Here is a 144,179-nt window from a genome sequence, read left to right as displayed (position 1 = left end):
CTATTCGGGGATATTACATTTGTGTGGTTTTTGTGGGTTATGACTATGTTTGGGGTGTTTTAGGTATTTTTCATGTAGTTACTTAGAGAGAGTTACGTCGTTTTTACTTAATAATCTCAAAGACACAGGGACGCATGGGAGGAGTTTGTGTTTTTTTGAACGGAGACCCCATGCTGGGGGTCTGTGCATAAAAGGCTAGGTTTGTGCTCAATAAAACCAGTTGTACTCCCAGAACTGTGTGTCATCCAGTTACTGGGGAGGAGGAGACCTATTCACATTTCAGCAAAAAAAACAAAAACTGTTTGCGCCAAATACAGTGAGGGTAGTAATTGGTAATAAGTTGCAAAATTAATATCACATCTAATACAAATACAGTAGGACCTCGGTTTACAAACGCCTCGGTTAACATAATTTTCAGTTTACAAATGAAAATCCATTGAAAATAATTCCTCGGTTTACAAAAAAAATTCGCAATACAAAGCAAGTTTCCCCAGGATGCATTGCACCTGGGAGGTTTATAGCACCGCCCCCTGCATGCTGGAGCCTGTGGGTAGCACGTGGCGTTGAGTGTGGAGGTGTTGGAGCGGCTTTTGCATCGAGTTTTGGAGCCTTTCTCAAGCTGTGGAAAGGTAGTTAGCTGAGCTTTGTCGTTTGCATGTCTTTTTTTTGTGTGTGTTCTGCATTGTTGGTTGGTTTCCATGCCAGCTCATTTTGACTTTTTTCTGACCTCCAGAACAGATTAATTCATTTTCAATGCATTCCTATGGGAAACCACGTTTCAGTTTACAAATGTTTCGCAATAAGAAATATCCCGGAGAACGCATTAAATTCGTAAACCGAGGTCCCACTGTACCAAGAGCCCCAAAGTTTATTGAGGTTATTTGGCTAGTAATGCAATGTTTTCACCAACTCAAATCATAATATGAAATAAAAAAATAGGAAAAACAAGATAGTAAAATATTGTATGCGTCAAAGGAGACACATCTTTTGGCGCATACAATATTATACTATCTTGTTTTTACTATGGATACAGCAGAGGAAAGTCCTGGCCAGGACTAGTGCTACACTACACAGTGTACCATTCAGTGAGAGCTAGTTGAGGTAGATTTCAAAATTTAACTTGACATAAGGATCTTGACATAAGGCTCTTGATCCTTGTCTGTTTGCCCAGCATATATTGTCATCTCCACCGACCACTGTCCAAACTGTCCAGTTATTTTGCCCTGCAAGGCTGAGTCTTGTAATACATGTAACTTCACCTGTAACTTCCGCAGATATATTTGAGTAGAAGTTGATATGACATTATTTGTACTACTCCGGGTGGAAGAGGTGAGAGGAATGTCAAGTGCCCAGTGCCAACTGACTTTTTTCTTTATTTTTGTAAAGAATCCCTTTATTTTTCAAATTCAATTATACCTGATGCCGTTAACCCTTTTCTACAATGTCTTCACAGGAAGTGACTGTTCATGGGTAACTGATCTTATCCCATCCACCATGAGAAAAACAAAGCTTTCCCACATACTCAGTCTGTAGTATCAGTGACCATCCTTCAGTTTGTAAAAAAAAACAAGTGCCCTATAATCAGTTTCTACCAACTATATCTGCGATATAGCAGCACCACAAACTCAGGCAAGCAGGACAAAACCACTGCAATGAAAGACATTAAATATGTTGAGCAGCCGAAGCAGTAATTTAATTTTAAACAGGAGACTTTACAAAACATTAATGGAAAAACGTGTGTGGGAAAGGGGGTTGAGGGGGCAATGGATGACACACTCACCTGTTCCACCCTTTTACTTTTCAAATTAAATAACTCCTGCTGCAGTTAGGGAACATACTTTTCCACACTGAAGGAGGCCACTGTTAATAAAAATTAGATGTGTTGGATATGTAAAGCTTTATTCTTCTCAAGGTGGAAAGAATGTGTGATTTGTCAATTGCCCACTGACTTTTTCCTTTAATTTATTTTTGGGGGAAAATCCACAGGCAGGTCCAGATTTCAAATTAGGCAGAGTTGGCACCTGCCTACCGGTGTCTGTGCACTAGGAATGACTGTCTACATCACTAAATAATGTGTCTTTTTGAGCAGTGCTTTCCCAGCTACTCCTGTTTCTGTGTGTGAGGCTGGACACGAAGAGGAAGGAATCATTTCCCATCTGCCACTTGTAAATTCTCACACAAGAAATGCATTGCAGATTATTTATTTATTTATAAAATATTTGACCAGGATGGATACATTGAGATTTATCTTGTTTTTAAGAATGTCCTGGGTCCACAAAACATTGTATTGTTACAATACGATACAATATTACGAAAATTCAATATACCATCAATATATTTATATATACATATACACATATATAAATTTAATACATAACAGGTAATAAATATATTCAACCATGACATGCATTTTGTGCTGAGGTATATTGCCATAGATATTTTTAAAAGATTTTAGATTGAATGAAGATTTGACTGCGTCCCTGAGGTTATTCCATAATTGCCTAGCCACTTTATTTTTGTATTGCGGTATGCTAAATATCGTGCTAGTACTGGATCGGAGGTTATAGGAGGTGGGAACAGTTGGTGAGAGCATTCTACTGAAGCACTATCTGTTTCCTTACTGTAGGCACTAAATGTTTCGTTACTGTAGGGCTTTAAAGTTTTGAAGAGATTGTTTCAATTTAAAGGTCAGAGGATAGATTGGGGTCTAGCAACATACCTATATATTTAAAAGAGCAGACTGCTGTCAGTGTGCTATTTGAATTTGTTCTGATACACAGTTGTTGATTTTGTAGTTTATGTAATGTAGGTACAGTTCCAAAGATCATTATAACAGTTTTGCCAGTGTTTAGGAAGAGTTTGTTATCCGCAATCCTCTTTTCTACCTCTGTGAATTGGTTTTAGAGCACAGCCTCAAGCTGCGGTAGATTGGGTTTACTAGCATAGATTACAGTGTCATCTGCATACATGTGTACAGTTGAGGATTTGCAGACGTTAGGCAGATAATTTATAAATAATGTGAATAGCAGGGGGGCGTGTATGGAGCCTTGGGGAACACCACATGTGACTGGAAGAGGGAGGGAAGCGCTATAAGAAATAGTCACATATTGCAATCGGTCTGAAACATACAATCGAAACCAGGTTAGCGAACAATCAGCAATGCCTTAGTTTTTACGTTGTTGCAAAAGAATGCCATGGCCTACTGTGTCAAAGGCCTTGGCAAAATCAAGGAAAATAGCTCCAGTTAAAGCGACACTGTCATGCCGAACTTACCTTTCTTTGATCGATTCCTCTTCTCTCCCTCTGTCAGGATCTTTTCTTCATTTCTTCGATTAAAGAAAGGTAAGTTTAGCATGACAGTGCCGCTTTAAGTCTCCTTGTTCCATGTCAATTTAGATGTCATTGCATACTTTTAAGAGGGCAGTCGAAGTTGAGTGATTTGGACGAAAGCCTGATTGATCAGGGGTCAGATAATTTTGATAATATTCACATAATTGCGTGTGGATGCATTTTTCCAAGATTTTTGACATTACTGGGAACAATAATATAGGGCAATAGTTAGATACCAGAGTATTGCCACCACTTTTATGGATAGGTACAAGTTTTGAAGTCTTCGAAAGTTTGGGTATGTATCCTGACACCAGGGATTCATTGATAAGGGTAGTGACAGGTTTAGTAATTGCTGGTGCACTGAGCTTCAGCAACATTGCTGGGATTTGATCTGGTACACACTGGTTTTTCATTTTCAAATTATTAAGATGTTTATTAACGACAGTAACAGGCACAGGTCTAAAGTTGAATTTCCCTATATGAGAATTTAGAAGATTTAGCAGGACTTGATCTTTATTTGTAGTCTGAAAATGGATGTCATTTGTTGCAAATCCAACAAAATAAGTGGAGGGTTGGGAGTGGATAGCAGGGGTTTGTATGCTATTTATGATTTTGCAAAGGTTTATTTGGTTTGGTAGGTTGTTGTTCAAATTGTCACTGAAATATTGGGCATTTGCCATTTTTGTTTGTTTTGTGCATGCATTTCGCCATTGTCTGTAGGTACAGTGATCGTTCATGGAGCCAGTACGCTTTAACTTTGATCACAGTGAATCTCTAAACTGGTACATTTGAATGAGGTCATTTGTAACCCAGAGCAGGTGTGTCCCTTTTATTCGCACTTTACTTCATATTCATGAAGAGAGAAAAAAAGAGAAAAAAAGAACAATAGTGCAATATATAAAAGACACATTTATGTATATATAACAATATCAGGACAAGAAAAATGGTGAAGTGAATTCAGGTAAAATAGGTGTGAAGGCACTTACAAACAGTAGAGCTATGTTTGCAGCATTAAATAATAACTTCACCTCTTCTAAAAGCAAGGATAGTTTCTTTCAAAATGTGGCCCTTCTTCTCTCCTCCATGAGCAGGTACACCAGTGAAGGCAGGAACACACCAGGTATAAGTAGAAAATATTTTTTTATTCAGATAAAAAATTAAAAAGGAGTATTAAACAGCAGTATATTCGAGCAGATGAGACTATATACTGTAGGTAAGACCACCAGGGAACTGCATCCAATAATGCGTTTCACACATGTTCAGTACTTGTTTCTTTAGGATGTCTTCTCCTCCTCCTGTCTTCCAATTTGAGTCTGTTCACATTTTTTTTTCTTATATTTCATACATGTACCTGCCTTGTATAGTTTTGCTAGTGTTTCTGTATTTCAGGCCATGGTACTTTAGTCATCATAAATATCTGGTGCAATCCTAATTAAACTCCCTATGACCCCCCCACCCAAATTCCTGTTCCTCCCTACCCCCCACCCCCGACCCATATTGGTTCAATTGTATATTCTAATCTGTCGTTTTACTTTATCTCTTTTCTTTGGAGAGAGAGAGAGAGTCTTTTATGTTCAATGTATTTTACTTATTTTATTGTACTGTTTTTTCTGCCCGTTTGAGGGTTGAAATCTTTATCTTCTTTTCTTTTCCTCCCTCCTCTTTTCTGGCCCTCTGCTCATTTAGTTTGGACCTTAACTATACCTGATTTTACATAGTTACATAGCTGAAAAGAGACTTGCGTCCATCAAGTTCAGCCTTCCTCACATATGCTTTTGCTGTTGATCCAAAAGAAGGCAAAAAACCCAGTCTGAAGCGCTTCCAATTTTGCAACAAACTAGGAAAAAATTCCTTCTTGACCCCAAAATAGCAGTCAGATGTCTCCTTGGATCAAGCAGCTATTACCCAACTAATTAGAAATGATATCCTTGTATGTTATGTTTTTGCAAGTATTTATCCAATTGCAGTGTAAACATCTGTATAGACTCTGACAAAACCACCTCTTCAGGCAAAGAATTCCATATCCTTATTGCTCTTACTGTAAAAAAACCTTTTATTTGCCTTAGATAAAATCTCCTTTCTTCAAGCCTAAATGTGTGACCTCGTGTCCTATGTATAGCCCTGTTTATGAATAGATTTCCAGATAATGGTTTGTACTGGCCCCGAATATATTTGTGTAATGTTATCATATCCCCTCTCAGGCGCCGTTTTTCCAAACTGAAGAGATTTTTTTTTTTTTTTTATTACATAAATCAGAGGGGAGGTAAAGTAATCATGATAGTATTTGTTAGGTTATCATTTCCATTTTACATATCCATGTATCCTAGTCTTCTATTTGGGTGAATCTGTTTCCTAAGTTCACCAGGATGCCCTTTTCCTTGCTTGCCATATGACTTGAGATATTAATTCTTGAGTGCATGGTATTGTCACTGTTTTCCAGTTTCATGTTAACATTAGTTTAGCTGCTGTAGTTATATGTAGAATTACCATCAATGTTTTTGTTCACGTCTGGGACCCAGAATAGTGACGCTAAATTCCCTACCCTGGTTTTGCCTTTTTCCATTTTATACCATGTTTCTTGGGTTGAAGCAATATTTTGTGTAAGCATTATATGGAAGAGTCTACTAGCTTGATAACATTGTAAAATTTCCGTGCACCCCAAACCTCCATCCTGCCTTGATCTACTCAAAACTTTCATTTTAACTCTTGCTTTCTTGCCGCCCCATACAAATTTAAAATATGATAAGTGTAGTAGGGATAACCAGTTTTCTGGGAAGTTAAGTAGGATCATTCTCCATAGGTACAGCCATTTTGGTAAAATATATGCTTTTAGGATATTGATCCTTCCTGACCAGGAGAATCCCATACCTTTCCAGACCTTTAGATTTTTGTTAGTTTGGATTATTAAAGGTAGAAAATTGGCTTCTACTAAGTCTTTTATTTCTGAGGTTAGTGTTATACCTAGATATTTTAGCTTATCTTTGTTTTCTGAGAGCCCAAGGTTTTGTAAAAGAAATTTGATTAACCTTGTATTCAGATTTTTTACTATAAATATTGATTTATCTTTATTCATTTTATATCCTGACACCATAGAATATTAGTTTATCTCCTTTAGAAGCTCTGGAACTGAGGTTTTAGGTTCTTCTAAAGTTAATAAGATGTCATCTGTGTAGATATTTAATTTGCTTTGTCCTAAGGAGTTTGTAAATCCTTTAATTATTTTGTTTTGTCTTATTAGGATTGCAAGAGGTTCTAACACCATTATATACAGTAGAGGGGGAAGAGGACACCCTTGTCTAGTCCCATTTTTAACACTGAAGTTTTGTGATGTGAAGCCTGAGCCTGTTACTTTAGCTGATGGAGAGCAGTAGAGAGTGGACATCACTTGTAGTATTGGTCCGTTCACAAATTAAGACAACCCCATTGATAAAATGGGTGTTTTAGAAAATTAATCTTTAAAACCCTAATATAACTGCCACTGGCTATCTCACGGAACACCAGTTAAAAAAAAGCTAAATAATAGCAACTAAGTGTATGTTTGTGACTCTCAATAATTCTATCAAACAAGATTGCTTATTTTTTTTTATTTTTAAAAAAATACAATATCACCCCACTTAAGACAAAGGCATTGTTTCTATGTTATAGAGACATACTTTAATATATACCAGATAAATAATTCAGTTTTATGACACAATGGAGGGAGGAATGGGACCAGGCACCGATAGGGAATCAATGAATTGAGTAATTGAATGCGTTAAAGGGCCTTACCTCTTGCTATTTGCATATCGAGGCACATAAAAAACTAGTCTATAGATTGTATATGAAACCAAGCTGACTCAATAAGATCTTTCCCTACTTATCTCCCTGTTGCCGGCGTTGTGGAAAGAAATAAGGAAATTTGATGCACATTTGGTGGGAGTGCAGTCTTCTTAAACCTTTGTGGAGAGAAGTCTCAATTATATTGAGACTATTAAACATAAAAGACATTCCAGCTAATCCTCATACATGTCTTTTTATGTTATTTCCAACTGGAAAGACACAAGCTTCAAAGCAGATGGCAGCTACAGTAAATTTAGCAGCCAGAAACCTTATAGCAGGGAGCTGGAAACAACCACCTGTCCAAAATGCAATCAACTGATTGATAAGACAATATTATTTATATGAATATGCAGTTGTAACATCTGGGAGAAGTCAAATAAAATTCTTAGAGATATGGAAACCATGGCTAGACCTATTGCATAAAGACATTGGAATTTTAGAGACTAGTTAAAGAATTTAGCAGACATAGGTTCACAGGGAATACTAATAAGATCATGGCTGCATAAAGCATTATGAGGGAGTACTAGAATTAATGGTAATAGTATTATAGATATTGCTATGATTATTAGGGTTGTATTTTTATCTGCAATATGCACCAATCTTTGCATCTCTCTTTTGTGTGTGTGTTTTTGATGATTTTATGTGTTTTTTTTTATTTTGTGGGTTTTATGTGCTTTCCCTTTTTGTCCCTTTTCTTCTTTTTGTGCCCTATATAAATAATAAAGTATAAATGTAAAAACTAAAAAAAAAACTAGAAAACTGACCAGTTTAGATGAAATTTAGATTAAAATTTGCTTTTGATTTTTAAATTACAAAGATTTTCTTTTGTTGTGGCAATCCTATTTCCATTTTATCTCCCTTATCACTATGGGATATTGTTTGAGCTGTACTTTTGTAGACGGAGATTGTACCACCCAGTCTTACATTAAAGAGCTTAAGGTAGTTCTAACTATTGTGAGTATATTTTTACTACATGTTTGCTGCATTTCCCTGTGGCCTTGATTAGTATGAATCTGCATCAGATCACAATCTCACTTTCGAATATTTTATTAGAGTAAATAACAATACATCAAAATAATACAAGAAAATAACAGAGGGAAAAAAATAAGATAAATTTATGCATATTTCAATTAAGATTAAGATTAGAGATCAAGAATAGAGATGACAATTAGAGGTTAGAGATGAAGATTAGAGATTAGAGATCAAGATTAGAGATCAAGACCTGGGTCTTTCTGATTTAACTGAATATGGTACATTATAAACCAAATCCATCTTACTTCCAAATGCCCTATGTGTAACTGTTTATCTATGTCTTTTTCCAAGTTTATTCTAAATATTATTCTCAGCCAGCCATCCTCTTCTCTTACGCTTTCCTCTAACATAGAACCCCAGATTTTCCAGAACTTGGACAAAGAATTAGTAGCCGAATATTCCATATATTTCATTTAACATATATTATAAAGCATTTTTAATAAACTTTGCATTGAAAGAACTTCAATGCTCTTCCAGTTTTTAGCAATAAAAGTCTTAATAGTCATAAAGAAGAAGGATATCAATCTTTTACTTTGCAAGGAATTGTTATTGGATAATTATTTAATAATGCTACCCCTTAAGAGAAGGGAATGCAAACCTGGAGATTAGATTCAATAAGATCACACACCTTTTTTACTCACCCAAGAAATTCTTGGGCAATCCCAATATGTGACAGTGAGCCAATCTCTCCACATTCTCACCAATAACGATTAGAGACACTTGGGTACATATGCTGTAACCAGGCCAGAGTTAAGTACCATCTAGTAAGCAGTGTGCATGATAGTTTGATATGTTTTTTTTTCAATCCTGAGATTTTTGCGGTGAATCTTAACAGGGACATACAATCTTCGTTAGAAATTGAATGGCCGAACTCCTTTTCCCATCCTGATTTAAAAGAAAGTTACTCTGAGTATATTGAGGATATTAGGGATTGCTAACATACTGAAAGGGATTTACGCCATTTAGATGCATCTGTCGCTGATCCTCTAGATAGCATTAAAGATACCAGACAATGCAGAATCCTAAGATATTTGTAAAAATCACAGTGTCGAATATTATATTGTAACTGTATAAAAGAAAATGGCAAAATGGTGTCTCCTCTTAGCATACGATCAATAGTTTCCACACCAGCCATCACCCAGCCTGAGACATCGAAGTTGAGAATAATTGTTTCTAAAGTCTCTAACGGAGCATATAGTGAGATTGGTTGAAGTTGAGGTATTATTTCTTCGCAAATTTATCCATGTTTTGAGACTATAACTAGTAGTCGTCAGTAAAGCCGGAAATTTGGGTAGCTCAAATGTTGACCATAAAAACCAGGATACCCTTTCCCTTTTCAGATAAGAATCTTCTATATCAACCCACACCGATTCCTGTTTTAAACAATACATAAAGGTTTGTGATATAGAGGAAACGGTACAATAATAGATTAGATTTGGAATCCCCATACCTCCTTTTTGTCTAGATCTATATAATGTAGTTAAAGTAACTCTCAGTTTTTTATGAGCATGTATGAATTAATTATATATGACTGAATATCTTTTAAGAAAGAGGTGGGGCAGGGAAGGGGGATGGTTTTAAATAGATACAGGAACCTTGGAAGTACCATCATTTTAAATGAGGCGTTGCGACCAAATCAGGATTGTTTAATTTTCCCCACCTTTCCATGTCCCCACTAACCTGCTCCCATACATGGTTCAAATTTAAAGTTGTTAACAAGGCCAGGTCTGTATACAATCTTATACCCAGGTAGTGAATATATGTCAACTTCCAATCGAACTTACATGTCATTTTGAGTTGACATAATTGTGATTCTGATATATTTATAGGTAGAGCCTGTGATTTTTTCAAGTTCACTTTATGATAGGAGACCTTTCCATAAGAAATAAGTACTTCCTTAATATAGAGTAAAGACTGAGTAGGATTAGTTAAGGCTATGAGAATGTCGTCCGCAAAAAGAACTACCTTTTACGAGATGAGATTAGGCATTGAAATTCCATTAATAGCTATATCTGTTCTAATCCTATATGCCAAAGGTTCTAAAGTCAGAATATACAACAGGGGAGACAGAGGGCACCCCTGTCTAGTGCCATTACTGATTGTAAATGATTGTGACACTGAACAAGAGAGAAGTACGACTGCCGTAGGGTTAGAATATAAATCCATAACAGCTTTTATGAATCTATATGGCAGACCCAATTTCTCCAGAACTTGGAACAGAAAGACCCAATGAAAACGATCAAATGCCTTCTCTGCATCAAGTGAAAGGCATTCGGCCCTAGAGTTCCCAGCCACCAAAATCATATTTAGGATTTTATGAGTGGCATCTGAAGCTTGACGCCTCCCTATAAATCCCTTCTGATCATTTTTTATCAATATTGGAAGTAAAGGAGATAATTGAGTTGCCAGAATTTTAGCATACATTTTATAGTCAAGATTTAAAAGACATATAGGTCGTAAGTTAGAACATTAAATTGGAGGCTTCCCAGGCTTTGGTAGAGCTACAATATGGGCGGTCAACATTTCTTTTAGCATCGTACCATTAGACATACAAGAATTGAAACGAGATAGGAGATGTGGCTGTATCATATTAAAATGCTATTCATAATAAAGAGAAGTTAATCCATCAGGCCCCGGTGACCTACCTTGTGGCATTGCTTTGATTTCCTTGAACATTTATTCTGAATTTATCGGATCCTGTAATGCCTGGGCCTGGAGTTCAGTAAGAAAGGGTAACTGCATTAAGTTAGATATCTCGGCTTGTGATAGCTGGTATGTTTCGGGGCAATTTTTTAGATTGTAGAGAGAAGCATAAAAATTAAACCATATATTTGCCATTTTTTGAGGATCGAATACCCTTTGGCCCTTATCATTAATTATATATGGGATTGAGGTTGTAACCTGGATTTTCCCCAACCTGCATGCTAGCAGACGGCCTGCTTTATTTCCGCTACAGTAAAACTTTAAGTCGTCTCATGCAATATTCTGTCTTTTCAAGCTGCAAAGTATTAATAATTAACCCTACTGTTTTTCATTGAACCAGCAGTGTGTCAGATGGAGAGCCTTATGAGCGTTGTCAATTTCTATAAATTGTATTTTAAGATCTATCATCCTTAAAAAAAAATGAAAAGATCACAATCTGTTATAAAAAAATCTAACTATTTACCTACATAAATTCATGTATACTTTAATAGTAACTTCTGTAAATAATCATTTGAAAAGTTTTTCTAACAGATTGTAATCATTTCTGATGCTGATCCAAACAAATAAAACTATTCTACTTTAATATTGGGCTAGTTGACCAAATTTCAAGATGTCTTTACCATCTGTTTATTTTGTTAATATATACATTTTTGTCTTCATCACAGTGATGAATAATGTTTGCATCAATACATTCATATTTTTTTGCTTTTCCCTCACAGATGAAGATTCCTAGAGTACACTGTGTATTGCATACCATTCAAGTGTATTCAACATGGACATTATTACAATAAAGAGGGCAAATACAAGTATTGATTGACTTCCTTGCTTTATCATTGTCTAATTTCCTTAACTGCATATCTAATTAAAAAATATTTTCTATAATATTTAATTCAAAATGCATTCATGCATGATCAGTGAAGGATTACCTGAAGCTGCATGGAACTTCCACAGATCCCATTTTGTACTTTAGTACACATGTGCAATGAAATACAGGGATATACAGTGCTGAGGAAGATCAGCTTTTGTTTAAGTTATACCCTCCAGGTGCCATGATGCTGTAGACATTTGCCTGGTGTAGCTGGGATATTTCAAATACAAAAAACACTTTTTCAAGTGTTTATGCCAAACAAAGGCCACTTTCAAGTGGTGTCAACACTTAAAAACACCCCTTGTTTGGTGGAACGTGTTGTGTTCCTTTTAATATTGTTTTAGCATTAAAGTATATTTGACTTTCACCCATTTTTGTTTGTCAGACCATTTATTACACCTTTTAGTTTTATATTATTTATAGCCATTTATTGTTCCTGGCACATCCATACTCCTGAGGATTCTACTCTACTCTACACCTAATCCCTGGCAAGGATTATCTTCTAGAGAACGTATTCTACATTATATTCTTGGTGTGTATCATGCCACTCAAGGACTATCATTTGAGCAATATTACTATTCTTCCAAATGAAAATGAAAAAGAACTCTCTGAGGTCTTGGACCTATTATATGAAGTATCTGGTGCAATCTGCTTTTTCTTGTGTTTTGTAAGAGGGATATTTGCAAAAAAAATTTTTGCAGGAAAAATACCTTACAAGGTATGCATTATTTCTATAAAAAAAAAATGCTATCCCCTCTAGAAATATACTTTTTGAGTTGTATAAAAAATTTGACCCTGCAGATGTCATTATTGTTTTATAAGTAAAAAGGTACCGTATATACTCGAGTATAAGCCGACCCGAATATAAGCCGAGGCCCCTAATTTTACCCCAAAAAACTGAGAAAACTTATTGACTCGAGTATAAGACTAGGGTGGGAAATGCAGCAGCTGCTGGTAAATTTCTAAATAAAATTAGATCCTAAAAAAATTATATTAATTGAATATTTATTTACAGTGTGTATATAATGAATGCAGTGTATGTGTATGAGAATGCAGTGTGTGTGTATGAGAATGCAGTGTGTGTGTATGAGAATGCAGTGTGTGTATATGAGTGCAGTGTGTATATGAGTGCAGTGTGTATATGAGTGCAGTGTGTGTATGAGAATGCAGTGTGTGTGTATGAGAATGCAGTGTGTGTATATGAGTGCAGTGTGTGTATATGAGTGCAGTGTGTGTATATGAGTGCAGTGTGTATATGAGTGCAGTGTGTGTATGAGAATGATGTGTGTATGAGTGCAGTGTGTGTGTATGAGAATGCTGTGTGTATGAGTGCAGTGTGTGTGTATGAATGCTGTGTGTATGAGTGCAGTGTGTGTGTATGAGTGCAGTGTGTGTGTATGAATGCTGTGTGTGTATTAATGCTGTGTGTGTGTATGAGAATGCTGTGTGTATGAGTGCAGTGTGTGTGTGTATGAGAATGCTGTGTGTATGAGTGCAGTGTGTGTGTATGAATGCAGTGTGTGTGTATGAGTGCAGTGTGTGTGTATGAGTGCAGTGTGTGTATGAATGCTGTGTGTGTGTATGAATGCTGTGTGTATGAGTGCAGTGTGTGTGTATGAGAATGCTGTGTGTATGAGTGCAGTGTGTGTGTGTATGAATGCAGTGTGTGTGTATGAGTGCAGTGTGTGTGTATAAATGCAGTGTGTGTGTATGAATGCAGTGTGTGTATATGAATGCAGTGTGTGTATGTGTGTGTGTAATGCAGAGTGTGATGCAGAGCCTTGGTGGGGGGTGGGCATTTTTATTTTTTAATTATTATTTTAATTTTTGTTTGTTTCATTACATTTTTTTATTATTATTTTTTTTTTATTTTATTATTATTTTTTATTTTATTATTTTTATTTTATTTTTTATTTTTATTTTTTTATTATTATCAATATATATACATTTTTTGTCCCCCCTCCCTGCTTGCTAGCTGGCCAGGGAGGGGGGCTCTCCTTCCATGGTGGTCCAGTGGATGGGCACTGTGTAGGAGGGGGCTGTGGGGGCTGCAGAGAGATGTTACTTACCTTTCCTGCAGCTCCTGTCAGCTCTCTCCTCCTCCGCCGGTCCGTTCAGCTCTTCTGTCAGCTCACAGTGTAAATCTCGCGAGAGCCGCGGCTCTCGCGAGATTTACACTGGGAGCTGACCGAGGTGCTGAACGGACCGGCGGAGGAGGAGAGAGCTGACAGGAGCTGCAGGAAAGGTAAGTAACATCTCTCTGCAGCCCCCACAGCCCCCATTGTCTGTATTATGGCAATGCAAATTGCCATAATACAGACACTGACTCGAGTATAAGCCGAGTTGGGGTTTTTCAGCACAAAAAATGTGCTGAAAAACTCGGCTTATACTCGAGTATATACGGTATGTTTAATTTACATAATAAAAATGACTAACATCTCAGGTTAGCAATGCACAATATAATGCCAAGTACATTATTTAATAATTTAAATGGTAAACATATAGTTGACTAATTAAAATTACATATTATTCAAATAAAAATATTGTTTTTCTGTATGCACTCTAGATAACTTGTATTTGTACATGTTGATTGCAACCATACAAAATAACTGTCTTTTATCATTTTAAAATCACTTGCATTTTTGCCCTTTAGAAATATAGTATCTCTATTCCATGTTCCAAGTATTTAGTAGTTCTGGAAAGTCAGTGAAGAGGTGTTTTGTTTTTTTCAGGCAATACTCACGGATACACAGAGGCGGCTCTCTAATTAGGCGGTTTAGGCGGCCGCCTAAGGCCTCGCGCTGGCAGGGGCCTCGCGGCCGCCTAAACCGCCTGTTGGCAGAGTGTGTCAGGTCCTCGGTCACTGACCGAGGACCTGACACCAGGAAGGGGCCCGGCGGCTTGCCCGGTATGCCGCCGGGTGCGAGGCCCCTCCTGGCTGCCCGGCCACCATCGCAGACACTGGTCTGCAGCTCCGCAGTGTGCAGAGCTGCAGACCATGTGACTCGCGAGAATTGGCCAATCAGAGCGTTGCCGCGGGTTACCACGGCAACGCTCTGAAATCTCGCGAGATTACACGGTCTGCAGCTCTGAGGAGCTGCAGACCGTGAGCAGTGGCCACCGGACCAACAGGGAGCCCACTGGACCACCAGGGAAAGGTAGGCTCTCCCTCCCCACAACCCCCCACCACCCTCAGGCTTACCCCCAGCTTCACCACCCCACCCACCACCCTCAGCCTCACCCACCATCACCCCCACCACCCTCAGCCTCACCCCCCACCACCACCATCACCCCCAGCCTCACCCCCACCACCCTCAGCCTCACCCCCATCACCATCACCCCCACCACCCTTAGCTTCACCCCCCACCACCATCACCCCCCACCACCCTCAGCTTCACCCCCCACCACAATCACCCCCACCACCCTCAGCCTCACCCCCACCACCATCACCCCTCCCCACCCTCAGCCTCACCCCCACCACTATCACCCCCACCACCACCATCACCCCCCACCACCCTCAGCTTCACCCCCCACCACCATCACCCCCACCACCCTCAGCCTCACCCCCCCACCATCACCCCCACCACCCTCAGCTTCACCCCCACCACCATCACCCCCCACCACCATCACCCCCACCACCCTCAGCCTCACCCCCACCACCTTCACCCCACCACCCTCAGCCTCACCCCCACCACCATCACCCCCCACCACCCTCAGCCTCACTCCCCACCACCACCATCACCCCCACCACCCTCAGCTTCACCCCCCCACCACCATCACCCCCCACCACCCTCAGCCTCACCCCCACCACCCTCAGCCTCACCCCCACCACCCTAAGCCTCACCCCCACCACCATCACCCCCCACCACCCTCAGCCTCACTCCCCACCACCACCATCACCCCCACCACCCTCAGCTTCACCCCCCACCAGCCTCACCCCCACCATCACCCCCCACCACCCTCAGCCTCACCCCCCACCACCATCACCACCCTCAGCCTCACCCCCACCACCATCACCCCCACCACCCTCAGCCTCACCCCCACCACCCTCAGCCTCACTCCCCACCACCACCATCACCCCCACCACCCTCAGCTACACCCACCACCACAGTCACCATCACCCCCCACCACCCTCAGCTTCACCCCCCACCACCATCACCCCCACCACCCTCAGCCTCACCCCCCCACCATCACCCCCCACCACCCTCAGCTTCACCCCCACCACCATCACCCCCCACCACCATCACCCCCACCACCCTCAGCCTCACCCCCACCACCCTCAGCCTCACCCCCACCACCATCACCCCCCACCACCCTCAGCCTCACTCCCCACCACCACCATCACCCCCACCACCCTCAGCTTCACCCCCCACCACCATCACCCTCAGCCTCACCCACCACCATCACCCCCCACCACCCTCAGCCTCACCCCCACCACCCTCAGCCTCACCCCCACCACCATCACCCCCCACCACCCTCAGCCTCACTCCCCACCACCACCATCACCCCCACCACCCTCAGCTTCACCCCCCACCAGCCTCACCCCCACCATCACCCCCCACCAGCCTCACCCCCACCACCCTCAGCCTCACCCCCCACCACCATCACCCCCACCACCCTCAGCCTCACCCCCACCACCATCACCCCCACCACCCTCAGCCTCACTCCCCACCACCACCATCACCCCCACCACCCTCAGCTACACCCACCACCACAGTCACCATCACCCCCCACCACCCTCAGCTTCACCCCCACCACCAACACCCCTCCCCACCCTCAGCCTCACCCCTTCACCCTCAGCCTCACCACCCTCAGCCTCACCATCCCCCATAACCCCCCACCACCCTCAGCCTCACCTCCCACCACCCTCAGCATCACCCCTCACCCCCCTCAGCATCACTCTCCACCACCCTCAGCATCACCACCCTCAGCATCGCCCCTCACCACCCTCAGCATTACCCCCCACCACCCTCAGCATCACCACCCTCAGCATAACCCTCCGTCACCACCCCCCACTCACCATCACCCCCTCCTTCTCACATCACCCCGCTCTCACTCTCACATTACCCCCCCACTCTCACATTACCCCCCCACTCTCACATTAGCCCCCCCACTCTCACATTAGCCCCCCACTCTCACATTACCCCCCACTCTCACTCTCACATTACCCCCTCTCACTCTCACATTACCCCCTCTCACTCTTACATTACCCCCTCTCACTCTCACACTACCCCCTCTCACTCTCACATTACTATCACCCCCCGCTCCCTCTCACATTACCATCACCCCCCACTCCCTCTCACATTACCATCACCCCCCGCTCCCTCTCAGATTACCATCACCCCCCGCTCCCTCTCAGATTACCATCACCCCCCGCTCCCTCTCAGATTACCATCACCCCCCGCTCCCTCTCAGATTACCATCACCCCCGCTCCCTCTCAGATTACCATCACCCCCCGCTCCCTCTCAGATTACCATCACCCCCCGCTCCCTCTCAGATTACCATCACTCCCTCTCACATTACCATCACCCCCCGCTCCCTCTCACATTACCATCACCCCCCGCTCCCTCTCACATTACCATCACCACCCGCTCCCTCTCACCATCAACCCCCTGCTCCCTCTCACCATCAACCCCCTGCTCCCTTTCACCATCAACCACCTGCTCCCTTTCACCATCAACCCCCTGCTCCCTTTCACCATCAACCCCCTGCTCCCTTTCACCATCAACCCCCGCTCCCTCTCACCATCACACCCCCTGCTCCCTCTCACCATCACACCCCCCGCTCCCTCTCACCATCACACCCCCCGCTCCCTCTCACCATCAGCTACCCCATACACATAGGGTCTCAGACAAAAACGCAAACATGCTCACAGAGACATACATTCGCACACACAAGGATACTCTCAGGCACATACACAGGTAGACAGTGCATCAATGTGTATATGTGACACTTTTTTGTTAGTGGGGCCTCATGTTTGCGTTTCGCCTAAGGCCTCATAAAGTCTAGAGCCGCCTCTGCGGATACATACCTAATACCTAATATTTACTTGCGTTATGTACTGTTTTTGCAGATGTTTACCAAAAAGTGAGTTGGGTTTTTTTGTGGTCAGTACTCAGGTTGACAAAAAAAAACTACGTATTTGAAAATAAAAATTGTGTTCAGAATTCAGAAAAATGCTCCATGATATTTACTAATTTATTCAAAGGTAAATTTTACTTTCAGCAAGTTCTCTAGACAGTGGCCCAACTTCAACATTGTAATGTGCAGATGGTCAGATTCATAAACATGTCAGAAATGGAAGATATTTTTACAAATCAAAGTGATATTTCAGCTTAACCAAAAGCCTTTCCAAACTCATACAGGCTACGTATACATACAGGCTACGTAACTACTCCTACGAAAGGCTTTTGGTTAAGCTGAAATATCACTTTGATTTGTAAAAATATCTTCCATTTCTGACATGTTTATGAATCTGGCCATCTGCACATTACAATGTTGAAGTTGGGCCACTGTCTAGAGAACTTGCTGAAAGTAAAATTTACCTTTGAATAAATTAGTAAATATCATGGAGCATTTTTCTGAATTCTGAACACAATTTTTATTTTCAAATACGTAGTTACGTAGCCTGTATGAGTTGAAATGTTGCTTTTATTTTGTGGCGATAATTTCCCTTGTTGGTTATGTGCATTCCATATTTTACACTATCAGGGTTTTCAGGATAACTTTAAAGACTCAATTTTCAGGGCATAATGACAGAAGTCCAACATGGTAAAACAATGTTTAGGGTCAATGAGACCTCAGCAAATAATAGAAATACAACTCTTTGACACACTTTTAAAAGCAACTGTGGAGTTCCACCATAAACAGTGAGGTATTGCAAGGTAGGAGAATATAGAAACAAAAAGAAATTCCCCTTAGTCTTGGATCAACAAAGTTAAACCCAAGGTTAGGGGAATGGGTCAGAATAGGTGGTATCAGCTCCACCGAATGTGGGCATGAACCCTTGGTTTAAGAATAATGAAGAAAACACATAAGATGCTGAGGTGGTGCCCTTTGGAGAGAGCAACTACCCAGCTGGCTGATAAGGTTGTTGGTACAGTATAATTTTGTGCCTGGATGAATCTTAAGGTCTGGAATCCCGTAGGCAGACGGGAGGGGATAGGGAGAGCGGAGTAAGGCAAAAATTCCTTCAGAGCAATGCTTAAATGCTAAATGAAAAAAGTGCCAAAAAGTATCCTCGTATCAATGAAAAAAATATATAAAGCTTTATTAGTCTATTGTAAGATAGAAAGAATACAGAAGCACTTATCTCTCAGCAATCTGCTGAGAGATAAGTGCTTCTGTATTCTTTCTATCTTACAATAGACTAATAAAGCTTTATATATTTTTTTCATTGATACGAGGATACTTTTTGGCACTTTTTTCATTTAGCATTTAAGCATTGCTCTGAAGGAATTTTTGCCTTACTCCGCTCTCCCTATCCCCTCCCGTCTGCCTACGGGATTCCAGACCTTAAGATTCATCCAGGCACAAAATTATACTGTACCAACAACCTTATCAGCCAGCTGGGTAGTTGCTCTCTCCAAAGGGCACCACCTCAGCATCTTATGTGTTTTCTTCATTATTGCAAGGTAGGAGACCTGGTAAGTGACGTGGTAGAAAAAGATTTAAGTAAATTAAGGGGTGCCCCAAGTCCAAATAACCAGAAGTATTTCTAGTATATTGGTTCTAGTAGCTCTAGGTGAGGGGGTTATCCAATTTCCCTGAAAAGAATAAACCAAGCCCTGTAATGCAAACATTTCTATTGAAGAACGGGGTGCCCTGGTTTTAGTCTCCTGGTCTAACAATGTTACCTTCCACTCCCAGGCTGGGCTACCTAAACCACCAGTAACTAACTCACTTCAACTCCAAGAGTCAAACTTTCTAGGAAATGAGCTTTGATTAATTTATGTGTCAGTTACTTTTTAAGCTAAGCATTCAGAGTTCGCTAGTGGTTCTTCAACCTAGAATATCTAGCCATGCTGCTTGAAAAACTCTTTATTCTTGAGTTGAAGGAATGAGAAGAAGGAAGAGGGTTCTTCAAACAAGACCTCAAGTATAAATTATTATTTTTTAGATTATGTTAGGTTATGTTTTTATAATAATTAGTATTTACAAATTAGTAAAGGGGGGGATTTAGTTGGAGTCTACATTATTCTAGATAACTTCTTATAGGATTATTGTCAAACAAGCTTGCACCCAAAAAAATGTTTAGTCATCTAGTTATTATGGAATGGCACTACAGTTTCTATTTTCTATCTTATGTAGCAGTTTAACTTTGGTCAGAAGCAATTGTGTGTTTGTGTTTTTATGGCATAATACAAAATTATGCTTGTGAATACCATTTTGACATAAATTTGCTACAATGACTAAAAAAATGCATTGGGCTACAGTAAATTTATATCTGTATAGTTTTTTTGGCTAATGTTTAGTATTATTTCTGACCCATTTTAAACATATGTACAAGTACTAAAATGTGTTTTTGTTTTACTGTACAGTAAACTATTTGCTTATTTTTCTGCCTATGTTCCCCTAACCTATATAACAATATTTTTTCTAAAATAATTATATTATATAAAAATCTTGTAAATGGGTCTGCCACATGGATGATTCTGTCCTTTATTTGTTGTCTAAAATAAAAATTCATCTTTTTCAGGTGAATTTCATTGATAAGTTTATAAGAAAACTAACATTTACGTTGTTTGCACAGATTTCTTTACTCATTTTGTGATCAATACAAAATACAAATACGTCAAACTTTGTCTAAAGTGATGGTTAAAGATATAATAGTTTTAAACACTACATGTTTGAAATTCAGCAATATAGAATAATCTCAAATACTTGGCTAAAAATATTTATAACAAACATAAATGCATTCAGTTACTGTTGTTTAAAATATGGTCAATTAAAAAATATAAACTTAACACTAGAATTTTAACTGGTTGATTGAAAAGATAGGTGAGAAGACACTTATATACAGGCACAAACTGAGAGATACCTAAACATTAGATGTCAAGCGTAGTTGTTTTTGGTGTTCTTACACAAATGTGCTAACCAATAATAGAAACACATCATTTCTTTACAGGGATGTTCACATTGACCACATTTCCTCCCTGATAAATGTTATATGTTGACTATGATTTTGTTCCAAATTTAAAGTGGCTTTGTCTACCTAGAAAAAATTTAAACATTTATTAAAGATAAAATCTTTCTGAAATGTCCATAACAACTGTGTTGGAAATTCACTGGAAATCCAATGCAGTGAAAGGTATCACAAAACAAAGTAGGGACAAATTTATCTTGTGGTAAATACTCAAGTTGACTAAACTTGACAAAAGACAGAGCTACCGTTGTCAGGTTCTGTCACTTCCCACAACCAATGCTTGTGGCTATGAGAATAAGGCACTACCTCACTCATCATGAAATTATATTTATCCTCCATAGACATCAGTGTTGCAGTTGCTCGCATGTGCCAGGGTAAAGCACTGATGACTCCTGATAAATTAAGCACCAGGATTTGAAAATTGAAGATGGCAGGGCCCATGAGAGGCAGCATCAGATAAGTATAACTCTTCTCCTCTGCACCCCTAAGCCACTGACTCTCAAGTACTGAAGTCAATATTGGGAGTCTTTACAAGACATGCAAAGACTCCAGATGGTGACAAAGCAGCATTAAGATCTAAATTTTTGCATTCTTAATAAATTGCTCAAGAGAGAATCATAGAGAAACACTCGCATGCACAGTGCTGTCACGGCCAGCTATAGAGAATCATTGAGTACAATGATTCTCTATGGAGAAATTTCAAGCACATCAAGGAGGAGCAATGGATTGGCATCAAGGAGTTGAGGGGGTTGTGGCAGACCTAAGGGAGATTTGGCGCTGGAGAAAAGGTGAGCTATTTTTGAAAATTATTATTTATTTATTTTTAGACAGCTAGCGAGGACCTAAATAACAAGGTACATCAGGGCTGAAGCGTTAGGAAATGTAAATGTATTCCTAATGCTACAGTGTTCCTTCAGCTTTTCAAATTATTTAACATTTTGGACAAACTTTTAAAATGATTTAATATTTTGAATAATATTTTAATTTATTATTTTGTAAAATTTTGATATTTTTGATATATTGATATTTTTATATATGATATAGATTTAGATATGATTCAATATGACATATATATATATAAATATATATATACATATATATATATATATATATATATATATATATACTTATATTTTAATACTTTTAAAAATCATATTAATAGCTAATTCAAAAAAGTTAATCATTTGACAAACCTATCCAATAATAACAAATCAAAGCCTAAGTTGGCATTACTTATTTTATTTTTATTCTTAATATTAAGTGTTTAAAGAGAGTTTTTCAGTGCCACAAAGTCTGAAGTGGACACCATCAAATGATATATAAATGTAGAAAGTAATCCAGGCACTCCAAGGAATTCCAAATAAATAGGCAATTTTATTAGAACCAGGAACTACACAGCAACGTTTCAACCCCTTAGGGTCTTTGTCAAGCGGTTGAAACGTTGCTGTGTAGTTTCTGGTTCTAATAAAATTGCCCTTAGGGTCTTTGTCAAGGGGTTGAAACGTTGCTGTGTAGTTCCTGGTTCTAATAAAATTGCCTATTTATTTGGAATTTGTTGGAGTGCCTGGATTACTTTCTACATTTATATTTCATATTTGGTCTATCTGGTACTGGGACTTTTCCATTGGAGCACCCTGGATTCCAAGACAGATGGGTTGAGTGCACTTCCATCTTCTATTATATATTTACCATCAAATGATAGCCATTTTTTGGATAATTAAGCTTGCTAATTGGTACATTGGTATTTATTGTAGGTATTGGGAATGTAAAGTATGGAACAATTACCTAAATTATAAACTTGTTTTTATGAAACAAATGTTAAAAAAAATTAAAACATTTACATACATGTAACGAAGTATATTGGTAATATAATAAAGTGGAAATTTGCAAAAAATTATGGAAGACTAACCAATTAAAATCAGTATCTAAATATGTCTTTTTTGTTTTTTTATTTATTTTTTCTTATTGCAAAAACCTACTGGAAAAATATAAATCTTTGAGCAATACTTAAAAACTCACTTGGCACTAAAACAGTTCAAATGTCACTAGTATATGGTATAATATACATGTACTTAATACATTTTATTTCATTGATAATACCAGTAATATAACATGATGAGGCACTGTGTAGGGATAACATTCAGTCTAAAACTTGTTTAACAAATCAAAAGCATCTTATTCATAAAATAAAGTGTACCAAAATAATAACTATACATATATTTATTGGAATGAGCCATTGACCTTGCATCTGCTGTGGAAAAAAGTTCTTGTGAAGCTAAGTCAGTCTATAGTGATATCCTTCATTCTTATCTTATCTTTTTTATGAATGCTGTAGTGGTGCAGAGCTCATTATATTTAAATAATTTGTGGCACATAAACTGCTAAACACATATGCAAAAAAATCTGAAAAATGGGAAAAAGAATAACCTAACTGTATAACTGTATTGATCTATATTCTTTTGAAATGTACAATGAACCTTTAAAAGCATTGATGCCATTTTAATTGAACACTTACATGGTACTCTAGCGTTTTAATGTATAATTGTAAGTAATTATTGTGACCAGAAGGATTTTAAAAATCCACACTATAATTTATACCTTAAAAATGATACTTTATATTGTGATCTGCCAATATTAAAGAGGCACTAAAGACATCAAAACAACTTTTTAATGAAGGAGTTTTGGTGTATGGATCATGCCTCTGCAATCCCATTGATCAATTATCTGCCATTTAGGAGTTAAATCACTTTTGTTTATGTTTATGCAGCCCTAACCGCACCACCCACGCATGTGACTCACACAAGCTGTGTGAAAAAAAATGTTTAATTTACAATCACTTGCTTTAGAAGTTTTTATCTCCTGTTCTAGACATTGAACTTCAATCACACACAGTAGGCTCCCTCAGGATCTAGAGGGCTTTTAACAGAGCAGGAGAGCAGGGGAAATTCTAAATTAAACTGAATGCACAATAAATTAAGTTTAAACATTAGATCTCTTTTTACAGGAAGTTTTTAGGAAGGCTGAGTAAGTCACACGCAGGGAGGTGTGACTATGGCTGCATAAACAGAGTGATTTAACTCCTAAATGGCAGAGAATCGAGCAGTAAGACTATACGTGGGGCATGATCTATACACCAAAACCATTAAATTAACCTCTTAAGGACTGCATGACAGCCTTGAAGGGTACAGAAATAGAAATTATGAAATTGTGGAAGAATTAATGCATGACAAATGTGACAAAAAGTCCTTGGTCAGAAGCAGGTTGCATCGAAAATGATCCTTGGTCCTTAACGGGTTAAGCTTAATGGGTTAATTTGTTTGGTGCCTATAGTGTCCCTTTAAATTACTTCCTATTATAAACATGACTATATTCTTTCTTAATATTCTCTTTGAAAAAAACAAAACAATATACTATGATGTTACACGATGCCCTATGTAGTTTCCAAGTGAATCTATGTTATTTGTGGTTTTTAGAATTATAATGCAAAGACTAAAAGACAGAGAGAAATAAAATGAAAATAACTTTAGCTATACATTTGTAAGGGATTTGGCTAGTTTTGTTCTATGTGCTATAAATTACATCAATAACTGTAAGATTTTACAGTTTACAAGATTTGTCAAAACCTAGGAAAGAAAATATATTTTCATCATAAAAGAAACAATAACATTTCAGATAATTGTTTAAAGATTAAATAACAATAAGTTCACAGAATGTCACATAATATTACAACACAACATATATTGCTTTAATAGAAAATAAAATAAATTTGGCATATTTTTCAATGATTTTTAGGGCTGTGATTTAGAAACAACTAGTTGAACCTAGGAAATGATACACCTAGTTATTGAAATAAATTAGATTATACTTCTCAACTATAAGGAAGTTACATCAATTTTAAGAGTCAACACAATGATATTGATAATTATTCTACAACTGTAGATCTATATTTCCGGTTTAATGGAAGATTCCATTCCAGTCAATAAACATTGTATATATTTATTTCTTCCAGGAAAGCTGATTATTATCAGCTGAAAGATGTTCTTCTATGAATGTCTTGGGGAAACACAAGCTAGTGAAGCACTGGCAAAATATAAAGACAGGATAGCAACTTTTTTATTTGTTTTTCACATATTGGAAGTTGATTTTAAAAAGCATTTTTTATTACTATTTACAGTTCAAAACCAATGTCATAAAGATAATTTTATTTATTTTTTGTGCCTGTTCAGAACAGAAAATCTAATCAACTGTCTCATATGATGCCTGAATTGTAGTTTTTAACAAACTGTTGGTACTGTATTAAAACATTACACAGTAGGGAGTAGATGTAATTAACACATTTGGTCTAGGCCTAAAAAAGGACGAACATTAAAATGAAAGATCCAAACTGAAAAATAAAAAATAAAAAACATCCAGTTCATGGTTGATGCCAGCAAATGAATATAAAGAGGACACTTAAAAGTATTGTATTAATTTGCTAGTATCATTCTTGTACTGAGTGGGCGTTCTATTGGTTTGGAGCATGCCTACAGTAAGATCAGGCATGCTATTTTTATTTAGTAGCTGAAATTTTGAAATTGTCCTAACTTCACATTGGCTCATAAAATACTAATATCGGATTCTGTTCTATTTGTACAACTCAGGAACCAGATTATGTTATGAAAGTCGATTATCCATGGGCACCTAAAATATGTGCCTTATGCCATTCATATTTCACCAATTCAACACAAATCTTCGAACCAGTGATGTACTCACAAACACCAACCAATATTTATAACCATGGTATCAACATGACTTATAGTACCCAACATTCACCTATAGCATGCTTTACTACTCACATGAAACCCACATTTAATAGGACACCCATAGTTATCGCTTCACCTTCAGTACACATAAGGCAACCACATAGCACCCATATCAAACACGACACTCACAGACAGCTGCAAAATGCAGACCACACGCAAAAATGAAGGTTTGCTTTCACATGCAAAACATAGAATCCTCTTTGATCCATAGCGCAGACTGCATAAAAAAAAGGATGGGTTTTCTGCATGAAGCATTGGTTCCGTCATTGTTTAGATATTAATAGCTGGGACATTTTGATGGGATGAGTTTTTTTAAAAATCAATTAGCTATCAGTGACAGTGAGTATGAGCAAATCTGTGTACGCTGACAGAAAACAAATCTTCCAATTACATGAAATACATGAAATCTCACCAGTCACAGAGAACAATCCAATTGAAGGTGCTACTCAGTGATGTTTTATACAAAGATTTTTTTCCATTCACCTTCAGATCCTACCATGTGAAAGCTGGGGACAAATATCGCATTAAAAGGCCAGCGTGTTTGAGGCTAAAGTTAAGTAAAATATATTTTATTTTACTTGTTAAGGAAGGTCAAGTAATCTAAATAGGTATGAAAACACTCTTAAAGTCAGGAACAGATGGTTCTATCCCTACTGAGTGTTCCTATAAACGCCAGCAGGAATTGGCTTCTATTTTGAAAAAAAAAATCAATCTATTATGATTTGGTTGCTATATTGCTAATGCTTGTTCTGTACAAAGAGGGACCGAGAGGGAATTGCATTTTGGAACTTGCTCTAAAGTAGGGCAATCCCCAGCAGTCTACATTGCACTATGCACTGTGCAATGTGTGTAAGTATATTGAAAGATATAGAGAACAGTATCACTCTTACTTGTACTGCAGAATAGAATCATTGCACTTGGGCAGAAGGTAGATGGAGACCACATCTGTCATTTGTGCCTCCAGCTGCTTGTGCCCAAGTACATAAAGGGAGCTCTGGCTTACTGTCCATTTCACAGTTCAGGTTCATGCAGTGTTGTACAGTAGAATATTAGCTATGAACAACTGGCAAACTTTGGGTTCAAAAAATGATTTTTTTTAATGGTCTTAAAGGGCTGGTCCCTTGATTTATTTTAACGCTTTATTGAAAAAATGTCACAGAAAAGATATATGAATTTTATCAAAATAAATGCATGTTCAAGGATATGTTTTTGCAGTTCCTGAGTCATTCTTTTTTGGTTTCCATTTTTACTAATGTTGCTCCTATGCAATAGCATACATATTAAATTTAGAAAATAATCAAAAAGACACTGATCAGGATACTCTATTAATGGTAATAGCATACGTATTCATTTTAGAAATGAATCAATAAGACACTGATAAAGGATACTCCATTAATGACTGGAATGGAAATTATCCCTTTGTTTAAAAATATTTAGGCCTGATGTTTGTCTGTCTTTAAATTGTCCCAAACATTTTTTATTGAACATTAAACTTTGTCATGGGATCAATTTAAAACCAACACAAACTATTGCAAACTGCATTAAAATGTAATCCCTTTGTTTACAAATATCTAGGCCTGATGTTTGTCTGTCTTTAAAGTATCCCAAACATTTTTTAATGAACAATAAACTTTGTCATGAGATAAATTTAAAATCAACACAACTATTGCAAACTGCATTAAATTTTATAGAATTAGTTATGATATTAGCCAGCCTTTGTGGCAAGTAAAAGGTCTTCATTTTTGCATGTAATCTACAGAGAGAACTAATATGCAAGTTCTCTCGGCGTGTCCTCCAAAGACTTGAGGAAAATGGTGAAGCACACCAGCTTCATTTGACTGTGTAAAATTGCATGTATCATACTTATGTTATATAATCTAATAGGTGTCATTGTTTTAAAACAAAAACAAAAGTTTAACAAATGTTAAGTGCCAAAGCAAGATGGATTAGTGATAGCAGTACCATTCAAAATAAATATATTACCAGTTATTTAATTTCTTTCACTTATTTTAGGGTCATGGATAGTAATTTTAGAAGAGAACAAATTGCTACCTAACTGTTAATACTCCTCATTATTCCATGTGCAGCTAATTCTTTAAATGTTTTTACCTATCAACTTTATAGCAACTGTGAAAGTCTTATTATTAGTAGATATTTAAACAACTTGTAATTGTTTCACAGTTCTTTTAATATGTGGCTCTTAAGCTGTGGAGAAGTGGAGAGTAAAACAAATACAATACTTGCTTATTAATAATATATTTTTGACTCAACCTGGAAATGATAGAAGTATAAACCAGCCAAAATACAGCTACACATTCACCTCTAATACACATCATTGTTATTATGAAACTAATGACTTAAAAAAATATATTATGTATACAGTTTAGTAAATTGCGTAATGACTAATGTTCTAATATGCAATAAAAAAAATAAACTGACAAAACAAATTACAAAGTACACATTGAAATATGTAAAAAATAAATAAAAAAATAACCACAATTTTAATATTTGGATGATATTTGAAAATGATATTTTCTAACATGGAAGAAAATTTAAATGTAAAATGATTGTCCTTATGAGTCACTTGATTTTTTTTTGTTTTTTTAATAAAACATATTTTCCTCTTCATATATTTATATATATATGTATATATATTACAATTTAAATCATGAAAAAAATATTATCATAGACACAGATAATATTGAAGTGTTTAATAATGTGAAATGGTCCTAAATTTTGCTGTGTAAAAAATGAATTGGAAAACACTATGTTTCATGATTTGTCTATTAAAAAACATTTCTAGGCAGGATTAGAAGATATATATATATTTCAAGTTTCCACAAAACTATGCTAGAGAAAGATACGTGTTAAGTTATATGATTTGGGGCTAATCTTTCAAAATAGTAATCTTCAGATACATATTTTACAATTTCAAACTGTACAGAGTATCCAGCGTTGTGTTTTAACAACATATACAGATCAATTCATTTTTTATAAAACTTATTTGTAATAGTAAAATTAAAAGCCACAGAGTTAAAATAAGGAAGATCAAAATATGCCTCAATAGGTCATAGTGCTCAATCTGGAAAGCTGCATCTTTGGTATTGAAAGGTCCGTACAAATTGATGTAGCTTACAGCTTTTTTTTGTTTTTTTAAAGGGTGAACAGTAATTGGTCCAATTTTATTATTACGAAACATTATTCAAGAATTATGTCAAACGATAAATTATTTAGGACCTGACTTGTTGGTTGGTGTTTATAGTGTGGTCTGTATGAATCAATTTATAAATCAACTAACTGTACCACTTTTTCAGAAAATTATATAATATAATATATACTTTATATTTATTTAGAAGCTTTGAAATAGTACAGTAAACACTTTGCAACACGGTGTATAAACTACAGAATGTCTTTGATATTTTGTGGGTCAGTAGATAAACAACATTTTGATGACCCACTGGTGAAAATAACATGATCACAATCTGTCTTGTAAAGTTTAGATAATTTGGGAAACACTTGATCACACAAAATAATATAAAACAGTCAAGTTTAAAACAGTGATATTGCATTTATAATGCACGTTCTATTTGTACGATTGGCTTCTTGTGGTGAATAGAAACATCTAAAGGGCTCAGTGACATTTTGGAGAAAGAAAGATATATAGTGCTGTAAACAGGCACACACTGATAATGGAGGCAAGTTCGGTTGCCTCTCCAGTTTCTACAGTTCTTCTTCACATTTCAACTCATTTCTCAGGCCTGCTGAGAGCAGTAAGGTCCTAATATTGGCCATGTCTTCAGCAGCAGACTAATAATCCTTCAATAATACGGAGATTGATAGCCAAGATAATGAAGTTGAAAAGTTGATGCTTTTGTTGGTCAACTTGTGCAAATCATGCTGCTTCAGGTAAGTCCTGTAGATTTGACTAGCATATCCTTTTCCGCGCTGTGGAAAATAAAGAAGGTAAATATATTTGTTATTAAAAATAATTTTATATTTATCAGCAGGCCACGTAAAATTGCATACCACATCATTGTTGGCAATAACTAAAAGTAAACTTATTAATATTTCGCATTGCATACGTACTGTACTAAAGCTCTTTCACTCTGGGTCTTTTTATCATATATATTAACTTTTCTCAACACAAGGTAGGTGCAATGTAAAGATTTGGTTACCGTTCACCCATTCAACACCCAAATAAACTATTTTATTTTCATATGTATTACCAGACTGTGGGGCAGGGGTAGGCAACCTTCAACACTCCAGATGTTGTATACTAAATCTCCCTTGGTGCTTTGCCAGCAATATGGTTGTGAGAGCATTTTGGGTGGTGTAGTCCACAACATATGGTGTGCCAAAAATGTTGCCTACCCCAGCTGTTAACCTACAAATTTATCTCCCAAGAGCCAATAGTCTCTGTTGCAATAACTGTTACAAGTGTTTCTACAGTCGATATCTGACAAGTGAAGAACTTCAAGAAACCATGCTATGCCCATAAAGCATTTCTTATAGATTAAGTACAGCGATGCTATAGAACAGTGGTTCCCAACCCAGTCCTCAAGTACCCCCTAACAGTCCAGGATTTAGGTATTACCATGTTGTGTCTAAGGGATTACCCTGTTGTGTCTTTTAGAAAAAAAAAAAAAACACTTTAGACACAACAGGGTAATCCCTAAATCCTGGACTGTTAGGGGGTACTTGAGGACTGGGTTGGGAACCCCTGCTATATAACATCAAATGATTGTTATTTCATGTTCATTTTGTATTATTGAATTATTTTGCACATCTTAAATATATTATATATGAAATACAGTAAAAAAAAAAAAAAAGAAGGTATCAAATCCATTCTGTCTTGTCCACTTAATCTGCTTTTCTGGAATGTAGTTAAGTTCCATTTGTATATTGAATTGACATTTGCTTATTTTAGCTTTCCAAATGAAAGTCTCTGTAGGAATGATTTACACAAACTGACAAAAAAAAAAACACAAGTACCTTGATAGTGTTCCAGTATTGAGAGTTTTTTTTCCTAAAACAAAATCCATTTATCTTATTCTGGAAAGTGTGCCCTGTTCTTGTACTATTCTCATCATATCTCAATTTATGTGAGTGCTGTTCTGTCTTTTTTCTTTCATACTTCCTTTGCAATGATCCTTTATTTCCTTTCTCTGTCATGTGCCACAATAATAACACTGCCCTCTTTAAGTATTTTTGAATAGTTAAAACTAAAAAATATAACAGAAGTAGAAAATTGTTTGATGGACCACAAAGCATAAACATTTCAATGTGTACTAAATAACTCAACTTGTGTTGTGTTCTATATGAAGACTGTGTGTGGCAGTATAAATGTAAACACATTTCACTCTACTGACAAGTGACCTTTAAACCTATTATGCATAATACATTTAAAAGACTTTGTAAAATTATTTAATGTAAATTTTACTTTAATCCTGAAATTTCCTCTATCATGTCCAAATGATCTTCTAAGATTGTTTGCACAGAAATACAAAAGTCTGTTTATTGACAATTAAAATCCGAGTGGATATTCTACAAGGCACTAAGTTGCTCATATTCAACAGAGATCTGTCTCACAATACATAATGCACATTAGCTGTTTGCTAATTGGTATCTGTAGCTTAATTGGATGCACATGCAATGTATGTTTATTATCTCTGGTAATACTCAGAATGAATTAGTGTCGACCAGTCATTTAAACTCAGTGTATTTTATTTTTGTTTTGTTTGCCTGCAAACAGAAACCAATGTTAATTTATTCTGTAATGTAAATCTTAAAAAAGCTACTGAATCTCTATGTGCTCAATACACAATTAAGACATTTAAAACTCTGCTCCACTGACAAAAATCCACATTTAGCTGCATAATCATTAACTTGGAGAATATAATATACAATTAAAATACATGATTAACTAAAGGAGAAGCTAGAAGCTTAGGTATCATGCATTCATTTAATTTATCGTTGCTGCAATGATCAACTGCACTAAATAAATTAAATTACAAAAACAGTTTTGTGGTTAGGTCATTCTCAGCAGTATCAGCCAAGCATTATCTGGTCTATCTATTGATTTGCTAAAGAGGAAAGTAGACTTGCCAACACATCTATTGAGGTACTCGAGTAAGAAAATTGAAAACATGGTAACATGTAGAGACTGACTCTACGAATATAATAAAAAAAGACATAGAATTGTATTCTAGCTGGTACAAGTGTCTTAACATTTTATTTAAATCATCTGTATACCTGTTATCTGACAGCACTAAAGTTTGAATATGTTGCACAGAGGAGCCCTTTTCAAGCATTTATTATCAAAAAGAGATCACCGATCAACAGGAATTGCAAGAATATTGACTAACAACACACCTCAAATCCACCAATATGGAGAATTGTGTGAATAGTTATTATAATTGACAAACAACCAGTTTCAACAATGTAGTCTCAGGTCCGTCTTTCCGCATGGGCATGCTGGGCACTTGCCCAGGGCCCCCACAAGCATAGGGACCCCACAGCATTGCCCATGTACCGGGTCAACGGGGGGGAGTCGGTCTTGCTTACTTGTTTTGAGCCCTCTCGGGCCAGTGGGCAGATTAAAGTTCTCCTGCACCAGTCAAAATGCCCTTCGTTAGAGAGAGGGAGGGTGGGAGGGAGGACCTGGCAGGCAGGTCCTCCCGCGAGCATGCTGGTCAGAGCATTGCCTCACGTTGCCGTGGCAATGCTCCGACACAGCTTTCTGCTCGCAGGAAGAATGAAGATAGCCAGCAGCCAGAGGAGCTGCTGGCTCTAGATCTATACTACGCACCACCCGACCACCAGGGTTGCCAGGGTTCCCCCCCCACCAAAGGTAAGAAGAAGGATGGGGGCACTGGGGAGGGACATGAAGCTTTTTTTTATGTATATAAAAATAACAAACAAAAAATACCTTTTCCTTATACACCCCCCACACACAGAGCACCTGTCACACACACAGCACCCCTCTCACACACACACACACAGAGCATCCCTCACACACACATCACCCCTTACACACACACAGCACCCCTCACACACACGCAGAGCACCCCTCACACACACACACCCCTCACACGCATAGCACCCCTCAAACACACAGCACCTCTCTAATGCCAGACATCCCAAGTCTCCCAGGTGGTCCGGGAGACTCACGCTTTTGTAGTGTGACTCCCTGACACCCTCAAGTGTCAAACACTATCCCAATCATACACAATCTGACATACAATATATATCAAGTTGAGTGTGATTTCCAGGCTATTATTTATGCTAAATGGCCTCAATAAATTAAGGGCACTTAGCATATATTAAGATTACCCATCCAATTAATATTATTTCTGAGCAGGGGCTCGGTCGCTCTCTTTAAGAGCCTGACCGGGCCCCTGCAGTATCTGCCGGCTGGGTGGAAGTGATAGAGAACCTGTCACTTCCTCCCAGCTAAAAATACAGCTGTGCAGGAGGGACGAGGAGGTGGAGGAGCCTGGAGCACATATGCAGCATGGAGGCAAAGGAGGGGCTGGAGCTCCCATCAGCCTCAGCCAGGACACAAGGTAAGCTAAGGGTGGCTGCAGATCAAATTAATATACCTTGTGCGTATCTGTGTATGTGCTAGTGTGTGTGTCAGTGTAATCTGAGTGAGTGTGTGTGTGTGTGTGTGTATGTGCAAGTGTGTGTATTTGTATGTCAGTGTGTATCTGATTTTCAGTGTGTATCTGTGTGTGTATATGTGCAGGTGTGCGTATCTGTGTGTCAGTGTGTATCTGAGTGAGTGTGTATCTGTCAGTGAGTGAATCTGTATGTATGTAAGTATGTGTATGTGCCAGTGAATATAGTGTATATACCAGTCTGTGTATCTGTGTGTATTTGAGTGTGTTTGTGTATCTGTATGTCAGCGCGTATCTGAGTGTGTGTGACTGTGTGTGTATATGACAGTGTCCATATCTGTGTGTCAGTGTCCGTATCTGTGTGTCAAGGTGCGTGCATGAGTCTGTGTGTTAATAGTGTGTGTAATAGTTGTAATATGTAACTAGTTGTGTTCTGTCACATGTTTGGTGGCTGTCTAAGTGTGCATTTTGAGGCGCGTATGTGTAGGCGCATGTGTGTGCATGTGTTGGGGTGCGTGCATTGGGGTGCAGTTGCTGGTACAGCCACCTCCCTAAAATGATATTTTGCATGTTGGGATGTCTGCTCACACACACACAGCACCCCTCTCATCCACAGCACCCCTCTCACATACACTGCACCCTTCACACACACAGCACCCCTTTGGCACATAGCACCCCTCTCACACACATAGCACTCCTCTCACACACAGCACCCCTCACACACAGACACACATACACAGCACCCATCACACAAACACACGGCACCCCTCACACACAGCACTCCTCACACACAGCATCTCACTCACACACCACCCTTCACACACACAGGACATCCCACACACACAGAACTCCTCACACACACACTGCACCCCTCACTGCTTTCTGTCTGTGTGTATTCAGCAGTTTGTGTGTGTATGTTAAGGACTATGGTTATATATTCAGCAGTCTGTGTACATGTATTCAGCAGTCTGCATGCATGTATTCAGCACTGTTGTGTGTATGTATTCAGCAGTGTGCATGTATTCAGCAGTATGTATGTGTGTGTTAGTGTATTAAGCAGTCTGTTTATGCGTTTAACAGTCTGTGTGTACTCAGCAGTCTGTGTGTGTGTACTCAGCAGCCTGTGTGTATGTATTCAGCAGCCTGTGTGTATTCTGCAGTCTGTCTGTGTATATTCAGCAGTCTGTGTGTGTGTGTTGTGTGAGTTGTGTGAGTGTGTGTGTATTTGGCAGCCTGTGTGTGTATAAAGCAGCATGTGTGTATTCAGTAGTCTGTGTGTATGTATTCAGCAGCCTGTGTGTATTCAGCAGTCCATGTGTGTATTCAGCAGTCCATGTGTGTGTATTTAGCAGTCTGTGTGTGTGCATTCAGGAGCCTGTGTATTTATTCAGCAGCCTGTGTGTATTCAGCAGTCCATGTGTATGTATTCAGCAGCCTGCATGTGCATACAACAGCCTGTGTGTATTCTGCATTTAATCAGCAGTTTGTGTGTGTGTGTTCAGCAGTCCATCTGTGTGTATTCAGCAGTCTGTGTGTTTGTATTGCATGAATATTGCATTTGTTGGAGGTATCAATAAAAATATGCTTAATTTTATCAATAATTTTTATTTTTATTCCTGTGACTGGTTGTGTAGGCAGTGCCCTAGTGCACTGCTTTGCAAAGGGACCCATAATGTTTTTAAGATGGCACTGTGTAGTCTGCCAAATATGTGAAATAGGAATGTACTAGTGATGTTCTATTACATTAATTGAAAATTGGGTGACTCATGTCTTCCACTCTTTCAATATATTGCTTATTTCTATATCTCTATTTACATTCCCAAACATCCATTATTTATCTTTATGTAAAAAATACCAGTGTACAATCTCAATACATCAAAAATTGCAAACATTGCAACAACAAAAAGGTATTCTATCTCTGATATTGAGAACATTAACAAAAAAACCATATGATAATGTAAGAAATGCATTATAAAATTCAAGTATGAATTCTATTCTATAATATTGGTACACCCACTGCAAGAACCTCAATTAATTTGTCCTTGTAGGGTAAATGTAATATAAATGTAATGTGTATTGCATTTTTCAATACCCCATACTAAATGCTAGGAGCCTTGGCCAGTGAGTCATCTAGTCATGATAGCAGAGCTTGAGTTTCAGTGTGTATCTGTGTGTGTATATGTGCAGGTGTGTGTATCTGTGTGTGTGTATCTGAGTGAGTGTGTATGTTTCAGTGTGTGTATCTATATGTATGTTAGCATGTGCCAGTGAGTGTGTCTTAGTCTGTGTGTATATACCAGTCTGTGTATCTGTGTGTATTTGAGTGTGTGTGTGTGTGTGTATCTGTATGTCAGCATGTATCTGAGTGTGTGCGACTGTGTGTGGGTATGTGACAGTGTCCATAACTGTGTGTCAGTGTCCATATCTGTGTGTCAAGGTGTGTGCATGAGTCCGTGTGTTAATAGTGTGTGTAAATAGTTGTAATATGTAACTAGTTGTGTTCTGTCATAATAAAATATCATGTCATTGTTTAAACATGTTTGGTGGCTGTGTGTATGTGTGCAATATAGGGCGCGTATGTGTAGGCGCACGTGCGTGCATGTGTTGGGGTGGGTGCGTGGGGGGCAGTTGCTGGTACAGCCATCTCCCTGAAATTAGATTTTGCATGTTGGAATGTGTGCTTACACACACAACATGCCTCTCACACACAGCACCCCTCTCACATACACAGCACCCCTCTCACACACACAGCACCCCTTTCACACACAGCACACCCCTCTCACACACAGCACACCCCTCTCACACACAGCGCACCCCTCTCACACACAGCGCACTCCTCTCACACACAGCGCACCCCTCTCACACACAGCGCACCCCTCTCACACACACAGCACCCCTTTACACACACAGCACCCCTTTACACACACACACACACACAGCACCCCTCTCACAAACACAGCACCTCTCTCACACACACAGCACCCCTCTCACATACACAGCACCCATCACACAAACACACATGTGTGTTGCATTTTTCAGTACCCCATACTAAATGCTAGGAGCCTTGGCCAGTGAGTCATCTAGTTATGATAGCAGAGCTACATGAACTGTTAAAAATTGTGTAATATGGTAGTATGAAGTGCTATTCCAGCTCCTCCAGTGTATATGCATGAGCCTGGACATGAAGAGGAAGAAATCACTTCCCATTTGTCCATTAACAACTTTTTACACAGGAAAAGTATTCCCCTGGACACCCGGGGAAGGGGGAGCATGACCCCTGCCCATGCATAGTAGGCTGGAATTAAGAAGGATACATAGTTGCAAACTTTTAAGGAAATGTTGGGGGGCAGGAGAAGTTGGTGGATCCTGACTGACTTCCCCACTCTCCCTACCTGGTATGGTATTGGTGTGGTGTTTTTTCCCCAGTGTTGTGCTTTGTCACAGCTTGGGCGATTCCTGGACAGTGCAGCCGCAGAAAAGAGTAAGATGTGGAGTCAGTTTGGAGAGACTGCAGTCTGGACGAGGCTGATGGCAAGTGCTGGCTGTTAGAGCTAATGGCAATTAGGTGGGAGGAGAACTGTCTATTGGCCTAACCACCCAACAGCTGACAGGTTGTTTATAAAATTGTTACATAGTTCAAATAAAGCTATTGCCTTTTTCCCTTATCAACAAATGTGTTTCCAGTCTTTTATTGGTGGGCAACGGTTTTGGGAATGGAATGGGAATGCCTTGTAGGAGGAGCAAGGACAGCACTAAGTGATTCACCCTGCATAACTGTTCCTTCAATTTTACCACCAATCATAAGAGGCTGAGTACTTAGGAATAACCTGTCTAACTCCACATGCCTGTAACCTAAATGCTGCAGGTTGCTCTAAATCTAACTTTAACTTAAATCTAAAACCTAAAAAAACTATTTACGTAATCCCAAATGTAAGCACTCAATGACTAAGCCCTTAACTTAAATCTTGGTTCAACTGTTAAAACTATTGAACCTCAATGGTAATTGTAACCCCTTTCTAAGCCTAAACCCAAATAATCATTGGATCCACAACTATAACCCCTTTCAAGATTTAAAATCATCTTAGCACTCTCTGTAAACTAACTCTGACATTAATTCTCACTAACCTTTACCCCCTTTACCCTAACCTCTTCGAACATTAACTTCAATTAACCCTTCCCTATCAAGCTGTTATCATTAGAAAAACATGGCTCAGCATTTATTTCAAACACAGGATGCATTTCATGCATATGTTTGCTAGTACTACTTAAAATGAAAATTAATGTAACTTTTTAATTTTTCATTAATCCTTTACAGAAATATTGAGGGGTAACACGTTTTCAAAATCACATTATGTACCCAATATTGCACCATTTTAAACATTAAGTGGAATGCAAAAAGTAAGAGCTAGTAGTACAATGTTCTAAGGTAAAACAGGAGTGATAACCCCTAACAACAAATATCAAAAAGAAGAACAGATTCTTCCAGAACTATAATATTTCATACAACTTGAACAATTTAATTTGAACAATTTCTAGCTGCCTTTTTAGAATCCTTATAGCTATTGTGATTTTAAGGTTTAAATTTGATGTTTTATATTTCAAATGATTAAAGTTATGTTTTAGCACTGTATGTAAAACAGGTTCTTATTTCTAAGAATCCCACCACAATATAACAGCAAGGTCTCAATGAGTGCACAGTACATAGAATAAGTACAGTTATTCCATGTCTCTTTGACGCTACCGCATCCTGAAAAGAATTTCTGTAGTTTATTTAATATGCTCAAAGCCTTCTATTCTCTCTGACTGTTTCCTTAAATGCAGTCCTGCAGTTCCCCTATAACATCTGCAGAATATGAGAGGACCGGGCAGGCACCATTATCTACACATATTAAGAGGGGCACAATGGAGCAGTGACAGAGAAAAAAGTAGAATGTAAACCATTACTAGATAACAATATGTAGGTCTTTTTGGGCTTTATTTTGTTTTGCAATATAAAATAAAAGCTAATGTATACATATATTGAGGAAGAAGGGGTTAATTCCAAGTAAGTTTTCCTAGCCAATATTGAACATTAAACCTATAAAAAAGTGTGTGTGTGTGTGTGTGTGTGTGTGTGTGTGTGTGTGTGTGTGTGTGTGTGTGTGTGTGTGTGTGTGTGTGTGTGTGTGTGTGTGTGTGTGTGTGTGTGTGTGTGTGTTTTGAAAGGCCAAGAATGTAGATGTAAGTAAAGAGTTAAAAAGAAAAGGAATTTGATTTTCAGTAATATATTTACCATACTTAGCAATGAAGCCGATTTTTATTATTTCAAAAATGACAAATCTCTATTACTTACATTTTGTTTTGAGCATTTATTTTCCTTCTAAATAGCTTTATACATGTGTCAGGAAATCCATATCGCCTTAAAATGTGTGAAATAGATGAAGACTCCATGCTGCCTAAGCCATCAAATTCCTGTTGTGACAGAACCAGGGAACTTTCATCGTAATAATCCGTTTAAAAATCCTGACTTTAATGTACAACAATGTCCACGGCTACTGCATAGTAACTGCATGGTTACAAATTCCCTTAGATAACCAGGCATCAAAGATAGCATAAAATCTCTGCGCCCTTCTAACCACAACACACAAATTTAATCCTGGCATGGTAAATTATTAAGGATTTATTTACTAGGAAATTAAATGTGTGCTCTATTTCTACCATGGTAATACAACGCTTTAGATTTTTTATGCATATGATTTAAAAATGCAAGACCATGCTGCTTTGGATATAATATCATAAGGTGAGTATAAAGGTCTATTATTTCTATAATTATAGTTTTACCACCTTTTACCACATTCAAAAAATAATAAAGATGATTATTGATGTCTATTCCGCATTACATATTTTAAAGGAGAACAATTTTAATGCTGTTCGTATTTCCTTTCAGATGCAAAAACCTATACCTGTATTTATATGCAGCTAAAATGCCATAATATCCTACCCTTAAAAATTGTACATTTAATAGTGTTTTGTGCATCTGTACAATCGTAATACTATTGGACTGCACTCAATAAACCTCATCAGACCTGAACTAACGGCCAAATGCTCAAGTTTAGTCATCCCACTCAATAGATAATAATCAGTAGCTCAGGTAGCAATTAAGGTTTATTTCATTTGGAAATATTTATGGGACATTTAAATTAGCAAGTATATTCTGAATACAGCAAACTTAATTCTATTTTTCAAAGTTATGGACTTTTTTTAAACATAAATCTAATACTAAAATGAAGGAAACACCATGCTGAAATAGTTCATTAAAAACCCTACATGGATATTTAGTTTACAAAGTTAAAGTTACCGTTTATGGTTCTAATGCATCCATGCAGAATTCATTCTTGACAAAGAGTTCTCATTAACTGAGAACAAATAATGGAACAACTGAGGAACAATAGGAACTTTTGTTAGATCTCTGTCATAAGTGTTATTTTCCTGCAATTGTAAATCACTCGTGAATCTTACAGCTTTAATATATTTTTTATAATTATTCACTTAATCACGAAAGCACACTTTGGTTTATATTTGTAAAATAACATAGCATATTCAGATTTTTCTTATATATTTATGTTAAATCTATATGTAGAACATAATTCTATACAAAATGTATTATTTTTACTAATAATTTTGGCTTTTCTCAGGAGAAGCACAATATTATCAATAATTGCAATATGAGCTTTACAATTCTGTTTCTCTATGAAAACTGCAAAGATGTGTGTGCTAGATTTTTGAACAGTTTCCACAGTCACAATGGGTATGACTGAAATAGTACATTAATTAGAAAGGGTATCTTCTAATCCCATGTCCTAAATTTCCATTAGATATAGTCAAGCAAAAAAAATATGAACATACATACTCTATTGTTTAGGCCAATCAAAAAAAGACTGAGCACAAATTGAACATAAAATTATTCATATGCAATTTGGTATTATCTCAAAATAGAAACACAAATAAGAAAGCCATGTCTGTTGTTTTAATTACTTATGAAGTGTGCAAGAAATAAATCAGATATATTTATGCAAAACTACTCAGACTTTCAAAAGAATAATATATACACGACATTGTAAGTATTGTCAGTTGTTGAATATTGTATACTGTATCATTCTTAACTATCAAATTTGTAGGACACTATTCCTTATTTTGTATGCTATTCTGGAAAAAGCATCTTTCCTGACCTACTTAGAACTAATCATTATGCTATCATCATGTGAATCTTCTTCTAGGATTGCTGGAACATGAAATTAGTTAAAGTTACTGTAGAAAATGTTACTATACAGATGACAAAATATCTCAGAGAGAAGTAGGTTCTTGGCTGAAATGCGATGTGAATTCCTCTTTCAGTTTATATTTGTTTCTATTTGTCAGAAATTTTTCTTCATAGTTTATAAGCTAGGATAGCTTTAAAAATGTCTAGTGAATCCCACACATCATTAGCTTCAACAATTCCTGAGATAAATACCTTTGCAATTGTTTAACAGGGTCCCACTGACTTTATATGTAACATCACAGCACACTCTTCTCCTGCCCACACACTATCATCTCTTTTACAATCGTGACATGGAGCCGTTGTAGGAGTATTTCTATTCTGTTTATAAGAGAACGTATCAACTAATACATTTTTTCAGTGCTACTATCAAAAGATTTAAAGGGACACTGTAGGCACCCAGACCACTTCTGCTCATTGGAGTGGTCTGGGTGCCAACTCCCACTACTCCTAACCCTGTAAGTGTAATTATTGCAGTTTTTTATGAACTGCAATAATTACCTTGCAGGGTTAACTCCACCTCTAGTGGCTATCTACTAGACAGCCACTAGAGGTCTCTTCCTGGTCCATAGCACAGGAAACCTGTGCTAGAGCATCGCTGGACGTCCGCACGCTGTGTGAGGACCTCCAGCGTCGCTCAAATCCCCATAGGAAAGCATTGAAATTTGTTTTCAATGCTTTCCTATGGGGAGACCTAATGCGCATGCGCGGAATTGCCGCGCATGCGCATTAGGTCTCCTCGGCTGGTGGGCGGGATCAGTATCGCCCGCCGGCCGACGGAGCCAGTAGGAGGAGCGGCACGGAGGAGGAGACAGCGGCGAGGGACATCGCCGCTGCCTCAGGTAAGTGACTGAAGGGGTTTTCACCCCTTCAGTAACTGGGGATTGGTGGGTGGGAGGGAGAGGGACCCTCCAGTGCCAGGAAAACGGATCGTTTTCCTGGCACTGGAGTTTCCCTTTAAATGCCCATGGATAACTAACTTCTATGGCATTTATGTTTTAATTTAACCCCTTAAAGACCAATCTTCTGGAATAAAAGGGAATCATGACATGTCACACATGTCGTGTGTCCTTAAGGTGTTAAACAAAGCAAAAAAAATAACATTTGAAATCACGTTACAAAATTGCTTTACAATCAATTTGTTTACAAGTCTGTTAGTCCACCCATTGTACAGCGCTACGGAAATTGCTGGCGCTCTATAAATAATAAAATAATAATAATAATCAAAACTGGTTCTGATTTAAAATAATAAAAATTAATATTGGAAACATTTCACCAACATGATCATTTAAAAATCATTAGTGTGCAGTGCGAGACGCAATAGCCTTCCTAGTTGTTAGCAAATATTGCCTTGATACTGTTTATATATATATATATATATATATATATATATATATATATATATATATATATATATATATATAAAGTACTTTAGTGGAGATTTGTCAAAGAGTTCTGTTCTACAAAGTGGTACAATAATGTTAAAGAGAAGTCACTAATGGAGTATTCCTGTTCGTCCCACTGGTTTCCAGGTGATCTCCCCACTATTTGTATGTTAGACCACTTTTTGGAAGAGAACACTTCGATAAATCTTCCCCCAAAATATTGAGCCATTTTGCAAACTGAAAGTTTCTCATGTGAATTTAACATGATTTCAAATACCATTTGAACAGTAATATAAGCTGGTATATTTTGGGGAGTTTTAAAGGTGAAAAACTTTTATTGTCATGTTTAATTTCACCACTTTATCTGTTAAGTTGTTTTCCTGGCATTTAAGGACATATGTAAAATGATAACTTAACATAAGAATAATGACTAACTGGTAATTAGTTTTTCTATCAATACTTACTGTCTTATTGCCTAGCAAAAGCAGTTTAGATGTGTCTAAACAGTCAAATAATAAAGTAGTGTTTAGGTAGCTTATATATTTGCAGGCTAACTTTCTGTGACTTGGAAACACCAGATTTGGCAATTTTTGTTAGTAAGCAAACTGAAAATAAAATAAAAATCCAACAGATTACTCAGCAGCATATAATTTAAAAAGCTTAGGCAGACTAATCCAATGTTATTTTTTGGAGAGTGAATTTAAGCTTAAAAAAAACTGTACGTTAATTTGGCTGCTAAAGTCTACTCACTTCATATGATTAATTTAAGCAAATTGCATTTGGCTCACGCAGTAATGTGATGGTGTATAAGGCAATTCAAATAAACTAATGTATTTACATAATAATAAATGTAAAAAATAGTAGAGCATGAAATCTATACTTCAGTTATTTGTGCATTTTAGTTTTGTAAAAGGTTTACGGTTTTAACAGTATAAAAGTGGGTTCTTCTGAGAACCCCGATTTAAATACACAGCATGCACATGTCCAAGATTCAAAACAAAGAATTTGGTATAATCCTTTCAGTAACTTTGTTATATAGTTCCATAGTTACATAGGCTGAAAAGAGACATGTGCCCATCAACTTCAGCCTTTCTCACATCTTGTTTTGCTGTTGATCCAAAAGAAGGCTAAACAAAAAAAACAGTTTGAAAAAATAATAATTCTTGACCCCAGAATAGAAGTCAGATTTATCCTTGGCTCAAGGAGCTATTACCCCACAAATTAAAAATCACATAGGTATTCATCTAGTTGCTGTTTAAACATCTGTATAGACTCTGATAAGACCACTTCTTCAGGATGAGAATTTGACATCCTTATTATTCTTACTGTTAAAAAAAACCAAAAAAACCTTTCCTTTGCTTTAGATTAAATCTCCTTTCTTCCATTGTAAATGCCTGACCTCGCGTCTTATATATAGTCCTGTTCATGAATAGATTTACCGACACTGGTTTGTATTGGCATATATTTGTAACCTCTATTTTTTTTGCATGCAGTTGTATGCTAATGGATGTATATTAATTTACAATGCCATAATAAAATGACATGTACTGTATGAGTACACATTGTAGTAGGATTTTACCATAAACTGTATTGTTTGGATGAGGCACAGTAATTCATCCTATTTATCCCACATACCTTTAGCAATCTTTGGCACCTCAATTAAATTCATGAAAATAAAAGTTTTTCTTTTCTTCAAATTAATGAGCATAAGTCATTTCGTAACATTCCTGTTAACTTCTTATGAAATTGTGTGTACGTATATGAATAGGATGGCGCAAAATACAATTCATTTCTCAAGTGCAGCAACCAACAAAAAATCTTGGTAATAATACAAAAAAGTGATGGTGTGCAATAATAAGCAAACCACTATCTGTGGATATCTTAATAAAGAAGTGGATAAAAAACCTTCTAAAATATTATATGCAATTTACAGTAAGCACACGTGTCACAAACCTAGATGAGAGAGAACTCCTAGTGCAATACAGTATAAAATATGTATAATAAAATAATACGGCTCTTTAAGTATCAAACTGCTCCTAGCTATAGCACTCAGGGAGGATCAGCCCGTAGCATGCGTGGGAACCGTAGGATACACTTGCGACCAGGATGTCAGGTAAGTATATTTTTTATTTAAACAATGTGAAAGAAATATGTGCAGATATATAGAATCCACTATCAGCTCACCAACCTTTTGGAACGAATAAAGTCCAATTCCAGTGTGCTAAACAGTCTCTCACGTCCCAGAGTGTGAGTGAGATACTTAAAGAGCCATATTATTTTACTATACATTTTTTATACTGTATTGCACTAGGAGTTCTCTCTTTAGTGTCTCCTTCTCAGATATCAGAATTAATACTTTGCAAGTATATGCATGTCACTTTGTTGATCACATATCTCACAATTGCACTTATTGATGGTTGTATTACACCTAGATTGCACCTAGATTTGTGACACATGCGCTTACTGTAAATTGCATATAATATTTTAGAAGGTTTTTTATTCACTTCTTTATTAAGATATCCACAGAGAGTGGCTTGCTTATTATTGCGCACCATCACTTTTTTTTATGAAATTGAAATATGAAGTAAGGATAGAAATTTAGAAATATTTCTGTTTCATAAAATTCTACGGTGACATTTTTATTTGCTTCTGAACAAATGCTTTAATAATGTTTACTGTTAAAACCAGTAGGCCAAGCACTTTAAAAGAACATGTTAAAAAAAAAAAAAAAAAACAGAAGTCAGATGGAAATATCAATTTGTTTGGCATTTCAAACTTGTGTTTTGGAAATAGTCAACTTTTAATAAGTAAGCATGAGTACAAGTATGGAAAACCATATAGAAAAAAAGAAAAAAGAAAAAAAAAGCCAAAACTGATTTTATAAAAGTGTTAGATATGGCTATTCATATGTAGGAATGCTAAGACCTTAGTGGGTTTCCTTAAACAACATAGCCACTTCATTGACTTGAAGTTGTCATGGTGCCTGGAATATGTATGTGCAGAATTTCACTATTAAACAATGCGCATATGGGGTTTAACCCCTCTGTTGCCAGAGATGTAACTCCACCTCCAGCATTGCCATTGGGGTGTGATCAGCCGGCCCGTAAATTAAAGATCAGGGCTGCCTAATGTCACTTTTGCTCAACTTAGTGGATCCTCTACTCCACTTTCTCTTTCTCAGATTATTATATTTTGGGTCAAGCCCCATGTAACCCCTTCTTCGGGTATTGGTGGTGTATTTTTCCACTACCTATTCCCTTTCTTGTTCTGTTATATATTTTTTTTTATCTATTTATTTTTTATTAATTTTTTAATTTAATTTTTTTACGTATTGATATATTTATTTATTTATTATTATATATAAATATATATATATATAATGAAAATTATATATATTTAATTATGTATATATTACTATTAAAATACACGTAGACAGTGTATGTATATTTATGTGTATTTGTGTATATGTGTATATATATATATACTTAGATCATATATATGTATGATCTAAGTATATAGACATCATAACTACTATAACAAGCTGCAGTGGGTATGATGATTAGAGTAACCCTTTTTAAGTTCCATGTATCTTTTTAATTACATTTTATATGAATTTTCATGAATTCTTCAACATTTTTAAAAATAATGCATTTCAAAACTTGGTCATATGAAGTTAAAACATTTTTTTACAAACATTGACATTTATTTCTAATAAAATAAAAGTTGAAGTCAGTGATGTATTTTATTGAGTTAGAAGTCATGTTATGCATCCTTCTATTTTCTTGTTATTTTAATAAATTGCCCTATCAGTCTCTCATAAACATTAATGACATGGATTAGATAATATTTCCAGTTAAATGTTATAGTAACTTAAATCTAGATTTGTTAATTCAAAACTAAAAAAAAAAGTACTTTTTAAAATAATTTACACATATGCTAAATCAATAACAAATAAAATCTCTTATTTAAGAACACAATCCCTAGTGTGTTAGTTTGAAAATGAATATGCAGGTTGCGTGAAATAAAGAGTTTGATGATTCTAAAACAAGAAATAGGACTTTGCTCAATTATGAGATCCCAAAGCAGAATTGCAACAGGATACTACCACGTTTCGGCTCAAAGGGAGCCTTTGTCATGCTCTTTTTGAGCCGAAACATTGTTGCGTATTGTCTAATAAATTCTGCATTTGGGCCTCATACTGGTACCCAGTACTATTTCTTGTTTTATTGATCTTGGGAGGGTGGTCACCTCTGGGAGTGAGGCACAGCTTAGGTTCTCTCTACATTGAAGAGTTTGATGACTGCAGCAAGATCAACGCACCAGCTTGTATATTGCAGGATTATAATTACCGTATTTATCGGCGTATAACACGCACAGGCGTATAACACGCACCTCATTTTTAGAAAGAAATTCCAGGAAATTTCCCCCCTCATCCCATAGTATTCCCCCCCCTCATCCCATAGTATTCCCCCCTCATCCCATAGTGTCCCCCCCTTTCCATAGTATTATCCCCCCTCCCATAGTATTCCCCCCTCCTCCCATAGTATTCCCCCCCTCCTCCCATAGTATTCTCCCCACCTCCCCTCCCATAGTATTCTCCCCCCTCCCCTCCCATAGTATTCTCCCCCCTCCCCTCCCATAGTATTCTCCCCCCTCCCCTCCCATAGTATTCTCCCCCCTCCCCTCCCATAGTATTCTCCCCCCTCCCCTCCCATAGTATTCTCCCCCTCCCCTCCCATAGTATTCTCCCCCCCTCCCCTCCCATAGTATTCTCCCCCCTCCCCTCCCATAGTATTCTCCCCTCTCCCCTCCCATAGTATTCTCCCCCCCTCCCCTCCCATAGTATTCTCCCCCCCCTCCCCTCCCATAGTATTTCCCCCCCCCCCTCCCCTCCCATAGTGTACTTTCCTCCCCCTCCCCTCCCATAGTGTACTTCCCCCCCTCCCCTCCCATAGTGTACTTCCCCCCCTCCCCTCCCATAGTGTACTTCCCCCCCTCCCCTCCCATAGTGTACTTTCCTCCCCCTCCCCTCCCATAGTGTACTTTCCTCCCCCTCCCCTCCCATAGTGTACTTTCCTCCCCCTCCCCTCCCATAGTGTACTTTCCTCCCCCTCCCCTCCCATAGTGTACTTTCCTCCCCCTCCCCTCTCCTCCCATAGTGTACTTTCCTCCCCTCCCATAATTACTTACCTGTCCTGAAGCGTGGGCCGGCTTCACAGCGCGCACCGCGGTACAGGAACTTTAATTTAAGGTTCCGGTTTCCGGCGGGACTGAAAGGAAGTGTGCACACTATTGTGCACACTTCCTTTCAGTCCCGCCGGAAACCGGAACCTTAAATTAAAGTTCCTGTACCGCGGTGCAGGAACTTTAATTTAAGGTTCCGGTTTCCGGCGGGACTGAAAGGAAGTGTGCACACTATTGTGCACACTTCCTTTCAGTCCCGCCGGAAACCGGAACCTTAAATTAAAGTTCCTGTACCGCGGTGCGCGCTGTGAAGCCGGCCCACGCTTCAGGACAGGTAAGTAATTATGGGATATCGGCGTATAACACGCACCCACGATTTTTCCCCTATTTTCAGGGGAAAAAAGTGCGTGTTATACGCCGATAAATACGGTACTTAATTTAGAATATGTATTACCAATCCATGCTTACCCTAAACATTAACATGGTTATTTACTACAGGGAGAAATACCAGCAATTCAAAATTCAATTCAGATTTAAGGTATGTTTGACATTGCACCTATACTACTGCTATGTATAACATTGTGGTGGTGCAGGGGGGGTTTCAGAAAAATAATTTTCCTCTATGGAGATATTTCAAAACTACACGGCAAACTTTTTAGCCAATGAGACACAATTGTGTCAATCATCCTCCATCCTCTGATTATAATGATTATAACTATCTAACTAATACTACCCTTACATTTTGTGATACTTTACCCCACACCCTCTAGCATGTAAGTTCATTGAGCAGGGCCCATACCCCCTCTGCTCCTGGGCATCCAACTTGTCTGGTTACAATTACATGTTTGTTTGTCCACCCATTGTAAAGCGCTACGGAATTCGCTCGTGCTATATAAAAATAATAATAATAATAATAATAATAATAATAATAATAACAGTATATGTTACAACCATGTTGTGTTAGTATTTACAGCTCCAGCTACTTTAAAGACCTCTTGGTTCCCTGCTCTCCATTCCTCCTTCTAAATTCATTATAATAAAAGCCACTCTTTGGGGACATGTTTAAAAAGTCTCAAGAATGGGCTTCTAAACTTTGATTTCTTTAAAGACTTTGACAAATACAAAATATTGTTATTAAATAATACATTATTATTACTATTATTATTCACACATAAAAAAAACACAGGACACACTAATGTAATTGGAAAACATAAGTAAAAAGAGTTGTTTTTTTTTACCTCTGCCATTCAAACTAAATAGTTCTCCCGGCAACTCAACACTTGAAATGCTCTTTCATGTGATTATTATATATTCTGCAAGTTTTCATTCATGCTGGGATAAATGTATTAAAATGTTTTTTCTATTACTAGTAAATAATTACAACTAAAGAGGACATTTTCTATGGATGTCTAACTAGATCAACATTTCATACAAAGTGCAAATTGCTGTGCATGTCCTAATCCTAATTTTCTTTGGCAAGAAGTACGATGATAATAAATAAGATGATGAAAAATAAGCTTATGTAAAATGGCAGGTCTGCATTATATATTTACAGGACAGGGACAAAATCCAATGTTTAATTTTTAAGTCTGATTTTCTTTGTATTTGCTTGACTTGCTATTATCTAAAAAGCATCTACTCATTTCCCTATGAAGTACAGTGATTTGGAAGAATAATCTGAAATGACACCTGTTTTTTTGGAAGTTTCTCAGGGATGTTTTTAAGCTTGTTCTATAGCACAGAGAGAAATCACAGCCAGAAAGAATTAGTAAGAAGAACATTGACAATCCAATCACTATAAAACATATTTTATAAAAACTCAAAGTACCCACAGATTAGCATATATTTAAAAACCAAAATGTAACTATACTCATCTGTAAAGACACAACAATTAGTAAGAAAGGTCTTGTGAATAAATCACTTAGGTATGTAAAAACATCTGTAAATTCTCCGTCATGTTCTTTGAGTTATATTGAAGTTTGCTGGGATATATTATGCCACCGTACCTACTTTAATTTTAGGGCGGGAGGATGTTGGGGTGTGGACATGGGTGTGAGTTGGGGTGTGGCCAGGGGTGGGCTGAGGCACTTTAGTTGACTTACTAATAATAATATATGCAACTATAATGTAATTTAGAACAAGAGCAATAGATATTCTGTACACAGTATGATTTCTAAACACATTTAGTCATATATAATTTGCACAGAATCAGTAGGATCAATGAATGTGCCATAAATTTATTTGTACTTTCCCCTCAGACCCAAAGCTACCAGAACTCCCTTGGTTCTTTCTTTCTACGTCTCTGACAGGCCTAACCTCCTCGTTGAATTAAAGTACAAACTTTCTATCTCAGCAAATGTATAAGCAAACAAAATATATGCCAAAGGTGATAAAGAATGTTTTCATTACAAACAAAATGGATTCTCTAACCCAGTATAACATGAGAGACTAGAATTAACAATGGCTAAAGAAAGCATACCACAAAGTGCTACAAAACAGAACACATCTGCCCAAACAGGTTTAAGTTAATAGAAATGGGCTATAATAACACAAATTAATGCTGTGTACAGCTGTATGTGAAGATAAATTGTCAGGTATACAAACAATATTTAGTTATAAATGTTACTGTAGACATGTAACATGAACAATTAACGATAACATAGGAACATATGTTAGGTGAGGAGCATATCATTCGAGTATATTGTGGGGCAGATGCAAACTTCCAAAAGGAAATAATTACTTTTTAGGTCATTTATAATGAATTGAAGGTAAGGACAGTTTGATAGAGTAAAGTGGAGCATTATAGAAGAAAGGCCTAGCAGAGTTTTATCAGTGAACATTGGAAGTGAATGTATAAAGAGTGGGCAGGGACAAGACATTAATAAAGTATGTGGAAGATATGTAGTTCTGCAGATATTTGCACAAACGAAGAGGGATTTTAAAGTGAATTGTATTTTACCCTTTAATGACTGACAAATGGGAAAATTTCTGAGAAGAGGAGTGGGTAGGCAATATATGAATGTGTGTGAGACAGTGACTCATTAGGGACTTTAAAGGACCACTATAGTCACCCAGACCACTTCAGCTCAATGAAGTGGTCTGGGTGCCAGGTACCTCTAGTTTAAACCCTGCAGCTGAAAACATAGCAATTTCAGAGAAACTGCTATATTTACACTGCAGGGTTAATTCAGCCTCTAGTGGCTGTCTTCCTGACAGCCACTAGAGGCTGCTTCCGCGATTTACATGGAGTAAATCACACTTATTTGACGCTGGATGTCCTCACGGAGTCTAGTGTCAAAATAGATCCCCATAGGAAAGCATTGAGCCTCTGGCCGCGCATGAACATTCGACTCCACTCGGAAGCTGACGTCAATGGAGGAGGAGAGGTCATCAGGGCGGAGGGAGCCCGGTGCTGGATTAAGGTAAGCAAAGGTGTGGTTAATTAACCCTTTATTCGCCACGGTATGGGACCCTAGTCACCGAAATGGGTGATAATATTAATGAAGAAGTCTTCAGTAATATAATGTTGCAAACTGCTAACATTATATTACCCTGCAAGGTTATTGAAGATCAGTAAAGACAATGTTAACATTGTAATTGTATTTTCTTTCTAGTTGTTCTCATAACCTCTTTAAAAAAAAATAAAAAATCACATATCACTTTAGATTAGGAATAGTTGTATTAAAATATCAATTGTATTACGATCTAGAACAGAAACAGAGAAAATACATTTTATATTAATTGCTAGTAGAGTAAAAGGTAGTTTATAAAATAAAGTCAAATGGGCTAACCATTGTGCACTTGTGCATGGCGAAAACATTTGTTTTGGTGGAAACGCTTTCTCTGAAAATAAAAAAAAACATTGTGGGACGTCGGCATTTCGGCTTTATGGTGGTTAAGCACATCCAAATTTCACTAATGAAAAAAAGGTTTGGGCAAAAGAATCCAACAAACCAAAAGGGCTGAATCAATTAATGTACAGCAAAATATATACATTATATAAATATTTTAACAATTTTCTGAGATTTGATTCAATAATAAAGGGAAAAAAATAAACATTTTTATGCATTTTTTTGCTCCTACTTTTTGCTTTCTATTGTTTACTTCACACTTGTTCTGTGAATAAAACTGACATTTAGTGGATATCCCCCTAGCAATCAATCATCTTTTTTCCCACCTCCCATCCCTTTTTTTTGGCACCTTTTCATATCACCAGTCAAAACAAACATGCTCATCCATTGCACATTTCACTTGGTTTGTGATTCTGTCACATTTTGACTCAGCCTATCCCCCCAAACTTGGACAAATCTCACTTTGTAACAAAACAAATCTTCAAGTCCACTAACCATTAAATACCACACTTGCCTATATATATACATATATATAATTATTTGGTGTGATCAACACCCTCTTTGAAAATCTCAATAGGTTAGATGAGTACCATTGCCTAATTTATGTATGGGATAGTATTGGAGCTTTCAGTTTTCCCTACTGTGGCAATTCAAGCAACTATCTTATTCGGATCATCAAATTATGCTAAAGTGCCTTTTCAGACTTAATATGATAACTATACAGCTATTTGAAGATTTAGAGATTATTGAATTAATTTAAAAATATTTTATCATTTATTCAACATAATGTAAGATCTACAATTGTAGCTTTACAAAGTGTAAATATTAAACATTATGTATAAGCAAAAGCATAAAAATTTGTTAATTCACTAGAAGCATTAATATAGATTTGATGTAATCTTAAAGGACAATTGTCATTTTTTTTCTGGATTATTGTGGTTAAATAATACGTATATAAATAAAGAAATGTCAATATCTTCCTAAACTAAGAAATGTGTTTGCTCCATGGCACAAACAATAGTTTCTACAGATGGAAGAAGATTTAAATCACCCAATCAAAAACTAGCAACCATTTTTTGTTTTTGGTGGGGGTTTTTAAGGTTTTTATTTTTAACAACATTGCCTTCAGTATACTTGTTAAACCAGGCAGTGCAGTTGAACTTCTATAAAAAAAAAAAAAAAGGCTAGTTATATATGATTTGCTTCACTCTCAAAGATGCAATAGCTCAACTGCTAATTGATGGAGTTGCTTTTCGAAACCTGTATTTTGACAAGCCTTGTCACAGGTACTTTATTCAGAGTTTAATGGATTGTAGACAATTCAAGCTGAAACATCCTTTTCTGTAAGCATGTATATGCCACAGGGCTAACTTTAGGCCCTTTAAACCTACTGGTTATATGGGCAAGGACAGAAACATCCACTATGGTTTGCTAATGAGGAATGAGCAAATAATAGAATAGAATAAACAACTATCAAATTGCAAAAAATCCATGTTGTCGGTGAACAGGAAAAAAAACAAATATTGCGACTCTTTGTCAGTCAAAATAAGTTTTGTCATTATATGCGTTACTCAATATGTCCAGTGCCTACATAAATAAATTAATATCAACATTTTTTTTTTAATAAAGAGAAAAGAACAAGCAAAATCCTGTCATATAATCATTGATTTTGTAACAGTTTTTGTTTCAATAAATAATCTCCATATTAATTGGTAGTAGGTTGTGCTATGTGTGTTTTTTAAAGGACCACTCTAGGCACCCAGACCACTTCAGCTTAATGAAGTGGTCTGGGTGCCAGGTCCAGCTAGGGTTAACTAATTGTTTTATAAACATAGCAGTTTCAGAGAAACTGCTATGTTTATCAATAAGTTAAGCCTTCCCCCTAATTCTCTAGTGGCTGTCTCACTGACAGCCGCTAGAGGCGCTTGCGTGATTCTCACTGTGAAAATCACAGTGAGAGCACGCAAGCGTCCATAGGAAAGCATTATGAATGCTTTCCTATGTGACCGGCTGAATGCGCGCGCAGCTCTTGCCGCGCGTGCGCATTCAGCCGACGGGGAGGAACGGAGGCGGAGAGGAGGAGGAGAGCTCCCCGCCCAGCGCTGGAAAAAGGTACGTTTTTACCCCTTTCCCCTTTCCAGAGCCGGGCGGGAGGGGGTCCCTGAGGGTGGGGGCACCCTCAGGGCACTCTAGTGCCAGGAAAACGAGTATGCTTTCCTGGCACTAGAGTGGTCCTTTAAGTAGACATGACATTAAAACGTATACTTTTACCAGATATTTAGCAATTCAGAATATAATTAAACCTTTTGGACAACATTAGTATTTTTTTTATAATAGCTATATATATATATATATATTAATTAATATAATTAATATATATTAATGTTGCTTTATTTCATTGATATCTAGACTCCTGTTCCTTATAAGGCATTTTTAATGCAAAAATCGTATCGCCCCAATGTCCATGCATACATGTGAATTTAAAATATCAACTTCCTTGGAGAAAGGAGAAGGTTGCAGATGATATCAAGATCCTACACAACCAGAGAAGAATTGGCCCACATAAACAATGTTGGAGTTGAGGCAAAATGAATTATAGCAAAAAAAAAAAAAACATGAAATGGTAAATTGTTTTACCAAGAAAGTTTTTAATTACCGATATTTAGCCCAACTTCAAAATTTATAAGCAAAAAAAAAACTAAAAACCCCACAAATTTCATGTTTGACATATTGATTAAAAGCAAATTCCATAAAAGGACAACCATTTCTACATGTAATGTACCCAGACCTCATTAAAATATGTAAATATTCCCAACTGTGCCATTGTTTCATCTGTAGATATTATCCATGAGCCAGTCACCCATAAACCATCACACTTCAAGATAAAATGTATGGATGCTAATGGCTAACTAACATCTTTTCTTTATTGTTATTACTGGCATTTATCAAGCTTGTTTAATATGAGATCACACAACCTTGCTACTGTCGCTGTGAAAAGGATCATTAATCACACTACAGGGGCTGCCTACAGAATTCTTAATTTTTTTTTAAGAAGCTATTCTTACTCTGAATTACTTTATATTTGAGAATAAATTATATCACATAAATAGACCTTGATAAGCACCTCAATTAAGTCAGCACAGAAAATGCCATTTATTTTCACAAAATTAACAATATTCTAATAAATTTTAACCCAGACATGGTGCTGTAAAATTAAGGTGTATAAATATTACATTCTTTATATAGAAATGAAGTGTCACAGGCCCTGTTTAACCTTGCACTGGAGAGAGTTTCAGGAGGAAACATTTTCCAAATAAGTGGAATAATCTCATAAGAGCAGGCATTAGGATGCTAGAGTAGGATCTGCCAAGAATGGGGTACATTGGCGTTGTGGCAGGCTTATGCAATGTATGAGCCTATAGTGTAGCTAAATACCCATTATTTAGCTTATTCTGTGAGCCTTGAAATTGCTGTTTAGTGAATAAGCGAGTGCGCTGGATCTTGTATTTTATATGAGTTGGCCCGAACAGCACTCTTATAAGTATGCAAGTTTAAGTGAGTGCAGTGCTCTTGGTTTTTATAGAAATTAAGTGAAAATTTAAGTTTTGAACGTTACACCATCTATAGACCAATACAATTGTGGCATCATTATATTATAGTATAGTACTATATTATTATTTTATACTATAGGTCCCCTTATTATATCACTATAACCATGGTCTTGTTTGATCCCATAAGCACATAAGGATGGATGGATAACCTACATTGAGCCATATTGGCAGTTACAAATGATAATGGATCTTGTTGCATCCTAGAAACTGAGAGAGAGAGAGAGAAAGAGAGAGAGAATATATGTATATATATATATATATATATATATATATATATATATATATATATATATATATATATAACATATATATAAGCAAATCTAATAAATAGGTGTGCAATCAAACTCTTACAACACTGTGTGAATGTGAATAAAATATATACATATAAGTGACAAAATGTTTACATCCAAAAAGGAAACAATCTTATTTCTTGGGAGTGTCACAAATAACACTGTTATATAGTGAATAATATAAAATATACATGCACAAATATTAAAATGATGTTCTTAATAATCTAGAACATATAAAAACAAAGAGAAAAATCTAGTGCAGCCTTGTAGTACAAAATAGGAATATATTAAAACCCTGTTGAAAATAAATTCACAAAAATTGAGTGGTTGAAGTACTACTCCAAACTATATAGCCCAGGGAGGATCAAAACACTTGTGTGCGTTGGATCCAATAGAGGATATCATGCAGACTCACCACCAGCTGAACGATGTATAAATGCTTTATTCCATGTATGTGTAGGATGCTGTCCGAGTGCACTCTCTATTCACTGCACCAGCCAGCAAATCTCTGACTGCACCAAGCTGTGTCCAAAAAGGTAATGGAGTATATCACAAATTCCAGTCTCTGATGCTCACCTTCAAGACTTATCTAGGGCTGCCCCGTTCCTATGAAACTCCCTTCATGGCTCCTCCAGAATAACTTTTTTGGTGTGTATTTCACAGTCTGAGATTTGCTGGCTGGTGCAGTGAAGAGAGAGTGCACTCGGACGGCATATATTAAATATACATTATGTTTTTAGTTCCCTTTTCTCTTCACAATATTTTTAACAGGTATTATTATTTTGTGGTTAAAACATTTTGAACACAATTTAATGCATGGTTTCATACACACATTTCTGGAATATTCAATACTTAATTCTGTTTTCTATTCAAACATAAAACAGTTTACAAATTCAACAAGCCTTAATGTAGAAAGTGATAATTTCGTGAGGGACATGGACAGTGTATTAGAGTAAATTTAACTTATATGTATGGCTAAGGGAGGGAGAGGTTTAAGGAGAAACAATATGCATTAATGTCGATGACGTATTGCTCAATGGAAGAAAATGTTATTGGAACCTACATTTCTCATCAACAGATGCTTTCTAGACAGATATCTTGGAATGGATCAAAGAAAATTGGCTTGAAAGTAGGACTAGATAAGGGGAACGTTTTTTTGTGTGGGATGTTATCTGCTTGCATTAAGACTATCAAAGATCAGCCAACTGGTCTGAACCTGGAAGCTCAAAGTTATGAAAAGCCAATTGAAGTGCAAAATCTTAACATGCTGCTTGATTGTAAGCTGTCACTAAAACATCATGTATCTGTTGTGATAAGCTATACTTTATCTTATCTGAAGCACTTGGCAAATACAAAAATCCTTTATTTTATCTAATATTTGCACCTTTGCGCTTGACTTATGAGTCCTATGATCTGAAATATTGCAATGTATTAAACCTGCCATGAAACAAATATGGAGTTGCTCTTTCGAACACACATGCTTTTATATTGTTTATTAAAGGGTTACTCCAAGCAGCATGACAACTTCAGTAATATGAAATGGTTATGGTGCATGGAGGCAGCACATGGAGCATTGCACTGTAAAATTGTAACGAAAATATACCCCAACACGCAGGATTCAACTCAACAGAAGATAACACAGAGGGGAGATACGTCTACCGGACCTTAGAATGGCCGAACTCGACGTATATGAGAGGAGTACAGAGTCAGGAGCGATCCGAGGTCAAGGGCACAAAGACAGCGTAAACTAGGACTAGCCGGGGTCTGGTACACAGTAAACAGCAAGCCAGCAAACAGAACAGATAAGGATAAAGAGATAACGTAGTCAGAAACAAAGCCAAGGTCAAGTACGAAGGAACACAACTGAACACAACAAGCGCTAAAGGGAACTGTAACAGAAACCACGATAGGGCAAGGAACTAAGGGGAAAAGGTGAGTATATATATCTTAACATCTATTTTGATTGGCCCCTGTCACATCCACGCCCCCAAAAGGGAAGTGTATGGGGAGTGTGGCATGACAGGGACCAATAGGAGGCCTTTGCCAATTTAGGCTCCCACTGTCCCTTTAAGAGTGCGCCCGAGACCTGCGGCGCGCTCTTAGAGTCAGGCGGGACACGTGACCGCTTCTCGCAGTCACTGCCCGCCTTCCTGTTGCAGCCGTTGGATGAGCCGCGCGGCTGCTGCAGCAGCTGGACCGCGCGCGACTTGAACAGAGGACCCCGGACGGCCCCTGGAAAGGGTAAGTATCGCTACAGAACCCACCCTGAGGACATGCCCTCCGGGCGGGGAGGACCAGGCCTGGCAGGAAAACGAGATTGGAAAGAACGCACAAGGCGAGGAGCGTGAACAGCGTCAGCGGAAATCCAACTGTGCTCCTCAGGCCCATAGTCCTTCCAATGCACCAGGTACTGAAGTCGACCTCTAAGGAAACGAGAGTCAAGAACGGCAGAAACTTCAAACTCCTCATGACCCTCCACAGTGACAGGAGGGGGAGGAGGAGTATGCCGGGTATAGCGGTTGCGTACGTAAGGCTTCAACAACGAAGTGTGAAAGACATTAGGAATACGCAGATTCTTAGGAAGACCCAAGGCATACGAAACCGTATTAACCTTATACAAAATACGATAAGGACCAATAAAGCGGGGAGCCAATTTCATAGTAGGCACCCGGAGGCGAATATTTTGCGTGGAAAGCAAAACCCTGTTCCCCACGACATAAGAAGGAGCCACCCTGCGATGCTTGTCAGCCTGCACCTTCTGGCGAGCAGCGGAATCCACCAAAGAATGCTGAACCTGCTCCCAAGTATTACGCAAACCAGCCAAATGCTCATCCAGAACTGACATGCCCTGTGAGGAGAAAGCAGCCTGAAGAACAACGGGATGCTGGCTATAGTCAACGTAAAAAGGACTTTTGCCGGAAGAATCATGAGCAGCGTTATTCCGAGCAAACTCAGCCCAGGGAAGAAGGTCAGCCCAATTGTTCTGATGGTGGGATACGAAACAACGAAGGTACTGCTACAGAGATTGATTGGCACGTTCAGCAGCTCCATTAGACTGGGGGTGGTAAGCGGAAGAAAATGAGAGAGTAATACCCATTTCCGAACATTGATTTGTGGACCCAGGACATACTTGAAAACGAGAGAAATCTCAATGTATCTTTCCTGGTAAAATATTTTACAAATAAATAACTTTTAATAAAATGTTATGGGTTAACATTCACAATCAGTTGATTGCTAAAGAGAAGTAAATTATCTTTACAAACATCAAGTACTTAGAAATGTATAATGACAAAATTGTAGTTGACATTGTTAGTTATGCAGTTGAATAACAAATAATGTCAGGAATGTTCACTAAAGTGAGAAGTGTGCATCCAATGTGAATTTAAAATGTAAAGCCAAAGTAGCCAAACTAGAAACATTCTCCAAATAAGCTATGCTTCCAATTTGGCTACTTTGGCCTTACATTTTAAATTTGCATTGAATTCACTTTGAATTCCCTGTAATTCTTACTTTAGTGACTATAACGTTGTGTGTTACCAAATAATGTTTTCTAAACATGCTGTTTGACTGTGAGTTGATATTAAAGCATTACTATTTTCTCTTTACTTCATTACTGTCTATTACCTTACAAGGAAGCTTGACAGAGATCATTTTAGTTCTATCGCTATGTGTGTTCTGTGTTAGTTTATCTTGGAGGAAGAGAAAGGGAGAGTTTTCAGACAGTTTATTTAGGGAAACGTCTGGAACGTGTTGGCTGAATTATCTCTCAAGGAGGTATTTTCAAAGCTCTATAAACATTTAGAGCAGTCATTAAATCCACACAAGGTCTGGTCTAATAGAAATAAAAGTTGTGCTTTTCTCGGGTAGTAATTGGAAGAACAGATATATTACATGTATTTTCTTACTAAAAATTATAAATGTTTAGTTTTAATTGGTACAGGTTCAAAAATTAGGGGAATTTGGGAAAAAGATAAACAAGATACAAAAATATAGATAATATGTGTACTGTATCAAAAACATGTGAAATCAAATTAGAAGAGGAGGGCTTGTGTAGGCAGCAGACAAGAGATCTGCAGTGGTCGTAAGCTGTTTTTAGATATACCCCTAATGAAAAAAAATACATTATTAAATACATATATGTTTCTGTTGGGGTATATCTACCAAACTAGGATTTTAATTTTGTTTGGGCACTGGAGAGTCCCTTTAACTTACATGTAAACAATTCTAAGTACTATATGCTGCATGTTTATATTATCAACAATTAAGAAAAATCTGTTGATTTTGATGTTTACAGGAAACACGCATTATTTTTAAAGGAACTCTTCAGACCTAAAGCACTTCAACTTGCTGAGGTGCTTTACGTGGGAAGAGTGTGTCCTCTGTTTTCCTTTTTACAAAAAGTGCAGACTTCAATAGAAATTGAGAATTTTAAAAATTAATCTTGTTACACCCCTTGATGATCAACTAGAAAACCAGCCCTGTTGCCTTCAGGTTGTTTTGCTCAGTAGAGCTTATCTTAAGAGGCAGGCAATTGTCAAGAGTACCTACCTTGCAAAGACTTCTCATTGAGCTGTATTGGTAAGTCTGTAATTGGACAGCCACAGGAAATCTGGACATGGTTAGAAGGGGAGGGCTTGCAAAAGCTTCAGACAAGAGATCTACAGCTTATGCAAGCTGTTTTTAAATATATCCCACAAATAAATATTGCACAAGTAAATATTAGGTATATCTACAATTTTTTTATTCCTATAATGTTTTCCTATAAAAATGTTGATATTAATTCTTATTAGGCTTTATTATATAAAGGTAAAGGTGTGTGTGTGTGTGTGTGTGTGTGTGTGTGTGTGTGTGTGGACGTGTGTGTGTGTGGACGTGTGTGTGTCCAGCTGTTGTTAGATAATTTTTACCTGTCCTACTGTTCCATCCTGATCCAGTATTTTGCATGTGAGCATTATGCAAAAATAATCTTAATAAAGCAGGAGACCTCCATGACTGTCCCACTGTTGTATTGAGCTCCAAGTGTAAGATGTCTGTGACAGAACCAGCATTAGGAGTGTGTGACCTGTGTGATGACACACCACTGTACAATCCTCTGTGTTCCTGTCACATGAGAGAGTGCAGCAAGGAGAGATACAGTATGACAGCTGATAGACTCCCTATGGGTATGATGGACACAGACCAGTGTTACTAAAACTAAACAATGAAAGAAATGGAAAGGGGCACACAAGAAGGTCATAGGCAGAAAGCCAAAAGTGTGGGCATAGTTCAAACACCTACCGTAAGTAAATAAAAGACTGAGATTTGCTGGTAAGTTTAATTTACCCCTGCAGTAGTAAACACTTACATAAGGAAGTGTGTTTTATTTTTTGCACAATATATTCAACACATCAAAAAATAGATTTAATAAACCATTTTATATTTTCCCTTGTGTTTCCTATCTGGCTTTTTCCTGATTATTCTTTAGATGTGTGCACCAGGCACTGATACATTGTATGGTAACATTCAAGTTCAGAGGCGGCTCTCTAATTAGGTTATTTAGGCAGCCGCCTAAGGGATTGCGCTGGCTGGACGCCTAAATCGCCTTAGGGCAGACTCACATGTCCGAGAGCCTACACAGGAGGGAGCCTGGCGGCTCGCCCTGTGTGCCCCCGGGAATGAGGTTCCTCCATACAGTCTGCCTAAGGAGAGCCAGCCTCCAGTCTGCAGCTCGCCAGGAGTGAGCTGCAGACTGAGGTGTCTTGCGATCTCCAGCAAATCAGAGCATTGCCATGAACACACGGCAACACTCTGATTTGTTGAAGATCGCAAGACTTACCATGTTGTCTGCAGCTCACGCCCGGCGGGGTTGCAGACCAGAAAGAGAGCCCTCGGACCACCATGGAGAGAGCCAACCCACAAGACCATCAGGGAGAGAGACACAGGACCACAGGGGAGAAAAAATAAAGGTATTAATGACCCTCCCCACACTGTCTCCCCCCACTCTATCAAAGCCTTGTTACCGTGTCACAGCCCCCCCAACCCTGTGACAGCCTCCCCACCTTGTTGCAGCAGCCCACCCTGTGACAGTCCGCCCTTTTGCAGATCCCTCTTACCCTGTCACAGCCCCCACAATCCTGTCAAAGCCCCCTAACCATGTGGCTGCCCCCCTACCCTGTCACATTCCCCCCTTAACCTGTTATAGCCACCCTTACCCTGCTACCACCCCCACTCCAATCCCAGTCACAGCCCCCCTCACCATGTCACAGCCCCCTCATCCTGTCAAATCCGCTTCCACCGTGTCACCCCCACTATGTCTCAGCCCCCATCACCTTGTCACAGACCCCCTAACCCTGTCACAGCTCCCCTACCCTCTCCCAGCCCACCTAACCATGCAACAGCCCCCTCAACCCTGTCACAGCCCCCACCACCTTGTCACAGACCCTCCACTTTGTCATAGCCCCACCACCTTGTCATAGCTCCCATACCCTGTCACATCCTCCCTACTCAGCTATTGTCAAACATAAAATTGCGTTATTAGAAAATCTTTTCCCTGAAAAGCAGACTCTGAAAAGCAGCTTTCAAGCTTTCAAGCTCTATTTGCATTCTATTGTTGCATTCAGCTTTTTTAACACAATAAAGTACCTTTTATATATATACTTACCTGTGGAGTATCCATATATACAGCTTCTACCACTTATCCGGTTTCTTCATATATCCGTGGGTGGGGATTATTCCACCTCTCATTTTTTATACCAGATCAGGACATTGCTCTATGTTACGTAAGTAGGATTATTTCCTTCATTTATATCATTTCTGTGTATGTACCATACCACTGGAATTTTTCCTGTGTTTTTTCCACATGATGTCTCCATAACTTTAGAATCAAGCTTGGAACACCTTCTACATATATCCATAGATGGGGATTATTCCGTCCAGGCCTTCCAAACAGAGCTGGTACAGTTCTAAAGAGTGTGAGTGTGCACTTGACTTATACATATCCCCCTTACCCTACCAATTGTACTGTACCATAATTTGTTTTTGCTTTGTATTCATAGATTTATATATTTAATACTGCCTTTGTACCGTATGTATACTCTGTTTTACTTTTTGCGCTGATCACCTCCCCTATTATATCTCTAAATATGTTTAAGATATTTCTCTATATTGTCTTTTATTTTAGGTGTTTTTTAAATTAAAATTAAGAACATTAGTGTAAACAAAATTAATAAATGGATGATATATAATAATTTTATATATATATATATATATATATATATATATATATATATATATATTTCTTTTTTTTCCCTTTTCCAAAAAAAAAAAAAAGGACAACTAATGATCAACTTCACATTTCAACGGTAACTTTCTCTTCAAAGGTTAACCCCTAACATAAGAAGATACAGTACGTCCTTGTTAAATAATTAATAAATGTAGTGAACTGAAATTGTAATTGCAATAGAATTGTAACATTTAGTCTAAAATTAAAGCCTGAAAATATCCTAATCTCTACTGTTTTGCAGTTCTATTTTCAAGTCACCATAATCAGTGTTTTTCTCTTTTCTGTTTGTTTTACTGGTGTAAATGTAATTTTAAAAATGTTTGGTTCGTTTTAACCCCTTAAGGACCAAACTTCTGGAATAAAATGGAATCATGACATGTCAGACATGTCATGTGTCCTTAAGGGGTTAAGCATTTTTACCCTCAATCGTTCAAATATCAATAATTATTATTTCTTTAAAAACTACTCAGTAAAAAGTGTATACAAAAATCAACTTAAAAGACTACACACTGGAAAAAAAATATGTTTTTTGAAAAAATATCAATTATCTTAATTTATTTCAAGGTGGTTGTCAACTTAGTCAACAGCCCTTTACACTATCTAGCAATACACAATGTTGACACACACATACCCATTTCGGCATAAGAAATATAATAATACCAACACAGCTGTTAATGAATCTAAAATGTTATGACTAGATTCTTAGAATCTTATTATCTACTTGGCTGACTTTCAAATATTTAGCAAGTCAACCCTACTAATCAGTATGAACTACTACCATGCCATATTTTCAAACAATATATTTTTATAATAACTGTATTTAACTGATAAGACCTAATTTATGGTTTACAGGGCACTTTAAGCACCATAATGACTAGAACATTTTGTAATGGTTGTGTTGTAAAAGAGAATTTTAGTGCCATCTAACAAAATTGTATCAAACCATCATTCTGTTTATCAAAATCCATGTCTCTCTTGGCCTCAGTTCTTTCATAGTTAGCTACTAGGGAAGCTAGTCAAGCCAGTATACATGGATTGCTTTATGCACTTAGAGAGTACAATTTTTGACAAACCACTCAAAAATATCTCAACACAATCTGGAGAGTCAACACCCAAAGCCTCAACTATAAGCTATAGTGGTGATCGTGCTTAGAATTTCTTTTTACGTGAAAGCCTAAAATTGAGACATAAACTTAGATATTATCCTATAATTTTTTTTTTAAATCTCTGCATATTCATGAGCTCTGCACCTGTACAAGCAAGCTTGGGATGAGGTAGTAAATGGTGATGAAGATCCTGCCCAACTGTGCATTCAGCCTAATCTTGATCGTAGAATACAGTTTTGACAAATGTAAGAATTGCCTTTTTATGTAGAGTTAGAGAGAGTTAGAACTGTATGTTCAAAGTGCTAAAATTATTCTTAGATCATTGTTTGATCAATCTATTGTTGTCACATAGTGCAGGGTTCTAATCACCATTGATGGCGTAGACCATCATACATTAAAAGTACCAGAAGGGTTAAATCTCTGTGGGCACAGATAGTGGCTCCCGACAGACAAATGAGCTATGTTCAGAGCTCAAAGGATCATGAGTAGGAATACAAGTTGGATTATAGATTGCATTATGGGTAGGATTATGGGTTGAATTATGAGATAGATTATGGGTTGTATTATTGGTAGGGTTATGTGTTGGACTAGTGGTTCAATCAAGGGTTGAATTAGGGGCAAAATTAAGGGTAGGATTAGGGGAAAGGTATACATGTGGAGTATCACTGAACTTGAGAACAGTAGTAGAATACAAATATGGGGTAGTGGGACAGGCATAGTCTATTAAAACAAAATAAAACACGTGAAAAAAACACAAGATAATTAAATATTTTGAGGTTCATGATAAAATAGTGAAATTAAAAGTGTTAAATAACCTGGGATATGTACTTTCTACACATATATACTTTTGTGTAGTGGTTTTGGATTCTGTAACTACCATAAAATTTGTAATCCTAGCATGGTGAATTTTGGAAAGTTTTAGCTTTCAAATAATATTTTATTTGCTATATATGTTTTAGAACTTATAAAAATTAATTGAAATCCTAGATATGTTGAGCATTTTAACAATCAGGACTAATTAGTCAATCTATTTAAGCTAGGTTTTTAGCCGCACTTGTGTAGAAATAATTAAATATTAAACAGAGAAAAATGTTTTGTTTTTAGAATATTTTATTCATGTTTAATATTATTTTCTGTATACATATAATCCTCTACATATATCACATGGGTTTGGGAGCAATTGGATCTTGGGCATCAACCCAAAATGTGTCCAGAGTTGACACGTCAGAACAAGACTGGAGCAAAAAGCTAAATGACAGCATTATAAAACTCTCTATTAACTGTGTTTTTGTGTGTGTGAGTATATGTGAGTGTATAAAGTCATGTATCCACATATATTTCTGTTATTGTCATTTCTATGTTAAAAAATTAGCCTCATATTGAATACATTATATTTGTCCATTTATAACAATAAATCAAATCTTAAAAAAAAATGCTTTACGTAATATTTAAACAGAAGTACATTTACATTTAAGATATGCTAATACAAATGGAGTTTTCTGTTTTTCATCAAACCAGTGAGTATGCAGAGTACATTGAATCATTTGGAGAGGTATAAAAAAATATATATATATTTTTTTTTTTTTTAATTGTTGCATTCTATAATTATATGTTTTCTGGAAAACCAATTCAACTTTACTATGCAATCATGTAATTTTCATATTTATTTAATTACTAATCATCTCTAAATAATGTGTCTACTTGTGCTCCCTCTTCCGGAGATTTTGGTGCCAAACCATTTGCAACATACTGAAATTGTAATGAGCGTCTAGGGAGTATTAATTAGCTGAAATTTACGAAGTACCATTTCGTCAATTTTATTGGCTCCCATTTTCAGTACTAGTGAGGCCTTCAATAAAGTCATTAGAAAATGGGTTCTTACTATAATTATGACTAGTGCTAACTGAATAATGTGTTGTTTTTATGTAGAGTCTAATACCAGCAAATGGATATCCCTCAAGTAATAAAATCTGCAAGAAAAGATTGAAGGATCCTCATACACCTTCTTATGTTTAACACAATAGAGAAGGGGAAGGGAAGATGAAGTACAATCTACATTGCAGGATTCAACAAAATATATGGAGACAACACATTTCAGTAATAAAATTACTAGATGAAGGGTAGCCTACTGTAAATTAAAATGAGATTATTTAAAAATTAAACTTTGCATTTTATCAGATCACATGGTTAACGATATGTTCATGAAATATGTACATGTCATGTTAATACCCACATACTTTGGTTTGAAGAAGTGAAGCTTTCACTTGAATGTATTAACATCATAAATTTCCCTATAGTCAGCATGAGCTCCAATGTCAAAAGCTTCGAAGTAGCAAGTATGGAAATGAACTAACCATTCTATAATTTGTACTTCTTTCACCTAAATAAATTCAAGTGTGTACTTTATGATTTAATCATTGCCAAACACAGTAGTACTCAATACTTACTGACCTTTAATTTACCATAGCAGGATTGATTTATATTAGCTTTTAAATGCTATCTATGGCATAAATGGGTTAAGTTGCATTGCATCAAAAGGAAAAGCACCATTAAATAGGTAACACAAACAAAAAAGACTGAAAATATAGCCAAATCAGCATTTTTTTCTAATTTACTTACTGGCGACTCCCAGTTTGGGTTAAGCAAAAACAAAATATGATGAAGTGAGGTTAACAACTAAACATCCAGTATGAACTTAACTTAAATTTCTGGTACTGAAAATACCCTGTGTAACACTGATGACCTAGAAAATGCAACTTTTGTGCTTTGTAGTTAATGGGTTGTTGTTTTTTTTTGACAAGTTATTATAAGCCTGTTATGAGTTTGGATAGGTTTAATTCCTGCTGTTACAGCCTTTATAAGAGCCAATAAATACTGCTTTGATTAATATTGATTTTTTCAAGATTCATCAATTCAACCCCATTTATTGAGGACATAAACCCTGAAAAAGCATTGAAAATAACAAAATACTGTTGAAAAATGCATTTTATGCATTTATCACTATGGTGCTAGCACCACTAGCAGTCAGAGGGCAAATAATTACAAGTCAACATGACCCCCACATTAATACAACAGAGGTTTTACATCTCTTGCATGTGTCTTCAGTTGTGGCCCATGGTTGCCTGCTGTAATAAAAGACTAGTGGCTGGGCAGCTATTATTGAACATTTGCCAGTAACAGCCCCAAATCCATTTCGGTTTCAATTTACAGAATAGGGGAGGACAGATTACGGTCTTGTACACTCACATTTATTTAAATTATAAAGAAAGGCAACATAGTGTCCCCGCTGTACCCTTAACAGTGGGACCTATAATGTTAAAATAGCAGGGGGATCTAGGGTCCCATCCTACTCATGGTCCTCAGGTGGTAGCTATAATTAAAAGAACAGGAAGTGCTTATTGTCCTCCTATTTCTCACCCATAGGAAGCAGGTGGGGGTTTTAATTACAACAATAAATGAGGGAATGTTTTGCCTCCCTCGCCCCTTCCCCCCAAGCCCACAACCATGGGAAGCATGTGGGGGCTCTAATTATAATAATACATTGGAAAGACCTAATATCCCTCAATTACCACCCTTGGATGGAGGTTGAGGGCTACAATGAAGTATAGAAGGGAAGTGGACATGTCATTTTTCTCCATCCAAAGCAATTATGTTCACCCATCTCCCATGCAAGTTTTGGGATAAGTAAAACTAGCCTTCCATACCAGTAAAACTAGCACTCCCATACCAGTTTTATTTTGAGTGAGAATGAACTATATAATGTTCCTCCTCTCAGTGAACATACTTAAAAATCTTTAAAAATATGTCAAATACTGTCTCTAACCAAATCAAATTATTATGTAGATTAACAACTATATCAGTATGTACATGGCAGCAGAAAAACAAAATGGCAGTCAATTCACATGGTTTGTCCAAAGTCAAATATTACAAAGTACATTTGTATTTAAAAGATGAGCCAATATGTCTAAAGCATTAGGACTGTACTAATAATCCTTAAATAATCCACAATTGCAATTAGAGATAAACACAACTGCCGTTACTATTTAGTTTGTTATGGCAGATGACCCATTTGCTTTGACTGTCTATTCTTTGTATACACAGTACAAAGAGATCATTTGTACAATTTGCAAAGTCATAAGAGTCATTTAACTTGTGACTAACTATAAAAATGTCTGGCATTAACATGCAACAGCAGCAAAAGACTTAGCTATCATCTATCATGTGAGAAAGAAATTAACTTAACTTTATCCATACAAAAATGTCATTGTGCATTTTAAAGGGTGTGATCATAGAGAGCTGACCTGTATCAGGATTTTCCAAGTTCTAATTTTTAGCAAATTCAAATGAAATCAAAACCCCCTTTACCCTCCCTACCCCATCCTACCCTAATCTTTCTTCCCCTTTCACGAATATTCATATAAATCATTTTTCTTTATGCCCCCCCAACAACAAAAAAGGTTCATTGTCGTATATAAACACATAATATTATATTGTTACAATTATATTACCATCACTGTTTAGATTCTTGTATACGCTATTTATGTTAACTGATATGTTTTGAGATATTCTTTGTCTTAACGATGTTGTATTGCATATATTGCTATAAAATATAAACATTTCCAATAAAAAAAATTGAAAACAAAAAATATGTCTTATGACCTTACATATATTTTCTTTCATGTTTTAGATATATTTAATTATTGCATGGGTTTTGAAGTCTTTTTCATGGTTTATGCTACCCTGCTTTATTATTTAACCATGAGAAATTGTGATTATGTGCTAATATTTTTTTTAATGTTTGGGTGACAAAGTACAGTTCAAAACACATTTGTGTGTCATTGCAAAGGCCCATGCATAAAATGAAAACACTAGCAAATATATGTATATTTGTTTATCAAATCAGGTTTGCGTTTGGAAACAAGAAGTACCACTCCGTTATTTGCATCATTTCTTGTCATGTAGACAAGTTTATTGTGGTGAACTATAGAATGTAAGCTCGATCGAGCAGGGTCCTCTTCAACCTATTGTTCCTGTAAGTTTATTTGTAATTGTCCTATTTATAGTTAAATCCCTTCTCATAATATTGTAAAGCGCTACGGAATCTGTTGGCGCTATATAAATTGCAATAATAATAATAATAATAATAATAACTTAGATCTCTTTCTATATTGATTTTTTTGTTGATTTTTGAAGTATACATTCTGTTTACTTTAACCTATCTACATGACAACTGTAAGTTGAACACCAGTTTTATCTATGAGTTATGTTAAAATAAAATGGCAAATATGAAATATTATATAATTTTTTCCTTCAAGGTCAATTCCTTTGTTTAACACCTTCACTAGCAATCAGCTTTTGTTTCAAAAATATAAGCATAGCATTTCTTTGAAACATACAAGCACATAGGTAGAACATAAATAAAACAAGTATAGATTGCCTATCAGAGACAAAAAAAAGTGAAAATTACAGATATTTACACAGCTTTAATTTTTAATGTTTTTGTCTGTGTGTTAAACAAATTATTAAGGATGAAACAACTCTGTGTGTTATCGCTTAACTTGCAGTGTTTCATATTAGGCCTCAAATATTTACGTAGAAGTTGAAAAATAAGTGTTACAAAATACATTATTAAAAATGGTCAAATAACCTGATAAGCCAAAATAATACTATTTTTACTATATACAGATTTACACGCTGCGATAGCAGTTTACAAATTAACCACGTTATGTACTGATTGACATTGATCTTTCCTTCCTACCTATTCTTGACCGCTAAAATAAACGAATGAAGTTTCCAATTCAAACCTGCGTACTCTATGCAATTGAAAGAACCCTTAAATAGATGTAAAGGGACACAGTGAACTGGCTGGAGGTATATTATTTTACTATCTAAAATTCTGTTAGTTAAACACATTAAAAGACATGCTTTAAGAGACACACAGATAAAATTTATATAGATTTGTAACTGAAATTCATATTCACGTTAGTACTCAACTTTTTATTCCCCTGTTTTAAAAGTTTGTATAAAACTTGATTAAGGGAAGAATTAAATACAAGTCGACATCATTTTATTTATTTTGAAAATTATTTTTAAATGTAATCTACATATATACAAACTGAAAGGAAATTATATTATTTAACCACATTTTTGTGATAAGATGAGAAACAGAACCTATAAATAAAGACAGTTATTTATTGATTGATTGATTTTTTTATTATGACTTTATTAGCATCTGACTTGTAATATTGATTTCATAAAAAAAAAAATACTGGTTTACCTTGCTCCTCTCTAGATAAAATTACTACATATGCAATGCAATGGTAATTTACTATTATTATCTTGCATTGTTTTTGTATATATTAAGGGAATAATCACTCAAATCCACTGTAGTTGTTATAGCGTTGTCATTCCCTGGGCATATGCCCCATTTATGTGTCTAATAATTTTAAATGGCTTACCGGAAGCTGAGGATCACCCAGGCGCCTGTGGCCCATCCCCTTTTTGTCAATATTGTTCTCCTACATTAACAATATCAATTCCTTACATACTGAGATGGCATTCATTGGCTGAGCACATCAGCAAATAAATGCCATGAAAATTTGAAAATATTTATGTTGCCAATGCACATACTGATATTATCAATGCACCACTTGCAATGTATTTGTAGATGAATATATCAATCAATCTTCTGAGAATAGCAAGCATGCATATTCTGCATCTATCTATCTATCTATCTATCTATCCTTAACCAAACATCAAAAACCATGTCACTTGTTTGGATACCGAGGCAGGTGTTAAATTATACTCATAAGTAATGACAAGTGAATGGATTATATGTCAAAGTAGTCAAACACCCTACGGTTCTTAAACGTGTATTTGTCAATATACAGGTTGTCTACCAATACTCTAAACATATGCTGTAATAATTTTGTTTATATTATGTGTTGTGATGATTCATGATTAACATACATTAGTTGTGAAAAGTACTTACTCAGATAGGGGGGCTTATAAGGCGCTCTGGTGCCAGAGAGCAGGCCATCCAGCTCTTTCCTTTCTTGCGTACTACCTCCTCCACTTCCATTGCCAACCCCTGTCAGCCCTTGTAATGCTTTCTCCTTGCCAAATGTAGAAAAGGATCTTTCCCCTCCTGACTGCACTTCAGGTGCTTCAAACACCTCAGTGTCCGGAACTGAGTCCATGCCAGGCACATGAAGGTTGCTGCGGTAGTCCGCTGCCTGCCGGCCATCAGCAGAGGGCACAAAAGATGGCATCCAGCAGCGATCTGAGTGACCCAGAGCCTTGCACTCTTCTGTGCAATTAGAGAATAGATCAGCACCTGCAAGGAGTAGAGGATGCAGTGAGGCTGGGGTGTGAGTAATAATGCAATGAAAAAGACACAAGAAAATAAAATGAGCTTACTGTGCTATTAATTTTTAGGGAATGCACTATTCATAGTAGCAGCGACCAATTAAATTTATATAAAAGGCATTTTTAGTGGTGTTATTTTTAAATAAACAATGGACAGCTACAATGTGAGTCTTATTGTACTGACACTCGGTGGTAATCAGTGCTTAGCAACATACTTGGGCATGGCTGATGACTTCTAGGTCCATATTAGTGTAGAGCAGGATCAATGATGTTCTAGAACTGGGATAGACTACCTTGTGTACTACATCCCCCATAATTCTTACACCCATAATGCTGGCAAAGTATCTTTGGAGGTGTAGACGAAAACATCTGGAGTGTCGAAGGTTGCCTACATCTGTTCTAGAACACTTGTGTACCCCAAGACACCTCAAAGTGTGCCATGATCACGTTTGATTCAGGGCAGCAATACACTGAATGCAGACCTTATAGTGTGCTTTTCCAAAAATGTCATCATTCTAATTATTCATATCACACAATGATGTAAAATTAACATGTCAAATTTGGCAAAAAGTATGTAAAGTAATGTATTCCTTGGGAAGTCATACAGACTGATGAATCATGTTTATCAGTGATAATGAACATGAACTCTAGTAAGGAAATATATTGCATTAAAAATTAGCTTTACATTATTGTCGGAATAGTTGTGCATGTTATAAGCATCTCAATGTATTCAGGAGAATGTCTGATATGATCAGTTTAGTAATCATTGTGTTATTATTTAGAGCATGCCATTGAGTGTTTTCTCACATTTTAGTTCATCTTATCTCAAATCTGTGGTGTTTACATGAAAATGTATTAACCTCTTTAGAACAGCTATGTCACGGTTGGAAATTCAACTTCAGATATTGTATTCTACAGCACACTTGGTGGGATCTAATGTAGCCTTTTCTGGGTGAACTTCTGATATGCAGTAATAAATCTGATAAATGCAGTGACTATCTAACCTAATGACAGTAGTCACACTGATTGTGGAAGACAACCAATCAAGTTAATCTTCAATGTTTCACTGATCACATTGTTGTCACGTCTACAAAAATGTGGGATGTACAGTAAATTTTTAAAGTATTCAGACCCCTTCATATTTTTACATTTTGTTTTGAACTTTTATGCTACAATTGTTCAAGTTTATTTTTTGCATATCAATCTAAATTGAATATCACATAATGACAAAGCAAAACATATATATATTTGAAAACTTTGCAATTTTATTAAAAAGCTGAAAAAAAATACCTTGACGTATATATTCAGGCACTTTGTTATGACACTTGAAATTCAGCTCAGATGCATCACAATATTCTAAATCATGTTTGAGATGCTTCTTCACTTTAATTGAAATCCACCACTCAACATCTATGCAATACCTTCCCGAAAGCGTAACACAGCAAAATACAGAGATATCCTTAAAGGGACACTATAGTCACCAGAACAACCACAGCTTAATGTAGTTGTTCTGGTGAGTATAATAGCTCCCTTCAGGCATTTTCATGTAAACACTGTCTATTCAGAGAAAAGGCAATGTTTACATTGCCCCAAGGGACACCTCCAAGTGGTCACTCCTCATATGGCAACTGGAGGTGCTTCCTGGCTCAGGGTTGCACAGTTGGCAGCCCTGCCCTTCAGCGTCCCCACTCTCTGCATGGAGACGCTGAATTTTCCTCATAGAGATGTATTGATTCAATGCATCTCTATGAGGAGGTACTGATTGACCAAAACGGGGATGGCCCCATCCCTTGCCAATTTTAGCCAATCCAATGCTTCCCCCAGGGGAAAGCATTGTATTGGCTAAAAATGGACAATTCTGATGATGTCACTGAGGGGGCAGAGCTAGCGCCGTCGGACCCGTGGAGAGCTGAAAATAAGTTGAGTTTTAACCCATTCTGAGGGGGCCACGGGGGAAGGGAGGACCCTGACCCTATAGTGATCCTTTAATGAAATCCTGGTCAGGAGCACTCTAGACCTCAGCCTGAGTGGAACTGCAGAGATAAATTAGAGAAACCCATAGCACAAAACTACAATTCTTCATCAGTTATATACAAATTAAATGGGGATTTTTATTTTCTATCTGCTGTGCTAATCAGCTATCAATGTGATACACATGTTATTCTGTATATGTCTGATGTGTCTGTATGTTCAGTGTTTCACTTTGAGTTTAACACTTTTGCTGCAGAGGTGTAACTCTATCTGCGGCTGCATTAATGATATTCTGCATTGCATGGAGTCACCAGCCTGGTACAAGAGTATATAGGCAGTGAGCATCATAAAACGTTAAAAATAAATCATTGTGAAAAATGAATCTAGTTATTCTTTTTAACCCCTTAAGGACCAAACCTCTGGAATAAAAGGGAATAATAACATGTCACACATGTCATGTGTCCTTAACCCCTTAAGGACCAAACTTCTGGAAAAAAGGGAATCATGACATGTTACACATGTCATGTGTCCTTAAGGGGTTAAGGGGTTACGTGGAAAAATATGAATCTAGTTTGTCTATAATCATATAACAGCAAAGAGGGAGCTAGACTACCTATTTTTTTCCCATGCACCATGTGCAGGTGGTAATGGTTTAAAAATAAAACTTGTGGCGATTCCTGGTACTATCACATCAGATAAAGCATTCCAGATCATTGGAAAAATGCATAGAGGAGATTTGCAGAGGAAAATTAGTATTTATTATTATTATTATTTTATTATTTATATAGCACCAGCAAATTCCATAGCTTTGTACAATGTAAATATGCTAGTGTTGTTATTATAGTTGTTAAAGGGTCATAGACCTCTAAACCACTACAGCTTGCTGAAGTGCTTTATGTGTGAAGAGCTTGTCCTATTTTTTTCAAGTTCTGATTTCAATAGAACTTTGTAATTTTTATTAATATAACGTGTTACACCCCCTGGCCATCAATCAAACATTTTTGAGTTAATTCCCTAAAAAGTAAACTGAAAATTAGAAGATTACAAGAGTTAGATAAAAAATAGCTGATTTAAAACTAATTATGTAATTTGTTTTTCACTGTATTATAAACCTGCTGGGCTACTCCCTAGATACAATATTCCTTTAATAATGATTTATTTTGGATTGCTTGTTAATTCCTTTGTAGATAATCTGAGCACTATTAGGTTTAGATACATTCAAAGAGGAACTGCCACTGCACATAATGTTAAATATACAGAGTTATTCAGTAAAGTGAGGATTGTCTGGAATTGAAAGTGAATTTGAAGTAAATGTTAAAGGAACACTATAGTCGCCTAAATTACTTTAGCTAAATAAAGCAGTTTTAGTGTATAGATCATTCCCCTGCAATTTCACTGCTCAATTCACTGTCATTTAGGAGTTAAATCACTTTGTTTCTGTTTATGCAGCCCTAGCCACACCTCCCCTGGCTATGATTGACAGAGCCTGCATGAAAAAAAAAAAAAAAACTGGTTTCACTTTCAAACAGATGTAATTTACCTTAAATAATTGTATCTCAATCTCTAAATTGAACTTTAATCACATACAGGAGGCTCTTGCAGGGTCTAGCAAGCTATTAACATAGCAGGGGATAAGAAAATCTTAATAAAACAGAACTTAATAAAGAAAGCCTAAATAGGGCTCTCTATACAGGAATTGTTTATGGAAGGCTGTGCAAGTCACATGCAGGGAGGTGTGACTAGGGTTCATAAACAAAGGGATTTAACTCCTAAATGGCAGAGGATTGAGCAGTGAGGCTGCAGGGGCATGTTCTATACACCAAAACTGCTTCATTAAGCTAAAGTTGTTCAGGTGACTATAGTGTCCCTTTAAATTTAAGGTCAAACTAGTTGAAGTGGAAAAGTGGAAAAAATCTTCAAACCTGTAATGCTATTAGGTCAGTAATTTTGACCTTAAATTTTACATTTACTTTAAATTCACTTTGAACTTATGACCATTCTCACTTTTAGAGAATAACCCTGATAATGCTACCTATATTTAACAACCATATAATAGGGAGATGTGCAAAATAAAATTAAATGTCACAATCATTACTTTCTCAAACTGTCTCCATATTGTCTCCCTGTCAATCATTGCTTTAAACTCTGTCCTTGGTAACATAGAGAAATCATACATAGAGGAGGAGATTTGCAACAATGTTTCTGTTTCCCATCTTCATTACTAATGTTTGTCCTGGTTTTGCCTTTTCTGGACTCAATCATTATGTAATTTGCTGAACCTTTGATATAAATTTAAAATAAACCAGCTAATTTCATGAAAAAAGGTTAACACAAGTTATAGGTGATTTTCAATGTTTTAGTCAATGTATTAAATCCCAGTGACATTTCTCCTTTAAAAATTGTGCATAATATATGAGCACAGTTAAATTATTAAATATGATTATTGTGTAAAATTGATTACTTCTCTGTTCAATCAAAGATGTTCATTAGACGGCCTGTTATTTTTTTTTTTCATAATGTGTTTAGGAAACAGCTTAACTATAATCAGTGCAATCACTGGTACCACTAAAAATATCAGTTGAAAAGAAATACGTAATTGGCAAATATATGTCTTGTGCTTTTGTAAAATTCTTCTGTCACTGGTTCTACAAAAGGGTAAGGTAAAATACTGGTAGTGATATAATTGACAAATTCCTAGCTCACTCCCTGCTCAAACTTGTCCTTACTAGCTCCAGGAAGAATTCCTATTTGTCCTTTAACATAATTAAGATTTCAAAGGACACAAAACATTTTATTTATGGATTACCCTTAATCTGGACATTTCCAAATGATTTTTAATCGGAGAAATACCATATAGTTTTTAAAATTAAATAAGACTGCATTATATGTATGCGAGTAGAAAAGAGTTAAATCTGAATCACAGTGTATTTATCATTCACTAAATTGTGTATTATATAAAATGCAAAATATAGGCAATAGTAGCTTGATTTGAAATTATAAATGAAAAGAGAATAGATAAGTATTCTTCATTTGTACTCTGTTTTGTCAGTAGCCCCAAACATTTGCCATTTGAAAGGACTTCAATCACATTTTTGGTGAGAGAGGCACATGGTAGATGATTGATTTAGACAAAGACACACACTGTGGGGTTGTTTATAAGATCAGATTGTGCCTTAATGCTTCTGTACACAAAACCATATGTATGGTAATGTGCTTCCATACTAACTGTGTACATAGAGATTTACATAAATATTATACAAAACTTGCTACAATGGCAAAGCACCAAATGTAATAAACACAGGAGGAGACATATCCTTAGAGAGTCTTCTTTAAAATAGGCATTTTGTTAAAATCATAAACTATGATCAAGAAGCCTGTGTTTATTTAACAGAAATGGTCCTTTGGAGAATAGTGAATAATTGGCAGGGGGTTGTTTTTAGTCTAAACCTAGAAAAATAAGAAAACTAAAGTTGTTGTTTTTTTTCCATTTTAACAATTTTAGTCTTAAATCTGCAATTCCCTACAATTTCCAGTTTAGTAACTAATGATCAAAAAGTCTTACTGACTTCAGAAAGGAATTTGAATTATCCCAGCATTTCCAAACATTAAATGTCATTAAAGTCAACTGCTACCTCAAACATATTCATTCATCAAGCATTAAAAGGAAATATGTTATTTTTTAGTTTAAGTATATGTAAAAAACAAAAGAAAGAGGAAAAAAATCTCCAGTGACAGTGTTTGAAAGCTGGTCTCTGTGGTTTTCCCTGCTTCACTCCCTGCAGGGAAGCAAGGAAGACCATAGAGATTAGAGACTGTCTTTTCAAACACTGTAGTCCAAAAGTGCATGTATATGGCTATAGTATTCTGCCATATACAAGAGGAAGGGATATGTTTTTTTAAGTAATTTTAACATATACTTCATTTAAAAATAAATACTGGATGAAAGAATGATCATATAAAAAAATATTTTGAGGTGATAATTGTCCTTTAGCCAATTAAACACCCATTCTTGATAAACCATAAACCTCAGTATACTATTACAGTGCAATGGGAGTTTCCTCTAGATTGCCACCATATCATTAATGTTCCTATTGTCCATGTTTAAAGGAACCTATGAGTCTTATAATGAGTGACTGCACTTTGGTTAACATTTTTTATATAACTTAAACATCAGAGGACATTTTGTTTTATCCTTGTATCTCTTTTCTATGCTGATTTTCTGAACCAACCAAATATTTTATATGTGCTTAACATTCATCCAGAGCACAGTATTATAATTAGATTCATAATGTTAACTGTTCTGAATGCCATAAATGCACTTTGTAAAAATAAAAAGCAGAATCATCAACAAGTGGTAAAGGGCAGCAAATGGAAGGGCTTTTATTACAGATTAATCTCACTTTGTAATGACTTTTATTTTAAATTAAGCAATGTACCACATAGTAACTCTGCCTTGAATTCTAACCTTCCATTGATAATAAGTATGCAGAAGGATGGAAATAAATTACTGATCAGTGAGCTGTTGAAGAATGTAGACGTGAACTGCAGCTGGGATTAAAGAGTCGGAAGGGGAAGGGGGAGGCTGCAAGAAACATAAAGAGTTTTATACAGAAACCGACAAGTTCAATCTTTCATACTCCGCCGTGCAAATAAAAATAATGAGAAGAGAAGGTATTAAATAATTGGAGGGGGGGGGGAGGGGGGGAGGGTTGTCAAAACCTTTTTATCCTGCCTGATGTTTGACTATGCTGTATTATTTAGAGTGCAGTGTAAATTCAAAATTGTTTCAACAAAAATAGGATAATTGATTATAAGGAGCAGGTGAGCGTTATATAATAATAATAATAATAATAATAATAATAATAATATAGCAGCATCTATCTATCTATCTCTCTTTCTCTCTCTTTCTCTCGTTCTATCTATCTCTCTCTTTATCTCCCTTTCTATCTAGCTATCTGATCTATCTATATATCATCTTTTTGTCTATCTCTCACACTCCCTCTAATCTATCTATATATCCATCCATCTATCCAAATATTAACTACACGTCCCTTATGATTGCCAGCTGCCACATTTTTCTTTTTCATTTGACTCTAGTAGCAATAGGTCTTTAAAATAAATGACAGATTTTAAATCAACTGCTTCTGAATAGCACTGGATAGAAGTGTCGACATCTATTCATGGAACATTGTTCCCTCTCACTGGGAGAAGGGCAAAGGGGATGATTATGCATGTAAGACGATGGTGGGAAAATAGGTTCCTTTGAGGGCAGAGAGTGGGGAGTCTTTACCATATATCGGGTCATTATCGTCCAGGCTGTGAGAGCAGTCAGTTATTTATATCCACTGGTTCACACCAGTAACATGGAATGAAACGGTTTGCTTTGCTGATGGTTCTGCTTGATATGCGCTGGAAAACCTCAGCAGTGTCTTTGAGGTACCCGATCAGCATGGGTACATGTGGTGGGTTCTACTTCGTGATCAAATTAAGATAATTGTGCCTGGGTACAATGACACCCATGCAGCCATCTAGCCTCCAATTTGTGTTCCTTCCCATACAAATCACCCATAGTGTTTCAATAAACCACACCAACCACATCCACAAACTGTATATATTATTTTTTTTGTTAATATTGTTAGAATGCAGAGTAATGATTCTTTTAACTAACAGCTGAAATGACATTTCACCAAACTCATTAGGCAGCAGATCAACAATTAACAATTTGTTATGAGGTCACTGGCCTGTGTTTGGTTTAAATTGCATTCCAAATTCATGAGGACTCCACGGTTGCATCCTAAATTAAATAATCATGCGGAGATTGCAAAGTGATTTAACAAATGGATTTCATAAATCATTTTTCCAAACTGCCTTTATCTAAATGTATTTACACGTTTTTTTTTTTTTTTTTTGCTATGAAGATAAACAAACTAATTTAATGGCGATTTAGAAAACCTGTTTGCTTATCTCATTGATAAATGCATTCCAGGCTTCCATTTGTTGTTCCCATTAAAATCAAAAGAGTGCTAACCTGTCATCTGGTAATGGATGAGTTAAATAATGGAACCCATATTTTGCTTCTGTGCAATTACAGGTATGTCTGGACGATATAAAACACTTATGTGGCTTGATCAGTGGCTAATGACTTCATAAAACGTGTTTTTTTTTTTTTTATCCTGAATTCCCCAGTCAATCATTTCATTATATTTATGCATTATTTTATTTCAGAAACAGCACTGTCTGTAGTTTAAACCCTAAACGACAGCTACAGGACTTTTCCAATATCTCAAAATCCAACATCCATGAAGACTGTAAGACTTGGAGCATATCTGATGTAAAATCACCTAGCACGGTGCTCAATAACCCTCTACAATGTTGAACACATTAATTCACAGCTCTAACCCACTGGCCAGAGAAATTGAGAGACTACAGGTAGAGTTAAGTTATAAATTAATGTCCACTTTCTAAATCGACCGTAGAATAGCAAAGAAGAGCAAATTATGCGAGATCCATGATAAAGCACAGGATATTTACACATCACAGGTGTAGTTATAAATGCCAAACAAAAATTACTGTTTTTATTTTTTTTTTTTAAACCTAATAAATTAGGTCTAAACCTAAAAAATTAGGTAAAAACATGAAAAAGGTATTTATTTGGAGACTGTTGTAATTTATTTAATGTGGAGTTATCAATCGGTTTAGTTATCGATCTACCAGAATCCTTTATAATATAATCCCAAAATATTGACTTTCTAATGGTCTCTTACTGAAATAACCTATGAATTGTGTAGAATTGGAAATAGAATTGAATGGGGAAAGCATATCTTAAACCCATCAAATTGTGGTAAACAGAAACCCGAATTTGCTATATTTAGGGCTAGATGATTGAAATGGAAATTTGCCAAACTTAGAGTATAACAATTTTTTTTTTTTTTTACTGCAAATCATTGCTGAGCCCTAGAAATCCTGGGGCAACGTTCCAGAATTAGAGCAATTTGCAGGAACATTCCAATGGTTTTACATCGTCATTGCTCCACTTTTAGAGATTTGCGAACTGAATCCCTTACAGAATATAAACAAGCAGCATGTGTTCAATGATATTGCTCATATGATGTTCTATACATCCCAAATGTACATCTGTCATCTAGTACTAATAAACAGCAATTATTGTTCTCAGCTGACACATAACGTTTTTGAAGATCATAAGACTGAAGTTCAAAAGCTGACGATACAGGGCTTCTAGTCAATGATTTTACACGCAGAATGCAAGTCTGTCTAATGACAGACACAAGGTTACAAAATGCTTATTTACACAAACCAGCAAATGGCTATCTGTTGATAGAATCTTTGATTTTTTTTCCATTTGAACACGTGTTCTTGTTTTGACAAAATGTCCATTTGCCTGTAAAGGTTACAACAACATGTGGCCTCCGAGTGATGTGTGGAATGAACACATTCCCAAATGTAATCTGTTATGATTCAATTATCTACAATAAGCAGGTAAAGCCATTGGAAAAACAAAAGTAGGAACGCCCCAATCTGGTACACATAAGGTTTATGTAACTCATTTCCTTCATAGGATCTGCTTTTTATATGAGAAAAAAAAAATCAAAACAGACTGAAAAAAGTATTTATTGGCAACACCTTATTCCACCCAGGGGGACTTTTAATATTCAATACGATTCAGACAGATCCCTTGTTTACATGAGAGATCTGAAAATGCTCTTGGGAGGTGGGGGTGGGGTGTCATTATAAAATTATTGCGTTTTGTCCGTTTTTTCATTTTTGTCTGGTGTTCATAGGTAGCATGACTAAATTATGATATAAAATATTACATAGTCTTACAAATACATAAATATATCTTTTTTACATTTAATATTTTTACATTTAATATAAAGCAGTCAACTAAACATTTCAACAGACTATCCAACTAAATCAGTTAATCTGTTTAAATCCTAATATTACACTCCAAATTGAAGTTATTCTGTACTCTTCCTGCAATTGCAGCTGGACTTAATATTATCAGACATCTCCCCCATTAAAGCAATCATACTATTTGTGCATTGTCTTACAAAATAGCAGCTGTTAATTAAGTATTCCATGCTCCCTAATTACAAACTATTATGCCCATAAACTAACCTTATTTAAAATCTCGCTGGGGTAGCAGCTTTGAAAACCCTGAAATGTGGCTAATGTCTGCTGCTAACCCCTTCAAACGCTTACATTATTAAAGCGCTTTATAATAAAATAGGTCGAGACAGATCCCTTTAAGTCAAGACAACAATAAATCAGAGCCCCACGTATAGGGTGAGATAAAGGATTCTCTGTGCTGAATGTAAACTTCTGGCCATTCTTAGCTAGTGTGCTGGTTCCCAGACACTAAATAGACGCTCTGTTCACTTTAGCATGAAGTCCCACAAGAAGCAGCAACCTCCAGGGATCTTGGCTCTTCTAAACTCTCATTAGGGCTGCATATTAATGACTTGTAAAAATAGAAAGGGGGCCTTGACTATAGCTTTCCCTATTCAGAGGATTTCCCATCATTGGATCATACAATGCAAGCAAACTGCAGACAAGCCAAAGGCCAAGAGAGAGCCTTTCCTATCTACAGCAACGTCTGCTCCTGCAAATCCTAGCGTGGTGTCTGAGTGATCATGCTAATATCATTGCACTCTGTGTAATGGATTGGCGAGCAAGAGGGACAGCTGGTGAGCTCAGATCAGTCGTCACTGACCTCAAGTTAAAAAAAAAATGTATTCAAAACCATGGGAGCGAGACTTGAGAGTGAGGAACACAGACACTTGTGCATAGCCATCCACTAACAATGGACTCAGGGGTCACCTGTGCCCCAGATAGCTTCAGACTGGCTGTCATTTCTCAGGATGCAACACGAGCCCTTATCACTTGTTACTGCCAGTGTAGATCAATGATTTGCTATTTATGGATGTTTGTGTATTATACTACGCTGTAGAATATGTTGGTGCTTTACAAAATGGACTTAGACAATTGATCAATTCAACAATTATTTGTTTTGGTGGACACACATTCACATTATTATGTCTGTCTTGCTGGTCTCTGTGTCACATTCTATCTATCTATCTATCTCACTTATATCACATATTTTTGTTTGACTTTTTTTTATTTGACTTTTTTTTATTTGACTTTTTTTAATGACATGAACGTTTATTGGCATGTTTTGCCATTGCTATACAGACAAGTTGTTTCACATTTAATAATCCAAAGCCATGACAAGGGGTATATTTGAACATTATTGGGTTAAACTTTCATTTACATTTTTTCTTCATCAGACTTACCAGAGGATTGACCTCGATTAGTGGCGTCATGATCACTGTCTCCTTGCTCGCTGTCTCCATGCCCACTATCCTTAGAGCTTACTATGTCTGCTTCCTGGAATGCAGAACTGAAAACACAAACAGCAGAGCAATGTGAAGAAGGACCATAGCAAATGTTCTTCTGCCATCCTATGGACAGAGAGGGACCTGCACTACATAGCTGCACATATACAGTATGACATGAATAAAAGTCATTTCTATCTCACTACATCAATGCAATATAAAACATGCAAGGGAGGGTGCTTTACATACTGTATCAAGGCTTAATACCTGGTCTTAAGAAGCATCTACCATTTATAGTAATTTGCATGAGACTTAGTCTGCATTGCTAGATGGCCCATATACATAATTTATAAGCATTTAATCCACAACATTAGCACAAACAGCAAAGTTTTACAGTGATTAATATTTTATTCACTTAGCTGTTGACGATTGGCTTTAACCTGCACGCTCCCAGCATGTAGAACAGTGTCAGCTGAGGTATGCAACATTAAAAATCCATATTTGTACACAGCAGAATATCACATTCTTCAAATCTACAACAGTGTACACGGAAAATGAATGAAGATATGGATACGCCCAAGTATGGTCCATACCTGTTTACCCGTCGTGGTCTGTCAACTAGATAACTGAGTTCTGTGCGTTGATGTTTATTCTAGAAAATAAATGAGACACGGTTGAACTCTAAATGTCAACTTCAAGCAAAACCAAACAGCTCGAAGCTACAAAGCTGTTTGATGAAAATGGAATACATTGATGTCATGTACACTAGCAGAATTTCAAGAGTAAAACGTATAACGTACACATAGAGAAATATGTATTGCCTGATACATTCTTAAACCATCGAAAATAAATAAACAAATGAAAATAACACCCATCAGTCAGGTATGATGACATAATATGAACCTGTGATGGTTGACGGACACATAACATCCAAGCTCAGAAAATGGGTGGGGTTTACAGCAGATCAGACATACTGTACAAGTCTCTATGTTACAATATCAGTTATTCCAGCAGATGACAGGTTACAGTATCAAAAAAAAAAAAAAAAGTATTCACACATCGTTAATTGTAGCTAAAAAGATCTGCACTTAATCACCCTGTAGCAGAACATTTAACCACTAGGAAACAGTGGAAGGATGACTTTGTATTTAACTACAGTACTAATAAACACATTAAATGACTACGTTTTATCTACAAAGGATGCAATTTAGATGCAGTAGCTATTAGTTAAACAGCTATGGCTTATGCTACAAATACAACCTATCACAGTCATTTCAACTAAACACAGCCAAATGAATTGTGAATGTTCATTGTCAAGAAATATTTAGGACTCCCATAAATATTTCCCAGAATATTCAATAAACCAAGCAGTATAGTGATCTTTAAGTAATTATCAAATAAAAACGATGATTGGATGACTAGATATATGCGAATTAGTCAGTGCCAGCATAGCTTAATTTATATTCAAGTGACGTGAGCTCCAGGCTGCAACAGTTTTCTATGGGAATTGTAATAGCCACAGTTTCTAAAACATGACCTATGTTAATCATATATAGTTCGGTCATTTTTTAGTGCATACATTTTTGTTTATATATTGTATTGGAGCTATGCTTCAACTAATGTTTTTTATGACATAGGTCCCCATGGAATTTATATATTATAGGGCTAATTATGAATCAATGTATTGGTTTCATCTGAAATTCACCAGGGGTTAAAGGGCCTCAGTTTTTATGGGTTTTAAAAAAAATAAATCATAATACTAAAACATAAGTAGAAAAAATAACAATAAAAACATACACGACAACAGCACAAGGAGATGCACGGGATTTTAGATGGGTAAATAACCATGGAAAGGGGATTTGCAGATAACAAGGGATTAGAAACATCTGGTTACAAGAAAAAAAAAAAGTTAACATATTACAAAAAGCTTAGCTGGGAATGAATGAGTGCAGCAGCTATGTACGTGACACCAATAAATAAGTGGCAGTGGCCAGACGTGGTGTGACTTACCTCACTGGATAGAATGCTGCCATTAGAGATGATATCTGGCTGCTGGTCAGCATACCCTGTAACTATAGCCCCGCACGGATTGTGCTCGGTGTCCGTGCTCCTGGATGGGCTGCAAGGCTTGAGGAACATCAGATCTGTTTTGGCAGACTCTGGGGTCAGGCAGACCTGATAGCAGTAATTCTGGTTATGATGGTGAGAGCCGAAGCTCCCTGACTCCTCCACTGGCACTTGGGTAGCGTTGGGCACATTGGAACTTTGCACTAGCATGATGTCTGATTTACTGAGCTTCTTCTTCCGTGCCCGGGCTTGCCTGCTACAGCAGGAGCAACAGCACATACAGCAGTCACTGGCCAGGCAGCTGTAGATGTTCAGCTTCTTCTCCTTCTGACACCTGATGGCCAGCACTATCATGGCCAGCAGAAAGATAAAAGACAACGAGCCCAGGGCTATGATAAGGATAAGGGTGAGGTCCAAGGCTGTGTCATTGGAGCGGCTGGGCCGCTGGTCTCCCCCCCGCCTCTCCACTGAGCTGTCTACTATCTGGACCTGGATAAGGGCGGTGGAGGAGAGAGGTGGCTGTCCATGGTCCCTAACCTCCACCACTAACTCAAACGGTTTGTGGGGGTCCCTCTTAGTAGTTACCTTTCGGGCTGTCCTTAGCTCCCCACTCCTCCAGTCCATACGGAATAAACTCATGTCATTGCCTCGCAAAATACTGTAGGTTAACCTAGCATTTTCACCTTCATCTGAGTCCGTGGCGACCACCTTGGTAAACAGGTAGCCTGGTTCTGCAGACCTGGGCAGGAGCTCCTTGGCAGTCCCATTGCTACATTGGGGAGAAACTATAGAGGGTGCGTTGTCATTCTGGTCCAATATGATGATGTTAACGGTGGCATTGCTGGACAGAGGAGGAGAGCCACCATCCCTGGCCTCCACCACAAAGCTGAAGACCTTGAGCAGCTCATAGTCAAAGCTACGCAGGGCATAGAGGTATCCATTCTCCGAGTTGATGGACACATAGGTATCAAGCGGCATTCCCTGGATGTCACATTTCAGAATGTGGTAGGAGATCTCAGCGTTCTTGTCCTCGTCCTTGTCTGTGGCAGTCACTGCCGAGATATAAGCCCCAGGTACATTGTTCTCATTCACACGCACATTATACATTGCCTCGGTGAAACGGGGTGCGTTATCGTTCACATCGGCTACCTGCACCTGGATAGATTTGGTGGAGCTAAGGGGCGGGGTGCCTCTGTCCCTGGCGAGCACTTTCACCGTGTAGGAAGCCACCAGTTCCCGGTCCAGAGTTCCATCAGTTACGATAGTGTAGTAATTCTTGTAGGAGAGTTTGAGACGGAATGGAACGTCACCGAGTATCTCGCAGTGGATCTGACCGTTCTCCTCCGAATCCCTGTCTGTCACGCTGAAAAGAGCCACTACTGTGCCCGGGGGGGCGCCCTCACTCACTGCATCCTTCACCGTACTGAAGGTGATCTCCGGCGGGTTGTCGTTCAGGTCCAGCACCTTCACCAAGACTTTGCAGTGAGCGGGCACGGCATTTGGCCCCATGTCTTTGGCTTGGACATACACCTGGTACATGCTGCTCTCCTCGTAGTCCAGCTCTCCGGTGATCTCCATGCGACCCGTCCTAGGATCTATGCCGAAGATCTCCCGGACTCGCGGAGAGTTGTGACTGCTGAACGAATACACCACCTCCCCGTTTTGACCTTCATCTCGGTCGGTGGCATTGAGCTGGATGACCAGGGTGCCCGCTGGCGAGTTCTCCGGCAGGGACACGGTGTAGACCGATTGATCAAAGACAGGCACATTATCGTTGGAGTCCAACACTTTGATGGAGAGGAGAGCAGTGCCGGTCGTCTTAGGGACACCCCCATCTACAGCAGTCAGCACATACCTGTGGGTTGCTTGCTGCTCCCTGTCCAGCGGCTTCTCCAGCACCAGCTCGGCTACTTTGTTGCCATCTCCCTGGGTCTGTACGTCCAAGGTGAAATAGTTGTTGGTTGTTATCTCATAGGTTTGCAGGGAGTTATTGCCCACGTCAGGGTCGTAGGCGCTCTCTAGCGGGAAGCGGGTACCCGGGGTTGCGCTCTCAGAGATCTCCACATGGATCTCAGGCTCTGGGAAGGCAGGAGTGTTGTCATTAATGTCCAAGACTTCGATTTCCACTCGGAAGAACTCTAAAGGGTTCTCCAAGAAGACTTCCAGGTGGAGCAGGCAGGATGGGTTCTGCTTGCAGATAAGCTCTCTGTCGATCTTTTCGTTGACATACAGCACCCCATTCTCCAGGTTCAGCTCCAGGTAAGGGCTCCTGGAGTTGGGTGCAGTTTGAAACCTGCGACTGGAGAGTTTTGTAATGTCCATGCCCAAATCCTCAGCGATATTTCCCACAAAAGTGCCATGGTCCCTCTCCTCTTGCACCTTGTAGCTTAGCTGGGAAAGCAGCCCATCCACAATGCACGCCAGTAAAAATAACACAATCATCTCCAAAAAAAAAAATGTTGATGAAAATAGAAAAACGAAATAAATAACTGAAAAAAAGTAAAAAAAATAAAAATAGATTAAAAAAAATAATCAAACCAAAGTGCACTTGTTTTATTCCTTCCACATAGTGCTCTCCATCACTGACTCACACTACAGCAGATGAAGTCAGGCATCCCCTCATCAGGATTCTTTGCAGTCACCATGAGATTCAATACAATCCCCTTTTTATTCCGCTTGTCCTTTACAAACGATAAATCCCAAGTAAATAGTCCTGTATTATTGTTTTAAGATTGTCAATTCCCCTTCCAAATCACTCAGGGGTCCACATCCTCTGCACATGGTATCTCTGATACAGACGCACAGTTTTAAATTATTGATAAACATCTAGACTAACATTAAGATGCACCCTGTCTTGCAAAGGAAAGATAAAAAAAGGTGTTTTAAAAAAAAACAAAATATGAAAAGCTCCTTTTTCCTTTTGACTTATTTTATCTTTCACTTTATTCCCTGTTGCCTCCAACCTTCACAGAACTCCATAATGATTGTCCTCTGTATTATGACTTTTATTTTTGCACATTGATGTTCTATGTGTTTGGCTTTTCCCTGCTTCAGCGCTTGTGATCTCTGCTGGCAGTGTCTGAGCTCTCAGCTCCCAGCTGATCTGTTTTTGCGCAGCGCCCTCCTTCTGCCAACCAATAGGAAGGTCAGCATTACCATTGAGGCGGGATTTCCCCGGCACGTCACTCATTAGCAAAGCAGCGTCACCTGGAGGTGGGCTAGTGATAGAACGTTCGCCTTCCCTGTCTGTAATCCACTGGCCGTGGCTTTGCCTCCAGGGGTTGACATCAGCAGCCTCTGAAGGAATAATAATAATAATAAAAAGAGTGTCTGTGGGACTGGAGCTCAGATGTTAAATAATAGGAGGGAAGTCCCTCCCTCTGGAAGCACAGATCCTCGCCGCCTTTCGTTCTCACAGGGAAAGTTCCTAGCAGCAGATACTAAATGGGATGGGGGGTGGGGGATAGACCTTTAGAAAAGACTCAATGGAATTAAAGTACCTGAATGGGGTCAGAAGGAGTCTTGTGATGGAGTGTCATAGGAAAAGCAAGGGATGCCGACCTGAGAAGCACCTGGGTACTACCAGGAGGTGGCATGTTGTGACAGGAGTAGGTGGACTTGTAGACTTAGATCCCTTCCTGGAATTTTACACCAGCTTCAGATTTAACTATTGGAGAGCTACATGGGTCATCAACAGATGTCTGTCTTTCCATTCTCTCTCTCTCTCTCTCTCTCTCTCTCTCTCTCTCTCTCTCTCTCTCTCTCTCTCTCTCTCTCTCTCTCTCTCTCTCTCTCTCATTAAATCAGGAGTTTTGTAAGCAGACGCTACGGCCGCTGCCTTCCTCACACCTATCTATCATCGTATCGCTTGTCCTTCTGCACTCCCGCTAGTGATGAGCTGCCGGGCGGTGACTCATGAGTGCTGCTTGCCAGTATATCAGTAAAATCACGGAAAGCAAATGGATGTGTTTGAAGTCAAACCATCCAGTGGGCGTTGTTTTCCATCACAAAGTCTGTCCTCTGTTGAATAGTAATGCGATCAAGTGTTAATATTGCAATGCGTATGCTAAAGATTCTGGAAAATAATAATAAAAAAAAAAGAAGAAAAAGCTATGCCAGGATTTAAAACACCAGTAGCTTCGTGGGAAAGAATTCATTGAGTTAACCCTTACAATTCCGCCTTGCAAGCTTGAGCTTCACATTTCCATGTACCTCAGTGAGGTGGCAGTAAGACCCTTTCAGTGCCATTTTACTAATTTGGCTCTGCTTTTGGATGACACAAAACACAAATGATCACATTTTTCTATTGATTATTTTTTTATTTTTTTTTGTTAGGTTAGTTTTTTTTTTAAATTAGCTTTTTGCAGGGCTTTTATGATATTTTAATGCAATACTACTACCATAAATATAACTACATCACACCAAAAGAGCTAGCTATAGTTACACTAAAGATGCATTAAAGAGAGCTCCCTTATTTATAACATTTACCAAGATCATGTAGATTGCAGAGTGCTGTTATCGTAGCTGGATAACCCTCACATAAATCACATTATAGCATAAGAAATATGGGAGAGCATCATTCTAGCTTGCCAAGCTCACACCTTCCTCCCACCCATGTTCCACACTCCAGCTAGCAGTGAAGGGAACTTAGAAATGGAAGCAGAATGACTAACCCCCTACCTTAGACACAGCACAGAGCAGGATGCTGGGTCATGTCTGTCTTCATTCACACACCCTGATCTGCAAACACTATGGATCAAAACGAGGACACCACGGCTTTAGCAGCGCTATAAGTTAACCGCTTGATGGATGGACGTTCCATTTCTAACCCACTATTCGAAAGAAGGAAGAGCCCTGTGACAGATGTTTATTTTGGACAAATTCTTAGGCGTTCAGGAAGCTGCAATCAAATCTCAGTCGTTGGAGCACAGCAGATAATGGATATGATTAGCGCAGGTATTGCCATAGGATAGTGTAATAAAAAAAATAAAAAATAAAAAAAAGACTTTTATCTTCATATTCATTTTGGATACTTCTGATAATAGAATGCAGACATTGTGACATTTAAGTAAACAAGATAGGACAAGTTAATTGAAATTCAGAAAATAACGGCAACATATCTCTTTAACAACAGGACATGGTATAAAATATATGTAACTTTTCTCTCCAGTGAATATTTTATATTGGTTACGAATTCACGCAATAGATTCAATTGATTGTAGATTATCTTTGTATCTGCTGCTGCTACACAGACGTAGAAGAAATTGTTGTAGATGTGCTGCAAACGTGTGTTAAAGGCTCCCTCTAGCGCATAAATGTATGCATTACAACAGCTTCCATGTATTTAAACCATACCTTTCTTCTACGTATTCTCTTCTAGAATATATTTTAAAGCATTTGCAAGTAAAATTAAGATAACGTAAAATTTATATTATTTAGATTAATTACACGAAAACCACAAATGATGTCAACAAAATGATGTGATATACTAATAAAAAAATATGTGATATACTAATGAATTGGTCTGAAAAGATGCATGGACATGGTCAGTTATAAATATGTATATATATTAATAAAAATATTTAAGTATATAAAATCATATTTCATTATATGTCATTATCCATACCCATTCAAAACGTGCATAAAATACATAAAAACTGAGTCATGTTACAAACTTGAGTATATTTTGTTTGTGGAAATTGCTGTTGATTGTGCACGACTTTAATTAACTAAAATAATCGATTAACCACTTGATACATTGTTTTAACGCAGCTTCTCGCAGAGAATGTATTGCAAGCTGTGTGTAGACCCCACACGCCAATAAGAGGAGTGCTGGGCTGTAATCAAAGCTAAATTACTGGGCGCTGTCAGTTACAAGGCAAGGATGCTCTTAGAAAAGAAACCTCGTACCAAAACCTGCCTTAAATATGACCTTTATCATGTGAATGACTGTCTAAAGGTCTATTTACTTAAAAAAAAAAAAAAACAACTAATTCCAGTAGATTGAATTGCAAATTTAATCTAAAATCTCCAAGATCAGTCTGATAACGTGTCCAAACCTGAAGTTTATTTGTTTAGATTTTGCAATTTAATTTTTAATTCACTTTGCAGTTTAGTGGATAAACCCCTTAAGTTTAAAATTCACAGATCGCCAGCTTGTCAATTGACCTACATTCACCCCACATTTTAAGGGATTGCCTGTGCTGCGTGCAAGGTAGCACACTGAAGATATACAGTTACAAGTGTCAGAGTTAAAAATAAAATCAGGTCATCTTTGTTCCAATGACTTTCATTGGCTAGACATTTAGTAAATCCCGTTTGTGCTTTTTTATGGTCATCTAATTTCCCTTTGGTTTAAACGTATATTTATATGAAATCATAATAAAAGTCCCACAATAAACTACAAATGTGTTTACATCCACCTCCATGCACACTTGTGTATGGTGTGTAATAAACATAAATATACAGAGAGAAATGTTTACAGATACAGAAATGTGAGCTGATCAGCATGTATACTTTACTGTAGTATGATCTTCTACAACATACATTTGCAAAACTCTCATCCTCTGTCTTTCTCTTTGCCTAAAATAACCTGCACTTATTTATATTCCATCATCATTTGTATTTGTTGAAATTACAAAGACCGGCAATGTTCTGTGAATTCATTACCACAAATAAGATAATGCAATTGCTGTTCTTAATGCCTTGTGATAAGAAAACTGTTTGTTAACCTATCTACGCATGGGTAACTGACTACTTGCAATGGTTTAAAATGACTTGAAAGCAATCTTAGCCCAAATCCTCTTATTATTACACTGTGTGCAGAGCTTTAATATATGAGGTTTCTATTTTTTTTTTTTTAAATGCTCGAGGAAAATGGAGGCTTGTATTTTTTTTTTTTTTGCAACACTTTTCATGCTGCAAACGATCAGCTCTTTTAACGATCTTGACATGAAGTGTAGCAGTCATGCTGTGTTCACATATCAGACAAGCAGGGGGCAGCGACAACAAACAAAGAGATTTCAATTAGAAAACCATCTTCAGGGGCATACCTCTACTACACTTTAATCCTTAAAAAAAAAAAAAGTACCATCTCTGCAGGAGGTTTTAAGAACAACAGCCATTTTGATATACATTGGAAGGAATCCTTAAGACATGTTTGTTTACATATATGCAAGTTTGTATGTATGTAAATATTATACTTTGCTATGTGTATGTGTTCTAGTATCCTCTTCATTTAGTGTATTCTGTATCAGATCTTAACCCTCTGTGTGTCACATGTGTATACTTGGCACAAACCAATTTGGCTCAGAAAGTGGCATGCTGGTCTATATTCAATACAATGGTTTTGTTTTAAACTATGTGCAAGCATACTAGAGGTTGCTTGTTTTTGCCTACTACTTATAGTATTCGTATAGCACCAGAATCTATGCATAGGTGAGCTGGTAACATAGTGTGATGTTTACATTAAATAAATGAGTTATGTACTGATATAGTTAAGTAATTACACTTTATACTTAAAAACCACAAGAGGGAGCAATTGAAAAAGAAGAGCAGAGCACTTGAAGTAATTTTCACCACTTTATTTTTTTAACCCATTCTGTGCTGTTGTGTGTGCTTTAAGCTCATAACAGCAAAAGTGAGAGCCAAAACACCTTCAGGGATTGATCAGGAGGTGTCTGAGTTCTGACATAGGCAATATGACATATCTGACACACAAGGACTGTCTGAAGTATTAAAAGGGTTATTCACTAAAATGCGATCTCAAACTCAATTTCTAATTTCGGACCAATGTAGCAGAACTGGAAGCATAGCTGACTTTAGAATGTTTTAATTTTGGCCATTTTTACATTGAATTTGAAATTCATTATAGGGGTAACTCTAAACATCATATCTAATACAGTCACTGCTGTAATGCTTATGATGCCAGGAGTAATGGTTTACCGCCTTTCCTGAGTGCCGCTAGACTCTAATGCTCCTTGGTGCTCTGGTGACATGATTCCGGTTTCTGCAGAGCCGTGAAAGATGGAAACTGCTGCCATAGCCATTCATTGGCTGGGAGTGGTCATGACTGACATTGACAATGACTGATATTCTGCGCAATGAAATTGCAGAGAATTGGCACCTAGTTGACACTACCAGAGGTCAAATCGCTGAAGTGTGCTTGGAGTAATCCTTTGAATTCTTACATTGGTGATTAACCCTGTAAATGTAAATTTTAGTACGTCAGTTCAGATTGACACAAAAGTTTAAAATTATATTGAAATTTTAACATACTTTTACAAATCAAGGTGGATGCTTTGGTGGTCCAGTAAATTCCTTGGTGGTCCAGTAGACTTAGGGTGCAGTCGCAGGTCTGTTGTTGAGCCCATGGAGCAAACCATAATATTTGCTGCTTCTGGTCTGGTGCTATGTGAGGAAGTTAAACTCTGTTATAGTTCAAATTACTCTCCTAGAGAGCATTTGATTGGTGCAGTGCAGCCTTTTGCCGTGAATGTGCACTAGCCTCCAAATTCCCCTCATGGATTTGCTGAGTACATCAAGATTGGTGATCTCAGCCAAGGAGGTGGAGCGGTAGCATGGAGATTAGTGTATGTTAAGTAAATCCTAACTTTTAAACCACTGCAAGGGGGAGTGGACACCTACATAGGTAAGTAATAAATATAGTGTTTAGAAATGAATGTTTATATTCCTAATGCTATAGTGTTCCTTTAATGATCTGTCTACAGGAATATGACTGACCCACATATTGTCTGTTTTCATGGTGTGAATTATATTATGCAATGCATAACAAGGAATTGTCTTTCCATGAGTAATAGAAGGAACCTGAGTGGGATTATTTCCTTTTCCAACTTCATTACCATATGTGGGCAAGATTTAAGTGGGGAATGCGCAGGGACAGGGAGGAAATGTAGCGGAAGCTATAACTTAATTATCTCTTAGGTACAGAAAAATCTACAATATTTTAAAACATCCCAAAAATCCATGTTAATAACTTCAGAAGCGCTTGAAAGTCATATCACCGAATAGCTTGGATCTGAGTGTACACTTTGCAAAAATATCACTCAAATCCCTTCTGTGGTTCAAATGACATTTTGACCGGTCGGCCACGAGGTTATGTCCCAAAACAGTTCCAGAGAAAACAAGGCAATGACCAAAACAGTTCCAGAGAAAACAAGGCAATGACCGGTCATCTTTTGGGGGTTCTCGCACAAACAATGATGATTCTATCCCCTGGCTGTTAGGGTACGAATGCTCCCTCTGTATAGTAGTTTATTCCTTCCAAATGCCATTCTCCTGACTGTTCGGGAAGTTATACGGGCAGTGGCATCAGTTTCCCGGGTGTTGGCAGGATCGCGGATCCGAAAACAGTTCCACGCTGTTGACGACCATGTACCGCTGCCTGCGTTCGGGAGACAAAATGTCTGACAATTGTTTGAACACACGTGTTCGGTTACACAAATGGCTGCCAATTGTTTGAACACATGCGTTCGGTTACATGAACGGTGGCCACACAAGGGAACAATTGAACTAATAATTAGTAGTTGACAGCCAGGGGTAGTCGGTGATTAAAAGGTGCAAACAAGGGGATCACACAGACTTGATTCAGTAAACGAAAGGGGCCGTACAGACAGCCAAACAAAAGGGATAAAAGTGTAGCTAGAGCATCCATTCCGCTACAGGAAAAGGGAGAGATCCATGTGGTAAGCTGACTGTTGGACTGATATAAAGACATTAGTATTTATCTAGACTAGAGGCTCAACATTCAGTTTTAGGTTATGGAGACTATTACACTTGTAAAAATAATAATTGTTTTATAATTATTATTTGTTAAGAGTTCATATATCTTTATAGACAGACCTGTCATATTCATGAAAATCATAGTAAATTTAACATGCACTTCATTGGTCTGAAAAGCTGCATGGAAATGATCAGTTATAAAGGTCATGCTAAAGGGACAAGCTAAGTACCAAAAAAAAAATAGTATATTGAAGTAGTGTTGGTTTATAGATCATGCTCCTCCAGTCTAACTCATCCATTTAAATTAGTTTTTTCTAATTTCCTTGTTTACTTTCTGAGATTCACTTACCTATTTACTACGGTAGATGTGTCTATGAATTACAATTGCAGAGCATACAGAACAATTTGCAATAGGAAAATACAAGTAAATGTGGAATGTCAGGAAAGGGGTCAATTTGGGTAGAGTGTACAATGAAGATGTTAAGCCATGAAGGATAAAACTGGAGCACCAAGGAGCTTTGTAAGCTACTAATATGAAAAGTGAGTCCACGGGTGATTCTGCAAAATGTCTAAAAACATGGTTTGCCTGGGACTAGGGGCTGACCAGCACCTTTTGGCCCAAGAGTCCAAGAATCAAAAAACAAAAAAAACAACTCTTTCAATAGAAAAATAAAAATAAAATAAAATAGAAAGTACCTCGCAGCCGCAGCATAAATAAATAAATACATAAAATGAAAATCTATCTCACACTGGCCATAAATAAATAAATAAATGAAATGAGAATCAATCTCACACCGGCAAAACAAGAGAAAATAACTCACAGCAGTAAACCTTGTTTTCTCCCTCATATTAATATAGATCTCATTATTCCCTCAGTAAATAAACATCTCAGCACAGATTCCAGAAATCTTCCCAGTTTCCATATATTCAACAGCACAAAGAAATAAGTGAGCGAGCAGGAAATCCCATCAACCTAAATGAGCACATGAAACACCACTTGGATGAGATCTCTTTCCAAAAGCTAAGCAGCGGGGGCTTGATATATGGTGCAGAGATATGAGGCCATAATCCCGTGCTATATTTGGATGAATAAGAGCTCTCTGGGGGATTCTATATTTCTTTATTTACTCATGTCCCACAGTATGGTATGTAGGAACGAAGAAGTGAGGAAATTCCTGTTAACATTCACACTGTTGCCCATGATGTCAGAGAATAAGGTCATTCTCATTAATACTACTGACATTAAGTGTGCGGGTTGCAATTACTTCCATTTTGAAAACCGTCTGCACTGCAGTTTGCATGGGTTCCAGTTGTTAGTCTGCTGCTTCTTCTTTCCCCTTGAGCTTTTTGAGAATTGCACAGAGCTGAATGCCACTGGAATATGACATTGTACTCCTCCAGCAGGCTTTTGTACTTGGCAAATTGTCCTTGGATTCTACTACTCCTTTCACAGCCTTCCCTCTGCCATCTACTGTGCAATGTCCAGTTTAATTTTCTTTATTAAAAAAAGGTTTCACTGTTCTACCCCTTTCTGTTTGTTTCCATGGTAATGGCTCTCTGAGTGCCACATGGCTGGCAGTGAATGTGTTAATGTATTATTTTACTCTATGCTTCCTGTCCCAATGGTTATAACCTACTAAGTGCCTCTGGCTAGCGGTGAATGAGTTAATAAAGAACGTGATTCCAATTTCTAGATTCTCATACTTCTCTCAGCTAGCATTAAAAGGGGGGTTATGGTAGAATCCTTTCCCATGTTTCTTGTTCCCCTGGTGAATCATCTCTCAGTGCCCCTTAAGTCATTCAGAGTTTATTAATGTAGAATCCTATCCCATTACGTACCTATCCTCACTAATACACAAGTATGTCCTGCCCAGACTCCTACGTTCTGCCAAATACCTGTTTGTTTACTCTGTTCATACTCACACCTCTGACATCCACTTTCAAGAGTTTTCTAGGGCTGCATCGTTACTATGGAACTACCTCCCCTGCTCTGTTTTCGTTTTGACCCAGTCAGTGTTCCTTCAAATGATCTTTAAAAACTCACCTCTCTAGGAAAGTATATCAATTAAACTTGTCTGTAAACTAGTCTATTAACCTACATTTTCCTCTACATGAAATACATCCTACCCTTAGATTTTGTGCCACTTTACCAACCTCCTCTAGAATATAAGCTTGTTTGAGCTTTGCCCTCAACACCTTCTGTTTCTGTGTGTCCAATTCGTCTTGTTGCAAACACTTTTCTATAAGTACACCAATTGTACAGCTCTGCAGAATTTGTTGGCACTTTATAAATAATAATAATTAATATGAGTCCTTCTTCTGTGGTACGACATCTCTCAGTGTCCATCAATGACCGTGCATTGGTAAAAGTGTTATTCTATTCCATTACTCCTCTTCCTAAGGTCATACATCTCTCACTCCTACCTGGCAGCTAATGGGATCATATAGAATTTTACCTATCCAGATAGTAATATCCCTCTCAGCTTCCCCAGCTGGCAATTAACAGGTTGATATAGAATGCACCTTTTCCCTGTGCCTCCAAGGCCCTGCCCCCCCACTCATTCATAGTCTCGTCCGAACAACTCAACCCCACCCCACCGCACCAAATCACACATACGGTTTTGCTTTTACTGTGCAGTACCATGTGTGTGATTTGGTGGGGGCCGTGCAGCCAATTTATGTCATAAGAAACTTACCTGTAACCCTTTGAACAAAGGCACTTTCACTCATTTTTGTTGTTGTTGTTGTCCAGCCGTAGGAATACTTCAATTTTACACCACATTGCAAAAATTGTTAATTTTAAACAAAGATATTAAGAGAGAATGTGCCACGGTACTCTATGAAAATGTGGGGGTAACCCCAGAATAAACACTAATGCACAGAATAAATAAGGGGAAAAAGGAAAAAAAACTTGAACGACAGTAACCCATATAGTAAAAGGTAACTTTTATTAAAGTCTAGTAAAAAAGCTGGTCCCTTTTATGTACAGGACAAGATAGTCTGTGATAGTCGCTATCAAAAAAATAAACATAAATATATGTATATATAAAATGCTACAGCATTGTCCCTTATTTCTAGCCATCAACACACAACATCTCGATGCGTGTTTCCCCTGAAAGAGCCAGTTGGTGGTGAAACGCATGTCGGGATGTTCACTGTGTTGGTAATTAGAGATAAGGGACGATGCTGTAGCATGTTATGATAGATTTTGCCACCATACACTTCTTTGATTTGATTTTACTTAACTTTATTTAGTTATTTGTTTTTTTAGCTTTTGGCTATTGGAGTTTAGGATCAGCTCATTTTCCTCTCAACTCGTTTATGATTTAGTCAGCCTTAAGTTAGGGGAGATGGGTGGTTAGCTTTTAAGGTGTGCCCTTGAAGGTACAGTAGTTATATCTTTCAGCTTTCTACTCTTAGTTTTGTTTAGATGTGCCTACTGCATGTGAGTTATTATTGTATATGCTATATGATGTTTAGCTTACACCCCCCTACACCTTGGGAGACATTGTTTCACTTTCATTAGCATGAAAGAAAGTCACAGTAGTCTATGGGTTCTTCATTTGTTTTCTTTTGGTTTATTTATATTTGGAGCGTTGCAGCCTCTTGATTCATCTAATAGTGGATGGACAGTTGTATTATATGGGTTACTCTTTCAATTTTCACATTTTTCCCATTATCCCCATTTCTTTTGCAGATTCCAAAAAATCCACAAGATTCTGAATAAACCACCTAGTAGGTTAATTATTTAATTTGTAGATTCTTTCATCTCTCCATTATTATGCTTGGTTGATTATCATCTTCAGGGACATGTTTTTCTCATTGGCCTCCCATATTAGGGATACAGGTCACATTCTATAGTTGTTGGCAACATCCAGTGGAAGGAATCTTAGGCTCCTATTGATGCATTTTCCTTGTATACAAATATAGCACACAAACTGGATATCGAAGCAATACAATGTTATCATTTTCAAGATCCCTCTTGCCCCATAACATAACCACTTCTTTGGTGGCATTTGTTCAAATCACATGCTTTTTTGCTTTTTTGCTTTTAATAACACATTTGATTTGCAGCACAATAGAACAGTGTTAGGAGCTAGTCATGCTCTCATCTATGTCACTCTATTTATGGGGTATTGGAAGGAAATATATATTTGGACAAATAACCTATGGAGGGACAAGGTGGCTTTCTATCACGGTTTCTTTGACAAGACATTCTTATCATTTAGGACAGTGATGCCATAATATTTGTTTAGATTAAATTAATGATAGCAATATGGTCATGTCTTTAACATATCACATAAATAAGAATCCAAATGTTTAGATTTTTTTAAGTGCTTAATAATAAACAAATCAAGGCATTAAAAAAGGATTTTAGATATTTTTTATACATTAGTATACCTGAATGAAAATATATTGTATATAATGTATAGTGTATATATATTTGTGTGGGATATTTATAAGTGCATTACAATGGTATTAGACCATTTTTTATTCATTTCAGGTTTTGCAAAGGAACCTTTATTTGTTTATATACATGAGCAAGTTTAAAAAAAAAAAAATTATTCAATTTTTATGATATACCAGTTTTAAAGATTTATTTTTTTCATTTTTTTTATAATTTTGTAAAGAATATAATTGCTATCTGGATCCTTTTATTATTGAGATGCTAGATAAATATGTTTGAGTTTCTATCCCTATAACTATTGATTTTGACCGGTAATCCTTATGAAGACAGATTATTTTTTAATTGCAACCATTGTAAGGTTTTATAAATCTGGGCTTTTCATTGAGGGGTCGTGATTGTATGGTCTTGATAAAGGCTTGTTGTTGGAGGCAGCACATTGACCAGTTTGGTTGATAATATTTAGGATTTTAGATCTGCTGAATATTGAAGTTATACGCCAGAGATATTTGAAGGTGGGGGCCCTAAATGACAATAAGGGAGGGACCTATTGTCCTCCCCAGCCCCCCCATCAGCAGCAGGTGAGGGGCCTAAACAACATTGGGGGAGGAGAATTTACTAATACTAAGTAATCTTTACTTAGTATTAGTAAACTGGCTGAAAGACCAATCTTGGTGAGTATTGTGGAAAAATGTCTTTGACCCACAGGAAGTGGGTCAGAGCAGGTTTCAAGCGTAGGAAAAATACATAAGACAAAGTAGTCCCTAGCACCCCTAGCCCGGATATATACCCTCTTAGGGAATCCAGAATGAAGGGACTACCGGACAACCATGACAGTCTCCCTGTAGCAAAAAACAACCATTGGCGTCATGACATCGCGATGACACCACGATCACATGGCTCAGATCGGCAGATTACACCACTGCCTGCAGCAGGACTGCCTAGGCTCTCAGGAAGATTCCCCAACTTATAATTTATAAAATATAATTATGCACAAATAAAACATACATATACACATATAATATTAAACATATTCATTCTAAGTATATTTTGATATTAATATATACTTATATTAATATGAAAATATACAAGTCTTTTTATGATTTTTATAGGTTACATTTTGTTCTTAATACGTCTTAATATGTCTTAAATAAAGTCTATATAGATTAACAGACATCTTGTACAATTACATTTTTTAGCACCCCCATATTATAGTAGTTTATTGCGTGTGATGTAGATGGCTAAGTGGCAGATTAGGAAAAGTTGGACTACACACATTTATATATAATAATTCCTATAAGATTCTTTAAGACTGTATTTAGACCATGAACTTCCAAAATACTGCCTTAGTGATATTTGTAAAGTTGGTTGTTTCAAGTATCAGGATTTATTTTAAATGTGTGTTCACATGGTGGCGATTACAAATTCTCTTTAACTTTGTCAAAATAGTTTTTTTTTGTGTGTGAAAGAACTGGTAAAACCAGTGCTTCCTACGTAGTAGTAATCAGCTAATCGATTGAAAGCAAACTGTGAAGATCTTCTGTGTCTGCTCACACTGTGCAAGACAAATAGAAAGCTATTGACAAACAGGAAGAAACATATTTCTCATATGAAGTCTTTTTATTGAAGTAATCTACTGCGGTTGTTTCATTTTTTTATAATTTAACTATACACATATATATTGGTTTCTGTCATCACCACTAGATACATTATATATAGCAATATGTTTTACAAAATGTAAATGTCGAATTATTTTTTTTTTTTTGCAGATTCCTTTATAAAGCAACATATGTTATAAATCAGGAAAATAGCAATAAACTGTTAACAAATAAAAATGCAGATATGCTAATTGTTGTATTTCTAATAAACGACTGTAAATTTAGGCCATTTTAGGAAAGACAATTCTGACAAACTGTTTATGATGCTTTAATTCTTAACAAATGTCATGTCCCTTGAATACGCAATGTACACTCAAGCAAGTACAGCAGTTAGTCATATCACTATGCAGAAAAGGACTGGCCATCAGGCACACCGGGCAAACCGAGGTCAGCAGGGGAGGTCACAGGATCGGCTGGCACTATTCGAGCCCTGGCCCTGCTGCATTCCATGCACTGGCTCACATTTTATTGCGGCCGCCGGCAGGGGAGAGAGGGAGGGAGACAGGAGAGGAACCCAGAGGAGCTCTAATTTGCAGCTCCGCCAGGTTCCTCTCGCGAGATTCAGCGCTCCGAGATTCAGCGCATTCAGCGCTCCGGGTCTCGTGAGAGTGAACTCTAGTCCCACAGGCTAGAGTTCGCTCACCACTAGGACCACCAGGGATGGCAGCAGCATGATCCCCCCTCCAAGGCTAAAGGTAAGAAGGGATATAATCATTCACACACACACTGCATGTTGACACTCACAGCACCCTCACTCTCATGCACTGCACCCCTGACACTCACAGCACCCTCACACACTGCACCCACTGACACTCACAGCACCCTCACACACACACACACACACACACACTGCACCCTGACACACCCCTGAAACACACACACACACACACACACGCACATACACTGCACCCCTGACACTCACAGCACCCTCACTCACACACACACACTGCACCCCTGACAATCACAGCACCCTCACACACTGCACAACTGACACTCACAGCACTCTCTCACACACACACTGCACCCTTGACACTCACAGCACCCTCACTCACACACAGACACATACACACATACACACACACACACACAAAAAATACAAACACACTGCACCCCCTGACACTCACATCACCCTCACACACACTGCACCCCCTGACACTCACAGCACCCTCACTCTAACACACACACACATATACACACACACACCACACACACCACCCCCACTCACACACACACACACACACACTGCACCCCTGACACTCATAGCACCCTCACTCACACACATACACTGCACCCCTGACACTCACAACACACACACACACTGCACCTGCTGACACTCACATCACCCTAACACACACTGCACCCCTGACACTCACAGCACCCTCACTCTCACACAAACACACACACCACCCTCACTCACACACACACTGCACCCCTGACACACACACACTGTTTAAAGTGGACCCCCCTGATAGTTTTTCATTATCAAAATGTTGATACTTTTAATTTAATCATTTTGTCACCATCCTATTCAAATCTGCTGGTTATAATACTTTTTCACAAACGTTATATTTTCATCCCTAATTCTACAGGCCATGTTTGTCCTACTGCTATAAAAACCCCATATTGGTATTATCCTCTGTTCTATGATAATACCCAACATGTATACTTTAACCAATGATTTGAAAGTCTTGTATAATCTTGTAGAGTCAAATAACTGAAATGCCTTCATTTTGACATACTTACTTCTTCAGGATACTTTTCATCAAGTGACAGTTATCTACCTTCATCATACTTAGGATTAAACATTGATGCTATGTCTAAAACTAAACTTACATGACGAAAAAAGCAACGCTTGCAAGCAAGCTTGAAAAAGACCCTGCTGGATCAAAACGTTGCTTTTTTCTGCTCCAATAAACCTGCTTAACTTGGTTTCACCTTGAGTGCCTGGACCATCATTTGTTACTCAGAACTGTTGTGGACAAGGTTTAATATTAATCTGTTAATTAATATATAATATTTAAGCAACAAGTTACAACATTAATATTCTTAATATATATTGGTATTATGGTCGAATATGTGGAATGAAAATACACAAATTGTTGTAATATCATGTCACTTTACTACAAAACATTATAGCAAGTACTAGATTATAAGAGACTATAATAAATTTTAGCAAGCTACATCATGGAATAAGGGACCGACTGCCTCTCTCTCCTTTTTATTCCCAGTGGCATGCACTTTGAGAAGCAACTTCCCTAGAGCAGGCATGGCTGACACATGCGGCCGGCGGCTTTCCCCTTCTGCAGATCGCGGTCGGGGGACTTACCTGGCCCCCCAGGCAGTCCCCCTGGGGTCAGTGACCGCGATCTGCTAGGTCTGAGATCGCAGTGACAGGCTGTCACTGCGATCTCAGAGCGCTCTGATCGCAGTGACAGCCTGTCACTGCGATCAGTGTTACATGTGTCAGCCTATTGGCTGACACATGTAACTGGCACAGTGATCCCCCTGCAGATTGGAAGGGGGGAGTGCTTGTACCACCCAGGCACTCCCCCCTGTGGTCAATTACCCAATCTGCAGGAGGTGATCACAGTGACAGACAGTCACTGTGATCACTGATCCTGTGTGTCAGCCAGTGATGTGACATCACTGGCTGACACTGTCTCTGCCCCCTGTCCTGTAAAAAAAATAAAATATTAGTTAAAAAAAGAAATAAAAAAAATGACAGTTACAAATAAAATATACTTAGATCATATATATTATATATATATGATCTAAGTATATATATATATATATACACACATACACACACATTTACACATACACGACGTGTATTTAAATAATAATATATATATATATATATATATATATATATATATATATATTATCAAATTACACGTAGACTGATACTGATTAAATATATATATAATTATTGTTATATATATATTTATAAATAATATAAAAAAAATAAATATGTAAATACGTAATAAAATAAAATAAAATAAATAATTAAAAATAAAATATTAAAAAATATATAGATGTGTTTTATTTCGTTCTAACTGTATTGTGATATTAATATATATATATTTATATCAAAATACACGTAGAACGAAATAATATATATATCTATATACATAAATATATACGTATATATCACTATATATATACCTATATATAAATAAAAATATTAAAAAAAATATATATATATATATACGTATATATACACATATGTATATATATACATATATTAATTCTACACATATATTTATGTAATAATTTTACATAATTAGGTATCCTAATTAATTACAATTAGCGGGACCTGCCTGACCACCCATGCCGAAAGTATAGGGAATTTAATTTGCTAGCACTATATTTAACCCTATAACTTTCCAAGACACCATAAAACCTGTACATGGGGGGTACTGTTTTACTCGGGAGACTTCGCTGAACACAAATATTAGTGTTTCAAAACAGTAAAATGTATTACAACCATGATATCGCCAGTAAAAGTGACGTTTTTTGCATTTTTCACGCACAAACAGCACTTACAGGGACGATATTATTGCTGCAATACTTTTTACTGTTTTGAAACACAAATATTTGTGTTCAGCGAAGTCTCCTGAGTACAACAGTACCCCTCATGTACAGGTTTTATGGTGTTTTCAAAAATTACAGCGTCAAATATAATGCTTGTGTTTAATTTTTTTCACATTAAAATTCGCCAGATTGCTTACGTTGCCTTTATGACCCTATGGTAGCCCAAGAATGAAAATTACCCCTATGATGGCATACCATTTGCAATAGTAGACAACCAAAGGTATTGCAAATGGGGTATGTCCAGTCTTTTTTAGTAGCCACTTAGTCACAAACACTGGCCAAAATTGGCGTTTTTTGCATTTTTCACACACAAACAAATACGAACGCTAACTTTGGCCAGTGTTTGTGACCAAATGGCTACTAAAAAAGACTGGACATCGCTTATTTGCAATACCTTGGGTCGTCTACTATTGCAAATGGTATGCCATTATGGGTGTAAATTTATTTCCTGGGCTACTATACAGTCTCAAAGGCAACGTAACCAATCTGGCGAATTTCAAATTCAAATGTAACACGCTATATTTGACCCTGTAACTTCCCAAAACACCATAAAACCTGTACATAGGGGGTACTGTTTTACACGTGAGACTTTGCTGAATACAAATATGTGTATTTTATTGCAGTAAAAGCAAACAGTATTATGACATTAACAGTTAAAATGTCATGTAGAACGAAAAAAATCAAAAAAAATCTTATTTTCTCCCATTTTTTTCATATTAAATTATGTTTCATAGCTAAATATTTGATATTAAATGAAAGCCCTGTTTCCCCTGAATAAAATGATATATAATAAGGGGGGGTGCATTTAATATGAAAGAGGTGAATTACGGTTGGACAGACATATAGCGCAAATGCCAGGTTTTGTTTACGTTTTGTTTCGTTCACAACTTGTACATTTGGCTGCGGTGTTAAGGGGTTAACATTACTATGCTTTATTTATAATGTAAGTCATTAATGAAAATCACATGGCATAAGGAAATAAAGGAAATTAATCCTACATACTGCCCCTAGTGGTCCCTGAAAACTATTAACATTATTATGCTTTATTTATAATGTAAGTCATTAATGAAAATCACATGGCATATGGAAATAAAGGAAATTAATCCTACATACTGCCCTTAGGGGTACCTTAAATGTATTACCATTATTATGCTTTATTTATTATATAAATCATTAATTAACATGCACACAGTTGATTGATTATTTAGGGGCCATTTATTCTGGTAACATTTTGAAAATGTAATCTTCACCTAATACTAACCTTGTGTCAGGGCACCTTGTGTGTTGGCACAGTCTGTGCCACAAGCTGACACCATCCAGCAGGGGATTGGGGACATTCCCAGTAGCTCTCCTCTTGTTTCTAGCAGTTCTCGCGCTCAGGGACAGTTTCATTGCCATGTTGTGGTTCTGCATAGTCCCAATAGCGTGTTTTCTTTGTATTGTTCTCTTGGATTTTGAATTTTGGCTTATATTGGCTGTTCTCCTTTCTGTATTCCTTTGACCTTGGCTCTTGTATTCTTGTTGTTCCTGATTTCTGGCATCCCTGACCTTGGCTCGTTTATTATTACTCTCTGTCCTTGTGCTGTCAGTCCAGCTATTCTAAGGTCCAGTATGCATTACTATTCCGGACACCTTGTCAATATAGTAAATAATTACATGTTCACTTTTTTATTTATACACTTTAAAGCAGGGGTTCTCAACCTTGTCCTCAAGGACCCCTTATCAGTCCAGGGTTTAGGGATCACCTGGGTGTGTCTAAGGTGTTTAGAAAAAGAAAAAAAATCACCTTAGACACACCCAGGTAATCCCCAAATCCTGGACTGGTAGGGGGTCCTGATGACTGGGTTTAGAACCCCTGCTTTAAAGGGACACTATAGTCACCTGATCAACTTTAGCTTAATGAAGCAGTTTTGGTGTATAGAACATGCCCCTGCAGCCTCACTGCTCAATCCTCTGCCATTTAGGAGTTAAATCCCTTTGTTTATGAACCCTAGTCACACCTCCCTGCATGTGACTTGCACAGCCTTCCATAAACACTTCCTGTAAAGAGAGCCCTATTTAGGCTTTCTTTATTGAAAGTTCTGTTTAATTAAGATTTTCTTATCACCTGCTATGTTAATAGCTTGCTAGACCCTACAAGAGCCTCCTGTATGTAATTACATTTCAATTTAGAGATTGAGATACAATTATTTAAGGTAAATTACATCTGTTTGAAAGTGAAACCAGTTTTTTTCATGCAGGCTCTGTCAATCATAGCCAGGGGAGGTGTGGCTAGGACTGCATAAACAGAAACAAAGTGATTTAACGCCTAAATGACAGTGAATTGAGCAGTGAAATTGCAGGGGAATGATCTATACACTAAAACTGCTTTATTTAGCTAAATTAATTTAGGTGACTATAGTGTTCCTTTAAAAATAGTTGTACCCATGTTTGATAAATACTGTAGAGTGGTTTAAATATTGCTTATGTGGTGAGCAAAAAAATATCCTATAATAGAATCCTGGCAGAAAATGATTATTTCCTATAAATGTGTAAAGGTTTGTGTTCCTGGAGTATTGAATAATAAAAAAATCCTATACAGAGTCAGCATTTCCATTATTACACGGATACATGTGGTTATAAAATATCTGGGGATATACCTTTTGAGCACCCCTGATCTAGACAATTAAAGGATCACAATAGGGTCAGGAACACAAACATGTATTCCTAAACCTATATTGTTTAAACCACCATCTAGCCCTCCTGGGCCCCTCATGCCTCCATAAATATAGCAAAATCTTACTGTATTCAAGGCTGAAGCTGTAACTCTGCATGCTGTTTGACTCAGAAAAACAAGCAGTCTGCAGACATCATCAGAAGTGGTAGCCTGATCCAATCACAGTGCTTTCCCATAGGATTGGCTGAGACTGACAAGGAGGCAGATCAGGGGCAGAGCCAGCATGATTCAAACACAGTGCTGGCCAATCAACATCTCCTCATAGAGATTAATTGAATCAATGAATCTCTATGAGGAAAGTTCAGTGTCTGCATGCAGAGGGTGGAGACACTGAATGTTTGGATGCATTTTAGGCAGCCATGACCCAGGAAGGATCTCTAATAGCCATCTAAGGAGTGGCCAGTAAAGTTATCACTAGGCTACAATGCTTTTTCTCTGAAAAGACAGTGTTTAAAGCAAAAATCCTGAAGGTAATGATTCACCAGAACAAATTCAATAAGCTGTAGTTGTTCTGGTGACTACAGTGTCCCTTTAATTTTTCAAAGCCTGACAATCGAATGCTTTGCAGCGGAATATATCTACATGTAGACAAATTAAAGTAAAAATGAAGTGTGCAAATATTTAAAACTTTTCAAAAATGCATCTCTTATTTTTTAAAGTGGAAAGATAACAGGCAAGATACATAAATTTTATGAGTGTATTTGAAATCATTCCAATGTGCCATTATATAGAAGAAACTGTAATGTAGAAATTACAAATGCTTTAAGAGTAATGTATATGAAAAAAAACAGTCTTCTTTATGATAATTTGTCCAGTACATCAGGTTTCCTTCTTCTTTTCCCATGTGCATAAATGAGAACAGTTGCTTTTTAAAGCCTCTTTCCCTGCAAAGTGCCATTTATTAATGTAAGTAAATGACTTTAATAATTCCAACCCACCTCTTAGTTTAGGGGATTAACACATATTTTTCTTCTCAATGCATTTCAGAATCTCTTGTCCTGATATGTTTATCCCAACAAACCACTTCTTGTGCTCTCTGCGTGAGGTAAATAGTACTTATGTGTCTCATTTTTCTTGATTACTAACTACAGCTGATTGAAGGTCAACAGTCTTTTTAGGAATAAAATGTATTTAGCTATTTATTCATGAAATGTTGAGTGAGTAATTTTCTTTCCATATTCAAGTTTGTTTATAGAAATGTTCTGGCATTAAAACTGGGGTACGTCTATGTAACTCACAGTTGGATATTTGTTGGTTAATTATATTATAAAGACTTAATGTTCAGTATATTTTTTATATTTTTTTCTTTTCTGCAAATATGCAGCAATTCAGATTTAATATACTTAGGTTATGTAGTAATATCTGCTTGATATACTCTGTTAAAATATTTTTTTTAATACCGACACTATTTCATAGGTGTAACAAGAGACGACACAATGCGTGCACTTGCAGGGACTTGAGTTGCATTAGCCTAGATGGACTCCACCCCACAACCCTATCTAACCCTCTGTAAAGAAAAGGAATTATACAGTTAATGCTTCATTCTCTCTCACTACACTTTATTACAGACACTGGGCTCAGTCATATCATATATCACTGATCCCTTCTTGAAGAATGTAAGCTGCAAGAGCAAGGCCCTCTATCCTTTTGTAACATTGTGTGACTATATGTATGTTATGGAAAACTTATGCAATGTGTGTCAAACATTATCTTGTCTGCAATCCTGTTATATTGTAGACTTTGTTGGTGCTAAAAAAGAGAAATTGTAATACAAATAATAAAATAACAATAAGTAATATGTTGAGAGGGATCACCATGAAGGTCTGTATTGCTTGGTGTATGACAACAGAGCTCTTCCAGTAGACACACTAACTGCAGCAAATACCTCTCTACTTATCATCAATGGAGGAGATAAGGGTGAAGGGTCTTATTGGTTTGTATCCATGTTTCCTTCATAATAATGGAAATCGATTTGGAAATATTACGTTGCTAGAACATAACTATGTATATCAGTCTGACAGTGCACAACAAGCTGCTGTGTTTATTGTGAATATTACAATCAACATTTATTTAAAGATGAAAAGCAAAACAGAACAGTGAGCACCAATTTGATGATACTGTAATTGCTAAGAGATAACAACATAAGGCCAGTGCAATTATAAGACAAGTGAGGGACATTACCGGGGAGCTTGTTCATAGAGGCACTGCAGCTCCTTGGGTAGGCAAGTATGTCTAAAGACTTTCCTTTGAATTTCATAGTTCTACTTACTTTTGTAAAAGTGTGCATGGACTGCATCTCCGGTGAATATGGATTACTGTTAACACTCCCTGATAGTGTGGAACTTCTCAATAAATCTGAATGATGGGTTATGTGCCATAGGTGTACATGATTGAAAGAGAGATGGAGGAGATTTGTACCTGCCAAATGTGCCGATAACATACTTTGCGCACTGTACCCCCAGGCTTTAGGGATAAACTATAGAGAAAGACATGCTGAAACTTTGCTTTTCTTAATAAAGAAAGATGCTGAGCCCCACTTTTTTTAATACATAGCTTCCGTATTTGACAGAGTTTTTCACTAAAGTCCGGATGGCATCATACTATATGGAGCAAAACCAAAATCTGAATGTTGTTCTCACTATTTAATAATGTCTGGTTTGGCAATTCAGACTACAATCCACTAAGTTATTTAACATTTAATAAAGGTTAGTTTTTAAATCCAGGCCTGGATGCTAGCCAGTCACCATATTAATGTTAAACATATAAGTGTAACGCTCAATTGTTGATAAGATGGAAACAACTGCAGATTTCTGAATTTGATAACGTTTATTACTTTAAAATAAAAAAGATAATCAATTTTGAACTGTCTCTTTAATTCCTGGCAGGTTATAACCAGCAGCGGTGTTTGAAGTTGTTTTAGGATAAGGTAACTTTAACACAACCAGCGAGAAGTTCCAAATTAGGATGCAGATAATTAATAAGTGGAGCAGAATGCAAACCACTTAGATTAGAGATGGTTTTATATTAAACTTGAGCCAATCTGGTTTACTTAACTTATGAAGGAGAGATAATCCAAATTGGTGATGGAGGTTCCACAGAGGATCGAGGTTGCAACAGGCAAGAGAATGTCCAGAAACAGTCCGAGGTCGTAGGAGAGGAGAAGGAGGGTAAATGATTAAACAGTCCGGGTCCGATACACAGTAGAAGTAAATATCCAGTTTGAAGTTCGCGGGAGCTTTCGAGTTGATCAAGCACTGTGGTGTTGGCGCGGACTCTCTATGAACCCTGGGAACGACCACGTCATAGGAGGGGGAGTGGCCGCGCTCCGAGAACCCGGAAGTCCACGGTTAGCGAATGCCGGAAGGTCTGACAATAAGTACATTAATTTAAAAAGTCAACAAGGGTCAAGGTTTTAAACTTGCTATATAAGTGGGGCAAATCTAATAAACTTTAAAAACGCCATTTCTATCCAGTCACTAGCTAATCCTCATCCCATGTGGATGGGTCCTGTAAAAAATTGAGCCAGGTGCCACAGAGTCTTTTACATTGCAAGTCTTGAGAGAAGTGAGACTTGCATGTTAGATCCCTCTGACTGTTTGGCTTACAATCGGGGTACTCTAATTAGAATTCAAAACATGTGAAAACAGTTATAAAGGCTTTTCCTGCTTTGAAGCTTCATATGATGCTAAACTTTCGCAGTATGAAGATAGACTTATTTTTTTGCATTGCAGTTTTGAAATTGTCTGGCAGATATTTTGAGATCAGGTTCTTTTTATTAGTTTCATTGTGGAATTATTTATTCTTATTTGGCGATTTCCATGGCTGAAGATAAGAAGATTTAGAAGAAAGAAGGCTTGAGATGCTGTAATTTATTTTTACACAAATATTATTTTTAATGGCCCTCACTCACTGTTATTAGGATGAGGGGGTAGGTAGAGCTAATTTATTTTAAGGGAATTGGGGACCCTTAGCCACACAGGGGGTAGAGAGGTTGTACTATGCCACTAATTGGGGAGAGGTGGCATGGTACAACCTCTCTACCCCCTGTGTGGCTAAGGGTCCCCAATAACATTTCCCATCAGCTAAAACATGGTTGGGGATAATATGTCCCCTTGGTATAAATTTAGACTCCATATACTGACTAATAGTCATCATTAATTAAAACCCACCACCCAATGGCCACAAGTGGTGGCACAGGAGTGACTGTAATCTGTCCACCACACCCCATTCTAACTTACCTTACACTCGCCCCCACAATCGATTTTGTCTTTTTGTGTTTGGTGGATAACCATTCCCCTACATATCCAACATCCTCCTTCAGCTTAAAAAAATTACCACAAGCAACTTTGCATCGCTCAGATATTGCTCTGCATGTGATACAAACTTTCCAGAGAGCTCTCTATTGACTACTGTTGCCAACCTTGCTATTCTTACCACTGCTGCAGACCTCTCCAACCCAAATTTGGATCGAACTCTGACTAAGCCTGTGGATTCTCATTTAACTGTGATTTGAAGATGTGCAAACTAAATTTTGTATTAATCAATATCTATCATCATCTATCTTCACTCTACAAAGTCTTAAAGAAACAGTAACCATATTATTTAATGTTCTGAGAATCGCTAAATCTAGCAAGTCAAATACAATTCATACAACTTAATAAAGTGTTATCTGCTTTTACCAATAAAGTGTTTTCTGCTTTTACCGTGTGGTTGGTGATGACTCCATGTAACCCATAACAGGATCCAACGTTCTCAAGGGTCTGATCCTCCCTATGCTGGATAGTTTGCAGTGGTACTATAACCACTCCACAATTGTGAGTTAAACATCTACAGAGTGTGCTTATTAAGATTGGTATACAGACTGTATTGCACTAGGTTTCTTTTTTTATGTATTTATAGATACCTGTGACATAGCCATTCATGAAATTGCAAGTATTTTTTTGTTCTATTGTCACTTTATGTGGTTTGTGACACATGTAAATAATTTAAAATAATATTGCTATCCCACACTTAATTGTTTGGATATCTTGGGAAGTCATTATTATCTAATTGATCTTTTAACTGTTTGCACATCTACACTTTTTTTGGTTTACAATCTGGGGATTTATATGATCAGGGTTCCTACTAGGCTGCTGCATTCATATCGTAGTCACACAAATATAAAGTCACCTTAATTTATTATAATTATTGCACCATCCTAATCTACCTTTTTATAAACTCCATGATATATATACTTAAGAAGCAATACTATGTTGATTCTATGTTCTTAATGAGATGATATCTGTTTGAGCTAAATCTGTTGAGTTCCAAATTAATAAATAAGCCTGACAGTTCTATTATTTATTTTACAGTCCCACACGCGATGCCCACAGAGGTACAGTTTTTACAGGCTCTATTCCCATGTGACAAGGGCTTTCTATGAATTGAATTAAGTAAAGGTGGGCATTCTGCGTGCAAACCGACTGTGTTAGGTCTCCTTTATAAATTATTATAAATTATTGCAGTAAATCTGAGCCCATTAAAAGTGACTAGGGGGGTGTGGTCTGACTACCGAGCGAACTGGACGCGTTTTTGTGTGAAGCTCCGCTCGTATCACACAAGCTAAAAGCCTACATTTGCATCTACAGACAGCAAGACCTGCCCAAAAGGTAACAGCATCATCCCAGCGCAAGCATCAGAAAAAACACCCAGATCGGGGAGCAACAGTGCCAGACTTGTTTGTGGCCTCCTGCGTGGCACAGACTGGAAGCCAAGATGGCGGCCAACTCTCGCCGTCCGCATCAGGTCTCACCTCCAACTGTGAAGCAGACTCTGGTCCTCCATCCCTGTAGCCGGACATGCCACAAATTCTCCACAAGCTCTGAGAGGTACCCACATTCCTAGCCAGGGAAATCACATGCACCACTGGTGAAGTGAAGGCCAAAATACAGGCACTTGATGCCAGAACTGCCATCCTCAAGCAAAAGGTGGAACACACAGCAGTGGCATATAACGCGGTGACAGACCGGGTGACATCCCTCACACCCAGGCTGCAGGTAGCCGAAACCGCACTGGAGGATCTAGCTAACAGGTCCAGATGCAACAATATATGTCTGAGAGACCTACCAGAGAGGGAGGGTGAGGGGCCATTGATGGATGTGGTCCTACCTATTCTAAGGCCTCTGCTGCCCAATATCCCAGGTGAATTGTGGCACATTGAAAGAGCACACATAGCACTGAGAGCACATAGAGAAGACAATATGGCACCCAGATATGTGATCCTGTGCTTTCAATTCTTCCAGACCAAAGAAACTCTTATAGCCAAAAGTAGAGCAGGTACAATCATCCATGAGGGCACATAGCTACAATGTTCCAGGACCTCTCCCCTGTCACCCTCCAGCAGCGCAGAGAATAGAAGCCTGTCATGGATGTCCTTAAACTTTAGAAGATCAAATATGCCTAGGGTCCCCCCTTTCACCTGCTCGCATTCAAAGATGACTGACCACATGTTCTTCACCTGAATGGAGACATAACAGCGTTTCTACGAAGCCTGGGGATCCATGCTTCGGTAAAGCTTCCAACCCCATCACACATGGTGGACTTGCCCACACTACCTCGTGAATGGCACACCGTAGATGAATGATCACTAGCTATGCACCTCTGCACAATCATGTGCAGCTGAGGGTACAGGTACACCCTGATGGAGGGGGCCTTGGGGGACTGCAGAGTTGATGGTTTGGGGGGGAGTTGTGTGGGGAAGGTTGGGGTCTTCAGAGATTGGGTAGAGCCCACCGCTCTGAACCCTGATAATGGAGACCACCACAGTGAAATACTGCACTACAGGCCACAGAGCAATGGAGGGAATGTGGCCATGGGAGCATACCTTTGGTTGGGAGGGGGATTTGATTGGGGGTATTTGTGGCTCAATGTTAAGTATGTCTATTGTTTAGCATTTCCAAATGTATTGTTTTTCAAGTGGTGAGGTCTAATTAGTCATGGAATGGCACGGCGTGTTATTCAAAGATGACATGCAAAGTCATGCCATCCACCCCCACGAGGCATCTCCCATGCCCCGGATATACCTGTTTCCCCCCCGTCCCCCGGCCTGTGGCCAACACTAACTAGCCCTCTTTCTCAACATTTATTCTCTCTCATGTCATTAAGCACGTAGAAAGTTCACAAAAAATAAAAAATAAAAAATTTGATACAAAACTACCAGATTCAAAGGAAAGAATGCCAAATGAATAATGATGGAAATGAGACATATAAGTTGTTTTAATTTTTTTTACATGCATAAAATTTCTGACTAACAAGAGGAGACATTGGCCAGGTCCTACCTCGTCCACTCTCCACTAAACATCACAAGGTTTTGTTGTGTTACTAATGTTTAACAGTTAGCTAATTTGTGGTACCTTTGACTAGTAAGTCAATGCTCGGTCACCCCTTACACGTGAGTCACCCCCAAAGCGTACACCCCAGAGATGCCTGGCGCGTATTATGACCAGGCCTTATTCTGTAACCCTATTATCTGTTACTCTGTTACTTCCTTTCCTTTTCCTTTTCTTGTCAATTCCTTTGACCGGGGTCTCTGTTCGAGTGGGAATGCAATAGAGGGACCCGGTGTTTGGTAACCCTGTGGCACAGCAGACGCAAAACACCCCAGTCCAGCTAATCTCTGGGAACTCAAGTGACTAAATTCTGATATAGCCTTCTTGCAAGAAATTAACTTGCCCCAAGGTGCTCATGTGGCACTAAAAGATCATGTAATAGTCCTGGAGGGAAGATACCTTATACTCTCTGGCACCCTGTATTCCCACACTGCCCACTTCATCAATGTTTGCGCTCCTCACGACCCTAACCCTACCTTCTGGGATAACCTAGCCAGGTCTATCACCTGGACGAGGAGGACCTATTACAAAAAAGCCAATAAGATGGATTCACTACTGACCGTTTAGCCTGCATTACAAGCATTTTCTAATATCTTAGTATTCTTATTGCAGCACTGCACAATATTAAATACTACTATCCCTTTGTTTGGAGTTTAGATTTAGATTTTTCTATTCTCCTTATACTGCTGGTCTGCTACAGATGTTTTTTTTTATTATCCTGAACTCAGAAAGCTACAGCCTGTACTACATTACTCTGTATTAGTGATGTCGCGAACATAACATTTTCGGTTCACGAACGGCGAACGCAAACTTCCGCAAATGTTAGCGAACGGGCGAACCGGGCGAACCGCCATAGACTTCAATGGGCAGGCAAATTTTAAAACCCACAGGGACTCTTTCTGGCCACAATAGTGATGGAAACGTTGTTTCAAGGGGACTAACACCTGGACTGTGGCATGCCGGAGGGGGATCCATGTCAAAACTCCCATGGAAAATTACATAGATGATGCAGAGTCTGGTTTTAATACATAAAGGGCATAAATCACCTAACATTCCTAAATTGTTTGGAATAACGTGCTTTAAAACATCAGGTATGATGCTGTATCGATCAGGTAGTGTAAGGGTTACGCCCGCTTCACAGTGACAGACCAAACTCCCCGTTTAATGCACCGCAAACAACCGCAAACAGTCCATTTGCACAACCGCAAACTCCCCATTTGCACAAGGTTGGATACCAAGCTAGCCATGTCCCGTTCCTTGTCCTCACAGATGTCATTGAAGGTCTCTTCCTCCACCCAGCCACGTACAACACCAGGGATCCCCAAAAGGTGACAACAAGCCCCCTTTTTTTTTTTAAATGTGCACTACTGTTACACCAGATATGAGTTGCACTGGTGTGACACTGTGCCCTGGCAGGCCCTGAAACGCACATGTGTGAAGGAAACTGACTGCTATTATTTAACAGTCAAAAAAGTTTTTTTTTTTTAAATGTACACTACTGTTACACCAGATATGAGTTGCACTTGTCAAGGGGGCACAGTATACGCTGTGAGCCTGACACACATGCTGGCAGACAACTAACTGCTATTCAATCTATTACAGTCGAAATGGTATTTTTTTTTTTCAAATGTACACTACTGTTACACCAGATATGAGTTGCACTGGTGTGACACTGTGCCCTGGCAGGCCCTGAAACGCACACTCGTGAAGGAAACTGACTGCTATTATATTACAGTCCGAAAAGGTTTTTTTTTGTTAAATGCAAGCTATTGTGACACCAGATATGAGTGGTGGCACTGGGCAAGTGGGCACAGTATACGCTGTGAGCCTGACACACACGCTGGCAGACAACTAACTGCTATTCAATCTATTACAGTCAAAATTGTATTTTTTTAAAAAAAAATGTACACTACTGTTACACCAGATATGAGTTGCACTGGTGTGACACTGTGCCCTGGCAGGCCCTGAAACGCACACTCGTGAAGGAAACTGACTGCTATTATATTACAGTCAAAAAAGTATTTTTGTTTTTAAATGCAAGCTATTGTGACACCAGTGAGTGAGTGGTGGCACTGGGCAAGTGGGCACAGTATATGCTGTGAGCCTGACACACAGGCTGGCAGGCAGGCAACTGCAATTACATTACACATAAAAAAAAGCAGACTGATGTTCTAGCCCTAAAAAGGGCTTTTTGGGGTGCTGTCCTTACAGCAGAGATCAGATGAGTCCTTCAGGACTATAGTGGACACTGAATACACTAGCCTAGCTATCAATTTCCCTATCAAATCAGCAGCAGCTACACTGTCCCTACTCTCACTAAGAATGCAGCTTCACAATGAATGTAAAATGGATGCTGTCCAGGAGGTGGGAGGGTCTGGGAGGGAGGGTCTGCTGCTGATAGGCTGGAATGTGTCTGCTTACTGTGAGGTACAGGGTCAAAGTTTACTCAATGATGACGAATAGGGGACGGACCGAACAGCGCATGTGTTCGCCATCCCTGGCGAACGCGAACAAGCGATGTTCGCCAGGAACTTTTCTCCAGCGAACAGTTCGGGACATCACTACTCTGTATTCATTATCCCTATATTTGGGTAGAACTACCAGATTTTCATATACAGACATTATAGCTACACTCAGGATAATTGTTTTGTAAATATGTACATTATTATTTCTGTTTGAATTTCTTGCTCTCTCCTGGCATTTCTCTTTTTTTTTCACATTAGTTCCAGGTCGTTGACGACCATGTACAGCTGCCCACGTTTGAGAGACAAAATGGTCGCCGTTTGTTTGCACACGTGCATTCGGTAATACACACAGGGGAAACACTTTCTTTAATGAGGAATTTGTGGTTAACAGCCAGGGATGGTCGGTTGTTAAATGATCCGAACCCAGTGACCACACAGATGGGGTTTCGCTAAACAAACAGGGGGGTACGGACATCCGAACAAAGTGAAGGAAAAAAAGGGTCATTCTGCTACACAGGATATCATGCAACATACTATATAGGTCAAAAGCCACCAGAGGCTTGGTATTGCCAAACCTCTTTTATTAATACTTAGCCGTACAAATCTCACAAGTAGGAATGTGGCACTCACCCTCGAATGAAAGAAAATGGGTGGATTTGGAATCCCTATAAATGGGGTTGGATTTATCGTACTATTATATATGGCTGCCAAAAGAACATAGGGCATTCCTGGGTACGGAGTGCCCGGCAGTTCTGAATTCCATAAGAATCTGGGACTGGGGATACAAAGCAGCCCTGAAAAAAAAAACTATGCCAGCCCCATAAGTCATTGCGCCATATATTGTTGCATGTAACATGTAAGGCTATGTCTTGCCACCCCAGATGATTGAGTAATAAATACCTATATATATATGAGAAAAGGCAGTGTTTACATTGCTTCCTAGTGACACCTCTAGTGACAGATACTCAGACGGTCACTAGAAGCTTGATGATCTCAGCCATAGAGGCAGGGCCAGTCGAGGAAAGACCAGCACAACGTGAGAAAAAAAGCTGATTATAAACACTATTTTTTAAAAACATACACATACACCATGACACACACAGACACACGCATACCATAACAGCTTATTTGTATACTTATATTTGTAATTCTTTTAAATAAAGAAGAAATCCTTTTTTACTCCACATCCTGAGCCGTATTTCTCCTTCCTTGGAACAGGAACAGTGTTTTCGCCCCCCATCTACCCCCCCCACCCTTGGGCGCTAACTATTCATCGATCTTGTGAGTTATACTCTACACAGTGCAATTATACTTTACTATACAGTGTTGCTCTCTTGTTTTAATTTATTTATTGAAGATCTACAGCTATATCCTCTTTTTGTATATATCTATTCTGTATTGGAGGGATTATTGCTGGGCTATCCCTGGAGGAAGCTGTCACCACTGTCTATTAAGATATTAAGATATTCACTTTTTTGTTTTACGGGCAAAAAGTGATTGTTATTTTGTACCATATACACACACACATTAGATGACAGACACACACACACCATGACAGACACACATACTATGACACAGACAGACAGACACACACCATGACAGACACACACACACCATGACAGACACACACACACCATGACACAGACAGACACACACACCCACCATCACACAGACAGACACACACCATGACAGACACACAAACACCATGACACAGACAGACACACACACACACCATGACAGACACACACCATGACAGACACACACACACACACCATGACACAGACAGACAAACACACACACACTCCATGACAGACAGACACACACACCATGACACAGACAGACAGACACCCACACACACACACACACACACCATGACAGACACACACACCAAGACACAAACACACACAAACACACCATGACAGACACACAAACCATGACACAGACACACAAACATACACTCACACTGACACACATAATTGCTACCTGTGTGCAGACAGCTGTCTGTGATGGCGGCCGCAAGGGGAGCTCTGATGGTGGCCGCACGTGGAGCTGTGTTGTCTCTGCTCTGCTCCCCAGGGTGCAGCTTAATGAGACTAGGGACGTCATATTCTGGCCACGGTCTCATTAAGTAGCGCGTGAGGGCGGGGAGCAGAGCAGAGACAGCACTGCTCCCCCTGCGGCCGCCATCAGAGCTCTCCCTGTGCCATCCAGCACAGACAGCTGTCTGCCCGGCCCTGGGTGCCATCGGCCTACCGGGAAATTTCCCGGCATCTCGGTGGGCCAGTCCGGCCCTGCATGAGAGCCAGAGACTTCAAAAACTTAGAGCACGTGGGGCTTCAATGAGCTGAGATTAGGAGCACTCCTTTTAAGAGAATGTTTCTAATCTCAGCTCGTTACCTGTATAAAAGACACCTGGGAGCCAGAAATATTGCTGATTGATAGGGAATCAAATACTTATTTCACTCATTGACATGCAAATTAATTTATAACTTTTTTGACATCCTTTTTTCTGGATTTTTTTTTGGTTTTGTTATTCTGCCTCTCACTGTTAAAATACACCTACCATTAAAATTATAGACTGATCATTTCTTTGTCAGTGTGAAAACGTTCAAAATCAACAGGTGATCAAATACTTTATTCCTTCACTGTACGAGAAATTACAAAAAATTCGGATGACAGGACTTGAACACATGTGCCTACAGGAGTCACTCCATAGGGGTCTGATCTCTTCACTATACACACATATAGCATTCAATAACACAGAATGGGGCAAACTAACATATGTGGAGCAATGGGAAACAAACCTAGGGGAAACTTTAGAGGTTACAGACTGGCAGGACATCTGGGAAGCCAATACAGCAGTCTTGATTTGCACATCACTTCATTAACAAACATATAAGATGATGTTTCGGTAATACACGACACAGATACAGCTATACAGTATGACCTTTGCTGAAGGAATTGCGGGTGCAATGGGACATACATCCACATGTGGTGGGACTGCCCAGTCGCAAAGTCCTTCTGGCAAAAGGTGGGAGGCCTCAATGCAACATTGAGATAGACCCGTAATCTTTTTACTATCCAGACCTAGGAACAACTGGATGAGACCTGAGCAACGACTACTGCATAAACTGGCATTAGCTGCCAAAAGATACTTGCCTCATGGGCAAATTGATTGCTATCACGCGAGGGTCTCTAAACGTTTGGCAACTCGAACCTTTAGGTCCCATAGAAAATCGGTGGAGGGAAATAAAGGTTCGAGTTGCCAAACGTCAGACTCGAAACCTTAATGACTTAATGATGAGGATCTGCAAAGAGGAATGGGACAAAATCTTTCCTGAGATGGGTGCAAACCTGGTGGTCAACTACAAAAAACATCTGATCTCTGTGATTGCCAACAAGGGTTTGGCCACCAAGTACTAAGTCAAAGGGGTCAAATACTTATTTCACTCATTGACATGCAAACCAATTTACAACTTTTTTTGACATGCGTATTTCTGGATTTTTTGTGTGTGATTTATTCTGTCTCACACTTTCAAAATACACCTACCATTAAAATTATAGACTGATCATTTCTTTATCAGTGGGCAAACGTGCAAAATCAGCAGGGGATCAAATACTTTTTCCCCTCACTGTAGTTTAATAAGATTATCACTGAAACCAACCTACCTAATTAAGGAGATAATTTACTCCAATTTTAATAACAGTGAAGGTGGAGTTTGCTTCAGAGGAAAGGAATGGGTGAATATGTTATAGGAATAAGCTTGTTCCTGGGTAACTGGTGGTACACAGGAACCACCACTATTATATTTTATTATCTAAACAATTGCACATTAAGTGTGGACCTGCAGGGTCTTTTTTTTTTTTGCTTTCCTGGTTAAGAAATGGTTTGTGAACCCTTGCATGAATTAAATTGTCCATTTATACCCTGACAAATCCAGGCTCTTCTATGCCAAACTTACTTCACATACTCTCAGGCTTTTATGTTATTTTTAGGCAATGCCGTCATTATGTCAGCTGCAGATGTGGCACTGGTGGAATCACACTATGGTTTACAAATTTACTGAGATTCCTTTAAGTACTTAGAAACCATCATAGCAGCTGATCTGGTGGAGCTTTTTAGGGCTAACTACACCCTGATGATCAGGACTCTGATCGGGATCTGGAACACTGACATGAAAGGGCTTTCTCTTGGATCAGACGAACCCACACCATTACAAAAGTATTCTATTTGTTTTGCTGGCTCTCACTGTGGTTGCTACCATAAAAGTCTTGACCAATCTTCAGATGGCCATATGCAACTTTATTTATAAACATAGACACCACAAGGTAGCCAGAAATGTACTATGGACACGGAAAAGGCACTTGAATGCCTGGTAACAGGAAAGGGAGAGAGAGTAATAGGAGAGAAAGCAGGTAAAGAGTATCCCTATGCAGTCCCCCCAACTTCCTTAATATACCACTCCTAGCAGGGTAGTGAAAATCAATAGCCAAACATAGGAAATATAAGGAGGTAAAAAACAGGACTCTCCAATTGCTGCCTGAGTAATATTGCCTGTGGAAAACTTCCACCAGGACTAAGGCCAGCTTAACCTAAAGACCTGAAACCACTGGCAAACTCGAAAGTCACCTAATGATAACTACATAAGTGCAACCTAAATAAAGTGCAAAACAAACATAAAGAAAAAAATAATAAAGTGAAGAAAAAAACGCTCGACGCGCGTTTCAGCGTGGATACACGCCGTCGTCAGGAGCCAGTCAGCCACTGTGTGCACTCAAACCTCTTAAATACCTGACAAATCAGGGCGAAAAGTCCTGCAGCTGATCGGAGCATTTTGGGAGGGCGTGTGTGTGAGCTCCGTTCTGTTCCGCCTCCTTTACCACGTCATAGCCTCCCGCGGCTATGCATTGGTGATTATGTGGGTCAATCAACGTCGATCCCACAAGGTCCGCCTCTCCTAACTGCATCACGCACTCGACGGCGGTCATAGGTTGACCGACACGTCCGTCAAGTGTGGGCAGGGAAGGAGGGGGGAGGGGGGGGTGCGGTTAGTGACAAGCTGCTCACAACATGTCCTCTATCACTGGGCGGTCTGATCGAGTGGGAGTGTAAAGTCCCGTCTAAAGGGCGGGGCTTGGTCCCACATACTACGGACCGTTCAGTGAAAACATAATGCTCACCAAAGTGACATATCGCATATACACCTTACAGGGTGTTGACGATGGCTGATGTGTGATGGATAATAAACTTGTAGGTGCCTGGGGGTGGAGGGTCGAATAATTTCGGCCTCTTCACTACTCCAAGACTGCAAAGTAATTAAACACACAATGCAGTACCAATTCAATAACTCCACTGTCCAAATAAGTCATGCCAACACCATGCCAACTCATCAAGCAGGCTACGCTTCATGGGTATAGAACTAATACCTCAAACTCAACGTAAAGGTGACTGGGATCGTAAATTGAAACAAAGGGAGTCCTATTGGATTTATAAATTAAAAACACTCTCCCCCAAAGGACTCAATGAAGGGTTTTCGTTTACGTCATTTTTATAGAATTAAGGGTACTCAACATCCACGGTCAATAGGCTGGTCACCTATTTAGACTACTTTATTTTAAATTGCTGACCGTGTAATGGTGTATATATGTAAATAATAAAGATTTTTTGTTTTTTGTTCCTTTGAACCCACTGTGTATAATCACCAACCCTTCCTGACTATACAGCATTCCAATTGACTACCCCTTTAAATCGGGGTGGCTAAAAAATGCAGCCTAATTCATATTTTCCTTTTCTTTAGTCCTATGATCGTTGCAAATGGGGTTTATTTATTGATACTCCTCAATGTGTATTAGCATGACTTATTTGGACAGTGGAGTTATTGAATTGGTTCTGCATTGTGTGTTTAATTACTTTGCAGTCTTGGAGTAGTGAAGAGGCCGAAATTATTCGACCCTCCACCCCCAGGCACCTACAAGTTTATTATCCATCACTCATCAGCCATCGTCAACACCCTGTAAGGTGTATATGCGATATGTCACTTTGGTGAGCATTATGTTTTCACTGACCGGTCCGTAGTATGTGGGACCAAGCCCCGCCCTTTAGACGGGACTTTACACTCCCACTCGATCAGACCGCCCAGTGATAGAGGACATGTTGTGAGCAGCTTGTCACTAACCGCACCCCCCCCCCTCCTTCCCTGCCCACACTTGACGGACGTGTCGGTCAACCTATGACCGCCGTCGAGTGCGTGATGCAGTTAGGAGAGGCGGACCTTGTGGGATCGACGTTGATTGACCCACATAATCACCAAGCCGCGGGAGGCTATGACGTGGTAAAGGAGGCGGAACAGAACGGAGCTCACACACATGCCCTCCCAAAATGCTCCGATCAGGTGCAGGACTTTTCGCCCTGATTTGTCAGGTATTTAAGAGGTTTGAGTGCACACAGTGGCTGACTGGCTCCTGACGACGGCGTGTATCCATGCTGAAACGCGCGTCGAGCGTTTTTTTCTTCACTTTATTATTTTTTTCTTTATGTTTGTTTTGCACTTTATTTAGGTTGCACTTATGTAGTTATCATTAGGTGACTTTCGAGTTTGCCAGTGGTTTCAGGTCTTTAGGTTAAGCTGGCCTTAGTCCTGGTGGAAGTTTTCCACAGGCAATATTACTCAGGCAGCAATTGGAGAGTCCTGTTTTTTACCTCCTTATATTTCCTATGTTTGGCTATTGATTTTCACTACCCTGCTAGGAGTGGTATATTAAGGAAGTTGGGGGGACTGCATAGGGATACTCTTTACCTGCTTTCTCTCCTATTACTCTCTCTCCCTTTCCTGTTACCAGGCATTCAAGTGCCTTTTCCGTGTCCAAAGCTGCTTCTCAGGATCCCCTTGACTCAAGGGTCTCCTTTTCTGTGTATTTTTTCTGGGTTATCCCCTATCTTGCAGCTCTGAGGTAGGCCATGTATAGGATTTTTTTCAATATTTTACATTTGCTTTTGTGAATTATTGCATCTACCCTATCCATTCTCTTTCTTGCAGAAATGTACTATGTCGCCTTAAAGCTGCCGGGGGACCTGGCATTCTCTCCTCGATGCAAGGTGCTGGGTTGACCTTAAGTCACTTTTTTATATTCTTCATTTTCATTTTGGCAAGACAACACATGATTATAGTACAATTTGCATAATGTTTCCACATCCATGTTTGATGGTGGTGATGGTGTTCTTGGGGTCATAGGCAGCATTCCTCCGGCTCCAAACACGGGGAGTTGAGTTGATGCCAAAGAGCTTGATTTTGGTTTCATCTGACCACAACACTTTCTCCCAATTCTCCTCTGAATCATTCAGATGTTCATTGGCAAACTTCAGATGAGCCTGTTCATGTGCTTTCTTGAGCAGGGGGATCTTGCGAGCGTGGTAGGATTTCAGTCCTCAACGGCTTGGTGTGTTACCAATTGTTTTCTTGGTGACCATGGTCCCAGCTGCCTTGAGTTCATTAACAAGATCCTCCGATGTAGTTCTGGGCTGATTCCTCATGGTTTTCATGATCATTGAAACTCCACGAGGTGAGATCTTGCATGGAGTGCCAGACAAGGGGGAGACTGACAGTTTTTTTGTGTTACTTCCATTTCCGAATAATTGCACCAACTGTTGTCACCTTCTCAACAGGCTGCTTGGCAATGGTATTATAGCTCATTGCAGCCTTGTGTAGGCCTAATCTTGTCCCTGACATCCTTGGACAGCTCTTTTTTCTTTGCCATGGCGGAGAGTTTGGAGTTTGATGATTGATTTTTTCATTGGACACATGTCTTCTATACAGGTTACGAGCTGAGATTAGGAGCACTCCTAATCTCAGCTCTTTACATGTATAAAAGGCACCTGGGAGCCAGAAATCTTGCTGCTTGATAGGGGATCAAATACTTATTTCCATTATTGACATGCAAATCAATTTATACCTTTTTTGGCGTTTTTCTGGATTTATTTTTTGTTATTCTGTCTCTCACTGTTAAAATACACTTACCATTAAAATTATAGACTGATCATTTCTTTGACAAACATCCAAAATCAGCAGGGGATCAAATACTTTTTTCCCCTCACCGTATATAACAATCCCATAACACATATATTTGTTTATTATTGTACATCAGTAAATGCATTTTGATAGTATTTCATTTATTTTTGCCACTTAAAGAAAATGAGGACCAAACTTGATCATGGTTTAGTTTTAACTTACTATATCATCATCATTATCATCCTCATCATCATCATCCTACTAAGTACTACTAAATAAGGTTTACATTTTTCTTTTTAAATTGATTAATTTAAATGGGAAAAGAAAATCTGTTTATAACTTAGTCTTTAGCGAATAAGTGGATAACTGATGGTTATGTTTAAAGTCAAAATCTCTTGGCTACTAAGAAAATCACATTTTATTTTACAGATGTAAAGTCCTTCAAAGCTGTTGTTCAACTTTTTGGAACATAACTTTGATCTCTTTGATTAATCAAGAAAACAAGAGAAAGCCTGGCTGTCTAGACTAAGCATTCAATAAGATTTCCATAGAGACTATCATTCTTTAACTAGTTTATACAACACTTCCAGTTATTGGCAGCTGTCAGACACTTTTGCAAGTATTACTCAATGTATTATTGTGTTGCACACGTTTCCATTGACTTGTATTAGAAAGCAGAAAGCATGAATGCACACTAATTGTCCAGTGTAATTGAATGGGTTGACCAGTGAAACATGAGAGAAACATACTTTTTTTCTTCTGTGATGTTGATGGCAGAGCAAAAAAATCAAGTTAATTAAAAATCTGACAAAAATCTGAGATATGCAGTATGCTTTGTTTATTTTTTAAATGTAATTGTAGATATTTAATGCTTAACAAATATAAAATAGATCCAACTTGGAAAATAGTAAGCCTTTTATCTTTATTTATTCCATTTCATAGCATGTCATAATTTAAATTGTTCCAGTGCTGCGTAATACTAATTGTCATTTTAAATGTTTTAACCACCAGAAAGGATCTCTGAAGTGGGATTACGTGGCTTCATTCTTTATCTCGGTTTACAAATTTAGAAAAAGATAGATCCTAGCTTTGAGAGAATTAATAACCACTCTTTCTGAAGAAAAGATTAGTAAAATCAATGATGCGATTAGGATTGTAAATGAGAAGTACAAGACATCACCATTAAAAGCACCATCCTTTGGTAACGGCAAGATGTGTGAGTTTTACTGATGGGCTTAAGGCTAAAAATCCTCCATCAAACATTAAAGTCAATAGAGAGCAATCTCACAGATTAATTACGAATCCTGATTAGGGTTATTTGTGATAAAGGACATCGCTTTGCAAGATTCCCTTTGGGTTTCCTTGATAATTGCAGTTCATACAAAACAAGGATGTTACAGTTTGGTTAGTGCATTTAAACAACTTAGGAGTTAGTGGATCTAAAACAGATTGTGATCTGAATACACAATAACACATGCAATTAATTCTTAGGAATACTTAAAGGACCACTCTAGTGCCAGGAAAACATACTCGTTTTCCTGGCACTAGAGTGCCCTGAGGGTGCCCCCACCCTCAGGGTCCCCCTCCCGCCCGGCTCTGGAAAGGGGTAAAAACTTAACTTTTTCCAGCGCTGGGCGGGGAGCTCTCTGCCTCCGGTCCTCCTCTTCTCCTCCCCGTCGGCTGAATGCGCACGCGCGGCACAAGCTGCGCGCGCAATCAGCCAGGCACATAGGAAAGCATTCATAATGCTTTCCTATGGACGCTTGCGTGCTCTCACTGTGATTTTCACAGTGAGAATCACGCAAGCGCCTCTAGCGGCTGTCAGTGAGACAGCCACTAGAGGAAATAGGGGAAGGCTTAACCCATTCACAAACATAGCAGTTTCTCTGAAACTGCTATGTTTATGAAAAAATGGGTTAACCCTAGAAGGACCTGGCACCCAGACCACTTCATTAAGCTGAAGTGGTCTGGGTGCCTAGAGTGGTCCTTTAACAAACAAAAAATAATAATAATACCACACTCTAATACAAAAATGGCTGAAAAAAACTAATAGTAATAGTTTATTTTAACAAATTGTTATCCATAAACAAACACAGAATATAATGATCTACACATAATGTGATATAATCCTATATTCAACCCAATATCCAAAAATAAAAAATGGTGCAACCCCTCCTTCAACAAACAAAAAAAAAACACTGTATACTGTAAATCAGACATACAAATTATCCCACAAATTTTGCCATCATAAATAGTAATATTGTACTTCTATAATATTACAAAATAATGAGATTATAGTGTTGTAGCACGTAAATATCACAATTGTGACAAACTTGACAATGCACATCCCATTATAAAGTTTCCCAACAGCTGGTTCAAACTTCCAATATTGTTAAACGTGCTTTAATTGACATGCACATTTAGAAAAAAAAAAAAGAAATTCAGAAAACTTTTCATCAAGCTTTCAAAGGAAATAGGTTTTTATTAACCCCGACTGGACTGTTTTGGCCATGTAGTACGTTAAGGACCAGAGCTGTTTTAACACTTTTGTGGTTGTGTTTAGCTGTAATTTTCCTCTCTCTCATTTACTTTTCCCAAACAAATTATATATTGTTTTTTTTCAGGACAAGAACGGGTTTATTTACACACCATTATTTGTATCATGTCATATATTTTACTTAAAAAACAAAATATGGTGAAAAATTGAAAAAAAAAACATGTTTTTGGTCTTTTACTTGAAACATCTTTTACTTATCTACAAAAGCTAATGAAAAAAAACTGCTAAATAGATTACAAATTTTGTCCGGAGTTTAAAAGCACCCAGTGTTTACATGCTTTTTTGCTTTTTTTTTTTGCAAGTTATAGGGTCATAAGTACTAGTAGGAAATTGCTGTTTCAAAATATATATTTTTTAAATTTATTAATAGTGACTTTGTAACACTGTTTTATGTCATAAGTCTCAGAATCACACCTCACATGTACATATTTTTTTTAAAGTAGACAACCTAGGGTATTCAATATGGGGTATGCCTGGGGTCATGTGGTCACGCCCAGGAAGTAGTAGACTAGCGGGCAATGGCAGAGGTCGGACAAGCTGCCTGAGAGAGCACGAGTGCATGACAACGCATAAGAACGCCTGATAGTATTTGATATCACAGCCCCAGAATATCGCACTCTACACCCCCTATACCCTGTAACCTTGTACCTTGTAACCTGTACTCTGTTGAACGCCGCTGGTGGAAAGAGAGACTCGGAGGAAGTTTTCTGTGGTGCCACGGTGAGTGGACGCTGGGCTTCAGATCCTGGGAGGTGCAGAGGTGCAGAGTGGTTTGAGAGTGAAATATGACCCAGCAGCAGCAGCAATAGTAGCATGTCTGTGGGTCTCCTGATTTAATTGAGATAATATAAAGTAAGATCCAAATGGGCTGCCTTCCACTATGAAAAAGGAATAAGAGGAATAATTTTTAAGAGTGAAAGAGGCTACAAAAGAAGAATTTATGATAAAAGTTCAGAGGAGGAGGATGTCTTGAGAACTCTTGAGAGAAGTCCTAAGAAAAGAAAGAAGGGAGAGACAAAGTAGAAGAAAGTAAACTGAGCGAGAAGATTCACAAAAAAGTAAGGAGCTGGGAGGGGAGAAGAGAGACGGGTGATAAGATAGAAGAAAATAGGATGAATAGGATGAAGAGGAGGCAAAAGAAGATTCCAACCTAGTCCCAAACCATCCAGCCTAACCCTAAACCATCCCTCCCGGTATCCAGCAGTTAACAAACAAAGTTAACTAACTTTCTCATAAGACTCAACTGTGCTGGGGCACCTTAACGTGGCTCCTAACCTAGCTAATAGCAACAGCCCGCAACAGTTGGTAATAGCCTGCAGAGGAAGAACAAGGCGTTCTAAAACAAAGGCAGAAGATAATAATCCGCTTTATTCAGAACTTTGGCTAAACTGCATATTTGCTTTATTTCTATATGAGATTGGGCCATCATTGGAGCTCATTCTGTCTCTTCTCCTTTTTTTATTTTTATTTTTTGGTAGAATTTATGGTCTAGTGAGTCTCGTGAGTCTCCATAAAGGTTTAGTTTACAATTTTGATTTTTTTCTTCTCATTAGTGCATAAAGGGAAATTGAAGGCATGAATTCAGCTAGATGTATATATATATGTACCAAGGTTGCCTCCAGAGATTGCTGATAGTGGATGTTCTAGTGCAGGCATAGGCAACCTTCGGCTCTGCAGATGTTTTGGACTACACCTCCCATGATGCTTTGCCAGCATTATGTGTGTCAGAGCATTATGGGGGATGTAGTCCACAACATCTGGAGAGCCGAAGGTTGCCTATCCCTGTTCTAGTGGAAACACAACAGGCTGCTAAATTTGGTAAGATATAGGCAGAAGCTGTTTGAATTATAATTTTATTTTTCTTTTAAATTTTTGTTGCTGTGTGGGTTCTTGGTAACTAACTCCACAGGCTTACCCTTGCAACTTACAGTGTTTGTAAAATATTATTCTGAGGTTTTTTTTTTCTTCTGTTTTTCTGTTGTTAAAAGAAGGGTTAAAATGAAAAACAAGAATGGGAAAAAAGTATGTGCAAGAGGTAAAGCTAAAGAGAAGGAGAAAGATAATGAAAATCCGTCAAGTCATTTTTTTACTCCTAATGCCAAACGTCAAATCCCAGAGGAATTAGTATTAACATTGGGGACGCAAAAAGAATTAGATCACTCCGATAATGTTATGACCTCAGCTGAGTCTTCTTTAGTAGATGAACCAGCAGAGGTGGATAGTCAAAGAGAGGAACAGCTTATGATAGCTTCTATGAAGGAGGTAATGATTGATTTATTGAAAGACTTAAAGAGCTCAATCATGCAGGAAATTAGAAGCGAGATTGCTAAAAATTCCAAAGATTTAAATATCTTATCAAAAAAAGTAATAGATTTGGGCATCCAACAAGAGTCTTTAAAAGAATCACAGAATCATTGTAATGCAGAAATACAGAAATTAAGAGATGAGCTCTTGGGATTGAACTAAACATATAGTAGATTGGCAAATTTCTCTAGACAAAATAATATTCGTATAAGAGGGATACCTGAAACAGTGGAGCAGGCGGACCTCTATGATTATGTGATAACTTTTTTGAACTCTTTGATTAAATCAGATTCTGAGAGGGCTTATATGGTAGACAGAGCTCATAGGTTAACATTATCACATAATACCTCAAGAGATCTTCCTAGAGATATGATAGTGAAACTACATTCCTTCACATTTAAACAAAAAATATCACAGAAAGCCTTTGAATGTAAAATCTTTGACGCACCATATGCGCAATTGAAAATCTTTCCTGATATATCTGGAGAAGTGATTATGGCGCGTAGAGAATTTAGAATGATAACCAAGGCATTAAGAGATAAGAATATATCGTACAGATGGGGCTTTCCAACTAAACTACTTATTAAAAAAGGAATGGAGACGAAAGTAATCAATTCTCCCCTTGAGGGGGAAAAGTATCTTAAAGATATAGACTCTATGGGGGATGATTAAGAAATAAATTTATGTCTGACTATTGGGAAAATGATATAGATATGGGTGGAAAAATCTACCCTGGATGAGTGGAGAAAATGGTTAATTGAATTGTGGTCTCAAAATAAAATGATACAGATAGTTTATGGTAGGAAGAAGTTCTCAACTGGTAAAGGAGCTCCCCATTAGAGCTCTGAAACAATAAACCTGTGTATAAGGGGAATTAACCCTAAACGTACCAGGAGATCTTCTAACCATAAAAAGAGAAACAGCAGTACTAGTCCAGAAATGAACCCAATACGTAAAACACACACTGGAGTATGTAAACTATCTACACGTCTCCCAATCTCAAATTAGTAATAGGTTAAACAATACAAGGTGAAGTTATTCTAAATCCATGTACTAAGTACAAACTGGTGTAAATGAGTGTAACTGTGGATATGGACTCCAGCAACGAAATGTATATACGTTCCAGCTGCACTGTGTTACTGTCTGTAATAATGTATCTGTATGATAACAGACAAACACAGAAATATAATCTAATGTCTTGCAGTGTGGGCTACTGCTCACGCACTAAGTCACTGGCATAGATCTAGAGTGATAAAGATAAGTGTCCTCTAGTACTTGGTAACTTCAAAAAACACCAGTTTTTTTCAGTAAAAAATCTATAAAATTTATTTAAACAGCATCATCAATGGTAGAAAAAATGAAAACGTGATACATAGTATATAAAAAAAAAATCGATTGGTATATTTACAAAGTCCTTTGGGATAAGCAGAATCCAAGTTAAGCGGTTGCTCACTGAACCTCTGGCCGGTCAAGAGGTAACAGTGGGAAGAAAAGCCGGGAAGTTGGTTTTCAAAATCTTCGCGTGCGTCTCACTCAGTGTTGGTCTGCGTTCCACTGGATCTCGGTAAAAATGCGGCTCCTGCCGTAAAAATTTTTTACGGCAGGAGCCGCATTTTTACCGAGATCCAGTGGAACGCAGACCAACACTGAGTGAGACGCACGCGAAGATTTAGAAAACCAACTTCCCGGCTTTTCTTCCCACTGTTACCTCTTGACCGGCCAGAGGTTCAGTGAGCAACCGCTTAACTTGGATTCTGCTTATCCCAAAGGACTTTGTAAATATACCAATCGATTTTTTTTTTTTTTTTGAATTTTTTTTTTTTTTTGCCGTGCAGGTGGGTACAAGGAATCAACAGACGCCACAACAGCGTATTGCAAGATATACATTGGTTAAACAGTGGCATGAGAGTCTGCACATTTTTATATTTGTAGCAAGCTTGGTTAAACAGTTGTATCGTTAGCGTGAAGTAAATTAAAATACAGCAAGATAATTGATGCTTAACTTGTTGAGATCGGCATTTGTGCTAGGCATATATGTGAGATACAAAACAGTAAGCTTATATTTGCCGTTAAAACAGGAGCTAAGGACATCATCAAGAACAGATTACTACAAGCTTAATTATGTTTGACCACCAGGGGGCAGCAGAGCGTCGGACACACATGCAGGCTCAGACATTTTAATTGCTTTCTAACTGCAGGAAGAGAGACCGATGCAAAAGATACACTTTAGAATTGTGGATGAGGTGCTGGATTAAGAGGTACACCATAGTCTGTTATAGCTGTAGGCACTTGATCCCTCTTGCAGCTTTGCTATTTCTGTGATTTTAGCTGGTTATTTCAGTGTGTGGGGGCTTGACAGTTAGGAGTGGAGTGAAGCTTGTTCCCCATTTCCGTTGTTACCTTGTACTCAGGCAGAGTCCAGAGAGAGTCCCTTTATATCCACTGGTGGTAATGAGAGCTGATGCCTCTGTTGGTGTGAGTGGTATTATGCTGAGCTGGGCTTGCTTGTGGAGTGTACCCCTTATGCAGTTATCCTGTTGGTTGCAGGAGCACTCAGTCTGTCTGCCTAGGTACTTCTCCGTCTCACACTGAGCGCGGCAGCCATCTTGGATTTTCCCATGCGGTCCCCAGTCAGTCCTCCTGCAGCCTGTATGCCCTGAACGAGCGCTGCATCCTCGGTGGGGTCCGGGATAACCCCCCCGGCCCACAGGGGGGGGGGGTAAAGGGGCCCTTAGCAGGCAGTGGGAGGTCCCGCCGGACCAAGTACAGAAGATCGGCCGCTTCTCCCGCCAGGGCCTCACAGCAGGCCGCAATCCCACTCGCCCATCAGACCGCATCGCCAGCGGAGTGGGGGCTGATACTTGCCCCAAAGGTTGGTAGTCGGGTCCTCTTTGCCCTCTCACTGCAGCAGAGGGTTTTCAGGCGAGTAGGGGCATTTTTAGGCTGGTTATTGCGGGTTTGTCAGGGAGCCTAGGTGCCCCACGTACAGCCAGCTCGGCGGCCAGGCCCCGCCCCGATTTTTTTTTTTTTTTTTTTTTATATACTATGTATCACGTTTTCATTTTTTCTACCATTGATGATGCTGTTTAAATAAATTTTATAGATTTTTTACTGAAAAAAACGGGTGTTTTTTGAAGTTACCAAGTACTAGAGGACACTTATCTTTATCACTCTAGATCTATGCCAGTGACTTAGTGCGTGAGCAGTAGCCCACACTGCAAGACATTAGATTATATTTCTGTGTTTGTCTGTTATCATACAGATACATTATTACAGACAGTAACACAGTGCAGCTGGAACGTATATACATTTCGTTGCTGGAGTCCATATCCACAGTTACACTCATTTACACCAGTTTGTACTTAGTACATGGATTTAGAATAACTTCACCTTGTATTGTTTAACCTATTACTAATTTGAGATTGGGAGACGTGTAGATAGTTTACATACTCCAGTGTGTGTTTTACGTATTGGGTTCATTTCTGGACTAGTACTGCTGTTTCTCTTTTTATGGTTAGAAGATCTCCTGGTACGTTTAGGGTTAATTCCCCTTATACACAGGTTTATTGGGAAACTGAGTTATGGTTGTTTTTTTGGGGGGAGGTTTAATTTTTGGTGTAAAAGACGTAATATTTAGAAATTTTAATTTAGCATTGGTTAATATGTAAACACTCTTCACTAAGCTTGATTTAAGCTTGTATTAAATGGCCTTTACAGACATAAATTTAGAGTCACGTATTATATTAGAGATAATATTCTTTTGTTATATGGTGTTGGAAAATGACACAAAACAAGTTATTATCACTGGATAAATGTTTATTTGTAGTATTAGGCTTGTATTACATGGCCTTAATGGCCCTTATGGATATAAATTTAAAGCCACAAATTATATTAGAGATAATAGTATTTGTCCTATTATATTGGAAAATGGTACAAAATATGACACTATCACGAGATAAAAGTTTTTTATAATTAATAGGGGATGTTATAGAAGGTATTTAAGTATGGAAGCTATTTTGATATACTTACACTTTTTGATATACTCAACTGTGACTCTAGCATACTTAGTAAATCTCCAGGAAGCTATTTAATCGTGATGTATTTTCCTCTCTTTCTCAATGGTTTAAAGGTAGCAATCGGTTCTATATGTCTAGATATAAGATTTTTCACCTTTTTGGAGGGTAAGATGAGGACGGCTTAGAGAAGAGGTTATGATAGGGGCTATCAACTCATGGGGGTTAATTTTAAGGATTTTTCACCTCCCTGTTTGATTTCATTCTAGTGGGCTGTTTTTGCCTTTTTTTAGTGCCCGTAACTTTAAACAAGAATGGTACCTTAGTATCAGGCTGTTCTGATGGCGTAATAGGAAGCATACAGGCAGGCTCAATCGGCAACCTCTGCCGAGGTCTCGAACCAAGTTCGTTCGGCGATACTTAGATTTATCCACCACTGTCACGGGAGGTGGAGTGGGGACTTTCTAAGTAGGTAGACCCTCAAAGAAGATGATTTTATCACAATATTTGTTTAGTGTTTGGATGAATGAGTGTGAATGTGTATGTTGTGATCTTTGTGAGGTTCTGAGATGTGGGGTGGAAGGTGCTGATGGAGGTGGGTTGGAAAGTCCTCAGATTGGTGGTGGGTATGGCTCTCCATGAATGTGAGGATTATTAGTCAAAATGTCCAGGGCTTAAATACTGTGGGCAAAAGGAGTATAGCTTTTAAAAATTTGTCCAAGGGTAAACCAGATGTTATATGTATTCAAGAAACCCATTGGCAAACTAATAAAATTCCCTTTTTTGGCAACAGATATTACTCTAATCCCTATAGTGCTACATATGCGAAAAGTAAATCAAGAGGGGTTTCAGTAATATTTAATAAATCTCTACAAATAAAAGAAGAAATTATTATAAAAAATAAAGAAGGACGATATTTATTATGGGTAGGTTTGATAAACTCTCAGAAATTCACGATTTTAAATTTGTATGCCCCTAATAAAGGACAAATCAAATTTATTAGCCAGACATTGAAACTAATGAAAAAATTCTTTAAGGGAACTTTGGTGGTTTGCGGGGATTTTAATTTAACTCTGAATTCTACTGTGGATAGAAATTCGATAGGAGAAATAAAATCAGATCGTCACTTAATTCAAAACTCCAAAAAGTTTTATAAGTTGTTACTTAAGTATAATTTGTATGACACTTGGAGAACACAGACATAAAATGTACAGTAGATTGGATTATATTTTTGTGGATGGGCAGTCTTTGTGGGACTATATGCTGAGAAAGCATTTGACAGGGTGGATTGGGATTTTATGTTCCTCACTCTGTCAAAATACGGCTTAGGCGACTTTGCCTCTAAGACGATTGCCGCTTTGTATTCTTCTCCGAGTGCTAGTGTAATTGGTCATGATTTCCGGTCAGGAAGGTTTGATATTTTAAATGGCACTAGGCAAGGTTGCCCTTTATCCCCATTGGTTTTTGCTTTAATTATAGAACCACTGGCGATAGCGATAAGGGAATCTTTAGATATAACAGGAATTGAAATAAATCAAAAATCGGATGTAATTTCTTTATATGCGGATGATGTAATAATAACCCTAAGTAAACCTGAAAAATCGTTGAAAGCTCTTCAAGATATTATAATAGAGTATAGTGAAATAGCCAATTATAAATTAAATGTAAAAAAAACGGAAGCTGTTACTTTTAATATGGGACGGTCTGAGAATTTTTTTTTAGGTCAACTTTACCCATTTAACTGGCAATACTCAATAACCCATTTAGGAATAAAATTATTCGCTGAAATGAAAAGAACAATGATTGTTAATTTTCAATTAGTTTATTCTAATATAATCCAAGTGTTGGCCACATGGAAAAATCTAAATATATCTTGGTCAGGTAGAATAGCAGCGGTTAAGATGACAATATTACCCAAGATTACTTATGTTATGCAATGCATACCCTGGCACTGTCCCATCTATTTGCTTAATAAATTACATAGGGTGATTGATGTATTTATCCATCAGAATAAAAGAATGAGAATTAAGATTTCAACGATTGTTACAAACATTTCTAATGGAGGGATAGCATATCCTGACATTAAGAAATATCAGGAAGCCTCCCTCCTGGCACATATGCTGAGATGGGAGGAAGAGGGAAAAAACAACTATTGGGAATTGATTGAAGCTTCTTTTCTTAAACAAACCCACTTTAACTCAATCCTTTATCGGGATGATTTATCCACTGGCATAGTGCATAGTAAATCATCGATTAAATGGCACAGTTTTAAAAGCTGGTTGATAAAGATGCAGATCATTTACTTTGTATAGAATTCAAATATGAGAATTACTGATTTTAAACATTGGCATGTACCGAACAAGATGTGTTATTGCAATATCCTTTGTTTTATAATCTTTTTTTTTATATACAGGTTAATTTGGAGTTTAGTAAATGTGTTTCTTTATGTTAATAAGAAACCTGGCTATCCTCAACAAGCACATTGTGAAAAGGATAAGTAATGTTGGGCCTGACATCCAAGGGGAATGGCAAAAATGGTCAGATCCTGTTAATTTATTCTGTTGTATAAGGCTAGGGACATATAACCTAATTGTATGGGTATGAATGTACACGAGAAGGCTAATGCTGAGTATAAGGTATTCCTTATGTAGTCCTGTCCATAGAATAACCAAATATAACAAATTAATGAATGAAGAATAGAGCTTGCAGTCTGCAGTGCAGCCATAGGAAATCATTTATCAGTGCTCTTTATTCACCATCTAAAGCAGGGGTAGTCAACCCAGTGGACATTTTGGGATTTCAGGTGTGGGTTCTGCAGAAAACACCCAGTGGGCCTTGATGGCCATTGGCCAAGGCACACACACTGACTGCCCCCTTACACAGACTGCCTCCTTACACACACTGCCCCACTTACACAAACTGCCCCTCTCACACACGCACTGCCTTCCTCACACATGCACTGCCCTCCTCACACATGCACTGCCCTCCTCACACCTTCACTGCCCTTTTCACACCGCACTGCCCACTTCACAAATTAATTGTCCCCTCACACACACACCGACTGCCCCCTTCAAACAGACTGTCCACTCACAGACTGCCCCATACACATTACACTTCTCACACACTCTACACCCCTCACACATACACACAGACTGCCCCCCCACACTGCACCCCACACATGCATTTCCCCCTCACACACGCACTGCCCCCTCACACACACACTGCCCCCTCACACATGCACATCAACCCTCACACACGCACACCAACCCTCACACATGCACGGCACCTCTCTCTCACACACACACACACACACACAGCACCCTTCATACACACACAGCACCCTTCACACACACACACACACACACACACACACACACACACACACACACACACACACACACACACACACACACACACACACACACACACACACACACTGAACTCTTCACACACAATGCCTCCTCACACACACTGACCCTCATGAACTGCCCTCTCACACATGCACTGACTCCCTCACACATGCACTGCCCTCCTCATACATGCACTGCCCTTCTCACACATGCACTGCCCGCTTCACAAATGCATTGCCCCCTCACACACACACACACACACACAGACTGCCCACTCACACAGACTGCCCCATACACATTACACTTCTCACACACTCTACACCCCTCACACCCACTACACCCCTCACACACACACACAGACTGCCCCCCCAGACACACTGCACCCCACACACACACTGCACCCCACACACACACTGCCACCTCACATACGCACTGCCCTCTCAGACACGCACGGCACCATTCTCACACACACACACAGCACCCTACACACACACACACATCACCCTTCAAAAACACACACACACACGGAAGCCTTCACACACACACTGAACCCTTCATGCACAATGCCCCCTTACACATGCTGCCCCCTCACACACACTGCACCTCACACACACAGCACCTCACAGGCAGACATAGCAAAAAAAGTAGAATAGAAAACCGAAAAAAAGGAGAACAATATATAGATGTAAGTACATATTTAAAAAACAAAACAAAAAAACAAAACCTTTCTAAGAAAAAAATAAATGGAACTTGCGCTATAAAATTAGTTACTGCAGCACTGGTGGGCGGTAAGGAAAGTTTACTATTAACAAAGATACAAAAGTGGGTAATAGGTATTAAAAGGTTGACTACCCATGGTCACAAGCATTAGGAGAGGGGGGCGGGTCCTGACTGCTGAACTAAGAGGACGCTTGCCTCAACAGCTCCTGCGATCTGAGACAAAAAAAGCCGAATTTAGATAACACAGAGACACTGAAATGGCACATGAAGGCCACCAAGTAACAGAAGATAATGGGGCGCACACACAGACACCACCCAAGCGACAATGTCACAAAGGCGCACCCAAAACTATGGCGAGGCCTACCAGCATTACGGGCGCGGGGAAGACGGCCGCTTTCCTGCTGCCTGGACCTGTCAGGTACATGACGCCGGGCCCTCGTTCCCCCCTGCGGGGGATATCCCGGTCTACCCCATGCACTTAGATGGGCTGAGGCCTCCCACACCGCAGCCCTGTGCAGCGCCTGGAAAGAAACGGAGCTCAGACTTACCACAATTTTCAGCTCCTTCTGGGAGAAGCTGGAGGCCCAAATGCGACCTTCCGAACCGAAGACCCAGCCAGGGGGGCATGCTACTGAGCCCAGCACAAGTGGTCACACGGCGGGACGCAGAAACTTCCACAGGCCCCACACACACCGCCGTAGAGGTGCCACCTCAAGATCAAACTCCTGGAGCCTTGTTGACAGCGGAGGCAGCCCAAAATCATCTCTCAGGGCCACAGGACAGACCAAGACAAAGCACCCAAGACTACCTCACTGGCTAGCAGTGACCCGGACCTGACCCCGTGAGTGCACAGCGCCACTGAAATGCAGGAGAAAATGGCGGGCCGCGAGGCCCAAAATGGCAGAAACACCAAATCAGACCAGCAGCAGCCCACGACCAAGACCTGGGGCACTTCCAGATCTGACACTCACAACAGGAACTCTGCAAGACCCACCAAGCGTGTCTCCTCTCCACACTGGGACAATCGGAGACAGAACCCTACCGAGGAGACTCACCAGCCCACACTCCCAGCGCACCTGCCAGGCCTCCAGGGCCGGTGTCGGCTGAACGATAAGGACTGAGTCGGGGAATAGTCCTGATCCAGACCACCCACAGGAGAAGAGCCTGCACAGCTTCTGTACCTCTTAGCTCATTTTCCTCCTTAGCATTAGATCATAAGGGCAGTAATTTAACTATTTGACTTAAAGCGAACAGCACTCCTTGGTGCTTAAAGCAGCTACCTAAGCATGTGAATCTGACTTGTATAAAGGACCCTTCTGTTCACATTGGTATAAGGCACATTTTAGCATGATAACATCTCAATTACTAGACAGCCTAGATACCGTACCAGTAAATGCTTTAATTTAACCCTGCCTAGCCAGTTAAACAGACAGTATATGTCACACTTCTGTTTTATAATTAGCAAATATGGGCAAAGGGCCAGGACTTTCTGTTTCTACCGGTGATATGCAGGTTTTTTCGAGATTACATTGCAGTTAACAGCCAGATTGAATATCTTACCGACAAATGCTTAGATTTAACCCCACCTGGCTAGTTACCTAGCTTGAGTGTATCACACTTTTACTTTTGTTTTATATAAATGTAAAATGATGTGCAGCTGATACTAATGCCATGCTTGTTTCCTTCTGTTACACTTTCTGTTCTTGCACTAGCTGTCGTGACAACGCAAGCAATTGTGTTACTTTGCGCACATCAAAAATAAAGAATAATAATTTAAAAAAAGCATTATGAGAACTCAATAATATACTCATTCTATGAATATACATATTTTTATCACATGAAAATCTTAAACGAACAGAGATTTTGAGTCCATGAAAATTGACAAATAAGCAGCATCAGTTCAGAAAAAATGGTCAAAATAGAAAAGCACAAATGGGCATTCTTGCATGTAGAATAATTACATTTACATCAGCATTAATCCCAATACAAGTTAAACACCCATCTTAGTGAAGATATCAAGGTCATCCTTCCACAATCTGAAAATATTTAGAGTTTCCCAGCAACTTCCTCTGCCCTTCTGCATGAGATTGAATTCTGGCTCATATGGCTTAATTCCAACATATCACAAACATAGTAATATGTCATAGATAGTTGTGTATGTGCATACATATACAATTGAAGACAGCATTTTTTGTTGAAATATATTCATATTTTCCATACTATTAAATTGCCAGGTTTTGCTATATTTACTATACATTAACATATAAGTGGAATCACTTGGGGAATTTCAGAAAGAAATATTAACAATAAATATGATCATGACATTGCTCTGTATTCTTTTTGTATATACGGTATGTAATGCCACTTGTTATATCTTATATTTACATTGAATGACATATACTGTCAACTGCAAATGAGCAAGTGTTGTTTTACTAAAAAAACAAAAAAGCAATGTAAAGGCCTGAATAATGTACTTAGGGAAGGATGATAACATTTAAACGGCAGAAATGGAAATGATGAAAGTGACATACATCATGACAAGCAGGTACAGGTTGGAGTCAGAAAATGAAATCAACCAAGTAGACCGCATATGGTTGTTTTTTATGTACTATAATGAAAATATACATACATTTAAAAGGTAATGATTTTTTGTTTGTATGTTTTTTTTTTTTTTTTTGCACAGTTAGAAGTCATGGAAAGAGGTACCCAACTGCAAGATTTGAATTAAATAAAATTATTAACATTTTGGTCAGATTAAAAACAACTAAAAGTATACTTTTGTACAATATATGCATATAAGGAAAATGAAAACAACATGCATCACCATTACTGTCTGTGCAAATGCAAGCAATATCAATATAGAGCCCTGTTGTCAAAATACAGAGTGGAACCTCCTCATCTTTTATATTCAATTAAATATCCAAGAGTTCAACACAGAATATCTCAAGGGTTAAAGTCCTTAAGGAGTTCATGAAGAGACTGATGAAATGTAAATATACTTAGAATGTTAAACTATTGTGTTTTTTTAAGAGAAACAAGAGGGGGGAAGTGCTTAGAAATACTGAAAGAGCACCATTGAATGAATCAATGTATGCAATATAAAATAATTACCAATGTATATATATATATATACATTCGGGATAAGGTAAAAAAAAATCTGTATGCTTTATAATGTGCAAGTTTTCAAAGGAACAGTCCAAGTAGCATAACCACTATAACATGCTGTAGTAGTTGCGATTCCAGATGTGCTTAATTAACATGTTCTTAATGACAATGGTTTAAAGGGTCTGTTTAGTTTTAAAATGCATATTTTATTATGCAAGTAAACAAACAGGGAACTAGGCATCAAAAAGTCCTAGTCAGAGAAGGGGCCCCCTCATGCTCTCACTGATATACATACATTGATATGCACAATCTCTGTAAGATACACGGTTATTGACATTACACATTGTTTAACCAACACACACTTTCACTGATACACATTCACTGACATACATTCACTGACACATGCTGACAGACACACAGTCATTGGCACACACACTGTTTAACCAACACACACTTTCTCTGGCACACACTCACTGACTTACTAACACAATCACTGACAGACACACTGACTCACTGATTTTACACATACTGACAGACGCACTCACCACAGACACACACCCTCGCTGATCTGACACACACTCTCGCTGATCTGACACACACTTGCGGACAGTCACACACTCATTAATTTCATACACACTGACAGACACACTCTCTCACTGATTTGACACACTCACTGATATGACACACTCTCAAACATACATATTGTTTTACACACCTAGCCTCCATACCTTTGAGTCCTTTCCTTGGGGTCCATTATGGATCTGCTGTACTCTACATGCTCTTCTTGACTGCTCCCTCACATGCTGTTTAGTAATGCTAGGGTTGGAGTGATATCATATCCTGGCTCATGGCATTACCACAGGCTCCGTGAGGGAACAATGAGGAGGAGCAGAGACATTTGTGCTCATTCGCTGTCATCTTCTTTCTTCCCCCTCTACAAAGTATATTTAAGTGGGTGCCTACTCCGCTACTCACGCAGCCTATGGTAATGCCAGGAGCCAGGATACGATATCACTCTAACCCTAGGAGTCTACTCTGCCTTAGTGGATATCCGCTGCCTCGGGGGGTCTAGAGTGACCAACTGGCTGGCTCATGGGGCCCCCTGAGGCAGGCAAAATTTAGAGGGCCCATTTCTACTCCCGATCTTAGTGACCCCTGTCGTTCCGCCACTGTGAACAAGGTAATTAAGGTATTATTATAGAAAAACCCTAAAATATTACCTCTTTAGGAAGCTATGCAAGCTGATCATCTCTATTTGCCTAGCACAAACTTCCTTATTGGTGTTCGGCTGTGTCAAATCAAAAAAATCAGGTGGCCCATGCAATTAGGACCACCAAATGGCCGTCTTTGAGCAGGTGTCCAGTTAGGCGCTGTAGCCCTTTAACAGCACAACCAGGCCCCATGTTTTATATGAAGCTGCAGTGTGGAAGGAAGTGGGTACAATGCACTTCCTCCTAGCTTGCCAACGAGCCACGAAAGAGAGGGTGAGGGGAAAGGTCCATAGAGGAGGGAGAACCTTTACCTGACTCCTATCAGTCCCAGCCAGATTCCAGTGGACCCCAGTGAAGCCACCCTGTAGAATATTGCATATTCTATGTTTCTATTGATTATATATATGGATGTGTGGATTGACATAAGAAACAGATGGTATCAATAAGTCACAAGGGTTTCTTTGTCTGAGAGCTCTGGAATGTGGATTTCGGGGTCTTGTCCTTATATGGCAAGAGTATGCTCTGACGTCAGTATGGGCACTTCTATATAGTAACAGAGGGACACGAGGTCTCGCTCTCTTCTCTCTCTGCTCTCTGCGCTCTTCTCTCTCTGCTCTCTGCGCTCTTCGCTCTTGGCTCTCTGAGCTCTCTCTGGTTCTCTCTCGATGTAAAGATGTAAGGACTTCAGGAGTCCAGCAATTACCATCTGCTGTTGAACATCCATTATCCTGTGACATCCTTTGTTGTTTTATTATGTATCCGTAACTAAGAATAAACCTGAAGAAACCGTAAGTCAGATTGCGTATTAGTACTTTTCAATAATATAGACATATATTATTGTGGCGAGCATTTGGCCCAAGACTATATATACAAAAGACGTATATATATATATCAATCAACTGAAGACAAGAAGTAATTAAGAAGATTTAACTGTGACGATTCCAAACCAGTTTTTACATTGACTAGCCAGCCAGTTTTCTATTCAAGTTTTGTTCCCACTTCAAGGGGGGAGAGAAGAAAGAAGAATCGAGTTACAAAGCTGTTTTGGAACTGGGAAAACAAACTTGAAGAGAAAAAAAGAATCTAGACTGTCACAGAAGAACTGTGGTTTGTAAGAAAAAAGTTTTCAAATCACAAAGACTGTTCCAAGATGATATTCTACAACAGACAAAAGCACGTGTTATAGAGACAAAAAGCACAAGATACAACGTGAATTCTAGAAGCAAGCACGTGGCAGAGATTAGCAAGATTCCAGATCCGAGCCTAAAACTGCGCAGCTGTGTGGATGAAGCAACGGAATAAACAGAGATAACTGATCTGGTGAGTAACATGGAATTCATAAATGATATTGCAGAGAAAAGTAAATTGCAGTTAGCATTTAATAGCAGCTATTCAGATGCTGTTTTGTGGCAATCATTATACACACAATGTGAAATTGCCAATCGTGAAATTGACAAGAAATTGTTTGTTAATAAGAAAAAACAAAAGATCAGAAATTTTATGAAACTAGTCTGTACTTACAATGCATTGATCTGTAAACGAGATGCAGGTCAAGAAAATTTAGAATCAGCAGAAAAAGAAGTAGATTTGAATATGTTAACAGAAGACAAATCAGATTTAAATGAACAGTGTAACAATGTAACAGAGAGTACATGCTGTAACTGTGAGAGATTGTCAGAAACAGTCTGTGAACTAGAGGATAGAGTTGAACTAAGAAATGATCTTATTTGCCAGCTTAGAAATGAAGTAAAGCTAGTGTGTGTTAATACAGGAAAAATACAGGCACAGAATCTAATACCAGAACCAACGAATACTGAAAATGTATCCTCACAGAGTGATTTGCAGAAATGTAAATTTCAAGATAGTGCTGCAAAACGTAATTTGAAAATCCATGAACAATTAATGAAAATTGTGAAATGTATTCCAGTTTATGACACGTCAGTGGATGCATTTACTAATGCTGAAATATTTGAGTCAAATTTGGACAAATACAGCCTTAATAACGAACTAAGGAATAGATTATATCAAATATGGCTGCCGACTCAAATGGCATGTAGGCTGACCGCGCCTGTAAAATGTGAGGACAATGATGAAATAATATATGGAAATGAGCAAGACAGATTAACACAATTAATAAAATTAACAACAGGGAATGATTTTGCAGACTTTGAAATGTTGGAAAAACTAAAACCACACAAGGATGAGGATATTTTTAGCTTTCTTGTAAAATTTGAAAATGCATATAGACTTGTTGCTAATTTTCCTGAAGATCAGTTAATTCATGAATTTGTGAAAAAATTTCAATATCTAGATCCAACTGCAATTGTAATTGCTAGAGAAAAAAGCACTTTGAATGATGTTGCTTTATTCTTAGATAACTTAAACAGAGTAACCAATAATGAAGGGGTTAAAATGACTTGTGGAATTAGGCAGAGAAAGAAACTCAGACCTGACACCCCTCGTCCCCCTCCTCCTTCTTCTAGGACAGAGTGTAAAAGAGTTATACAGACAGCTGAGCCACTCCCAATTTGCTCAACTAAAAACTGTTTACAAAAAACTGTTAACAATCAAAGGCAGGATATAACTCCTAAAGTTATTTGTTTTTGGTGCAATAAACAACATTATTTAAGATCTTGCAGATATTTTATCCGAGATATCAAATCAAAAGCAAATGAGAAATTAAATTTGTTGATTGAAAATTTTGACAGACAAAATACATATGGAGATAAATCAATAAAGGCCTTTCCTTGTAAACTGATAATTAGACAAATAAGAGCAATTTTAGCTAAATCGAAATTAGGAGACAAACAAGCAATGCAGTGTAACACAGAAAGTTATAAGAATCAGATAACTTCAAGAGATATGATCAGTTTAGGGAATGAGCATGGATATGTGTGCCAACAG

At 38.2% G+C, this 144,179-nt stretch overlaps 1 protein-coding gene across 1 annotated transcript; it reads right to left on the bottom strand.

The window, feature by feature from the left end:
* Positions 1-28,399: 28,399 nt before the first annotated feature.
* On the bottom strand, positions 28,400-87,127 carry PCDH10 (protocadherin 10). The gene is made up of 5 exons (XM_063458435.1): positions 84,007-87,127; positions 82,590-82,648; positions 81,955-82,061; positions 70,296-70,640; positions 28,400-29,645 (listed from the first exon to the last, which is right to left on the bottom strand). The coding sequence occupies exons 1-5, from the start codon at positions 86,503-86,505 to the stop codon at positions 29,626-29,628; spliced, it is 3,030 nt and encodes a 1,009-aa protein (XP_063314505.1). The 5' UTR covers positions 86,506-87,127; the 3' UTR covers positions 28,400-29,625.
* Positions 87,128-144,179: the final 57,052 nt, after the last annotated feature.

The sequence above is a fragment of the Pelobates fuscus genome, chromosome 6 (assembly GCF_036172605.1).
Source record: "Pelobates fuscus isolate aPelFus1 chromosome 6, aPelFus1.pri, whole genome shotgun sequence".
Classification (NCBI taxonomy): Eukaryota; Metazoa; Chordata; class Amphibia; order Anura; family Pelobatidae; genus Pelobates; species Pelobates fuscus.
The sequence above is the reverse complement of the archived record's forward strand: the minus strand, read 5'-3'. Positions and strand labels throughout refer to the sequence as shown.

Bases quoted from the DNA above. Each gene is read 5' to 3' on its own strand.
- PCDH10 (XM_063458435.1), bottom strand. From the start codon at position 86,505: ATGATTGTGTTATTTTTACTGGCGTGCATTGTGGATGGGCTGCTTTCC. The intron at 82,062-82,589 runs GTATGGACCATA...TTGTGTTTTCAG, and splicing joins AGACCACGACGGGTAAACAG to TTCTGCATTCCAGGAAGCAG. The intron at 29,646-70,295 runs GTAAGTACTTTT...TATTTTCCACAG, and splicing joins TTATAAGCCCCCCTATCTGA to CGCGGAAAAGGATATGCTAG.